Source organism: Oryzias latipes, chromosome 15 (assembly GCF_053564925.1).
Source record: "Oryzias latipes strain Hd-rR chromosome 15, Olatipes_Hd-rR_3.1".
NCBI lineage: Eukaryota > Metazoa > Chordata > Actinopteri > Beloniformes > Adrianichthyidae > Oryzias > Oryzias latipes.
The window spans coordinates 13,420,501-13,564,679 of NC_136251.1; the positions used below are offsets into that span (position 1 = coordinate 13,420,501).

The 144,179-nt window shown below is 43.9% G+C and overlaps 1 protein-coding gene and 3 long non-coding RNA genes across 5 annotated transcripts; 1 reads left to right on the forward strand and 3 right to left on the reverse strand.

Annotated features, from left to right (window-relative positions):
* Nucleotides 1-19,753: 19,753 nt before the first annotated feature.
* LOC144984217 (uncharacterized) lies at nucleotides 19,754-22,399 on the reverse strand. The gene is made up of 2 exons (XR_013647956.1): nucleotides 20,306-22,399; nucleotides 19,754-20,228 (listed from the first exon to the last, which is right to left on the reverse strand). It is a non-coding gene; the product is annotated as an uncharacterized LOC144984217 (long non-coding RNA).
* A 15,317-nt stretch (nucleotides 22,400-37,716) lies between these two features.
* On the reverse strand, nucleotides 37,717-39,723 carry LOC111948784 (uncharacterized). The gene is made up of 2 exons (XR_002874776.2): nucleotides 39,496-39,723; nucleotides 37,717-39,404 (listed from the first exon to the last, which is right to left on the reverse strand). It is a non-coding gene; the product is annotated as an uncharacterized LOC111948784 (long non-coding RNA).
* A 3,375-nt stretch (nucleotides 39,724-43,098) lies between these two features.
* On the reverse strand, nucleotides 43,099-114,764 carry meis1b (Meis homeobox 1 b). 2 transcript variants are annotated; one of them, XM_023963803.2, is made up of 13 exons: nucleotides 113,994-114,764; nucleotides 112,725-112,948; nucleotides 112,192-112,333; nucleotides 112,000-112,050; nucleotides 111,766-111,816; nucleotides 111,093-111,236; nucleotides 106,753-106,864; nucleotides 83,232-83,377; nucleotides 66,598-66,674; nucleotides 52,466-52,524; nucleotides 50,747-50,836; nucleotides 50,296-50,397; nucleotides 43,099-43,832 (listed from the first exon to the last, which is right to left on the reverse strand). In XM_023963803.2, the coding sequence occupies exons 1-12, from the start codon at nucleotides 114,003-114,005 to the stop codon at nucleotides 50,339-50,341; spliced, it is 1,167 nt and encodes a 388-aa protein (XP_023819571.1). In that variant the 5' UTR covers nucleotides 114,006-114,764; the 3' UTR covers nucleotides 43,099-43,832; nucleotides 50,296-50,338. The 2 variants fall into 2 exon arrangements, with proteins under 2 accessions (XP_023819571.1, XP_078787910.1); XM_078931784.1 differs by lacking the exons at nucleotides 43,099-43,832; nucleotides 50,296-50,397; nucleotides 50,747-50,836; nucleotides 52,466-52,524 and adding an exon at nucleotides 65,052-66,527 and having other exon boundaries at nucleotides 113,994-114,741.
* A 52-nt stretch (nucleotides 114,765-114,816) lies between these two features.
* LOC144984124 (uncharacterized) lies at nucleotides 114,817-115,553 on the forward strand. Its single transcript, XR_013647789.1, has 2 exons — nucleotides 114,817-114,864; nucleotides 115,133-115,553. It is a non-coding gene; the product is annotated as an uncharacterized LOC144984124 (long non-coding RNA).
* Nucleotides 115,554-144,179: the final 28,626 nt, after the last annotated feature.

The window sequence follows — 144,179 nt, forward strand, 5'->3', positions numbered from 1 at the left end:
CATCTCTAGTTTTAATCTCTTACCCGCTTACTTCTCCTTATCAGCTACAAGATAAAAACAAAAAATGAAATGAAAAAAGAGGAATTTTCTTTTATCAGTTACTGATTTTTGACGGGAGGTTTTGACTTTTTAATGACAGCTTTACAAGTACTTAAGGGAGAACTGAGTTGAATTATTTCTTTGGAATGTACAGACCTTAAAACGTATGCGTGTAATGTCAGAGTTGGCTAAAATAAAGAGTCTAAAAGTTCAAATTCTGCAGTCCAGCTGCTTTTAAGGACCAGAATTCATGACGAAATATTTTATCTGCGCCAAAAATGTGACCATGCTCACTTTGGGTCGTTCGGAAAACAATTTTCATCAAAGTTCATTGGTCTTGTTCAGGAGCTGATTGGTTTGGTGGGGGTTGGTGTGACAGAGGATAATGTTGGACGTGCATCGTGCAGGAGTTTTTGATGAAAGGGTTTGATTTTTTTTTACTTTCCTCGGATCCCTGGACCGGGCTGCCGGCAGACGTGGAGGTATCCGTTGTCAGGTGGCTGTAACTGAGCGTTCTTCTACTTAAGCCTGAGACGAGCACTAATTCCCCCGGCTGCTCCGAGGTCGTCATGTTTTATTTACTTGACGAGACTTTAATCAGCTCCCTGATTTCCTTTGCAGCTCCACACCTCGCCTGGAAACACCGAATCCTCTTGGTGTGACTGAGCCGGGCCCGGGCTGACAGGAGAGGCGGAGGTGGCAGACGGGGTTGGATGGTGGTGGTGGTGGTGGGGGGGGGGGGGTGTGTTGTGTTTGTAGACGCTTTAAACGCAGCACAATGCTCATTTCTTGCACATACGAGTGTTAATGTGGCTGACAGGTGCCAGCTCTGTGTCAGGAGTGCGGTCGCACCCCCCCCCCCAGTCATCTTATGGTGTCTGCAGGAGTTCAACCCAAACCCCCCCCCCTAGATGTCATCCGCCTCAGATCAGTTGCGCAGATGCTGCTGGGACAGCTGTGAAGGTTCAGACGTCAACGGGTCGTCTTCCATCTGAAAGCGTGTTTCCAGAACGGCGCCGTGAGAACGGCGAGGAGGTTCAGCCGGTTGAAGGTGAACGCCTCCGCGTCTTGACGGCTCTGAAAGGTGAAGTCACATGTTTGCAAAGGTTTGTGCAGAGAAAAGCAAAGCTCACAAAGTTACAGGATCAGCAGAGGCTCTGCTGTGCTTTTTCTTTCAAACTTTCAGCTTCCTTTTTTAAATTTCCGAGCAAACGGATGTCTTTGTTTTTTTTTTGGTCCTGAGCGTTTCAGGAGTTTCCTCTAAAACAGTAGACTCCCTGGATGGCATCACTTTACTGAGACAAACCTTGGAGATTTCCTATCATCATCCTTGCAGATCAATGGTCCACAACCTTATTTGGGCTGCGGATTAAAGCTAAAGTTGGCATTTAATATTGTTCAACTTCTGGTTTCTCTTTCATTTTTAGGGAAAATAAGCTTCATTAACGCCAAATACAGTTTTAGCACTACAATGACTCAGTTCAGGCTAAGATTAACCTTCAGGGCAAAAATGCTTTTATAATCATGGATACACACAATAACTTCTGTCTTATAATAGGTGGGGTTTTTTTTTGGCCTCTTTCCTGTATTTTCTGCCTGTAACGTCTCACAGTGGACAGATGCTCTAACTAATGGATGTCTAGACTTATTGGAGGCTCTTCCTGTTTTAGGTTTCCTTCATGGTCGCCTTAGTTCATGGTCAAAAGTGGGGAAAAACAACAAAATGTCATCCAATTGTCACTCCATCATAACACTACACCTGTGTTAAATGGTCCCGCTAAAGTTTACACACCCAAAGGATTTCATCATCAGATGTTTTCTCTGGAAGGTGAACCTCTTGTACTAAACCTTTTCTCTACTCATCTGAGGCTCCTGTCTTCACGCTCTCCAGACCTGCAGCATGATTTTGAATATTGTCTGGTTTCTGCATCAGGAGCGCGGTCACTGATCAACGGGTTTATTTATCCCGTCCTCTTTCTGACACATCCCTTCAGAGTTGAAGCCGGCCTCGGGCTGCAGACGAGGACGTGGACTGGGATCACAGAGCCAAGGCCGCTGTCAGCCATCAGCAGCAAGGATGACCCGGTCAGTTCTCCCAAAACCGGCCCGGGTCGGATCCGCACTCGTCAGAAGCTTGATGGTGGACAAACCACTGTTGAAGTTTAAGGATCAAAACACAGTTCAACGTAATTCCAGTAGAACATGATGATTGCGTGAACTTTCGAAGCGTTAGTCGTTCTAAGAACTTGCGGTATTTAGGTGTGAAGCTGCATTCACACCGGCTTCGTGCACGGTCTCATGAACGTGCACGAAGCCGGTGGAGTTCACGACGATTGAGTATGGAGCGGAGGGGAGAGGGGTTCTTCTTATTTTGTTTGTTTACTGTTTACTAGCGCTTGTCCGTCACCTATAGTGGGAAGAGGCTTGATGTAAAATATCAAAGCGGTGCAAATGTTGAAGCAAATCTCGCTCCAGGCTTTTTCTTTCACAGCTCTATTCTGATACGTGAAAGACTGTGTTGTGTAATTCCAGCTAGGCAGAAAAAGTTAACTATTAATTTCTCCTTTGCTTTCATATTAACAATAGTTGGCACTTCCTTGTTTTGAAAAGGACACTCTATACATGTCACTACCAAATCTGAGTTCCTGATTGGTCACGGTTCAGCGTTGTCGCACAAAGCAGGTTTACTCACATATTCATCAATACTACCACCATATTTACAGTACAGTGTAGAAGTTTTGTGAAATACTTCTGCAAACACATTAACAGTCTTTGTACATCTTACAAAAAGAAGCTATTCAGATAGTTCATGGTGTGGATTATGGGACACATACGAATGCACTGTTTGTAAAGTCAGGTTTAACAGGTGAAACTTCAAACAGCACTCACTATGTATGAAGACAGTAATAACTCACTTCCAGTAAACCTACAACAAGCTGGGACCAGTTAAGAAAACAGCTGAATACAAAAGAGAACATTTGTGATGTAATACAATGAAGGTTAAAACAAAACAATGGTTTACATTTCTTTAAATTAAACATATAAGAAACCCGCTGAAACTTTATATGGCTAGAAATGATCAATGAGAACAAATGAGGAAGTGTCTCTTTTGCATAGGTGTCATACAGAGAGTATAGGAATTTTTTTCTGAAAGAAAATCTTCACATGGATACATCCACAATATAAGGAGTTGTTAAAATGGGTCGGAACATACAAGAATTTTCTTTTATCCACTCATTTTCTAGCACATTATTATTTGTCTAGTTTTTAACTCTTGTGTTTTTCTTGTTTTTTTCATTTTGTGTTTGAAAAGAAATAATATTAAATCAAATTAAGGAAAACAATGCTTGTTGGACTGGACTTAAAAACTTGCATAGCAACGCGTGAACGCGAGCATTCTGAACATGGAAGCCCCACATTCTGGTCTACGTGTGACGACAGAGTCTTCAGACAGTAGACTGTGTTACCTCCGTCTACTGGTCCTGCACCCTTTTGCCATGCCTGGAGGCACTTTTCTTGTCTTGAAGGACTACCTGTTTTTCTCATTCCTTCTTGATCAGTTGGCAACATTTTGGCTGCTTTGCTAACCTTGTATAAACACGTTTAAGGGCCTCAGCAGCTTTCATGGCTGACAATTCAATTGGTCTGTCACTGGCGGGCTCTTCATTAATCTCAACTTGTCATTCTTGTTTATGCTGCTCATAATGGGAGTGTGTGTGTGTGTGGGGATCAGATTAGTGCAGCAACTTTAGTTGTGTGTTTATGTGTCTCCTGCGTGTTTGTTTGCACATTTGTCTTTGTGCACGTGTGCAGAAAACGGGTTTCTGAAGCGATTCTCGTGGACTTCTTCACTGAACGGGTAACGTTTTGGAGCATCAGAGGAGAACTTTCCCAAGAACTTGACAACAAATGTGCGCCCCCCCCCCCCCCCCCCCCCCCGGTTCTGACTGCTGCTTATCCAGCTGGTGGTCTGGACCTCGAACCGGATCACAAACCGGGTCACAAACCGATGCTAGCTCTAGAAGGGCAGACACAAAGGTGGAAAAAACACAGTTGCTGCTGATCTTTCTTTACTGTCCCTGTTCCTGACCCTGCTATTGTGTCCCCCACACACACACACACACTTTAGTATGCTCCCCACCACAAACACACACAGTTTTTGTGTTGACGCATCTGATTAAGGAAGAACAAAGAATTTGTAGCTCCTTAAAACTCATCTTCTGTTATCGTATTCCAAAAAGAATTGTTTCCAAAAAAAATGTTATTTTTTACATTTTAATCAATTTCATAAACAAAAGAAATTGTTTTAAAAATCTCTTTTAATTTATTTTGGGGAGAAAGACCAAACTCCAGATCTCTGCTGGTGATGATTGTTGAAATATTGTTGCTTATTTTTAAAGAAAAGTTCAATAAAAGTACCTAACTGATGAAAATTTTAGATGATTTGAACACGAAAAATAAATCTGTCAGACCTTTTTTATTTTTTATCAAAGTTTATCAAAGTTTATCAAAGATTTTTTTTAGCCTTTCAAAATAAAAGCACTTATTTCATGCAATTTATTTGCTTTGATAAAGTTATAATTTCTCAGCCGCTTCAGGTTTTTTCTCAAACTTTAATCACATTTTGTTTTTGTTTCTTAAGGTGATTGAATTGCATGAAGAAATAAAAAAAGAAAGAAAAGGCTAAAACGATGGAAGGAGGAAAGATCTGCGTCTGGAAGAAGTCATGCGTGATGAGAGTCATGATAATGAACTGAGAACATTTGCACATGGCAGCTTCTCTTCTTGAAGGTGTGTACCCCCCCCCCCCCCCCCCCCCCCCCCCAAACACTCACATGTATTAAGCCATAATTAGCAGGGTGCCCATGCTTCAGTGGGTGTGAGCTGATCAGTGGGGTGAACAGCGAAGGGGGAGGGGTCACACAGACAGACGAGACGCCTCCATGGATGATTGACAGGTCAACACAGAAAACAGAAGCACTTCTTCCACCAAAAATATTTTACGTGTTGGTGCTGAACAAGCTTTTCAAGTAGAAATACAAACTTCAGATGCAAAAATGTATGATGCACACAAATATGTTTAAGAGAATTTGTTTTTTTTATGTTTAATATTATTAATTTATATTTTTTTAATTGCATTGCAGGTCAAAAAATGTTGAGAAAAAAGTCAAAAGTCATGGCAAAATCTCAATAGTATCTAGATAAAGTTTAAAAAGTTGAGCATTAATTTAAATGTGTGAAAATGTTTCTTTTAATTAAGTTAAAATGTTCTTAATTAAAGCTAAAAAAGCTGACATGTTCAGATTTGACATTTACATATAATTAAATCAAAAAATCTCACATTTCGAAGGCAAACGGTATAAAAACAGTTTTTATTACAACTTTTAAATATTCAAAAGGATGTGATTCATTTATTGGATTGAAAAAATAATCTTATTTTACTTTTTTGCTAAAGCTGAAGATATAAGATCATATTTTCCCCGAAAAAACACACAAAGTTCAAACATGTGTTGAAGAAATAAAGAAATATTAAAGAAAAAAAGATTAAATAAGATTTTTAGGATGAAGTGGTGATTAACCAAAATAAATTTGCCTGTTTTGGATTAAAAGTTCAGATCAATAAAATAATTTCAATAAAAGCATTTTTTACTTCAGTTTCCATAAATAAGGAGTGTGCAAAGATGAAAAAGTGCAAATTTAGTTTAAAGATTAAGGTGGAAATTGTTTAAACTAAATGAAACATATTTACTTTTTCCAGAATAAAATCTAAAAAATCTTGCAGCTCAAAATTGATGATTAAAAATGAAGTAAAACAAATTTTGTCAAACTGTTTTGATGACGAAAGGAAAGCATAGATTTTTAAAGGACGGGGGTCAGAATCTACCGCTTTTTCCTTTTTTTACTTTTGTGCCTTCATGAAACTAGGAAGCTGAAAGTTTAGCTTTACAGTTTCAAATCTGCACAAGAACAGCCGATGACATCATTTCTCCCGGAAGGACATTGAATTTTACGTTGATTAAAAGTTTTTTTTCTGTTTTTTAGTAAGTTTCATGGCTAAATTGAAAGCTTGAAGCATGAAATGGGTGATGGATGTAGAAATGTTGAATGAAATTGATGTTCTGGAGCTAAACTCTGGTGTCTGTTATTCAGCAGGGTCATGTCTTAGGCCACGCCCACACACATATATCCCCAGACTTGTAAAGGTGTGCTGCAGCTCTGTTGACTCTTCCGCGTCCTCATGTGACCCCCCCCCTGCCTCATCTTCATGCTGATGTATGTATGATACATGAGGCTAAAACAATCTTAATTGTTTTTTTGTTTTTTTGTGTGTCAGCAGCTCCACTGGAATCTTTTTGAGGCTGCTCATTTTTTTAAGAAGGTTTCAAAAAAAAAGGATTTGAAGTGATTTAAAAACTGTTGCAAACAAACACACACTCACACTCTCGGAGGTGGTTTCATTCTTTAAAACGGTTAAAAGCTAAGCTTGTAAGAACTGGATTTCCTCGAGGGGTCCCGGACAAACTTCTCACACACTCCTTGTCTCAGTGTGGGCTTTGTGTTTGTGTGTGTGGTGGGGGGGAGTCTGCTGTTGGGCTGGGTTTACTGTGCTTCACTGGGCCATTACACATGACCCCTGACCCCGGCAGGCACCCGGAGGTGAAACGGCGTGGGTCTGGTCTTACTCAGCTGGAACAAAAGCACAGGGAGGCAGGACAGTGCACGTACATGCACGTTGGCGTGTGTGCAGATCCTGTGCCCCGCCCCTTTTGAACAAGCCCTCCCTGCCCCCCCTGCAGCCATGCAAATGAAACGACTGGTGTGTCTGTGAAAAGATGAAGTTTAAAAACTTTTAATAAACTGATATTTTTTCCACATTTTTACCAGACATGGATGATGAAGAAACTATTTAAATGTGATCCAAGCAGGAGCTCCATCTGGATGTTGCTTTAAAAAAAGGAATAACAATATACAAAAATATATCTAAATAGTGGAGAGAAATTGTCTTATTTTTGTGTTTGAATGGCTAGTTTTCTTGTTTTGCCACCTTTAATGTTTTATAACAAAAGACGCTTCTGATTTGTGAACCTTTTTACGAACTCATACCTTTCTTTAAATCATCATCCTTTTAACAAAGCTCTTATTTCTAGTCATTGTCATGTATTTACAACTTAAAAAGATTTGGAGAAATTACCTTTCTTCAAATCAGAGATGTTTTTTTCAATGCAGAACAGAAGAGTAAAGATGAAAAATATTGATGCACACTAAAATAATTCATTGTTGTTTAAAAATGTCATGCACAGAAAAAACATGTATTTCTTGAGAAATGTGTAATGTTTAGCCTCATTGTGTGTTTTCTCTCTTATTGTTGTGAGTCTGAATCATTTCAAAGAGCTCCAATTGTGGGCGGCCGTGGTGCAGCGGTAGGGCGGTCGACCCATGATCGTAATATTGCAGGTTCGATTCCCGCCTTGCACTGCCATGTGTCGAAGTGTCCTTGGGCAAGACACTGAACCCCACCTTGCTTCTGGTGGGAGGTTGGCGCCAGTGTTTGGCAGTGGAGCAGCTGCCAGTGTGTGAATGTGTGTGTGAATGTGTGTGTGAATGTGTGTGTGAATGTGTGTGTGAATGTGTGTGTGAACGTGTGTGTGAATATGTGTGTGCACAGGTGAATGGGACTGTGACTGTAAAGCGCTTTGGGCCTTCGTAAGAAGGTAGAAAGCGCTATATAAGTATACGCCATTTACCATTTACCAATGACATGGAGCAACAAGTGAGTGTGTGTTTATGTTGGCTAAGGTCAGTGTGAGCAAATGTTGAATGCAGCAATAGTGAGCTCTTCATGAGCTCACTATTTCGGCTCTTCATGAAAACGCCGAAATTCCATGCAGCCCCTGAATGCATCTTGTGCTGCGACGAATGTGACTTTTAAGACTGCGCATGAAGTCAGAATTGAAGGTTTGAACCAACTCTGGGATGGATGTTTGTGGTAGTCGATGGGGAGGAGGCAGACCCCTGAAAGTAATGGTTGTGAGTTTGAGCCTCCTGTCAGAAATGATGAACAGTGACTCACCATCAAAAGCTGCTAGTGACGATGTTTTTTTAACCCGCAAAATTGGCGGGTTGGTTTGATCCGACAATCCAACCAATCAAATTCCAATGTAGGAAATCTGTCCAGTTTGCCGGTGTTATTAGTTCTGGTAACAACAACGACAAAAAAAAAGTTATGAGGTTGTTAACAAAATACGGTGTGGAGTTTGCAGAATATGTGGACAAAAATATTACCGACAGAGATGCACAAGGGCGGCTGGACCTGGTTGGAGGCCTCCTGGAGCTCAGCTTTAGTTTTATTTATAGGTATTTCTTCAGAGCCCCCCAATCATTGGATCATTGTTTTCTCTATTTATATATTATTGTTGTTTTAAAGGGCCTATACCAGCGGTCGGCAACCCAAAATGTTGAAAGAGCCAAATTGGACGAAAAAAACAAATATGTCTGGAGCCGCAATATATTAAAAGCCCTATTTAAGCCTTATAATGAAGGCAACACATGCAATATGTATCTTTATTAGGCTACTATCAAAATGACTAAGTTGCTACAAATACATAATGAGCATTATTAACGATTAAATGTTTATTTGCCCTGCAGTGCATTCTCCCAGCCTATACCTTGCAAAATCGGCTTTTTGAGTTTGTAATTTTCAGTCAACATAAAAAAACAACCCCAAAGCCGTATTTTAATCCATTCACGCATTTCTCAGTATTCCTCTAAAAACCTGCGTTCTGAGAAGGAGCCCCTCCCAACCCATGAACACGAGCGGGTTCTCATTATGTGGCATGGATAAGTGAGAACAGCCCCTTCCAGGAAGAGTCTGCACTGTCAGCACCGCCCCCATCCTATCACACACACCCACTTTGTCCACGGAGCTAGTGTTGATCAGCTGAAACGCTTTCATTTTATCTGCACAACATGCATATCCATCTTTGCAAAAAGTTGGATGTTGTTTGTTTTCGTGGGCTAGATGAAGAAACGCTGCCGAGGCCGACTCAAAATGCACGTCATGAAATGGGCGGCACCTACAAGTTGGGAAGGGCGGAGCCTCAGAGGTCGAGTAAAAAGGGCTCAGCAAAATAACTAAAATTTAATTAGAAATGTCGATTAGATTATAACATATATATGGATAAAACTGATTTGACCATTGAAATGATTCTTTCTGTTGTTGTTTTGAAGGAGTTGAGTCTTGCTAATGCTAATGGGCAGCTAATGGGCGGAGCTCCTGCCTGAGTTTTTTTGGTTTGCTCATTTTGCTGAGCTTTGGGCTTTGTCTGTTTTTTGATAAGGAGCCCTCAAGTCTTTCCTTTTAATATTTGCTGCTTTCCTTCCTTTCTTCTTACATTTACTGCTTTAAGGTTTTATAGTGTGCCTGTGTGGGGGTGTGTGTATTTTAGTGCTTCACCTACCATCATGAGATGTGTACTCACACAGACTTTGCTGTGGTTCTCTTTCCTCTCCAAACGCGGTAAACTGGGTTTTTGTTATAGAGACTTGGAGACGCATGAGCTGAGAGGTAATTTACCCAATATGCTTGGAAAATGTTGTTAAATAAATCCTGTTATTAAAAGAACATTTGGTCTGTGTAAATAATATTACTCTGTTGTTGAAAGGACTTGACGCTTGACTCGGACTTGAGGACAAAGACTTGAGACTTCCTTGTTATTTGAAATACAATGATTTGGTTCCATCTATTGCAAAAATAATAGTTTTAAAATGAATCTTTTGAAAAATATATATGTTTCACATTCTATTCAATTATGTATTAAGTGCAAATATACTAACAAGGTTGTCTCTACGGTGGCCCTGAAGCGCAAACCACATCAACAAGTCACTCAACACAAAAACATACTAAAGATCACGACGACAAGTAAATTCAATTCAGTTTTTTTTGTATAGTCTAAAATCACAACAACAGTCGTCTCAATGGGCTTCATACCGGTAATTGTAAAGCAAACATAAAATCAATAGAATCGTGAATGAATAAATAAGCAAAAGAAAATGCAACATTACACTTTATATATCAAAGCAAAATGAATGAAACAAAAATGAAACAATTTGGAAAACAACAGCAGCCGTGTAGCTTTGAACCCTTTGTGTGCTGCAAATAAATAATAAATAAATAAATAAATCTGTGCAATTCTACTAGACCTAGAAGAACCAAATGTTGCAGTTCCTCAAATGGCCACTGGGGGCTGGCGTCAGGAGGGAGAAATATACCATTGACTCCTTTGGTGAAAAGTTTGACTACAAAAATCAATTTAATGTTTTCATTCATTATGTTAAGGAGTTTTCAGTGACTTGTCTTCTGGTTCAACATATGTTGAGTGCGGGCAGGTTGGGTGGGTGAGGTGGGGGGGTTAAGTTCAATCCCCACCCTCTGTTACAGATGTGAGACAAACCTATATTTTTAATAACCTGTAAGCATTCCTTAAGTCAGAAATAAACTTTTTCGGAACACTCGGGTCAAAATGGCCCACTTTTGGATTTATCACCTGTTGGCGAGGTCAGAGATCTCCCACATGTCTGTGATTTTCTATGCTCCTCGCGGCCTTTAAGAAAGTAGAAGGTGGTGCAGATGGAGCTGGAGGGTGTAGCTACATATGTGTGTGTGTGTGTGTGTGTGGAAGGGGGGGGGCTTAACAAAATAAAAGCATGCAAATATGTTATCCTCTGAGTTCCACACATGAACAGAAAACGTTACACCGTGTTTTGGGCGGGTCGACGGTCTGCGTCTTGTTGCCGTGTTTACATGTGTTCAGTGATTTACTGCTGCGAGTGCTTTTCAGGAATGTGTGTTGCTGTGCTGCGGTTGATGGGCGGCGGTTAAAGAGCAGGAAAGTGTCAGAGCTGAGATGAGGAGAGGAAGAAGAACGGCCTCTCTGGATCTGAATTATGGTTTGATACGTCTCTTCAGCTTCTTCTTTGTTTTCCCTCAAACTCGTAGCAGGATCAGTTCAGTCGTATGAAAGACGCTTCAACATGCTGACAAACTTTTTGAAAACAAAAAAAACGCTAAACTTTGCTTAGTTGCCAATAAAACAGCTTCGACAGGACGGGGTCAACTTCTATAATTTTGTTGGAATCAAAGACTCAGATGAATCTTTGCGTCAGAATTGTTGGTGATCCGATTCCTAGCCTTGGTTACGAATTAACTTTGCGCCGAGGCAGAACTAATGTTAACCGTGAGTTTCCACCGGGACGCTCATGGTGTCTGTGCTCGCGCGCGTTTAAGAAACAGGGGGGAGGCAAATGGTGGCAGCGGAAGAGTGTGTGTGTGAGCGCACGTTCAGGGTGTGCTGCTCAGTTCACCGGAACAGTAATAAGAACGGTTTCCTCTAAAAGAACGGACACTGGTCCTTCTATTAACCCGCTCTGGAGGCTCTGAACGGGGAAGTGAACCCCGAAGGAGGATCCGCCATCGGCCGTAGATAGGATCTCGACCTGCATTTTCCGACCACGGTCAGAAACCTCATTGCAGGAGGTTCAACATCTATTAGGTGACAGAAGTGACAGTGAGCATGTCGACAGTATCATGCGACCCCCCCCCCCCCCACACACACACACACACATACACCTCCATCTCCTTACGCTCTCCTGGTTACACTTTGGATTTGTTTGGATGAAAGGAAAAGACAATTGGATAAGTCGAATGCTGTGTTTCCACATTTTATTGTTACATGAAGACAGCGTATCCCACAGTAACACATCTAATCTGTTAACGCACTTAAAACGGCATCACTCAACTGTAAAAATCGGGTCTACAAGAATAAAACTTTGCAAGTTTAAATGGGTTTTTTTCAGGCCAGTGTTAAGTACCTAAAGTTTCTTTATATTATTTTATATGGCAGATACCTACATAGGTTAATTTTATTATTTTTATATAAATTACAATTAATGCATTTTGCATTAAAAAAAATTTCTGCCTTTTTTGTACCGAAAAAATACCAAATTGAGATTTTAGTGTACCATTAAATCCCCAGGTCAGCATGTGAAGGTTTTTGAAACTGCAACCTGGCTCAGAGAATGCAAAGTGACAAAAAAAGGACAAATGTATGACAGCAACAAGTTCTCACGTTGAAGAAAAGGCGCCTACAGGACATGCAAACGCTAACTGCATCCTTGTGCAGCCGTGAACCGGGTCTTCTTTTTTCTTTAATTGTAAACAGCAGATAAATGGTGTGTGTGTGTGTGTGGGGGGGGGGGGGGGTGTATGTGTGTGTCAGTGATGTCACGTTCCTGTGTTTTTGCAGGGGAACCCGATAGCACGGAACAATCCACGGCGAGCAGTTTTTTTGGCTCGGGAGCGTTCGACATAGCAGGGAGATAATTGCGGGCTTTGTGGCTGCGGACCCTCCAGAGATCTGGGGGATCAAACCCTCTTGGGTTTCAAACGCTTTGGTGACGCATTAATGCCTGCGAAAACATTTACCGTCCGGCAGATCACAGATGGAGTGATGTCAACGCAGCGCGGGTCCAGACCGGCCTCCGTGTCGCACCACAAAGCCTGTTTTTGACAAACTGTCCTGGTGTGAGATCTCTCATGTTATAGCATTTTGCAATTGAGATAATAAAAAAAATACATATATTTATATATATATATTTAGTTCTATAAAAGGGGTGTGTTTGAAAAAAAAGCTGGTGTTTGGGATATATTAGCTCCATTTTTTATAACTTTTTACTATAAAATTTTTTGGAATGTAGTTTTTCCCCCCAGAGTGATATTAAAAAGTTTTGAAAAGTCTGCTCATTACTGATTTCTTATAAGTATTTTTTTTTTTTTAATTTCAAGTTTATACAAAATCCTTTGGTCATGACCTTTGACCCTCTTAAAGAGAACCGTCTCAACCAAAAATGAGTCACCACACCAAAAAACTTAATAAAAAAAACTTTCTTCTGGGTATTTCTTACAAAGACGCAGGTCATCCGGAGTTTTGAGATCTTTGAACAAAACTGCACGCAGATCTTGAACAAGATAAAAAAACTTGCCCGTTTAACATAGAACAATAAAAATTTGGGAAACCGGAAAACAATATAAAAAACGTAAAAATAATTTAAAGAAAAACGTTTTTATTGCCTCAGAAACAACAAAAATATTAAGGTACCTTTAGCAAAAAGTCTTATTCTTGAAGTTTATTTTATTAAACCTACTTGAGGATAAGTATAGCACGTATGCTATAAATGTACGTGAAGTGTATTAAGTTTACGGTCGGAAAACTTCATTGGAACATTTGAATTTTACAAAGATAGTACATTAAAAGTAAACTTCAAGTGTACCGCCTCACTTTTAGTATAGAGTAACTGTAGTAAATAGCCTCAGTGTGCTAGGAGTAGCCATGGAGTCTCGTCGTAACTATGGATTAAACTCGTCGTTGTCTCTGACCCGATAGAACCAGAACTGTTGACCCCCTTTTCGCTTCAGTGGTCAAATTCAGACGAGCCCGGCTGAACATCTTCAGCTTTGCTTTCGTTTTTGGATTCACGTGTTTCTGTTGGCTCTCCTCGCCAACGAGCAAAAATCCCAACATCCTCAGTTCTGACCGCAGTTTCTGCAGGAACACGGATCAGAATCGGCAACATTTTCTCCCAAAGATTTGGCTTGCACACCACAGCTGTGGCGTTTAGAGGTGTAGCCTTCACTCCAAAGTGTCTCAGGTTGTCGTTCCACAGGGGAGTTCAGAGTGTTTACACGGATCTTTGACTCTTTGTCTAATTCTGTATATTTACAGTCTCCTGACCTGAAAACGACACTCGGAGCTCGGAGGAGGAGTAGAGGAGGCCAGGGTGGGGGGGTCAGATGCCAAAACTCCATGTATTTTGACTTTTTGCAAACTTTTCCGTACGGAAAGCTTTCAGCTTTCAGCTTATTCTAGCGCTGAGTTCCAAGCTGGAGTTTATTTGACTTTTTCCACTCACTTTACATAAATAAAGCAGAGGAAGGTTGCAGCTTGATGTTTACAGAAAGCTGCTCTCAGGGTTGACAGTCCGGAGTGACACCTCTGCTTCAAATGGACCCCGGCTCGTTTCCAAAGAAACAAATGGTGCTTGGCGATAATCCAGTGCACATGGTTTGGATTAAAGGCCCAGTGACGGTGTGTACCTTTTACACCGTAGTACTAGAGAGCTTGAAGGGACCGTGTGGGATTTTCCTGACACACTGAAACTCTGGCAGGATAAATTGACACGCTCTCCTATTTTTTAGCCTTCTTTTATTAATTTTCCTACAAAATAATATGCTTCCATCTTATTGTTAACCCTTGTGCTATCCTAGGCACTTTACCGTTGGGAGTTGGGTCATCTAGACCCACTAGACCAGGGGTGTCAAACTCATTTTAACCAAGGGCCACATCAGCATAGTGGTTGTCCTCAAAGGACGAGATATAACTTAAACATGTAACTAAATGTAATGAAAAATAAATGTAACTACTCCTTAATGTTAAATAACTCATTGTTTATTTATTATAACTTTTTAAAGTGACAATTACAGTTGCATAGAGACATATGTTTGCTTGTTATTCTAGCATAATTCCTTTTACATTTTATTCTGTCAGGTTAGGTTATATTGACAGTGTTAAAGTCCTAATGTACAGTTGCCCAATCCGATATTTCAAGTCTGATTCCCCCTAGATATGTGTGACAGTGCGCTTTCCTGTCTGGTTTTACAGAGAGACTGAGAACAGTAATAAACCCCCCCAACACAAAATCCTCCGGCGGGCAGCCGTGTGCGCACTTAAGAACGCACGCAGCTTGTAACGGAAATTCATACAGTGGAAATTAATAATTAGAACGCAGTAAATTTGTTGTATTTCCTCACGAGACGGAAACTTCTGTTGTGAGGATGTGTGCTTCTGAAAGCGCGCGCCCGTGTGTGTAAAGGGAGCCGCGTGCCACGTGCAGCAGAGGCAGTGAGAGCGCGCCGACGAAAGACAGTGACAGGCGCAGTGGGAGAGAAGGAGAGAACAGTCTGAAAGAAAGAAGGAAAGTCTGAACACAGGACTATCAGAAAAAGTAAATTATCAGCAAAGATGAACATGTTTAATGTGTTTATTACAGTCCCAATCACGCACCATATGCTGAACTTTAAACAAAAAAAACAAACAAAAAAAAAGTGCGGTGATGCCGTGATGAGGTCATCGTCACAGCCCTACTCGCGGGCCACAAAAAATGACATGGCAGGCCACATTTGGCGCGCGGGCCTTGAGTTTGACACATGTGCACAAGACAGTGCTCTGAACCCTTTTTCTTCAATGATTTGTGATCTTCACTGGTGTCCATGGATTACATGAAATCTTTCCACCTTTACCCACCTTTGTCATGGTAGGGAGAACACGTCAATGTAAGGGTGGGGTCATCTAAGATAGCACAAGGGGTTAAATATTATGAAGCCGAGGATAGAGCCCTGTGGTACACCAAGACTATTAATTGAGTAGAAGTAGCAACAAAAAGTATTTTTATTCCCAAAATCTAAGCTTGTTGAAAAAATATGGACTAAATATTTTAGATTTTATGAAAGGATTTCTTGATGATCTGTGGTAGGTGTGTCAAAAGGAAGTCCTGCAGGAACAAAATGTTCATATTGCATTATCTGATCGTAATTTGCAGAATTTTTTCCCTATTCAACAGTTCATTTGCTCTTACTGGCTCTTACTACCGCAGCATCAAAATGCCTAATGGGTTGATTGCAAACAGCTTTCCTCTTCAGATTTAGGTCTTCCTCCTGGCAAAAGTGTAAACATCATGCATAAAAACCATAAGTCAGACCAGCATTTGTGACTTTAGGTGACAAAAATGACATTTTACATTTAGTATATGAGAATTCCCGTGCTTTGGGAAATTATACCCTTGATGAGGACGATCATAATATTTTATTTCTAACATACTTTAAAAGGAAAGAAAGGACAAACTAGAAGTAAAATGGTAAATGGCGTATACTTATATAGCGCTTTCTACCTTCTTATGAAGGCCCAAAGCGCTTTACAGTCACAGTCCCATTCACCCATGCACACACACATTCACACACACATTCACACACTGATGGCGGCTCCGCTGCCAAACACTGGCGCCAACCTCCCACCAGAGGCAAGGTGGGGTTCAGTGTCTTGCCCAAGGACACTTCGGCACATGGGCGTGCAAGGCGGGAATCGAACCTGCAATCTTACGATCATGAGTCGACCGCCCTACCGCTGCACCACGGCCGCCCAAGTACAGTAAATATCTGTAAAGTCTCCCTCCATGGACTAGACCAGGAATGCCCAATGCATCAATTGCAATGAAGGAAGTGTGAGAAGATCACAGGCCATCAAAAAGAAAGAAAAAAAATTCAATTATATATTTTTTAAATTGCTGTGAGCCAATTATCATCTTTCCGTGAAGTATGTCAATTAATCGACACACAGAACATCCTCTGATACATGCGTCAGTGCACATGCGTGTTCAGCAACAGTCCGCTATCAAATGTGGAGTTTTTTTCCTCACAAAGGTGTTGAGCTTTCAGCATCAGACTCCCAACCGTGGATGTAGCTATTAATGTGGCACATTTTCTCTTGACTGGCTCCAGGTCAGTCACTTAAGAAGAATCTTAAACAGAATGGAAGGCTCACGGAACGTCTCTATTGTCCGAACATCACAACTAAGAACACACGGGTCCAGTTCCTCAAGCTTTTGAAGGAAAAATGACAGAGGAACCTTTTATCATGTTGTAATTTCACATATTCAGTCTAAATATATCAACTAAATTCATGATATTTTAAAATCTGCTTTTTTTTATACCATGTCTGCATTTTAAGTTCCATATCGTTTTCAGAGTATAAGTCGCTTTTGTTTTTGTTTTTTGCATAGTTCTATGGGGATTTTTTAAAAATAAATAGCAACAACAGTTTTTGCTACAGACAGAAACAAACAGAAGAAGAAGCGTCGCTCAGTCTTACACGAGGCTTGGCGGAATTGTTCCAAAGCAACACAGAGGATGAAAATTTCAACTATTTTAGTGATTGTAAGTAGTAATAATAGTTTAGTTGACTTGTTAGCATGTTCTTTATGCTATTGTTATTGAAATAATTGTATGTTGCACATAATACACTAGTAATATACTCAATTCCTTCTATGTTTCATGAAGCTAAATACAGTTACAGTAGTTAAGCGTGGAGATATTCTATTATTGTTATCTATTCAGTAATGTGATTTGCCTTTCAAAATAAAATGTCTGTTCTTGTTCCTGTATTTTGTCAAATACATTTATCCCAACGTAGCAAGTTATAGATGATTTTCTCTACTTCGTTGTGCTTTTTTGCCTGCTGTAATTGACACTATTCTGTTCCATTTAAAGCTTAATCCCAAATGAATCCCCACACAATAACAATTGTATTCATAAACAAATACAAATATATCAAATTTCATTGAAACATATTTATATCTATCAATAATCATATTTCTATTAACTTCTATTAACTAGAGTTTGTGTTGTTGACCTCTCTCCTGATGAGCGTAATCTAACCTAAAACTGTATTTATACTCACATTTTTACAGACACATTGATTTATCACCTTCATTTTGATTGTTTATTTTTCATAATCCTGCATCCTTAAACTCAGCATGTAATCTATCTGTTACACACCTCACATAACTTGGCCTCCCTGGAACAATCTGATTAGGCTTTTAGAAATATTTCTCTCATTTTCCATGTAGCACCTTCAGACGGGCTCGGTCTGTGACTTATTACTTTATAAATGAACTGAAACTGAACTGATTTGATGCATCTTGGGGGTTTTTTGGGGGGGTTTTTGGGGGCTGATCGGCCCGCCTGACAGAGAGAAACGCAAGAAAGCCGAGCTGGAAGAAGGGCCCGCCGGGTTTTATGAGCCATTAAAGTTTTATTCACCCCTGCACCAAAGCAGCCTTCGGCCAAAGGGTTACCGTGCTTTAAATAAACTCCCATCATTTCTGCCCAGCCCCCCAATATCTGTCTTCTGGCACCCAACCCCTCCACCCTCAGTCTAATGGACTGTTTATTGTTTGATGTTAAACTCAGACTTCATCGTTTTTTTCCCTCTCTGGTTCTTTAGAGGGTTTTTTGTTGTGTCTGTTTGTTGCTTCATTTTTGTCGTGAGTGCGAACTCATTCATTTTTGAGTCTAACATACGTGCAGAATGTCTATAAATTCCTGCTTGGTGGTGTTCTTCTCAGGAAAAAGACGCTTTCCAGCTGTCTTTCCCACATTTGACAGCAGGTGAAGATAATGTTTTGGGGGTGTTTTAGGGAGAAAAGAACACAGATTTTCATGGCAACACAAATTGCACATGACTTGGTCCCAAATATTTGGTGAATCAAACCAAATTCCACTAGAAGGGAGACCTGTGCTGTTTTCCGAGGCTTTCAGCCGGATCCGGAGCAGATTTTTAGGGGAAGGAAGGCAGGGAGGGAGTGGCGGAGGCTGTGCTCGCACTTGCGTTAGCGCAGCGTGAAAGTGTGTTACCGCTGTGCTGCAGCAGCTGGGGTGTCAGAGCGCAGGGATCCCACAGAGGAAACAAAAGAGATTAGTTTTGGCTTAACTTTTTCCACACTGCAGTGAAACTACCCCTGGCAAGGAGCCACAGCGGCCTGCCAGCTTCATGCTAACACGCACTCCTGTAGGGAATCTGCAGGAGCAGAGAGCAAACTTTAGTTCTAACTAGCAGGTAATTTAAAAGGGATTCCCCCCCAAAAATACATATTTGGCTTTTAAATGTGTGTTTTGCAATTCACACTACCTAAAAACAAAACCATGAGTCGCTAATTAAAATGAATAACCCAATCAAAACACCTAAGATAAATTGTTATAGTTTTAAAATGTGTGAAAAACAACTTTTAACAACTGTAAGGTTTTAGGTGAAAAAATTACCCAGTTTTAGCAAACACTTTTACACAAGAGTGAAGAAAAGCATACATTCTTTCAACTAACAGTAACTGAAATACCCCGACTACATTAAACTGTAGCCAAGGAAAAGGTGGCATTGTATGAAAAAAGGTTAATGATGCTTAAATGAAGGAGATAAATGACATGCTAACTGCTAAATTAGCTTACAGCAGTAACAGGAAACTACATTTTATATCTTGCAAATGCTACAGAAGAAATGCACGACGCAAGCACACTTTTCTGGAAAAAACAGAACAGTAAGCTGAAGACTAATCCTTACTTTGCTAAATAATGTTACGCTAGCTGGAAAAATTCAGGTCAAAGCAGCAGAATTATGCTAATCAATAAATACCAAAAAGAAACATGAAAATTCTATACAATGATGCTGAAATCATTTTTAACATTAAAAAGGTTAAGCTAAATTATCAAAATCATAATTTAGAAAAAAAAATAAAGCTTATAACTTTACAGGGTCAAATGCTAATTTAGCTAAAGAAGCTAATTCAGATTCAACATCATAGAAGCTAACTGCAATGCTATCATTATAATTAGCTAAATGAGCGTGTTAAATTGTAAAAGCCGGATATCTCCGTCAAACTTAACAAATAAATAAATACATTAAATAAATAATTAAAAAATATATATATATATAGATGGATAGATAGATAGATGGATAGTGTAGATATATATATATATATATATATATATATATATATATATATATATATATATATATATATATATATATATATATATATATATAAAAGAAACCTATGACTTTTGAAAAGGTTTAATTTTTCTGGGTCCGGACATGGAGGAGTACAACAGGCATTTTTACTGGTTTGGAAGATAAAAACATTGAAAAAGTTATAATGCAAAAATGATATCAGGGAGGTCCTTGATGGAGTGAACCTTGCTGCACTGGGAGAATCCTAAAGCCCTGCAATTGTGTGGGTGTTTGTGCGACACACAGTTGGGTCTGCAGCGGCTCCTTCTTGTGTTTATCTCACAGTTGCTGCTGTCATCACTTTCCACGCTGTTAAATCTGCTCTCATGGTTTCCCAAACCACCACCGTTTTGCACGTCTCTGCTGCCTGTTCGCCGGGGTGCCAGCCACCTCATTTCCTCTCCGCCCTGCAGACTGGGGATTCACTTTTGCGGGATGGAAGTGATGTTTGCAGAGCTCTCTTACCGTGTTGTGTTTGGGCTGACCCTTGGCTCAACTTTGACCCCTGACCCCTGCACAGATCTGTCATGAGAGGGAGCTGCTTAACAAAATGGAGCCCAGTTCAAGAGTCACAAAGACGGAGGCCGAGCGAGCTTTACCGCACACAGAGGACTCATTTATCCTCCCTGCACTGCAGTTTTTGTCCTCCTCTCCCATGCTTTCTCCTTTGGTTCCTCTACCTCTCCTTCTGGTTGTGTTCCCCTCTCCGCGATCTTCTCACCCCTGCCGGTTTGGTTTGGACAGCAGGGCAACGGATCTGTACCTGTGGCGGCGAGAAGCAGCAGGACTCCGGGTACGGAGGCATTAATGAGAGCGAGGCCTCGTCAGCCGGGAGAAATGTATGCTAATGATATGCACACGGCAGAAGCAGGCCAGGCAAATGCTGGCCCAGCTCCTGCTGAGCTCCGAGGAAGATGAGCGGCTCAGGTCAGAAGAATAGGAACAAAACAAAAAAAACACCACCTCCTCCTCTTCCTCCTCCTCCTCGTCTTTCTGCTTCTTCTTCGGCCTGCATCCCAGAGCGCGCAGGAGGAGGCAAGCCGGTAAAATCTGAGAAATGAGGCTTGTGTTGTGGTTTGTGTGGCCGTGTGTGTTTGCTCCGGCTCTGTGGGACGCTGCAGAGAAAACACCTTCACAGTAAAAAAAAAAATTCAAGTGATGCAAACCGTTTACTCTGAAAGCGAAGGACGTCCAGTTTCACAGAAACACGCGGTTCAACCATCAAGTCAGAAACTTTTTTGTAAATTTACTCTACATTTAGATGTGCGCAATTAACCAGATGTTAAAAATCAGCTGCACAAGTAAATAAAAGGCAATGAAATCCATGAAAAACAATTATAAATCCCTTTAATAAGATTTTAAGACAAAACATTTTTTTATTTGAAACAAATAATGTTTATTTTTCCTTAGATATTTCATTAATTGCTTAAAAAAGTGCCAAATAGCTGAAAAAGGACAAACACTAAATAAAAAGCAAAACTCCAAAGTAAAAGCTGAAATTATTCCAAGCATAACAAAAATATAAAAACATAATAGAATAGTTAGCGAAAATACATCACAGATTAAACCAAACTGAGCAGAAAAATAATTAAAACAAAAAGATGCAATTAGTGGTATTTTCTGGAAAATGTGTAAATGGGTTGAAACAGTTAAAAAAATGTAGATTAATGTTGTTTTAAATTTAGAGCTTGCATTGAATATTTTTATTTTGTTTTTTCTTTCATGCGCATTTACTTACATTTTTTTAGTATCTTGCAAACAGATAATAATGCAGTTAAGGAAAATGTTTACCAAAAGAATAAAGTTACTTAGAGAAAATAAAATAAATCTTTATTTTTTACATGAGGTAAAAATATTAGTGTTTACAAAAGCGTTTATATTTTATTTAGACATAGTTTTAATGATTATTTAAAAAAATAGTAAATATTTAGAGGCCGAAAATAGGTTTAAAAAATGATTTTTGACTTTTAATAATTTATGTTCGTCTTTAAATTAGTTTTTATGGCCTATTTTATTTAAAAAATATTAACAAATCTTTATTATTTCGCTTTTTGTAATAGTGATGGTCAGAAATAATCGTTCGGGCTTTTAAAGGGGTTCCGTTGGAAACGGCGGCAGCAGCGGCCGGTGTCCCGGTCCGCCGCGGCTCTCCGCCTCGCGCGCGCCTCCGCAGGAATTACGCACCGAAAGCTGTCCGCCGCCGCGGAAGGAGGAAACGGGAACCGACTCACACAACCCGGACCAAGACGAGGAGAAAGCGGAGGAGCAGCTCCTCCGAGGAGAAGCACCTGATGGAGGAGCTGCTGTGCCCTATGTCCCGCGCCACCTCGTGCGCTTTGGGCCACGGAGGAGCGGAACCCCGAGCTGCGCCTTCATCACGAGACAAACAACAACAACAACACCGGAAAAATCCACAAACAGCTGAAGACATTTAAAGTCATCGATCCCAATCATTGATTAGAAAGAATCTGATCAAACCTTTACGGGGAAACGATCAAATCAATCATCTTCCCTCCTCTTCCTCACCTGCTCCATGTCCATCCAGCCTGGTTTTAGGGTAATCACCCCCCCCCCCCCCCATCCTGCTAGTGGCTTTGGGGGGGGCGCTTGTTTATGACAGCAGTAATGCTGGTAATTGTTATTGTTGAGATTACCTGTCAAGAGGAGAAAGGAGAGGAGGTGAAGCGGGGTGAGAGAGGCTCGGTGACGCGGGTGGAGGGGGGTGGATGGGGGGGGGGGGGGGAGGCCGGGACACCCTGATGACTTCTCCGCTGATAATCAGCCCGCGCGGCCTGTGGGATAATTCAGCTGTCAATGCCACCTAACGGGGCCCGGCATCAGGCGCACGGCCCCAGCTGGCGCCCCTCATTTGGACCCAGGATGGAGGTGTGTGTTTCTGTGAGGGAGGGGGGCACAGCAGAGCTCATTTTAGAACTTCTGTAAATGAAAGCCATCATGGAACCTTCTGGCTTTTTCACATGATTGCCCCAATACTGTAACCCCCCCCCCCCCCCCCAACATAAACTGCTTACAGTGATCAGAGCATCATTTTCAGTAAATATCACCGTTTATACAGGAAACTTTACAGTGAAAGTTTATTTTCTGCCATAAAGATAATCTTTTTTTTTCAAAAAGGCTTTAAAAACATGGCAGGAAGCTCACTAACATAAACACAATATGAATTAACTTTAACAAAAAATTTGCACAATACATAAAATATACAATAAACTTTATTTTGAAACGAAATATTTGATTTATTTTAGTGTACAGTTTAGTTTAAGCAGCAAATTGAAACTTCTGTAATTCTGTAATTCTGTAAAGAACAATAAAGATTTAAAATTTAAATCTGACTTCATAACTGGCAGTTAATAGTGTTTTTTTGTAACGATGTTTGTTAAAAAAATGAAATTTGAAGAAGTTATATTTATAAACTTCACAATAAACTGCAAAGCATTATGGGAACAATGTGTTTAATGTTTCTTTTCTATATTGTCTGCTTTGTTCTAGATTAAAATATATTTTAATTAAATACTAATATGCCATAATTCATAGCCGTCCGCTGAAAATTTACTGAAAAAAGTATTTTTTTAAAACAAATGAATCTGTAAATGTAGATTTTAAACAGACATAGTTGGATTCTTACTCTTTAATTTCAACAAAACTGCAGTCAAATGTGTTTATAACTTTTACGTTGGAGTTTCTTTTTTTGAAATTTGTGGGTTTTTTGTCTTTTTAGTTTTAATCACTTGTAAAAGTAAAGATTTGAATTCTTTAGTCGTTTACAGAAGTTGGCGTCAAATTCCTGGATTGTCATCAAATGTGAACAGTTTTATTTTGAAGCTGTTGCATTCATGCTCAGTAAATGCGATCAGCTTTTCCTGCACGCGCAGCAGCAGCTGAAAGGGCGAATCACTCCTGGAATGGATTTGGAGCAGCTATCAGCGTCGCCCCTGAAAGGCTGTCTTCATCAATGATGCTGGCTGACGATGGTGGAGGGGCGGGTGTGTGTGTGTGGGGGGGGGGGGCTGTTTGGGCTGTGGAGAGTCTCAGATCTGTCATTTCACGCTTTCAGGGCCACCAGCAGCACAGAAACTGTCAGAGATTTGACCTGCCCCCTCAGCCCCCCCCCCCCCCCCCCCCCCCATCCAGCCGTGGATTTCTCTGTGACGCCACTTTTATTTTGGCGGGGCACACTAACTTTTGATCTGCCATTTTTGACACAACTTTAGAAAAAGAGAAATCAAGTCTCAGATTTTGAACTTTCTCTCCATTGCACTTTTTTTTCAACTCCTCCCCCCACTTTAAAACGACAATGTTAAAGACTAAATACCGGTAATCATCTTCTTGTTTTTTTGTCCTTCCTTTCTCAGAAATTCTCATTCCGCTAGCACGGGTGCTAAGGCGTTTAAGGCCCTAAACAATGCCATTCATTATCTCACCCAGATGCGGTGATTGTTGATTATAGGGCCTCCAATGTGCCCCCCCTCCTCCTCCACACACACACAGATGGGTGGACATTAGGTGAGAGAGGAGAAGCCGTGTGAATGGACTGGAGGGACGTTAGCGGCAACAGTGATTGATATTTGGCGTGTCGGCTTTTTAATGGTATTGTTATTCCTCTGAGTTATGTCCCGTCCTCCCCGCGTCTCGTCTCGCAGATGAATGGCGGTGTAATAATGAATAGAAATTATCCTGATTATTTTGTGGCAGAGGAGAAGTGTTTTTTTTTTCTTTTTTGGGAGGTGTGGGGGGGGGATTTTGTTTATTCTCTGTGTCTGTCGAGAGTTGAATATTTGAGGTGTAAAGATTTAAAACCTGCTTTGCGAAATAGAAAAATGTAGCAGTTTTTTTTTCTTTTTAAACATCTGAAACAGAGTCAGCACCCCCCCCCACCCCCCTGAAAACCTTTCTCTGATGAAAATGGTGTTTTTGGTGTTTTAACGTGTTCTTATGGCATTATTCTGATGATGGAGGAATTATATTAAGAAATTTAAGCTTAAAATGCATTTCTGAGTTTTTCTAAATTCAAATCGATGTGAATCAGAAGCAGATGAAAAAATGCAGTTTGAAAAAGATTGTAGTTGCTAGGTAGAAAATACGCTGGGAGGGGCTACAAGCTCCCTGCTCCGCCCCATTCTGATGCCTCCACTTGTAGACGACTATATCCATGTATGTCTTTGTTTACCTTGTCTGAGCTGCCATCTGGTTCAAAACTGTAAGCTAGCAGGAGAGCGTGTTCACCGGCATGTCCAAAGTCCGGCCTGGTGGCCAAATCGTGGACCGCGTTTAAATTTTCACCAGCCCACAGGCTCCTGTCATGACATCCATTAACAATTATTTCTGGTGATCAAATATGAAATTCATAGTAATTTGGGCTAGAATGTGTTTGGCTACATTTCTGTTTTATGTGAAAAAAGGAAAAGTAACCAATTAAAATTAAAATGTCAGTAAATATTCTATTTGCTTTTGATGTTATTATAAAAGTTCAAGGAATTGTCGGCCCTCACCAAGTACCCCCCCCCCCCCCCCCCAGTGTAAACGGAGAACCTTAAGTTATGGGTGACAGAAAGGGGGGGGCGTGGTTGCTCCATAGCCACGCCAACAGTCCCGCCCACAGCTTGGAAGCCGCCCTGCAGAAACTATGTCCTGGAAAACCACTTTTGATTTGGGCTAAAGACGACCTGATTACTGAGAAGGCTTTGAAAATCGACCAAAAGATGATCCAAGCTGAACTTTAATGGAAGTGTTTGGTTTTGGTTAAAAATGTTCTTTAATGCGCCCTGTACATTTCCCCACCCTCACAATGTGTTCTATTTAGTAACCAAAGGTGTGGGTGGGGGTTACCTGACTCCGCCCCTTGCAGCTACCTGCTACAAACACTGCTGTGGTTGGAAATGGTCCAGCTAGTCTTTAAAGTTCAAAGAGTCCGCTTTGTGTCCCCCCATACTAAAATCAACCACATTTATGTTTTGACAAAAACAGGCCCTCCTAGGAATGAAGCCATCCCAGAAGCCCCGCCCTCTCTGTGTCAAACGGCCGCAACAATTGCCTATGTTGTCTGCGTTGCCTGCTGAGTGTTGATGGTGCGAACAGCTGAAGTGGACATCGCCAAAACACATGATTTAATGTGAAAGGCCGGCTTGTCCAAGGCAGTTTATGACACACTCTTCTGGCTCCTGCTGCTGTGCGCTGGGCCTGCCAGGAGACACACACATCCACACACACTCAAAGGCACAAACACACTTCCAAACTCTCCCCTCCATTTACCCTCTTTGCACACAAATGACGGTCATTATCACTTGCTGCTGGTTCCTCGGTTCCTCTCAGACTCTGTACGGTGGATCTCGGACAAGCCCCCGCGGACTCACCGCTCGGACTCACGTCACACACCTGGAACGATTTCTTCAAAAAGCTTGTGCTGACATCACTCTTAGAATCCCGTTTCTGTCTTTTTGGCATCTGAACATACTTTGTGCTAACAAAACCAATGACATTCCTGCTTTATTTTCTGAACTTTCTTTCATTTTAAACCATAAGAATGGAAGTTTCAAATTTGGCTAACAGTGTCTCCTCCCACAAAATGACGTGAACTTTCACTAATTTTTAGATTCTCGAAATGTAACAGAAACTTTCTGATACTTTTTTTCTATTTTAGTTTTACTAATTTTTTTACAGGATTCAATCTGTAAACTTTAAGGTAAACATTGAATTTAGGCTCCGCCCAAAATTACTTCATTTTCCAGCTTATTAACTCTTCGTGCTCCGGGGCCTCTAGGAGCATTTTTTTTAAACTTTCTAATTCTAATAATTTATCTTTAAAACTGTTTTTTTGTGGCAATGGTTAAACTAGAAACTGTCCAAAAGAAAGTCACTTCCGAGTTGCAGATTTTTTCCTTTTTTTGTCGGGGGGGGGGGGGGGGGGGGTCGTTGTCATGTTCACGTCATCATCGGCAAACAAACCATTGAGTTCAGAAACATTGAAGGTGAAGCAAAAATGCTTATTTGTTCTAAATGTTTGGATATATTTAGCTCCTTTTTTTAGAAACATCAGACTTTATTCTTCATTGGTCCTTAGAGGATTTTAGATTTTATCACCTATGTGTTGTTTTTTTTCTCTATCAAATTTACCTTTACTTTTATTTACCTATACTTCAAAAATAATCTTGACCATCGTCCTTAGCTGTTTTAACCCTTATGCTATCCTAGGTACTTAACCATTGGGAGTTGGGTCATCTAGACCCACTAGACAGTGCTCTGAACCTTTTTTCTTCAATGATTTGTGATCTTCACTGGTGTCCATGGATTACATGAAATCTTTCCACCTTTATCCACCTTTGTCATGGTAGGGAGAACACGTCAATGGAAGGGTGGGGTTTCTCTAAGATAGCACAAGGGTTAACCTTTGTTCTCTTTTTCATTCAAAGCAGCATTTTTTATTTAAGTAATTGTAACTTCCTTTATAGCGATTTTACCCCTTTTATGCACTTTTGTACACATTTCCTCAGCTGTGAAGATTTTCTTTTTCACATTTTTCTTAAAAACAGCTTTCTGGAAAAGGTTTTTTAGAAAACAGTTTTTTTTAAATATGTAAACAATTTTTCATGAAAACAGTTCCTCTAGAAAACACATTCTATTTGTCAGGAAAGCGTTTTTGTTCTAGAATCATAGACTGGGTTGAATCATAATGTTTCAGCTTTATCCTTTTGTAGTTTTTTCTTTTTGTTAATATTCTTGTATACTGTTTTTTGTTTTAACTAAAGCCTTTTTCTAGGGGGGAAAAAGTTTTTAAAGAAAACTGTTCTTTTTTTAAAAAACATAGTTCTAGAAAATAGTTTTTTTCCATGAACACAGTTTTTTCATGAAAATGTAGTCCTTCTGGAAAAATTCAAGAAAAAACAGTTATTTTCATGAAAACTCTTTTTTTATGAAAACATAGTTTATCTAGAAAACAGTTTTTCAGCTTACTCTCACACACACACGCACACACGCACACACACACACACACACCATACAGAGCTCTAAAAGTGCTTTCTGTCTGTATCTTTTTTCTTCTTGAATCTCATCTCCCCGGCCTTTGGTGTTCCTCCTCACTCTCCTCCTCCTCCTCATACCAACATGTTGCGCATCATCCACTCCATCCATTCCTTCCTCCCACTTTCTTCCCTCTCCCGGGGTGTAATGTTGTGATGCCTTCCTCTGAAGCCCCCCCCTCCCCTCACCTCTCCTCCACCGCTCCCCCTGTAATCAGGGCCAGATGGAGGCAGAGATGGAGTGATGCAGGGAGGGAGGATTGAGTTCGGTCCTCTCGGTGTCTCAGAACGTGGGGAGCTGTCAGCCCTGTAGGGAGAGGAGAGTTCTCCAGCAATAAAACAGGGATTTATCACCACTCTAGCCCAGGGAGGGGGTAGTGGGGGGTGGGGGGCTGAAGAAATCAAGAAAGTCAGGTAGCAAAAGGGGGTGATGCGGGAGAGAAAAGAATAGAGTGGTTTAGAAACCCACAGAGGGATAAAAAGAGAGGCAACAAAAGTGATGGAGGACTCTTCATCATCGTAAAGCTGGAGACAGATGAAGGAGGCTGAAGGAGCAGAATGATGGACCGGCTTTACTGCTGGAAAAGCCCTGATGGAGAAAAACAAATTGCACCTCATCTGCTCGGCTTCCAGCAGCCTGACGAATGCTCCCCCGCCATCTGTGGCATCCGGAGAGACGCGCGTCCGTCCTGATGCCCCGCCGCATTCAGGGGGGACGCGGAGCGAGGAGAGCCCACCTCCCCGCTGAGCCAAATGAACCTGCTAAAATAACCACTCTCCACAATCGGCTGTGTAATTGAAACCAGAATGTGCAGGATTTGATAAATTGCTTGACCCCGCAGGAATGTTAAGGTCATAACTTTTTTTAGTGCGTTCCGGCGGCGCTGAGATGTGCAGAAGTGTACGTAAAGAGCAGAGCGTAATGGTCTTCCAGAGGCGCGGCGACTGTGACGGCCGAGCCCACCAGGAGCACAAGAACACACACTTCTCCTGCAAATGATCCGAAAAAACGTCCACGCAGACGGGATGTTTGAGCGCATCCCAGCTCAGACAAAAGACACCTGATGGCAGCGAAATATTCCATCTTAAAGGGAAATCTCTGTAATCTGGTTAAAATCTCCTCTTTCAAAAATGAAGCCACATGAAACGCCTTCAAATCGTTGGGGACATAAAAGCAGGGAGAACACTCTGTACTGCAGGACTTGATTCAATTACGCAAGCATCTTTATTTTTATTAAAACAATATATTTTCAGAATGCATTGTCTCTTAGCCCTAAATCAAATATTTCCATGCAGACTCTGACCTGCGGTGGCTTTTAAGGCTGCATGGACGTTGCTTTAAAAAAAAACAATACTGAACTTTAGAGTCAAACAGAGCTTCCCTCTCTTTTGCAGATGCATTGAATATTTTTCTTCCCAGGATCTGAGATGGATGGTGGAGCTGCTTCTGCTGCAAATCCAGGTGTCCTGAAGACCCACGTCCCTAAAAAAAAGTGTTTTTGATGTTTTTCACATGATCTTGTAGCATTTGTGTGATGATGTAGGACTCATATCAAGAAAATTAAACTAAAAATAGCATTTTTGAATTGTTCTTTATTCAAATCGTTGTAAAATTTTGCTCCAGGCTTTTGCTTTTACAGCTCTATTCCGATAAATGAAAGACTTGGTGTCAAAATTCCAGCCTAACACAAACCCCAATTATTCATTTCTCCCCCATGGTCAATTTTGAAATGGTTGGAACTTCTGTGAATTAAAGGGGAAGACGTAGATACGTCATTAACAAATCTGAGTCCCTGACTGGCCAAACTTCAACCTGGTTTAACTTTCAACTTGCATTTAACCCTTGTGCTATCCTAGGCACTTATAGTTGGGAGTTGGGTCATCTAGACCCACTGGACAGTGCGCTGAACCTTTTTTCTTCAATGATTTGTGATCTTGTCTGGTGTCCATGGATTACATTAAATCTTTCCACCTTTATCCACCTTGGTCATGGTAGGGAGAACACGTCAATGTAAGGGTGGGGTCATCTAAGATAGCACAAGGGTTAATGGCTGCACATTTTGTATGTAGAGCTTGGAAATGGCCTTAAAAACGTGTGTAGCAACACATGAACGTATGAGGTATGAATTTGGAAGACTAAAAACGCAGGTTTACACGCGTTTCCATGGACTTTTCATTGGAAGTGGCCGCTTGAACGTGTGTTGCTAAGTGTGGCATAAAAGGACACCATTTTTAGGATGAAACCAAATGGACTTCAGAAACTGTTTGTGATGTTTAAATCTGTGCAGTTGTCTAGATGACCCAACTCCCAATGCTAAAGTGCTTAGAATAGCACAAGGGTTAAACTCTCAAAGTTCCAACCTTCTGAGACGATTAAATCCAGTATTATAGACTGAAATCAAAGATCTGTTCAGGATAGAACATTTATGGAGATTTGGAGAACTGAACGCTTTCTGTACAGGAGACAGACCCATACTCCGACCCATACTCCCCGGTCAGTTTCAGGCGGATGATGTAAAACCCTCGACAAAGTCGGATGGCTTCCATGTTCCACAGTCTCTGCTCGTCCTGCAGCTTCCCTGCAGATCGTTGCTCCTGCACTCCTTGATCTGGAGCTGCAACGACGACTGCACTCCACTTACCTATTCTGCACTGAATGTGATGGGGCAGTAAACCTCCTCCGAGTTTCAATGAGTTTTCTTACTTGAATCAACCACTATGTTAGCATCAGAATGGCATACAAAATCTTGGATTATAGATGTTTGAAAACTATTTTGCCTGGTGGAAGCCTCAAAATTAGGATGTGGTTAACCCTTGTGCTATCTTAGGCACTTTAACGTTGGGAATTGGGTCATCTAGACCCACTAGACAGTGCGCTGAACCTTTTTTCTTCAATGATTTGTAATCTTCACTGGTGTACATGAAATCTTTCCACCTTTATCCACCTTTGTCATGGTAGGAATAACACCTCAATGCAAGATTACCAGTGAAGATCACAAATCATTGAAGAAAAAAGGTTCACCGCACTGTCTAGTGGGTCTAGATGACCCAACTCCCAACATTAAAGTGCCTAGGATAGCACAAGGGTTAAGTTGTGTTACGGTATGCAATGGTTCTCGAAAATGGAGATTACTTAAGTTCGTATAATATTATGCCGGATGGAAGCATCGAAATTATAGCGTTAAGCTCGTTCATAGTACTCAGATGGAAGCTTCTAAATTATGGATGTCACTTAAGCTTTTATCATATTATGCCAGTGGAAGCTTCGTATTTGGATGTTAAGGTGTGTCATCTTACAGGTTGGCGTTTGGCGCTGTACTCGAAAGGGAGCGGCCCAACGGACAAAGGTGCTGGGTCACACATAGCAGTCACACTTGTAAGTCTGAATATGGAATGCCTCCGAAACACACTTCATCTGATTACACACTGATATATATTTAAATTCTATCTTGATGAATTTGGTGTTGGGGTAGTTATTACTCAAAAGTTTATGGAAATTTGTCTCATGGAATTGCACGGAGTCTTATGCCAAAACTAAAAGAATGTGAAATGACAACTAAAGGAATGTGAAATGCAAAACAAAGAATGTGAAAATAAATATTATTGTTACTGCATGAGTTGTCTGACTGAAGTGAGCGACCTTGGAAGCATTTCGGGCAGGCAACTCAGGCAGGCATTTCACTTTGGTTACCCCCCTAGGGCGGTTCAGTTAATCAACTCACCTGTTCAGCGTCCTATTTAAGTCCAGGTGTGTAAGCTGTTCATCCTCCTTTACTGCAGCACTGCGTTTGTCGCCCCACCCTCCTCCCCAGCTTCCACCTGTGAGCTCCGTTAGGGGTAGTTATTACCCAAAAGTTTATGGAAATTTGTCTCATGGAATTGTACGGAGCCTTATGCCAAAACTAAGAAAATGTGAAATGCCAATGATAAAGGAATGTGAAATGCAAACTTAAAGGAATGTGAATGCAAAACAAAGAATGTGAAAGCAAAACAAAAGGTGTGAAAATAAATATCATTATTACTGCATGAGTTGTCTGACTGAAATGAATGCTGACTAGTTATTACCGCAAAGTTAGCTGACTGTTTTAGGAAAAAAACTGCACAGAGGCTTTTTTAAAGGTATTGTTTACGGTTCTATTCTATAAAACATTAAAGGAACAAAAGGGTCTCAGTATTTTCATGGTGGCTGGGTGAGCATGTTGTCAGACAGATCCTAAAACATCATAAATCTTTGCTAATATTGTTGCTAAAGTAATCTAGAGTCTGAATTCACAACACGGTTCTGCAACCTTGTCTCAGTTTGAGCTGCAAAGTTGGAAAAAACTTTTACAAAGTTCTGAAAAGACAGATGTTCGAGAGAGAAAAAAAACCGAATGGGTTAAATACTTCACGTATGTTTGAAGCGGCCTCCGTGTTCAAGTGTGGAGGACGTGGAAAGCCCCGCCAGAACCGGGGGGCATCCCGAGGTCAGCGCAACATAAACAGAGACGCGATTTACGATGTTTGCGGGCTGCCAAAGCGAGGGGTCTGCACTTTCTCACAATCATAATTGCTTTTTTCAGCTTTTCAATCAGTCTGTCTGTTAAAAAATATTTTTTGGATTTCATGTTTTCCATCCCTTCCTCTTGTCATTTGCCGTGTAGCTCTGCCTTCAAATGGACGTAAACCTTTAACGCTTTTTCTTAATCAGGAGCAGACTTTTTTTAATCCTGGTCCCGGCTCACTCCTGCTGACTGAAAGAGGGGGTAGACCTTGTCACACATGCGAACATCTGGTTGGACGTGGGGAGCATGCAGGCCAACAGCATTTCAGTTGACTGTTGACAGTCGTTACCTGTGACCCAGAGGACCCTTGCTGCTACCCGATAAAACAACCTTTGTACGGAGCCAGACGCATAAATATATCTCTTTAAATTTTCCAAAATAGCTTTTAATTTTACAAGTTTTATGGCCTTAATATTAAGTGCATATGTTTTACAAGACAGCGTGGCCTCTCGTTCACCCCCGAGGGTTCACCACGGGAACATTTTTCTTTGGTCTTATGAAGAAAACAAGAGACGGGGATAAAAGAAAAAAGAAAAGTTAAAGGCTTAAATTGATGGGGGTAATTTTTTTTCTCCTTGTCTTTGTGAGGATCCACAGAGTACAGGTCTGTTGGAAGAGTAGTTTTAAACATGTGGCCACCACAAAACCAGGTAAGGTACAGGTCAAGGAGAATGTCCTTTTGTGGTAAAAAATTGCAACAATTTGTTTTTCAGATGTATGTTTGGTAATTTTAGATCAATTCAATTCCATTTTATGTAACCCTTGTGCTATCGTAGATGACCCCACCCTTACATTGACGTGTTCTCCCTACCATGACAAAGGTGGATAAAGGTGGAAAGATTTCATGTAATCCATGGACACCAGTGAGGCTCACAAATCATTGAAGAAAAAAGGTTCAGAGCACTGTCTAGTGGGTCTAGATGACCCAACTCCCAATGTTAAAGTGCCTAAGATTGTACAAGGGTTACACGTTCTGTTTCTGTGGCTGAAGGATTTTCTTAAAGCTAACTGAGTGATTTAACCCTTGTGCCGAACTCGGCCTACGATCCAGTTTATTTTGGAGGCAGGATTTCACATTTCGATCTAAGGTGTGTGTTTTTTGCGGCTAACTTTAGCATTAGCAACACAATGAGTTCCATGTGGCTCTTTTTTTTACTCCCTCTGTTGTCAGATATAAAGTCACGAAACTGCTGCTCCTGTAGCTGCTTCATTTTTCAGTCTGTGGGCCGTGACCCCCCCCACACACACACACACCTACACACACACCTCTGCAGTTTAAGGGCCTGTTTGTCCATGATGTCATATGAGACAAACACATTGTGTTTGATTGGCAGACATAAACACTGATTGTGGTTCGAGCACCATTTAACGTTGGCCCACAACTCACGGCGGACGCTGACGCTATAACTGCGAAATGCCAAGGTCTTCCTCTGAGTCACCGAGGAAGATGAGAGGACTGGAGAATTCTGGGGGGAAAAATGGGAACGACCTAACAATACAGGGATTTTTATTTTTATTTTACAGAGTTGAGATGAATTCTGTCAAATGACATGGAAGGCTTTTTTTTTTTTTCATTCGCTGACATTTTTTTTAAACACAGAAACACAAGAATAAAAACCAATAAAAACAAGATGAGACAAACAAAAACACACAAATACATCATCAAACACATCCAGACAAATTCCATTCAAAGAAACTGATGATGAGAAAAAGAACACATGCTGCAAAGACTACAGCTTGCTCTGATTTATAGTGCAAATGGTTGTTGGACTCCAAAAATAATAATGCAAATGTGTAGGATTCTTCATCAAAAGACCTTGATGAGATACCCTGACCCTGAGACTGCTCCTTCTCTTCTACATCAATGTCCAAAAGAACACCTGACCACACTAAATAATCCATGTCAGAGAGCTACTCTGCATCAAATCTATTCCCTGAGAATCACACATGATCCCCAAACTGTTGTATTGTCACCTTGATCCCTGAAGAACATGCTCTGATCAGAAGTTCCATTTGTTCACCATGTGAGAGTTGTGACTCTTGTGCTATCCTAGGCACTTTAACGTTGGGAGTTGGGTCATCTAGACCCACTAGACAGTGCGCTGAACCTTTTTTCTTCAATGATTTGTGATCTTCACTGGTGTCCATGGATTACATGAAATCTTTCCACCTTTATCCACCTTTGTCACGGTAGGGAGAACACGTCAATGTAAGGGTGGGGTCATCTAAGATAGCACAAGGGTTACACATTACAGAAAACAATAAAACATAGAGAAAGTCACAACAAGTCACATACAAGTCCAAGTTGTAAGTCTTTAGCTTCTTGTCAAGTCTAAAGTCTTTGACAGTAGCTCCAAGTCAGGTATAAATATTTAACCCTTGTGCTATCTTAGATGACCCCCCCCTTACATTGACGTGTTCTCCCTACCATGACAAAGGGGGATAAAGGTGGAAAGATTTCATGTAATCCATGGACACCAGTGAAGATCACAAATCATTGAGGAAAAAAGGTTCAGAGCACTGTCTAGTGGGTCTATATGACCCAACTCCCAACGTTAAAGTGCCTAGGATAGCACAAGGGTTAAACCACAGCTTTGTCAGGTCTAAACTTTCTACCTTTAGCTTCTAGTCAAGTCGTAAGTCTGTAGCTTCAAGTCGGTCATGAGTCTCTAGCTGTAGTGTCGTGAAGAGTGCTTCCATGAGAGCCAATCCAAATCCTGCAGAACATCTGTGGGAGGAGCTAAAACATCTGGAGAAGATCGTTTCAGACCTGAGACCTTTGGAGATGTTTGTTCCTGAGGACTGGACCTGCAGACAGACGCAGAAATCCTCCGACTGCACCTCAAAAGGTCATGCAGGGAAATGCAGACACATGGAACCATCGTGTTTGTTTGTGTAGGAGAACTTCGATTTGGGAGCGGAGCATGTGTGACACTTTTATTACAGGCAACCATTCTGTTAGATTAACACGGCCATTTTTCATGGGATGTTTACACATTTGAACCTTAAGCAAAAGTGACGGCATTTCCTTCTTTGAGACTCTTCGCATGAAGTCTAAGTTTTAAAGGGAGGCAACTCATCAGTTTATCAAAAACTTTTCACTTTTCTTATCATCCAGACCCCCCCCCCCCCCCCCCCCCCCAGCAGTCAACTGAAGATAGATTTGCTTCAGGGAGGAAACTCAAAACCCCTTTTTGAAGACAAAACTGCTTAAGTTCTTGAATTTCTTGCTTTAAAGTGTTTAGAGACTTACTCCAGATTGCTCCTCCGACCTACATCAGTCATGCTCAGCGTGGAGAAATTCCTATTTTTGTAAAGATCAGGCTTAAAACCAACTGGTTTTACGTGTACATTTCAATCCTTTGGATGTGAGAGAGAAAAAACGATTTCCTCCAATTAGCTTGAAGAAATTTGCATTCATGGGAAGCAACCATTGTTGCGGCGCCCACTGTGATAACCGCGGCACTCGAGCGCTTCTTATTTACCTTGAAGCAGTTCTTGGCTCGTTGCTCCTCCATCTGGAGGCGACGACCCCGATTATCCGTTTTCCTAATAAATTCAGGCACGTCGTAGTCTACGAGCACCAGCGCCGCGTCATCCATCACGCAGCCTAACAATGGCGTCTCGCTCAGCTGCAGGCCTGCTGTTGATGCTTTTTGACGCCGTTTGCCGGCGCTCGCCGTGGGGATCAGATTTCCCCGTTCCGATGGAGAGTGTCATGATTGAGCCGTGATGGACGACATCTTGCCAGAGGACGGCCTGCGGCTTCTCGCGGGGCTTCACCCCCCCCTCCATTTGCATAACAAGCCCTCCTCACGACGCCTCGACAGATGTCAGGCCGGACAGAGAAGTTCGGCCTCTTCATCAGCTTTTGTGGCGGCTTCTCCGAGCCGTTCCTCCATTCTTCAAGCAGCCTTTGTTGTGTTTGAGCGGCTGAGGCGGCTTTTGTTTATCAGGTCACCAAAAAGAGGGAAAGCGGGAGTTTGGATGATAGTAACGTGACACATCTGCTCTGCGAGCTGCTCGTTCTCTGACTGTTCCAGGAAAAGAAAACAACTTTTTTTTCCAAAGAACAGTTCAAGAATTTACGTTCCTCCCGTGTGAAAGCTTAGTTTGAGGAAGCCTGAGAATGTTCGTGGAAAATATGAGCTTTGTGAGGCAGCTTTGTGTTGGAGGAGCGGAGTCAAACCACAAGCAGCTACACATTTACTTGGAGGAGTAAAGTGGCCGTCACTGCTCCCTGCTGTTGCGTGCCACCAGGAGAACATCTCCTGTTATTCCAAAACACGGCGCCCCGCGCGGTGAACCCTCCTCCCTTGTCTTCAGCTCGCCTGCATTGCTTCCTGCAAACCGTCCGTGCTCCATAAATCCTGCTCCTCCGTATCGCAACGCTACACGCCGCTCACATTCAGCCGCTTCGCTTGTTTCTTTGCTTTGTAAATCGTTCGACGAGCTCCTCAGGGTTTGGTGAGCAGTGAAACTTCTTCAGTGGCTGATTCTGCACTGTTTTTAGAAACCATAAAAGCCTTTTTAACAAACCTGATGAGAAAAAGTATCAACATTTTGTCAAAAATTGAAATCCAGAAAAGTTCCTTTTTTGAACTGTTCATAGCAGCTACTTTCGGGGGTGGAGTCCAACACTTGCCTTTACTCCGCCTCCTTTTTCAGTTGAGCATGTTTGTTTTAGCACTTGACTGTAAATGGGAACTGGACCAAGTGAGTGCGACATCATCCATAGAAAATGGCTTCGTCCCCATTTTTCATGATGTGGACGCCGCCATTTTGGAGCCAGACAATGTCAGTAAGCGGTGACTGGTATGGGTGGCTCTGAGTCGACGTTTCTATGGCAACAACTCTCCACCGATCAGGAATTATTTTTTTTGGAAGGCCACACCCTTACCACTTGAAATCGTTCCAAACCACGTACTTTTATTGAGGCATCTGATTGGTCAGTGAATAACTTACACTACAAAAAAATTCCTGAAAAACTATTTGGATTATCACAAACATGGAAAAAAGGGATCAGAGTAAGAATAGTTTGTAACAGCTGTTTATTTCCCTAAAGACATATATGGGATTTTGGCTTTGTGGAGCCAGAGGCTACTTCCTGAATTCTGGTTTAATTTTATCATGTGTTCTAATGACAATCAATGATTATTACATATTAGTACCGTTACTGTTTACTGAAATCATGAATGAATGTTTTCTGAAGATCATCAATCATTTCTAGGCACTGGATTTTGTTATTTCAAGAGTATCTATCTGATCAGAACCGGATTTAAAAACACTGTAAAACTATCAAATGAATGATATCAGTAGGGGTGGGATTATATAAGCTTGCTTCTTCCCACTCCTTTTCAAGCAATAAATCAAACTCTACTTATACTTTAGTTAATGATCACTGTATTTAAATAAGGAAATGTAATTTAAGTGAGGTTTTTGTTTTGTTTTATTTTCTGTCTTTTTAATCTATGCATTTCATCATTTCTGTAATGAGTTTGATAAATATGTGTAAATTCTTTATTGCTTTGACTACAATGCTTGAAATAAATCAATAAAATCAAAAAATCAAATCAACTCTAACATGCAGTTTACAGATAAAAAACAGCAGCATCAATAACAAAATAAAGAATTGCTGCTGGTTGTCATGGAAACCCATCCACAAGGAGGAGTTTAACTTTATGCACAATACAAAAAAAACAGTTTTGTGCCGATAAAACAAACACCTTTATGTGGCAAAAACTTTGCTTTTACTTTGAAATATAACTTTTTTCAAAAAGCGTAACATTTTTATTTGATGCTTATGTATTGACTGCCATGTTTGAAAAATGTTGGGATGGTTTTCCACCACGAACCTTTGTAACTCGCTGGTTCCAGAATGTGATGAAAACTGAGTTTGTCTGACAGGGACGACCTCCCGCTGATTCCTGATGAGCTGGGATTACTGAACTCATGAGATGTAGCTGAAGGTTTGACTCCACCCACAAATATAACCTCTGCTTCCTGAATCAAATATAGCAAGAAGTGCTGCAGGAGCGTCTGTTTAGGAGTTTACATAATTCCCAAACTGGAATTGTGAAAGTCAGACTTTTCCATGACCAGAAGGAGGACAGAACTGAAGGATAGAGGAGTGTGTTTAGCTCCAGGAGGAGAGAGTGTGTGTGTGTGTGTGTGTGTGTGTGGGGGGGGGGGGGGGGGGTCCTTCTGGGCCTGCTCTGGGCCAAGGTTATGGGAATATTTTATATTTGAGAAGTTTTTTTTGTACATTTTCATCTTAACAGCATTAGAACTCTTCAATCAGTTTTTACGAGAGCAAACTTTACCCCCTCCCCCCATTTCCCACGTAACGCACGCGCTCATATTGAGGCCCATTCTGGTTCTTCCCCAGGTGTGCATCGCATGGCCCCCTCCCCCATCTGTCCCGCATGCTACTTTTTGGCTCGTGCGCTGCGCGCTCGTGCCAAGGTGACCTCGATGGGAGGCAGGTGGGGGTCCGCAGGCGCTGACGGAGACTCTCCGATGGTTTGGCGAGGAGGAGTGAGGGGGGGGGGGGGGAGGGGAATGTGTCAAGGGACTCGATGTCTTTCACGCGCTTAGATGGCGATCTGGAATCTGTGAGCCAGGTGCGTCACGGTTTAGCTCGCGCTCGTACTCCCTCATCCCCTCCTACGCTTTTGTGCGCAATGACGCACTGAAAAATCACCAACTTTTTACAATTTTGCACCATAACAAATATTTAGAAGGGGGGTCATGGAGTTTCAGAGAAGGCCGGACCTCATGGAAGACTTCACCAGATTATGGAGGGAAGTCTTCATGTCAGATCTTCATCAGTCAAGAGGACCGTCGCTCCTCGTCCTCCTTTTCGTGCGCAATGACGCGGAGAAAAATCACAGTAGTTCATTCCAATGTTGAGCCATAAGAAACATTTGGAGGGTGCGAGGTTGTCACACTTCGAGGAGAACTTCACGAGACTCCGGAGTAAAGGTTTTATGTCAGATCTTCATCGGCCAGGACGATCTCCACTCATCTTCTTCATTTTTGAGCGCAGTGACGCACAGAAAAAACACAGAAATTCTTCCACGTCAAATCTTCATCAGTCAGGAGGGCCGCCGCTCCTCTTCCTCCTAGTTCATGTGTAATTACGCGTAGACAAATCATATAAACTCTGTGGCATAGCAAAGATTTTCAAATGGGGGGGTTGAGAGGAGACCAGACCTCAGAACTTCTCGTGACTCTATCCCGCTCTTCTTCTTTCTCTTCTTCCTCCTCAGCTCCAGAGTCTTGGGGTTAAACAAATGAAACTCTGGCCTCCTCTTCCTCCTTTGCGTCCTCCCAGAAAGCCCTCAGAGGAGTCGGGCTACAGATAATGAGCGGCTCCTTGCATTAAACGGACAAACAGCAAGCCGGCATCTCCTGACCCCTCCGTGCTCCTCCCAGCTCCATTGATCACCCCCCCCCCCCTCCCCTCCTCCACCACCCCCAGCCCTTATGAGATAATGCAATTACAAACATCAATAAGGAGCTGCGAGGGGAATCATTATGTGCTGACAGTGATAAATGATGCTGCAGAAAGCAGCGGCTCCTCTCAAACAATCCGCGCCCAAGGGGCTTTTGAGGGCCGGAGCCTCGTCGCCAAGGAGACAGATGACATCCAAAATGGCCCCCGCTCGGTCCCTCTACTCCTTACACCCCCCCACATTGACTAACTGACTTTTATTTGGCCTTTTCTTCTGTTGCGCAAAGCAGCTGCGTGACTTTTTAGAGCAGAGTCGTTTTTCCAGAGAAAATATACTGAGTTTGATCAAAATCGGACTTAATGTTTGGATTTCTCCGTCAGAAATGTGTTTTTAGTGGTTTTGACTCAGTAGGTCGGGTTTCCCATCAGATCAGATCCAAACTAGTTAAAAAAAACTTCAATTTCTGATGAGAACACATTTAAATTAAAAATGATCATTAATTCTCAGAAAATATAAATAGGAAAAATATTTGTCTGCTAAAGTTGTGTTGTATTTTCAGGTTTTTGACAGTTAAATCTAAGTCGTCGCAGTAAATGTTTTGGGAATTCGTTTCAAAATAAATCATCTTTGGTTTCAAACTAATTATTTCTTTAAAGTAAATACGTTCATTTACACTAAAGCTTCATCACAGGATAAACGGATCATTTTTGGGATTTAAAAATGATTTTAGAAAATGCTTAAAAAACTGTTTTAAGACAGGAGGATGGCCGCGCCGGAACATCACCTTCCGGCTTCTGCGCATCATGAACTTTAGTCTTTTAAAATCTGTTTTAATGGAAAAGTGAATTTAGAGAAAAAAAGGCTAAAATCATATAAAATGTAGGAAAAACGCACACATGAACTAACACAGAAAACTAGTTAAAAAAAATAATCAGATTAATTCAAATTTATTTAGAATGTTTTATTGTATTTTTGTTGTTTCTTTGATATTTTTCTTCGTTTTAATTCAAATAAAATTATCATACTTTTTAAAATTAGCTTAAAATATTTTACATCTAAATAATTAAACTTTAAATGTGTTGTTGTCTGTTTTTATGTTTATTTTATGTTATGTTATTGTACGAACCCGCTTTTCTTCTTATTTGCTTTTTCTTTTTCTAACGGTTTTGATTTTGCACTCTCGTGTGTCAAAGCACGCGCGCGCTGTCTTCAAGAGTCCCGCGCGGACAGTTTCCTGGCCTCCCTAAAGAGGGCAGTCAAGCACGCGCTTTCCCCTGCAGCCTCGCGGCTCTCTGGAATCCTCAGCCGCGTGGAGGCGAAGTTACAGCGCGAGCCCGTTTTTGCTGCAGCCGATTCGACTGCGACCTGCCGCGCGGGCACCACGCGCGAGCGAACAAGGTTCAGTCTCTAATAAATAAAATATAAATGGAAGCTTGCACCTCGTCCGTGAAATAGAAATAGACTCCAGAACACACGCGCGTGTTTGAAACAAACACCAATGCCCTTCAAAATAAAAGCATGTTCTGAGAGGAGGCGTGAAATGAAGGGAGCCTATTGGCCACGTGAGCGCGCATCTGTGAGACACCAAACTACTTTCTCATCTTTGATCTCACTCATAACTTGTATTCTTTGGACACAAAAAAAACAAAATATTGTGAAAAATGTTTTGGATTCTAAAAAGGATTTTCATTTAAATTGTTGACCCTGAAAAACGTTTTTTAAATTTCTGAAAAAGCAGCGTGTCAGTAATGCTCACTTAACAGTTCGGTGTGTTTGGCTGCTTCTTAGGGTTGTTTATGAAATTATTATGCAATTCCTATTTCTGTACAGTTTAACTCAGAAACATAAAGAAAAAAAGCATTTTTTTAAAAAATAAGACACATCTTTAAAAGCCATTTTTAACACAAGTCTGGAGGAAATCAAAGCAGCTTTTGAGTCATGTGACAACAAAAAGAGACCTCCACATATGAAAGATTAAATTCTGACTTTTTTTCTTTAAAATCTTTTAAACTATGTCCTGTTTTAGGTTTGTACAATCAGAATATCCACCAGAACAAGCCAACTTCAATTCCTCTAAAATTCTGACTTCATATATGATGTTGGGCAGATGCCGTCAACATGGTTGGGATCTAAACTCCAATTAAAAACAAATAAAAACACTAATTAAGACCAACTTTGAAGTGAAATAAAACCGGGTCAGTTCATCCGTTAACCACTAGGTGGACTGTCACATAAGCAGGTCAGCCTCCAATTACTCTGATTTCAATGAGGTCCATCTTTTAAAAGAAATAAACAAACTGAGAGTCATGTTGTCAAAAATTCCACTAATAGGGGATGGAATGTGTTAAAGATTCTTTTTTTTGAGACGTTTCTCTTTGTATTTGTGAACTACTGTCGCTGGAGTCTTAAATATCTCATTCGTTTCACAATTTCTTCTCAATTTAGTTGGACAAAAAAAACTTTTTTTTTTACAGCAATTTGCAAATTTTCTTGTAACTTTGTGTGTCTAACAAGCTCGGACTGTAGTACATGTGGCAGAAAATATTCAAGTAGTCAGACAAAGTGAAAAGAAAAGAAAGAAAGAAAATGGCGTCAATTCAAACGCTAAACTGATTTTGCTAAATGTTTTAGGACAAATACACTTCTGGGATTTGCATAAATATCCCATCATTCTGCACTCTGGTTGCATGCTTCTATTGTTTTGTCTCAAATCAGACACAAAGTTGTCTCCTATTTTGTCTCATTTTCCAGTTTTTCTTAAAGGAAAAAACATGGAAAGAGTCTGAGATGTTGCCAGATTTGTTGAACATAATGTTAAAAAGACAGGAAAGTTAAAGCAGTGCAAATGTTTGAAAACTTTACGGAAACTCACAAAAGGTTTTTATCATTCATCAACAAGTCCCAAATTTTTTTTTAAAAAAAACACGCCTTCACTTCACTTTCCTGTTAAATTCATGTTTAAAAAATCCGCCATAACAGCATTTCACTACTTTCACACCGTCTTTGGCAACGTGCATTCAAGCAATCACTTCCAATAAAAAGTCAAAGTAAATGTTCAAAAACGCACGTAAAGGTGCAGAAACGCGGCGTTCAAACCTGTTGTCGCTACGCAAGTTTCATATATCTCAACAGAGCTGGGAAAGAAAAATAACCTAGAGCAAGATCCACCAGATTTACACCACGTTGACAATTCACACCAAACCTCTTCCCACTGTCGGCAGACATGCGGCAGTAAACAGTCGAAAAAGATAAAGAAGCCCCTCCCTGCTTGTCCAGTGGAACATTATTGCCCAACCATTAGTGCGTTCATTTCTTTTCTTAGTCATTTCTGCCGCCAACAACCAAAGAAAGCCACTACAAATGACAAGAGTGCATTTTTTCATTTATTCATTTCTGTCTTTAAAAAATTGCATTATGTCTCAGTGGGGGAGGGGGGCGGGTTTGATGATGGACAGGCGGCCCACGATGTGTGGAAAGAAACCAGAACCAAAAAAAAAAAAAAAAAGAGGAAAATGAAAAGTTCACATCTTTTGTTTTTAAAAAATCTATTAGAAACAACATAATATGCAGAACAATACAACAGCATTTACAGGAGTCCAGCGTCATTTTACAACAGTTTACAGTAAATCCTCGGCGTCCCCTCGCTTCCCCCCCGTCCGATAAATTCTCTCTCTGCTTCTGCGTCCGTAAAGAGATCCCCCTCCCTTTGGGCGTGGGTGCTACAGCGCCAACACCCCCCCTGATCCGCCAATCAGAGGAAGTCTCTGTCTTTTTCAAAGAAGAAGTCATCAGGTGTCCACATTCACGGCAGGCGACCAGTCTGTCGGCTCTGCTTCAATCACAATCAATGGGGGTTTGGGGGGGTCCATGTGGGTCTTTTGTGGGCTTTAGGGGGCTTGGAGGGGGAGTAAGTCTTGTGCCCACCAGAGAAGAAGTGGAGTCTTTTCAGAAGAAAGGGCTTGGGGTGAGTTGAAGACGAACCAAATCTAACGTTGAGTCCTGAAGGGTGTGGGGGGGGGGGTTCGGATCAGGAAGTTTAGCTCCTCGGTCTCTGGCGCACGTGTCCCCCTCCCCCCAGAGTTTGTCCCCACAGCTCTGAGGAGAAGAAGATCAAACTGGTTAACAATCAGCCTGCAAAATATCCTTTCTCGCCTGCGTTCACCTGAACATGCCCCGCCCACCCCTTACAGGTGTACTCAGGGCGGGTGGGGGTTTCATCTCCAACAGCTCTAACTCCAAAATGAAAGCCCCCTCAGGATGAAGTAGACACCGTCAGTCACTGATTAGCTGCCGCCCGGGTTCTAGCAGATTCTGCAAACTTAATCTGGGTCAGAACAAATCAAAGCCAGCAGGTGGTGGTGGTGGGGGGGGGGGTCCCGAAGCCAAAGGATTTAAAGAACAAACACACGCGATTGACTTGACGTGATACAGAGACTGAGTGTGTGAGAGTCTCCAGGATAATGCGGTTAACCCTTGTGCTATCTTAGCCGACCCCACCCTTACATTGACATGTTCTCCCTACCATGACAAAGGTGGATAAAGGTGGAAAGATTTCATGTAATCCATGGAGACCAGTGAGGTTCACAAATCATTGAAGAAAAAAAGGTTCAGCACACTGTCTAGTGGGTCTAGATGACCCAACTCCCAACGTTAAAGTGCCTAGGATAGCACAAGGGTTATCTGAAGCATCAGAAACTTCCATTCAGGTTTCCTGAACACCTTTGTTTGAAAAGACCACGTCGGTCTGGAAGGGAGGAGCAAACAGGTCCAACTTTCTCCCGCACCTCCATTATTTCTCATGTTAGCCACAAAAGCGGGAGAAACTTCCTGATGTCTGTGAAAGTACCACCTTTTCCACACTGTAAGGCGCACACAAAAGCCTTCGTCTTTTACAAAAAACAACAGTGCACCTTACAACCAGAAGGATTCCTTCTGGTTGGGTTGACTGACGTTAAAGCCATTTTGAGAGCTCTGTCTAAATATTCAGTTAGGCGTTATTGTGAATTTGCCAACCTGTAGCGGTGTCAGACTGTGTTTTTTTACGTTTATGACAAGGTTGGGAGTTAACTTAGTCACAATTACCTTTGTTTTAGCGTTGTCACACTTTTTTTTACAAGTTGGGAACAAGGTTGGGCCTTACAGGTATTGGGAATACGCGAATGCAGCTAACAGTTTTAGCGCGGCTAATGTGTAGCAAGTTACAAACACATTCTAGAATGACTGTGAACGCAGATTAAAACGTTTCAGTGACGTAAGGCTTTATCTCTGACTATTTAGTCTCGCTTAATGTGCCTTCTGGTTTTCTGCACTTTATCTATGACGCAAGTTCAAAAATAGACCATTTATTTTCCAAACCTGCCCGGTCCTTTCTGAAAAGGAATTGGCCTCTTGAGTTTATGGCAAAGCATTCCCACACCGTTATGCTTCCACTGCCACGGTTGACTGTGTTGGTTGATGTTTGTGGACGCTTCCATCTCACCCAAATACGTGTTAAAAAGGTTTTGGGGATAATCCAGATGGTTGTCTGTGTTTTTTTTTTTGCTCTGCAACGTCTTTTCTCCTTCAACTCTCCCATAGGGGCGTGTTCGTCCAAAAGTCTTTTTCTGACTGTTTAATCCTGAACTCTGACGTCACCTTGGTCTGGACTTCTGTCCGCGTGGACTCATGGATGCGTTCTTGGACTCATTTGGGTGGATTGCTCCCGGGAAAGTTTTCCAGCGATCCATGTTTCCTCCATGTGCGGATAATAACCGTCACAGTGGTTCTTTGGAGTCTCAGAGCTGCTACTTTAACTACTTTTTCCCTGTAGTCCACACGTTTGGACAAATGGATTCTCTGTGTTTAATGCTTTCTTTTCATTACATGAACCTGACTTTGAACTCGCCGTTCTCGTGTTTCACTATCAAATGACACGTTTGTGCTTTAAGCCTTGAAGACGAACGTTAGTTATGAGAGGATTCAGGGATAGTGAGACAGAAAACACAGACTCTATCTGGAAGCCAGAGTGGTCGCGGCGTCCATGTTTTCTCTGGCTTCATCATGTCTTCCTCCACAGTAACGAGGTCGTCCTGATGGTCGAAGTAAAGCCGGGTCGAGGAAGAGCGCACATCGCTAATAAGGTTTTTCGCTTAATAAGCCAACCCATCGCTGAGCCGCAAGCCTCATTTCTTAGACTCGAAGGGGGGATTCCGCCGGGGCCAAATCAACAGGGAGACACGGACAATGCGAGGTTCCTCCCAACGCTCGTTAATAGGAAAAGTTCATCCAACAGGAAATAAGTTAAGAAAGGGTTTGGAGGGGGGGGCTGACGGTGGAAGCTGGTGGTTGGGGTTAAGGGAAAGCATCTTGACCCCCTCGGTAGAAGGGTAACAAATTTGCGCCTAATGACTGCTGCAAGGAATTCTGGGAAAGAGTGTATTAGCCGGGACTGGACATCCAAAAGAGTCAAGCGCCTCCTCGTTTTGGGACAAGCTCCTCGTTGGTTGAACCATAAAACCCCAATGCGACGGGAATCCGTCCTAAGTATTGTCCAAAAAACTGGAAATAAAGCCACAGGCTAATTTAGCAGAATGGGGGAGGGGGTCATTCTAGAGTCACCATGGCTGTCATCAAAGGCTCCGCCGGCTTCCGCTTCAGTTGCTCTGCTTCATCTCTGTTGACAGGTGTATTGTTTCGCAGGGAGATCTGAGCTCCCAAATCCTCACTGAGTGGAAAGAATAACGCTAAGCAGGACTAATTATGACCCCGGCCTTCAGACCGAGCGCCAAAGGTCACATAAGAACTGTACGAACAACTTTTCATGACCAGAGTTCTCAGAATGAGGGTCAAAGGTCACATTACAACTGTAAGAACTACCATTAGTACCCATATAAGCAAAGTCTGTAGAATGAGCATTAAGAGTCCAGTTAAAATGTTTATGGGTTGTAGTGTTGTGACCCCAGCCTTAAGGGTCAGGGCCAACAGCTCAGACATCCAGGTATCCATGGAGGAGAGGAAGAGTTGTGATCACATTTTTCAATTTGCGTGATTCGTCCACAGCAGAACAGACTTTAGTGCAAAGGGCTTCCAATGTTCTGTTGGTCACACAATCGTGATGGCGTGTCCGGTCTGATCACGCTCATTGACAAGAGGGAGATCTACTTACAGCAGCAAACTCTACCACGTTTAATGCACCCGGGCCTGGACACCCCCCATTATCACCTCAAGAAACAAGACCAAACATCCCTTTACAGCTGAACCGCGTTCTGATGTTACTTAGACCGGGAGCTAACAGGAATTCATGCCGTATTGCTTCATTTCTTATATTCCTATTTACTCAAAAGTATTGTTTGTTCAAAAATAAGACCCCCCCCCCCACTCCACTCTTACAGACTTTTACCAACAAAAAAAGCAAAAACACATCAGGGATTTTTTACAGTCCGTGAACTGACGAAACGTTTTCTTTTTCAGTAATAGCGACTCACTTGTTAGCATCTGTTTTTAGAACCGCGAGATGCTCTCTGTCTGTGACAGCGGTCGATTACACCCCCTCCACTGTAAGAGCAGAGGAAAACTGTTCCAGAAACAGAATGACGTCATGACTTCAACACGGAAGAGCTCTTTTTCTGAAAGTCACTAGCTGCTGCTACTGCTAGCTTGACCGTGGTCGAGTATCCTGCTGTAGGTCAGGAAGGCCGTAACTGTTGTTCCAGTTTCAGATCCACTAAAACCCTTCAAATCTCCGGTTTTCATCCCGACTTATTCCAAACCTTTCACATTAAGAGCGCAGAAATTCCTCTTACGTTAAAAAAACCTGAACTCATCACAGGAAAACAGCTTTAAAATGATAATAAACATGTGCTCCTCTACTAATTGACCCCCCCTCTTTATTGTGCTATAGTCTGACCGTTCGATTGGTCATGAAATTCGACGTTCAACTGACCTAAAAACAGAGGCAGTAATGTTGGCTCGCAGATGAAGCTCTACAGAAAAGGCTTGTGTTGACTCTTGCCACCCCCCACCCCCCACCTCCTTTTTTTTAACTCCCCGTCTTCCCCGTCTCACAGAGGATTCCTCTGGTGGCCCAATTACGAGATTCAGCAGGCAAATTGAGGCTGTTTAAAGCGGGTCTGCTGGGAAGGCTGGCAGCTGCTCGGACACGGAGAAGCAGCGCATCCACACAGACGTCCAAGAACGCCTCCCCCTGCCTCCTTCCCGCGCCGCCAACCTGGCCCGCACTCCACCGCCACGAGATTTTTCTGTCTAGTCGGAAACAAGAGTGGCATATTTCCACCGCCGCGCACACGCACGATTGTGCGCCGGGTTAATGGTCTCTATTTTTGTAAACTGAATAAGTCAAATCCATTGGTCACAGCTCTGCTGATGGCATATTTAATTTAGATCTAGTCAATTAGGCCCTGCCGGCTACCTCCTCCATTTTGCACAACTTTCTGCCCCGCCCCCCCATCCCCCCATCTCACTGGCACGAGTAATCCTATTACCATGCACAGACACATGCACATGTACAGTTGTGCAGACCTGCACGGCTGCATGCAAACATCCGCCGCGGCGGCGATTTCACGTGGAAATGTGCGAAAACAATCGGCCGCTGTTGACCACTTTTACACACTGCAGCGCGACGACAGCACGCCATCCAGATATATGTGGGAGTCTGTTTGGCCCTGGGGCAAGAGGGAGGGAGGATGGTGCGGGGGGGGGGGGGGGAGTTGAGAGATGGAAAAAAACAGAAGAAGGTGTTGTGTGAAAGAGATGGAGAAGAAGGAAGAGGGAGTCAGACAGACAAGGTGATGGAGGTGTGTATGTCTGAGGGGGGGGGGGGGGGTAGTGTGTGGGGGCTGGGGGGGGGGGTATTAATGTGTCTTATGCACCAACCTGGCAGATTTATGACACTTAAGGGGACACTCACTTCTCCTTGCATCAGCAACAACCTGCTTGCATTTTTGCCAATCAGGTCTGTTGCTATAGCAACGTCATACTGCCCCCATCCATCCCCTCTCCCAAATGTTCCCCGTCCTCGTTTCTCATCTACCTTTGTCCATCCCACTTTAATGAAAACATGCCCAATGTTTCACCAAGAAAAATCTCCTCTTGACCCGTAAAGAATTCATTTCTGATGAGCGTTGATTTGTGAAAGTGTGAAGAGAATTATTGACGTGAGTCCGAAGGACGTAAACTATAAAGTCACATTCATCCTGTTCAATAATGACTGCTTAAGCTTTCCGAATGTGGTTCAAAGACCATTTTTACAAGGAATACTGTTATGAGCTGAGCCTAAAGTATGTGTAAAATAATGACTATCACGACCCTACTTTAAGAATGAGGGTCAAAGCCTCATGACCTGAATCCATCCATCACATGTGAGCCAAAACAATCATGTTAGAACAGTCAATGTATTAATATTACCACTGGTATGCTTCTATTATTATTATGACGTGAGATAAAAAGTTCCAAGTGGTAAATATTTACTTTTTTATGTAAGGATTTCTATTATGGTGACCCCAGCCTTCATAATGATCCATTTTGGATAGACCACACCAGCCCTTATAGGTGGATACCAACTGTCTGCAGACAAAAAATGGCCAAACTTGTATAGAAGCGCTGCTGGCCCGTGAAGAATTTTAAGATCTAGACAACCTGTTAAAAACAGAGAGCTAAAATATTTATGCTAATTTTTCCTATGGCCAATCTGTGGGCATCGGGTCGTAGTGAACGGTAGTGACTTTTTCAATCACCCCAAACCCTGCCCACTGTGCTACGGGTTCATTAGTGCTGTTCACGTGATAACATGTGTGCAGCCTGACTGTTAAAAACAAGGACATTAGACGATCAGTGTTGTTTATGTGGTCATCCTACAGGCGATTACGTAACACTTGTGTGCAGTATTTGTGCGCGATCAGTAAGGAGCCAGTATTCGCACCTTACAAACAATTAGAGTGTGGCAGAAGGGCGCCTTACAACAGCGCCACCTGTGTGTCGTAAGTGCTTGTGACCAACATTATCTTTACCAACACTTCACGATACACCAAACACACACATTACAATTGTACATTCCATTTTTCATGATGCCCCTTCAGGTGGCCCCATGAGCCTCAAGGAAACTGCAAGACCTGCAATGCCTCTGGATTACCCCAAAAAACTCGACGTACGGGAACCCCCCCCCCACACACACACACACGTGCGTGTTTGTGTGTGTACACACACGTACGTGGCACTAAGGCTTAAAGCGACATCATTTCTGCTCCTATTCCCGCCTGAGGAAAACATTTGTTGGTGTGAGAAAGTGATACAGTGGCACACTAACAGACAGGAGGGGAAAAGCTGATCAAAGGCTCTTTTTGGTGGACTGGGGGGGGAGGAGACAGGAAAGCCACTGAGGACCGGGAGCTGGTTTGTATCTGAAACCCATTTAGACTCCAACAGAAATAAACGATTTCCAGACGCTTTGACGAGGAACGACTTTTGTTCTCCAAAATTCTCCTTTTTCTGAAGTTTTGGAAACACTTTTGAAAACAATCAGACTGGAAACGAGCCGTGTGAGTCACTTCAAAGTCTTACTTACATTCCCATTTGGGTCGTGATTGGTCGGACTGGAGAGGGCGAGGCTACATGTAGTGCCACTGACCTTCCATGCCCATGTTCATGCCCATTCCACCCATCGGCCCTGGGAAACAAAAGTAACGCAATTTTATTAGGAGAGCTTGACGGTGGTTCCTCTGTGAAGATCATTTGAGACGAGGAGGTCTGTGGGTTCATGGGGGTGGGGGGGTCACATCCAAACCTGCTGACTTTAAGAAGAGAATCCCAGAAAACAGGATATCAGAGGAGCTTAAGGACAAACTCTGGGATTAGAGTTGATGGCGTGAGAGAGAGGCCGAGTGTGTGAGTCGGTAGGCATGGGGGGGGGCTGCACAGACATCCCATGAACGCTTGTGAGAAGAAAGTATGGCGCAACAAGACACATCCACACCTTGGGAAGGAGCGCAAGAGGACAGACGCAGAGGAAGCCTTACCAGGTGGTCTGATTCCCATGTGCTGCTGGCCGTCCATGACAAAGCCCCCCATCGGCTGACCATCTGGATTGTAGGGAGCTCCTTGACTTACTGGAGAAAACAGGGAGGGGTAGGGATGGAGGGATTGGAGGAAGGGGAGCGGGATGGTCAATTAGTGCTTTTAATTAAGGCTCGGCGGCCGGAGCGAGATCATCTGCTGGATGCTGCACGCGACGCCGCTTGGCGCTCTGCTGGGAGGGATCAGACTGATGCTGGAAAACGCTCCAGGATATTTCTGATGGACTACGGTTTACTAAGACACTAAGCTTCATCATTTTAACCACAGAAGCTTGTTGAAACCAAGATTTCTGTCTGTAAAATGAAGAAATTAACAAAACAAGTCTTAAACTGGGTTTACATCTACACCTGCAGGAATTACTTTACGACGTCCAAAATAAAAGCTGAAAATATTACGGTTTACGTCCAGATTAGATCTGGAGTTCCACAGAGCGCTACATTAGATCCTCTGATTTTTGTCTAACTCTTTTCCAAAGAATAATAGCGATGATCGTGGAGGATCTTAATGGGAATAGCATTAATTTTATTGACGTTTTTTTTATCGTTCAAAACACAATCTTTTTCAAAAAATGAGTAAGAACTGAAAGTGTAAAAGACAAAAACCAGAAAAAGACAGAAACCACAGAAAAACTGATTCTGTCTGTCAGCTCCATCAACCCAAATCCATGGTACATTTAATTACTACCAGAAACCTGGGGCATTTGGGTTTTAAAGTTTGAAAACATTTCTTTTCCCACCATTCATACACAATAATCAGATTATTTTCTCAACAAAAAGGGAAAAAACAAACATTTAAATGGAGGTTAAAGATGGAGATTATTATCATTTTTTAAATTTGTAAATCTGAGCTGTTGTTGAGAAATTAGGAAAAGCAAAACATCCCAGGATTTTCTGTGGAACATTGAATGCTGCATAGTTTTTTACAGGCAATTAAAGGCACCATGGATTTGTTAGTAAAAACATTAAGGCACAAATGCCCGGTTTGGTCAAGTTTATAAAGCTGAGACCAAATGCAGCCACCGTCTGCGGACACGCTTAGCGCACAGGAGTGACGTCACAGGTTCGATTCCCTGAACAAAGCGGTCCGCCGCGGCTCTGACCGCCAGCTCGTTCTTGCAGAAAAGCTGCAGAAAAAGAGCTTTATCTCACAAATGCAGGCCCAAAATTGAGCAGTGAGCAGAAGTGAAACCTGACCGTGACCCCCCCCCCATTGTTCTGCTCTCATACAAAACCACTTACCTCCCGTTTAGGCGGCTCGGGGGCCGGTCAAGCAAAAGCAGGACCTCAGCCCGGCTGAATGCCTTTGAACTTTACTGCGCCCCCTAATGCCACCCTGACCTCTGACCCTTATTACAGGTAATAAAGTTTACGACAGTCCAAACCAAGCCATGCACCAGGAGGAGGGACAGTGGTGTGTGTGTGTGTGTGGGGGGGGGGGGGGGTCCACTAGTTCTGTTTAGAAAAAATCCACTCATGATTTAGTCAAATTCAGCCAATTTTTCCACGTCAAAAACTGTATTAATGTTTGCTGTTAATGTGGCTAAGTTTTGAGTCGGGGGGGTCTGACATTCCTCTATTTACCAGTGGGGGGGGCTCCGTGTGCATGGAGTGAGGACGGCTTTCGCCTGCGCGACGTGAAAACAGTAACACTAGGAGACTTGCCTGCACGGTTTGACTGGTCGATCATGGGCTGAACTATTCTCCTCCTGGCGTTAATGAACCTGGGGGGTGGGGGGTGGGGGGCAGGAGAGAGAAGAAAGAAGAAACAATCAGAGCAAAGAAAAAAATATGTGGCCTCCTGCACAGAAACCACCCTGCACACCCCCCCCCCCCCCTTAAGCCAAACCCAGGGCATCGATCGTATCAGAGACCTGGACTGAGCGAGTGTGACGTCATCCATACAAAATGCTTTACTTCGGGTTTCGACGAAATAACATCAGAATTCAGTGAGCAGTGATTGGATTGAGTTGGTCTGAGTCATCGTTTCTATGGCAACCACTCTTGCCACTCAGGAATGAGCTTGTTGGAAGGCCACACCCCCACCAATTGAATGTGGCTACATGAAATCTGTCAATCAAACTCTTCAAACTTTCAATGTGAGGCCAACAACTTTTATTCAGGCATATGATTGGTCAGTTTATAACTTAAATAACTTGAACCACAGAAAGAATATCGTGAAATAAAATATTAGGATTATAAAGAACGTGTCATAAAAATGTATCAGAGCAAGAATGGTTATTATAGAATCACTGAGTAACAGCTGTTTATTTCTCTATAGAAGTCTATGGGATTTTGGAGTCTTGTAACCAGCGGATACTTCCTGTTTGGAAGACCAGGGGAGGGGGCACTCAGTCCAGTTCTTATATACAGTCGATGATCCAAACACGTCGTTTGGCCAACCATAGCAATGATATGGAGCCTGTCCCGTCCCGCTAAAGCCCCAGAGAAAGTCTCATGTAAACAGGCCTAACAACGGCTCTGAGCGCATCTCTTTGACTTATGTGAACCTGCTTTAAGTCAACTCAAACACTGAGGTCTTTGTGGGGGGGGTTAACTGGGAGATTCCAGCTCAGACGGGGAAAACAAAGACGTTCGTGGACCGTGTGCTCTGTGCAGGGATGTATCAGAGTAGAGCAGAGCGGGGAGCCTGTGGCTCGCCCAGCGTAGTTGCTACATCACAAATAGGATCTTTTCAAACTACATTTTTTTTGTCTGTTTCTGATTCACAATGATTTGAATCAAGAAATACTCAGAAATGTTGTTTTTTCAGCGTAATTTTCTTCATACATGTCCTCCATCATGAGAAAAATGCCACAAGAACACGTTAAAAACACCCAAAACACATTTTTCGTTGAAGTGGGTTTAAATATCTAAGCTTAGAGCGTGCAGGCTTCTCACACGCTCGTGCACGCTCTGCCAGGCGGCGCTCTGGCCTTGCTCAGCTCTAACCCCTTTTGAAATGACCCCTTGGCCTGCTGTGACCCCACGGAGAGGGAGAGAGGGCTCCTGGGGCTCCTGACTTGATTTATGTGTTCCTGCTGTTGCCCCACCGGACACTTCTGTTTCTGCTGTGAAAGCCGAGCGCTCCCTCGACTTAAAGGGAACAATGGTCCTGCTGGAGTTTGAAAGCAGGAGCATTTAAAGAGTTCAGTGGTGGGGGAGGAGGGGAGAGGGGGGGGGGGGGGGTAAGAAAAGGAGGCAAACACGCTGCATCTGTTTTGGAGCCTAATGGAGCACCGAAAGCTTTAAACCCCTTTGGATTTTCCTCTTTCAAAGGTTTGATTCTGTTACAAAAAACTGAAACTTTCTGATGGGGGGGGGGAGTGCAGGAATGCACTGACATGGCGTAGCACCATCAAATGAGAGAACGTCTGCATTTTTATCACTCTCCCTCCCTTCCTCCCCCTCCCATGTTACCCTGTTCTTCTGCTGGGCGGGGGGGGGAGGGGGGGATATGCAAGGGGGAGTAAAAAAAAAAAAAAAGGAGTGAGGGCCAAGAGGGCTGAGGAGGCCCGAGCATTCCTTTGGCTCCTCTCTCCTCCTGAACCCTTTGCTGAAGGTCAACTGGAGGCCAGCGCCGGCCAACTGTTGACCTCTCCTCCTCCTCCTCATCTCCTTCCTCTTCGTCGTGTCTTTCTGTCCCTGGTCTCTGCACGTCCTATTAATATCTGCCCCGCAAAGCGGTGAAGGACGCCGGCGCCGAGGCAGGGGTATTTAACTGGAACAAGGGCTGAAAAACGATGAACGGGGTGAGAATGACAATGTGAATGTCAAAAAGCAAAGTTAACGAAAGAAAAAGTTTGACAACAGTAGAGAATACTGAGAGTCCATCTTTAAGCAGGAAAAGTCCACTACAACACAGAAATGGGAAATGGGAAATTCCATTTTTTTTCAACTAAACCACGACAGAATATTAGGGACAGCATAAAAAAGCAGATTAATGTATGAAAATAAACTGAAATATAAAAAAAAAAATCAAACATTTACAAAAATAAAGTTGTGAGAAACAAGTTGATTTCCTAAACAAAAATATTGTAAAATTATGAAAAAAAGACAACAATTTACAGACAGTCCTAAAATTACTAGAAAAAAGTTGTAATTTTTTAAGAAAAAAGTTAAAAAATTGTGAGAAAAAAGTAGTTATATTATTAAAATAACCTCGTAAAATGGTAAGAAAAAAGTCGTGATTAAATTCATTTCATTCTTTGCAGTTACAATAAGTCAGTGTTGACTAATTTGCTCCTTTCCTTATTTCCTTATTTGTAAAACCAATGAACTCTACATCTCTCACACTGAAACACCGTGTTTGTTCTTTTTTGTTGTTTTTGTTCTTGTTCTTAGCAAACACACGTTTGCTTATTTATAACTTTATCATAAATTCTCAATTTATAACCTATACAAAACTAACTTTATTAATTTATTTTTACTTTATTCCCATATATTTATTAATTTTTTTTTATTGTGTCGTATTTAACCCTTTGATGAAATCCACACACAAAAATTTGCAATCTCATTTATTTTTAAAGAGATACTGATAGTATCTATGATGATATGTTGGTTGATTTGGTAAATCTTTGTTAAAAATTTTACTTCAAGATGTGAAAATGTCTCAAATTTGATCCACACATTTTTAAATGATTATAAAGAATTTATAATCAACAATGTTGCTTTCTCCTCAACACAGCAAGTAGTCGTTTAAAAAATGAACAACTGTAGATGAGTTATTCCACCACAAAGTTTAGAAATCAGGAAAACTTTTCCCGCCAAAAGCATTTTAGAGATTTCACTTAGGCAGCCATTTTAAAAAGACCAGGGAAAGCCCTTCTACTGCCCCTAGTGGAACGATGGTGAACTACAGAGCAGAAAATGTGGACCACATTTTAGACAATGGGTTTTTAAGGAGAATTTGGATCATGGAAATGAGATAGGGGTCTCAAAAATGTGTGATATGAATGTTTATATAGAACTATGCTAAAAAAAAGCTGTTTTTTCTGCCTCCAGAGACAAAAAAAGTCATAACATTTAGCTAAATAGCTACATGAAGCTGCAGACAGCAGATGAGAATATCCCAAAACACAAACAAATGTTGGACAAACATTTGGAGAAAAAACTGGCGAGATCTCTTTTCTTCCTTAAACAAACGGCAACGATATGTCTGAACAAAGTTCTGCATCCCAAAGAGCAGAGAGGAGGGCGGTGCTGAAAAGTTTGGGACGTTTCGACACCAGAACAGCTAAAAAAAAAAAAAAAAGCAGAAAGGCCGCCTCCTCTTATCGGTTTCCTTCTCCTGCTTTCTCTGCCTTATCATTCCTTCCCCGCGTGGTGGAAACTGGCAGCCCACCTCCCAAATCTACAGTCTGACCCCCCCCCCCACAACACACCACAACACACACACACTTCTCCCTTCAAATCTCATGCTGGTTTCCTGTCCCTGTCGTCCCCATATCTGAGGCCAGATGCACCATGGGGCCTGGAACAAAGGATAAAATGCCTCTCATAATAGCAGCCAAGGGAACGGAGGGATGGAGAGAAGAAGGAGTTGGAGGGGGGGGGGGGGGGGGGGCACTGGTCTGCAAACCAGACACTCTTGCTGTGACCGTTAATAAGCTAACAGACTGTGAGGGAAGGAGAGGCTGTGGTCAGAACCAGGAAAAGAGAGCAGAGTGAGGCTTCACCTTTTCACGACCCCCGGGTGCTATAGGAGCTGTGTTTACAGCCTCATGCCCCCCCCCCCACTGCCTCCCATCACGCCACAATGAGCTGCACTATCCAGCTCCTCCGCCAGCAACAAAGGATGCTGGGTAACACGCTGATGTCCAGAGAGAAACGCCAGAAAACATTTGAAAAAGCAGAGGAGAACGGCGCCCGCCCAGACCTCGCCGATGTCCCGCTCCCGCGCGTGCACAGGTGTGCACTGGGCTCGCGTGAAATGCCCTATTAAAGGCAAGAAATTGTCTTTTCCATAAGCCGCCTTGGCTGCGCGACCAATTGGGAGATCATTTAATAACCAGCAAGTGGAAAGATGCGGATTGGAAACACAAAGGTTCCTCGCATTGATCCACATTCACGGTGAGTATCTGCTGCACGTGTGCACGCACGCACGCACGCCTCCCAAGTCTGCAGCCATATCAGATGATTAAAGCCAGACTGACGGAAGATGAATCTGACACAGCATGCGCTGGTGCGCAGGCGCATGTTTCATCCAGAGGTGCAGATTCAAAATCTAAAGCCTTAGTCTTAACTGCCCCTACAGGGGTATCCAGGCCGTCTGCGGTCTATATGCGACACGCAGGTCGACTTGTGGAGCGGCCGACAGGTCATAGCGAACAATTAAACAACACACAATCCAGGGGTAAAGATCTTTTGGTTTTTTTCAACCCCACCAAACCCTTCGTACTGTGGAAGCAGCCCATTGGTGCTCTTTAAGTGTGACGATTAGAAATGAGGAAATCGGACATTCCAAGAGTCATTTGTGTTGGCATCCTAACATGTCACCTGCACGCCCCACGCATGCAGCTTTCCTTACCGAACCAGCGCCTCACTAACGACTGGAGTGCTGCGTAAAAAGGCGCGGTGTGACAGCATCACGACGGTACGGTCCATTTTCATGACGTCCACGTCCTAGACAACCCTAAAACCGCCGTACGGGTGCATGTGGCTAACACATACGTCTATAACCCTTTACCACTGGCGATGTCGTCCGCTGCTTCTGAGTAACACGCGCTCTGTGACATGACGTAACTTTTTCAACCGTGATCAACGTGAATCAGCAGATTCGGACGCAGAGAAAAGCAGCTTTTCATGACGGCTGTGCGGCGATACACAACACATTCTCAATGTCAAATGTTGCATAAAGCCACTTTTCTCTGTGATAGAATCCACTGGAATTACTTTAACTGCATAAACAGCTGACAAGTTACGGTAGAAAAAAGAATATAAACACTGAGCTAAAGGGAGCTCTTGTTTGATCCAAACCTAAGTTCCGGTGAGCTTTCACAGCTGCCCAACCAAAAGGATCACCACAGGAAACCAGCTCTGGACCAAACGGCTCAGTGTGAAAGCGCTCTCTGGAATTAGTCAGCCTATATAACCCTTGTGCTATCCTAGGCACTTTAACGTTGGGAGATGGGTCATCTAGACCCACTAGACAGTACGCTGAACCTTTTTTTCTTCAATGATTTGTGATCTTCACTGGTGTCCATGGATTACATGAAATCCTCTTCACCTTTATCCACCTTTGTCATGGTAGGGAGAACACGTCAGTGTAAGGGTGGGGTCGGCTAAAATGGCACAAGGGTTAAATCCACGTTTCCTGCCGTTTCACACACAATCAAGCTGTTAAGCATGTAGTTCCATTTCTCATTGTTGTTCATTATGCTCATTTAGCCATCTCCAGATTCTTTTCAGCTGATGAAACATTTTAGCTCCATTTTAATCTTGTTTTTTTCCTAATAAGCATCCAAACTGCATTTTGGCCTCATTTTGCTTTTCTAAATATGTTTTTCTGTCTTTACAGAGTATAGACCTTGAACCTGATTTGCAGAGGAAAGAAACCATTTTGTTTTAAAGCCAGATTATGTCATTTAACTCATTTAACATTTTCACTAGGATGAAGCAGTAAACGCTGTGTAAACATGTTCCTGAAAGCGAGAAGAAGCTGTCAGGCTCCGCCTCCTCTGCTGTATCAACAGCAGCTCTTTCTATTACAGAAGACTCAACGGTATTGGATTGAAGAGTGAACTCGGTTCGTCTTTTCTGACGGAGTCCACATGTGACGTCACGCCAGGCGGTCGTGCAGCATCTGAGCACGCTCCGGCGCGGGCCCTGCATGCATGCGTACGGTTAGAACACGGCGTGCTGCATGCTCTCACATGCCGGCGAGCCGAACTGTTCACTGTTTTTCCAAAAACCGCTTCAACAGTCGACGTTGTGTGAATTGCAACACAACAACCACCCCGGGAAAAAGAAAGGCGCTTTGGACTTGCACAGGTGTGTGGAGACGTGCTCTGGGCCGGCGTGCGATGGAGCGACACGGGACGGGCGTCCGACCGGCCGGCAAGTCACGCCACAAGAGTCTGGTGTTTTCAGTAAACAGCAGAGGGTTTTTTGGCAGGCTGGGAGGCCCTGAACCATCTCCAAATGCATGCATGCCTGTGCACGGACACACCCACACACACACACAGAGGCAGCTCTCTAATAACATGAGGTGGATTAGCAGGATCCAGCGCCACATATGGAGGCAAACTTAAGAAAACAGTGTGAAATTTGAAAGAGGCTTTAGACTGAGAGCAGACACGAGGGTCGCTTAATCCCCATTTACTGCACACACAGAAAGCGCCAGCCGCCGGGTCAACTGCCTAAGAGCCCGCCGCCGCCGTCCGCTTAGAACGCCGTAGATCTGCCGCAGCCGAGTTTCCAGAGAGGAGCAGAACAAACGCGCACAACTGGCAAGGAGCTGACTGAGGCTGTGCAGCGCCGAGCGGGACTTTCCAAACCAGACAACAATAAAGTGATGTTCACGCCGCCCTCCACAACGCAGGTTCAAGCCCCCATTTGAGCTTTCGCGTTCCAAACAAGTTTCAGACTCTTTCTAGAATTGAACGCGTGTTGAAAGTCAAGCCGGGTCAAACTTTGACCAAGGAAAGACTCAGATTTGGTAATGACGCTTGGCTGGCGTCCCTTTTAATTCACTTAAGTGCCAACTTGTTAAAAATGGATCTTGAAGGAGGAATTCCTAATTGTGTATTTCTTATGTCAGAATAGAGGAATGAAAGAAAAAGCCTGGAGTGAGATTTGCACCGCTTTGACATTTCACACCAAACCTCTTCCAAGTGAAGGTGGCGGACAAACGAAGAAGCACATTCTCTGACGTGCGTCACATCTTTAGCGTAAACGTAGCTTAAGAGCAAGAATAAACGTCCCGCTCAGCTCATTGCAACATGAAAAATCTCGCCAGGAATCTCATCTTCATTTTGCAGAAAAGGTTGGAGTCAGGATGTGAGGGAGAACCGGCGCTCTGTCTAACCTGTGACGTCACTGCGTCTTATTTGGAGTGGGAGCAGGAATTGAACCCACGGTTTTAGTCGAATTCTGAGCTACTGAGGTCCCTCCGGCTCTCGTCAGACTGGCGGCCGTGCTTCCACACAGATCCACTTTCTCCCGCCTTTTATGTTCTTGAGCACCACCAGCACCCACCGCCTCTATGCTGCTGTGTCCTGCCCCGACCCCCTCCCCGCTACAAAAGGATGTTGAGGAGAGGGGGGGAATGAAAAAGGGAAAGAAAGAAGGAGGAGAAATGCAGGTTTGTCCTGAGGCGGCGTGCTGTGATGTAAGAGAAATCGCAGAGAAAGAGGGAGCAGGGAGGTGGGTGGGGGGGTGCACAGGGACCCTGAAGCGCACAGATTTGTGTTGACACAATCCAGTCAGCAGTGGGTTGTGTCTGCACAGGTTGAGGACTCCTCCAATGGATTCCGGTCATAGCGACCGAGCCCGAGCAGCAAACACGGCTTCTGACACGGAGGGGTGAGGTCATACGTGAAGCGCACGTGAAGCGTGCGCGGATCTGCGGGAAGGTCAGGCGGTTTCCGACTGCTGAGGATGAAACAGGCTTCGGGGCAGAGCCGGAGCTCAGAGGACTTTCCATGAACAAGTTCCAGCATCGCTCGCTCTCTGCCCTCCCACCAGCGCCGCCGCCGCCGCCCCACACTCAAACATGCACCTCACTCTACCTGTTTGTGTCTGTTTGTTAACCCTGCAGCTGCTCTCAGGCTCCACACTAACACTCGCAGGAAAACTCCACAGGGAATTTCCTATATTTCCTCCTTACAAACCCAGAAAGTCAGGAAAGAAAAAAAAAGAAAAACAAATCAATAAAATGTTCACATTTTTAATCCACTAAAGACAAACAAGTTCAAACTTTCAGTAATAAATGTTATTATGACTCAGGAAGAGCAAGATCTAATAATTGAATCACAATTATTATTGTATTATTGCTGAAAAGATTACAATGACTGTGGAAAGGCACATTGTAACTAGGATAACTAAAGGTCGCCTCACAGCCTCTACCTACATTTGTGAGAAAAACTAAGAGAAGTTGTGGTCGTAACGTGAAATTCTTCACAGATGTATCAGGAATGAACCACGTCAAAACCGCTAAAGAAGTATGAATAAACACGCAAAGAACAGGTAAACCAATGTAACATGAACCGTGCGGGATTATTGCGCTCTTCATCTGTGATTAGTGCATCAATTCCATCATTTAAACGTGACGTGTGCCGTTTATAAAAGCTACACATCAGTGGTACATGCGTGCAGGAACAGTCGTGGAACGCTTTGCGTGTGCGTCTAGCAAAAATCATTCAACAGACCAAAACCCAATTCACATAAAGAACCCCATGTGGAAAATGGACTTAGTGGCTGTGTGTCATGGCCTTAACATTACGGCAAAGCCTTTAGGGGTTTATTAATCCTGCAAATATTAAGACCCAAACCATCCAAAAAATATGCAAAATGCTGCACTGTGAAATGTACACAATATTCATATCTGGCCCTGGACCCTCAGAGGGGGAAAAATTGCATTTCTAATGGTTTTACCAAGGCATACGTCATCATAAAAAGCCCAAAAAGGCATGGAAATACTATTTCATTATTGTAATGTAATAGTAACTTTTATAACCCAACTTGTATTGCACAGAGAATGAATTATCACTTTTTTATGGGGACAATTATGACTTTGATGGCCTAAACCTTCAGAGTATAGATGGAAGGACATTTTTTCATGACAACAATAAATATAATTATGACTCTAGCCTCTCATACATGAGATTAATAATAATATGGCCTGAACTTTTAGGGTGAGGAATAATAAGAGAGGTCAGGAGTATTATGCATTGTAAAATGCCCCTCAATATTTGACTAATTATTGACAAAGATCAAGAAATTGTCAACAAAAGCTTCTTTAAGAGCAAAAAAATATAATGTTGATGTTAAAAATAACATTAGTAATAGCAATTCAGCTAAAAAAAACTGCCGTTTTAATATTATTAACAGCAATAAAAGTGTTTAAAACCGTATTTTTGCACCTTTCATTTGTAACGGCATTCATGTTTGCATTTGCCACCCTTCTAAAGTCTTCTGCCCCCCTCCTGACCCCCGCCTCTGGATTTTATTAGGTAATAAACTAAAGGAAAACGTATATTTTATTATTTTGTCATTAATGACAGAAATATTGACTCAGAAATCAGGGGAGGGGGGGGGCAAGGTGCCCCCATTTGCCACCTCATAACTCCGGCCCTGGAAAAGGCTCAAAGGTTCAAAGTAGTTTAAGAGTCTTGTTCAGTCCAGAGTGAAAGAACTGATCGTTTTCTGACACTGCACTATTGCTAGCATGTTCTCCATGTCTCCCCGGTCTGCTCCATCACCTCCTGCTCTCCGTCCTCTCCTCCTGTGCTTTCAGAAACCCGATAAGCTGCAGACACAAATGCAGCCGCCGCTCCTTCCACGGCCAGTCTGCCCTTTTAAATACTCCTAGCCTTCTTCTCCCTCTAACTCTGTGTCCAGGCTTTTAAGACGTTCGTAAAAGGAGGTCTTATTGACAAAACAATTGCTCAGCGGGGCTTAAACACTGCCTTTAAAGGGGTATTATTAAATTGCAGGCAGGAAGGGGAGGGGCCGCCAACAAGGGAAACCTGATGACCTCTCCATCGATTTTTACATCACCGGAGCGTTAGGAGAACTTAGCACGGAGAGACGGACTGCATCCAGACGGACATTTTATATGTTTCTCGCTGAGCTTTTAGCTGCTGCGTGTGTCGGGAGTGGTGTAATTTTGTGAGCAGGTAAAAGGTTGTGTTGTTCAAAAAACGCTTGGATGCTGCGGCTGCAGAAAGGCGCACGCCTCCATCTACCAGCTAATCTAATTACTGCTCTCTTTCGCTGCTCATCCACGCGTCCGTATGATCCATCTCGGAGCAATTCCCAGCTCATTTTAATTGTTATTACTTGTTAAGAGCAGGTTAAATATGCAGTTTGCACACGGAGTATGATGAGGCCTGACTCTGCAGATGGATGGCTCTACAGATCATAGCTGCAGGACTTTTGGAAGATTTGCTGGAGCTTAAAAGCAGAAAGTCTCTTCAGAAGGTTCACCTTAGATCTTACATGACTACAGAGACTGAAGAATTTTCATGTACATCTAATCAAGAATATAGAATTTGATCCATCTGTTAAAGAAACCCTTTTTATCAGGTTTGCAAATTCATATATTTTTTTATTATCAATAAATTAAATCAAACTTAACTTCAGGCATTCTCATTTTTATTTTCACAGATCTGACTGGAACATGGAGGTCTTTCTGGTGGCATTGTGGTCAGAGATTTTTAAGTAATGAATAACGACGGTAAAATGTTTTTAATTTCAAAGGATGCCAGTTTTTTCCATGAATGTCACTGAGACTTACTGCAGAAAAAGAAGAAAATGCTTCAAGGAGTACATTTGGTCACTTTGAGGCCAAAAAATAAATGATATTTTGGTTCTTTCATTATTTCCCAACTCTTCTTTTCCAAAGCTCTGTTTTTGTATTGGTTTAGCCGTTAGCAATAGGCTGCGCTAGCATATACTTTTTTTGCATATTTGGAAACGGTTATTTTTCGTGTCTATTTATCCCCTAAATTTAATAGAAACAAATCAGATTTTTATTGCTGTTTAATTTTTAGCTATGAAAACGCTTTGATTTGTATTTTTAGAGATTAACTGGATCAATTTAAAGACACGCTCCAATGAAAATTGACTTTTTGGGTGTTTTTAAAATGTTCTTGTAGCATTTTTCTCATGATGAAGAACATATATAACATTAGAATTTGAATGTTCTGTGTATTTCTTTATTCAAATGTTGATGGATGAGGAGCAGACAAAGCCCCGCACTCTGAAAAAGCTTGGGTTTGTGACGCAGCAACATGGGCGATCCACATTCTCAGTGCCCTGCTCCAATTCTAAATTCTCTACCTAACAAATAGATTCATGTCCGTCTTTATTTTCCTCCTCCGAGCTGGACTCAAAAGTGTACGGCTGGATAGCTCTGATATGGCTCGCCATTTTTATTAATTTATTTTTATTTTTCCACGGTAATGTTATCTTGGAGTTGTGAGGGGCTGTAAGCTAACAGGAGAAAATGTAAAAAAAATGGCATGCTGGGATATCAAAGTAAGCTAACTTCCACACCATCCCAGAGGTGAATTTTGTAAGCAAAGCAAGAACATTTGTTACTCCTAGCTATAAGATTCACTTTCCTTTTATATTTCTTCAGAATAATTCAGTATTTGCTAGTTCATCTAAGTACTTTGAGCACTTTAAAAACGGTCTTTTTAGCTTTTGCTGTTAGTTTTTAGCTAGTTTAGCTATTGGCTTGTATTTTGAATGAAGCTAGCTTAGCAAAGATAGTTTTCTTTTCTAACAACAAAGGTAGCCTTAAGTTAATCACTTTTTATCATGTTCAGTGTACATTTGAGTTAAAACCAAAAACAAAAGAAATCATTTAAAACTTTAATTTCTAAGCTTTTACTTTTAGCCTAAGAGCATTTGATAGCTGTGGAATAACTTTTTTTAAATGGAAATTTACATTTGCTTTTTAAATGAACACATTAATTCTAACTTAGTGGTCAATATGTATAGTAAAAAAGTGAAAGTTTGAAGGAAACGTGGCTGTCAGAGGGTTTCACACTGACAGTGCTGGTTTGCTGTGTGTACAGGCATTGTTCACTTGGGTCCAGGTATGTGGTACACGGTGTACCTGTGCTGCAAAAGGCGTGGGCGTGGCTCCTCTCTGCCTTCAGGTATGTGTTTACATTCTCCGTATATGAACCGGCTGTGTGTGCTTTCTCTGTTCAGATTGAGACTCCCTGCTGGAGCGTCTCTCTGCCAATAATTCATGAGTGATCTGCGCCCCTCGCCGGCCTTTAGCATTTTTATTTAATCAGCTGAGCACCCCCCCATCCACCACCCCACCCCCCCATAGCGCGCTGGCTCATCAATAATGGACGCAGACATGTGTGTTAACACGTCTTCTGTGCGTGAGAGAAGCTGCTCGGCTGACAGAGCGGGAGTTTCTGAGGAGCATGCTACACGGCTCCAGTGTGTGTTTTATTGGCCGGTCACACACGCCTTTCGTCTGTGAGTTCACATGGGGGGGGGGGGGGGGGGGGGGGGGCTTGGCATGAAAATGACACCAAACACACTTTCCAAAGATCCTTGATTTTTCTTTTTTTTTTCCAAAGAGGCGATGCCTGAGCGACAAACAGAATCACATCGGGGGGAAATTGACTTCAGTGGGTCAGGAGGTACCATCAGCGGGGTTGCTATGGAGACACCCAATGACGGGGCTTCCCATCCAGCACAACAACACGCCTGTGAAATGGCAGTTCCCCTAACATCACCCCTCCGTCTCTCCTCTGCTTTTTACTCTCCATCATCCGTCTCGTACCTGCTCAGCCCTCATCGCTGCGGCTAAAGAATGCAGGGAAAATGTGGACAGGCGTGCGCACGTGCACACGCACGCATGTGTGTGCGCAAAGGGATATGTGAGGGGGCAGCAGGAATCCCAGCATGCCAGCTTTAACGTCTAATACCGCTCAGATTAACCACCCCCGGTTGTCTTTCACAAACCCAGATTAGCCACCTACGATTCACACATGTGGTGTAGTGGTTGTGCACAGATGTGCACGTGTCCCCCCCCCCCTCCCTCTGGGGTTTGTTGCTGCATCAGTGAGAGCTAGCAGTGCGAACTCTGCTGCTCATATGACCATCCGACTCCCCACAGGTCACAATTGATCCCATGTGGATATCAGATGGGGGTGGGGGGTCACGTGATTTGATAACCCCTAAAGGGTTCTCCTCAGGTCATGGGGGGGGGGGGGGGGGGGGGGGCTGTCAGAGTGTCTCTGAGGTGCCTCATTCAACATTATTAACATGATCAGACTGCTTGTAAAAGGGTGTGGTGGGGGGTCTCATGTTCTCCCCCTCTTTCATCTATTTTTCACTCCCCAACACTTACCAGGATTATTCTGAGGGCATTGCAGATCAAACGCCGCCAACCCCCCCCCCCCCCAAGCCGTTCCTCAGCCTCTTTAATTAGACACGGTTAATAACGCTGAGCACGCGCTGATAGCCATCGCTCTGATAAGAGCGGCCGCACAAGGACACCCCCCTCCCCCCCTCGCTTTTTTAACTTTACCTTTTTCAGTGTTATCTTAGGTTAAGACGGGTAGTTAGCGGTCCTGTTTTACAGGCCGGCCCACCACACTCCAGCCCAATTAACCGCCTGCTTAGCTCTAACAGCTGTAATTTGCAGGTCAGGCTTTTCTAAGTGGAGCTCCTTGTTAAAGTTTGGGGGGTGGTGGTGGGGGGGTTAGTAAACACTCTACAGAAGGAAAATGCATTCATACAGTACGACATTTATTTTGAAATAGAGGAGCACATTGTTGATACCAAAACTTTGAAAGAAAAAGCCAATCATCGGTGCGTTCCTCGTAGATGCAGCAGGATTTTTTATTGGATTTTCTCAGCATTTCGTTAAAGATGGCAGTTAATTAACATGGCTGCTCATGTTTGGGCAGAGCCGGAAAAATCACTCCAGGCCAAATCTCCTCATTGATCTAGGTGAGCGGGATTGGAGATGAATATGCGGGTTGAGCGCAGGCATTAATTCCAATCATTAGAGACTGAGATGGCCCTGCAGGGAAAAAAATGAAGGGGGGTGGACAAGGAAGGAAAGGGTCCATGCAAACTCGGAGGAGACTCACCAGTTGTTCACTTGTAGGATGGTGAGGCCCGTGTCCTGGGCCAGCTGCTTCTTCTGCTCCTCTGACGGGTACGGATGCTGCAGAAGACAGGAGGAGGTGGTGGAAGTGAGACGTTTTGTTTCTCAGGAAACCTTTCGATGTGTCTTTTATCAAAGGAGTCAATGTGGCCCCCCCCCCTTCCCCCGCCTCCCCCCTCCGCTCTGATTCATTAATTAAATATGAAATCTTGTAACTAACAGCAGCCCCAAAAAGGCGAGCCAATTAGAAAGTTAAGTGAAGTGGAGAAGCAGCTCTGGTAATTAGGTAGCGGCTTACACAAATATATATCACACTGCTGCATATGGAACTGAGGGGGAGGGGGGTACGTATTCAGAGCAGAAAAAAAAAATCCAGCATTTCTCACTGAATTCCGTTTTTTGGTTTCAGTTCTTTAACTATCAAAGAATCTGTAAGCCTTTGGGTCAAACAGCTTCGCGACTCTATGGCGCCATCATGGTTCCACGACGGAGCAATAATGCAGAACGGACCGAGACCTAAAAATGAAATGATGAAGCGGACGGGTGACAAATGTAAACGTTGTCACAGCAACTGAGAACTGTGTCAATGGGGCGTCCAATATAAAACACAGTGAAATAAATAGGGTCAAATGTTTTTACATACATTGTAGAAGCAACATGAGATCAATCTTGATAACCTTTATGATGCTGAAATTATGTAACTTGTTGACCTTGAAAACATTGCAATCAAGTAGAACATTGTTGCCATCCCACGTACTTTTCAGCGGTTATAAAAAACACTAGCAAAAAACGCTAATATGTCATTTTATGTGGCTATATGAGCGATACTGACATGTGAACAGTGGTTGCTAAGGAAAAATGAAAAATTACTTCAAGCTGGAGAGAAAAAAAGTTGCTCTGCGTATTCATCAGACCGAGAGAGGAAAAAACATCTATGGTTGCTATGGACCCTGAACCTCGTGGAAGCTTTAAATTAAACGTGACTGCCCAGCGATTTCTGCATTTGAGAAAAACAATAAGAAACCTCCAGTTTTTCTACAAACTGTTAAGCACATATTTTAAAAACATTACATTGTTATTTTTCAAGATATCTTTAGTGTCTACTAGATTAAAAAAAGACAAATGTTCAGACTTTTTGCTCATCGTTCTGCTACTCGTCCATCATGTTCCTCAGTGATGACTCACAGCAGCCTTCACACGTGGCCGCTGTTTTCCAGCACATCTAACGAGACGATGCACCCTTGAAAGTCAATCAGACAAGAGGAATCAGCGCGGCGCCAGCTTTTATTTTTATGTTTTCATCATCAGATTTCAGCACATAATGAGCCGGATTGTGCTTGAAAGCATGAGTGGAGAGGGATTTTTCTTCCCAGCCTTCCCTCGTCCATGTGATTGGTTGCAGGGCGAAAAAGAACACAACGAGGTTAATTTCATGCGCCGGGTTATAACTAAATTGTCGCCTCCGGCCAATTTGGTGTCCATTTCTTTTCAGCAAGTATTTCTCTCGCTGGGTGACCGTCTGCCTGCTCGTGTTGACATAACAGATAAGTGCAGGAAATCCCAGGCAAAGAGGAAGAAACTGTATTGTTTAGGGCTGAAACAAAGATGGTGGAGAAAAAACAGACGACGGACCCCGGCCTCCCCTCCCATCTCAGGGTGGGTTTTCGGGACAGTTGGTATAAACTCTGCGGATGCATTCATCTCTGCTAATCATGTGGAAGCAACTTGTCGTTAAAGTCCTCCTCCTTGACAAAGACCTCTGATTGAACACCAAAAACATCAATGAGACCATTCTATGCATCACAGATCTGTGGAAGCAGGAGTGTCTGCCTCGTGATACTGGGGGGGCTTTGGCCACGCCGGGGGCCATGACGAAGCACAAAATTCATCCTGTTTGGAAGCTCCCCTCCCTTCAGCTTCCAGGCAAACAGAAACAAGTCACACACAGAACGACTCTGAGGCCGGAGCGGCAGGATCCGGGCGCTTTTCACTCATGGGATTCATCTTCATCAGTCCCTCCGTCACTCTTCTCATTCCGGCTATAAAATGCCCACATTTTATACAGGACAGCAAAAAAAAAGCCCTTAAAATGAAACCACAACTCCACAGTTTGCTTAAAACGACACACTAAATCATCATGATTCACTACGAAGTAGAGCTGATAAAGGTTGACAGACAACAGGCGCTCAGGACTGTAAAAGTCAGTCCATCAGTTTTAAAGTCGCACTCCGATCAACTTTTGATATGTTTTAAAAGCGTTCTTCTTTTATTCATAATTAAATCCAAAACCTGTGATTTTTTAGGACCTGGTTTCTGCAGAGCAGAACTCATCAGGGGACAGTTGTCCTCCGTTTGTCCACCTTCTCCGTCCAAACAGCTTCTCGCTCGGCAACAAGTTGCTTTGAATTGCGTCTGTGAGTTATTCTGGGGCCTCCGTGGCCTTTGGCTGCCATGTTTGAGCCATTGCAGTAAGGGGGATGGGGGCGGGGGTGCTTTAGTGAGAAAAGCAATAACATGTTCTTTAAAAGAGCAGATGGAAAGTTTCTGCTCATCCCTCCCTCCCTTCTTCCTCCAGCCTATCTTAATGATACGTCTTTCTCCAAATATACAACTCCTTTCATGAGAGTTTCCACCCCGCGCCGCTCTGCGAAGGACGTGTGTGTGTGTGTTGGGAGGGTTGTGTTGTTTCGGCTTCTTTCTCATCAGTGCGTCTTATCAGTACGAGTGTGCGCACATTACATTCAAAGATGCGCTGCCCTTTTGCATTGGTTCTCATTGGAGACACTAAGCTCAAGTCCAGTTGTGTGTGTGTGCACGCCTGTGTGTGTGTTCGACATCCTGAGACAAGAATGGGAGGATAAGGAGGGAAGGGAGGAGACACGAAAATGGAAATGTGGAGCTCCAGGCTTCCATGAGCAGATAAGAGCATAAATATTCCCTTTACCCCCCCCACACACAGAACCCCCACCCATCCACCCACCCAATCCATGACTAACACGTTTGATAGTAAAAACAAGTTTGCCTCAATGGTTAACAACTGAGAGAAGACAAACCAAAAGCAATTGGATTCACTTCTCATAATTCAGATTTCTGACAGAAGGCAGTTGAGCAGCTGAAGGTCCTTCACACCTTTGAGGATTCTTTTGGGAAATCTGACGAGCCAAAGTGAAGTCAGACCCCTCCAACCTCTGATCTTTTAGAATAATCTCCATCGTCTCCAACAAATGAGGCGTTCCAGAGTTCGGGCTGAATCAGAGCAGAGGCATCGCCTAACACCTTCTCCACCTCAGCACAACCAACACAGACCAAGACCTTCTCAGATTTACATTCATGTATTTAATCCAACAAATCCTTAGAAGTTCTGAAAGGTTTGAGATGGACTTCCAGCAGGTTATGAATTGAATCGATGTCTCAACCTGTGGGGGCGGTGAAGGTGGTGGAAGTAAACTCACTTTACTAGCAGCTGATCGAAGACTGGATCCAAAATCCATCCATCTAGCCATCCATCCTTCCGTCCGTCCATCCCGTCATTCATCTGTGCACTTATGCATTCATCCATCAATTCATGCAAACATCCATCCTTCATCCATCCATGCATTCATCCATCCATCAATTCATGCAATCATCCATCCTTCATCCATCCATTCACCCATCTGTCCATCCTTCATCCATCCCTTCATTCATCCATCAATTCATCCATCTGTCCGTCCAGTCATTCATCTGTGCATCCATGCATTCATCCATCCATCAATTCATGCAAACATCCATCCTTCATCCATCCATCCATTCATCCATCTGTCCATTCATTCATCCATCCCTTTATTCATCCATCCATCTTCAGAACCTGTTAGTTAGGGTTGCTGGAGCCTATCCTACCCTTGGGTTAAGGTGGGGTACATCATGGACAGGTCAGCCGTCTGTAGCAGGGTCACACACTAAAACACATCCAGTCACTTCAGACCTAAGGACAATTTAGAATCACTGATTAACCTGTGAAGCATGGTTTTGGACTGTGGGAGGAAACCGGAGTTCCCAGAGAAAACCCAGGCATACATGAGGAGAACATGCAAACTCCACACAGAAAGAACCCAGCCGGGACTCAAACCAGGACCTTCTAGCTGTGAGGCAAGAGTGCTGACCGCTGCGCCACCGTGCAGCGCTTGACCCAAACTAAGGGGGGAAAAAACAGATACTGGGCCTTTTGACTTTTCACCAGAATCTCTGCCCTCCCACAACAGAAGGGAGATTAGCCTGAATATTTCCAAAGGTGCTGTTCCAACAAACCTGGAGCCCACTATAAGCCTGAACTGTCTGACACAGAAAGCCTCCAATTTCCTAATTCTCCTGCTCCTTGGGTGGAGGGTTGGATGCTGGTGTGCGCTCAGACAGCATCTCAAATTCCTCTCTGTGTAGGTGGCATCGACTGACATCCCTTTGACTTCATTAGGGAGCAGGGACCCCGCAACAAAGCCGGCGCTGGGAGAAAAGGGGGGATTAAAGAAGGAAGAAAAAAAAAGGAAAGAGAGAGTGAACAAAACAACAACATAAAAAAAAAAAAAGCCCCCCCTTAACCTAATTTCCTCTGATTCATTCTGCTCCGACGCAAAAGAACAAAACAGCGCAACAACAGTTCTTTTGAGACAGATCTTCACACTGCCTTCTGCAAAATAAACGTCCCCTTCTCCGAGCGACGAAAGAAAAAAGGCAGGAGCCGGCTCTTTTATGGTGTTGGTCTTTGGTAAAGCGGCTCAAGGCGGGCATGAATTATTCACCAGGCTTCTTCTGAGAGGGGAAACCTCGATATATGTGCAGCAGAACGAACAAACTGGCGTTTTTTTCTTTAATTGAGGAGCAGAAAACAGATTTGTTGGGGGTTTTTTTGTTTGTTTTTTTGGGGGGGGGGGGGGTTCCTCGCAGAGATCCGCCTGTGGGAAACAGTTAAATCTGGTTAGCCGTCGGGGCGGAGGGTGTGAAGTGTGTCATTAAAGCTGGAGTACAAAGTGGATTAGATGATGGAGTTTGTTAGCGGCGACGATGACGCACGATCGCTCTCCCAATTGAGGGCTCTGCTGTGATGCGATGAGGTGGTGGTATTATGATCCGGGAGGGGGCGGGGGTCTGACTGCGCCGTACGCACAAGTGTTCTCAAAGTGCCATTAGGCTTTGTTTTAAAGAGGGGGGGTGGGACCATTCAGAGAGCACCTCCTCTCCGGAACAGTAAGAGTGAAGGCACGCTTCATTAGTCCACCCTACCCCGGCTCAGGGGAGGCGACATTTATTGAGGGGGCCGGATGTTGCACAACACCTGCCGCTGAGCTTCCCCCTGTGCAATAAAGGGAGGGGGGGCCGCGGCGGCTAGCTAGCACTAGCGGTAAGTGCTGCTCTCTGGGCTGAGGCTGATGAGCTGGGACTAATTCAAAGGGTGATTATGTAGTTTGCTGGACCACTAAACCTCTTTAAGCCCGTAATTACCACCTATTTGAGCGAGGGGAGGCACTCCAAAGAAGAGAAGAGCAAGCCGCAGCTGGAGGTGGGCCGCCTCAGGGCTGCCGGGGACTAAAGTGTGTGTGGGTGGGGGGGAGCGTAAACGAGAGGAAGAAGAATCCACAAAGCCCCGGTGAAGTCAGAAACCCGCTCCAAGCTACCAAATCGGGAGTGATCTCCCAGCTTTGAAGACTTCAGAACAGCAGCAGTGAGACAATCCGACAGAGCTACGCCTGATTGTGATGGAGGCCGGGCCACGCTGGACAAAAGTCTTTTTTAGGCTCCTGTCCGTGGAGTGCGACAGGGAATCAAATGCTCAGATTGCATGTGGACCATGAGGGACTCCGTCTCATTTCATCCTGACTCTCAACGAAATATGACTTCTCGTAACGCACAGAAATCTGAGCTCTCAAGAGGAAGCAATTTGGGGACCATTCTAATAACCCTGGCGATATTATTATGCTATTATCGTAATTACCCTTTTGCCCCCAACGTTTTAATTAGAAACTCACCGTTGGCCCCTGGGGGGGGGGCGGGGGAGTAGGTAAGAAGAACTAAGAGTTGGCAGAAAGCTGAAAGTTGGTCTTTCACAAACTGTTCCCTTATGCCCGGTTTGTACTTCATAGTAGGGGTGTAACGATGAATCGATTCCTACAATCCAACCAGATCAATCTGAGTTGATCAATTCAACCTACACCATTAGAAAATCCTTTCAAAATAAAATACATTGGTAGGTCTCTTTTACTGTAACATAAAACCGACTATCACAGCAGAAAATGATCAGTCCATCGTTCCAGTCCAATGTGTGGAAACATTTATAGTTTAGCAAAGACAAGTGACCATCCAGTGTGCTAGAATGTTCTAACAATGTTCCCTCTGGATTATTTGGTTGTGGAAAAACAGCATCGAGCTTAACTTTAGGAAATTAAAATGTGAATGGATTTGACATTAAATTTTGTCTGTTTGTACACATATTTAATTTACACTTGATAATCTTGCAAGGAAACTTCACCTGCACTGTTCAGTAGCAGGTATTTCTCTCTGAGTCACACCTGTTGAAGTTTCGGATATAGACGTCCCAGATCGATTTTTCGGTCAGTGAATCGAATCGTTCAAAATGAATTAGTATTGTTGTTTCACCCCTACTTCACAGCAGTGGGTCATCTATTATGTCACATCCCTACCACAGTCGTGCGGTCTAGTTCATGCTAAGGTTGGCCGGTATTGCTTAGGTTTATACACAATAATCGCAACGAACATCTGAGTGGCGTTTATACTGTTCTAGCCTAATGATGTGATGGTCTACCTGGGATTTTTTATAGAGATTTTTGAGATTTCTGTAGTTTATACCGTACATATAAAGTTGGTCTTTTTTCAGATGCAAAGTCTTTCTAAAGATGCTTACATTTCTATAGATATGTTTGTGGTAAATTAATGGTGCAGACAAGACAATGTAAGCAAGCCCCAACATAACAAATAAGCATACTTTGAAATAATAACCTGCTTCATATCTTAATCGACCATCGCTGAGGTCCTAATTGTATTAGAAATTAAATATGCAGTGAAAAGGTTGTGGCGTTTTTTAAATCTTTTTGGAACCGAGTCAGGATATAATAATAATAATGTCTAACCTCTTGTATGTGGAGTAATATTGTCTTCAAAATCCTGGAACGTGAACATTTTCTAGATCAAGTTTGCTTTAATTTGATCCCTCCAAGTAAGTGTAGGTTAAGCGATATGCAGATGATGTCATCATTACGCAGAGATTGAGGTGATTCCCTTCTGATAGTCTTGCGACCGATGTGACCGAGCTCTAACAAATATGCTCTTTGCTGCTGTGCATCAAGGACGATGGCATGGACGCTCTTCATCCGTCTTCACCTCTGATCTCGTCTCACCCCAAACGTTCCGCCCGCACTGCTTTGTTCCGGTGCAGCAGCAGTGGCAGCAGCAGCAGCAGCAGGCCTTCTCCATCAGTGCACCGCTTTTGCAAATCAATGGCTTAATCTGTCGTAACAAATAAGTGAGCAGCACCCTCAGCCTCTGCTGGAGGCGCCTCTGACAAGAGAAGAGGAGGAAGGAGAAGGACGCCGCCATCACAGAGTGGAACTCACCATAAATCTGTTTAATGACAACTGAGGAAAAATACTGGAACGTCTTTAAAGCGGTTGTTGCTTTTTTTAAATCGTCATCAAGCCCTTGGGTTTCTCCAACTCCTCTAGCATGAGTGATGCCCGTCTGCATCCACTCCACTGGACATACAACGGGAAATACACAAACATCCAAGCACAATGCGTGTGTGAGGCTGTCTGCCATGGCAGGGGCACCTCAGGTCAACTGGTCAAGTGGAAACCACCATCATCCAGAGTCCTGTTCCGCTTTATGCAGAAAAACCACCATCCGAGGATCAGAGATTACGCCATAAATCACAGCTTCCTTTGAAACAGCACCAATATGGCTATGACATCATAGTCTGCTATCGTAAAAACGTAAGGCAACGCAGCTGTACATCATAGAAACGTTAAAGAGAGGGGGAAGAAAGAGCAGCAGAACCATAAAAGACAGAAAGCCCATATGAGCTCTCAGAGAAAAGAAAAGAAAAAGGGCGATGGAGGGCAGGAACACGAGTGCAAGGAATTGATGTATTAGCTCAGCCAATGTGCAAATGGATAATAACAGCGCACGCATGCAAAAATCGCACAAATAGGCGTGCGCGGGCGCCCACACGAGCGCACATGGAGTGTATCTAGGCCAAGCTGCTGCAGTCGCTGTAAGTAAAAGGTATCGAGCTGCTGGCTGCAGCCAGAAAATATCCACCAATCCTCCGGATCGCCACGCACAGCCTAATGGAAGACAGCTAACAGCTAGCGCTAATGTGATTTCACACTTAGGAGAGTTAATATATCCATGGTTGGTTGACATCACGGCAATAACTTGGGTGTAGGGGTGTGTGTGGGGTTGTTAAACTCTTTGTTTAAAAGACTTTAAACGTCCAAAACTGTTGGAATCAGAAGTTAACATCACTGATATCCTGCTAAAGCTGCAGATAGGCCATGCTTCCACCTAATTCCACAGCGGGGGGGCGTGACGTCACAGTGAACCTTTGTGGATTGCACGTTTGAGTCCCCCCCCCCCCCCCCCCCACACACACACACACACATACACACACACCCCCTGGATCTACAGATCACTGTGAACCGATTAGTGAAACCAGGAAAGGTTTCACATATCTGAGTTAGTGGGCCTGCAGCCACTCATCAAAGGCAAACACACGCACACACACACACACACAGAGCTCACACAGAGCTGATAATGAAAAATAGTGTGAAACAGTTTTAGCCATCGATCATTCTGACGTACAACCAAACCACAAACTCAACTGATTCACTGTTTCCCAACCATGACATTATGTTTTAGTTTGGGGGGGGGGGCAGAGGGAACATAACGGTGCCTTATACTTGTACATGAATTAAACAGGAAAAGTCATTTCAAAATGCAGCCGGATGGGAACTGACCTCCTGGTCTGACTTCTGCCAGAGCACAGATCTGGATGCTGGTTTTTTCACCGTGGTCTGTCTCTACGGCACAGCCTTTGTAGTTCTGGCTTATGTTTGGCTCTAAGGTTTTAAGCTTTTTAGGTGACGAATCAACCCCCACTGCAGTCAGCTGTCCTGAAGTATGGTACAGATTTACATTGATTACGTAAACACTTTGCTACTGTAAAGAGCTGCTCACTGGACGTTACTTCTAAAGTTCTGGGGTTACAGAAACACTTGAATGTATATACAGTGTTTGTTTTCCAGCATGATTGATGTGAAGAACAGCCTAACCAGTGTCTTTGATTTAGTCAGCCTGAGCAAAGCAGGACCAACACAGACTGAAACATTTTTCAGCTTTAAACCTCGGATCGTCTTGAGGGCTGTTAGATCTCTTGATCTCCTGCAGAACTGCTAACCGACCTTGAGGGTCTGTAAAGTTTTCACGTTCTCAGGGAAACGCACTCCTCGCCCACCCCCTGACTAGAGCCAGATCAACACACACACACACACACGCACAAACACACACACACACAGGCTCGGTCTTGGTCTGTGGCAGACGTTTTGGAAAAGTTCAGAGGTGACATGAATTAAAAGTTAACGGCCCATGAGGGCTGTTAAGTTGAGGAGTAAAACGACCCAACGAGCGGAGGGGCCAAAGTCAGAAATGTAAAGACACTTTATAAAAGAGGTGGCCTTGCACTTTGTTGGGATAGCAGGAATATCCGATGGGAATACGTTCAAAAACAAAGAAGTGAATAGTTTGTTATACCTACAAAATCCGACATTTTTGTGATGTTTTTCTGGTTGTTTGGAGCTATGATGACCCCCTAAAGGGAGGTGCTACGTGAAACCACCACATGTGAACTGCTAATGTGAAAACTGGCGTGATTTCGGGGAGGGCACACATTTTCTTTGTGAGTCGCCCCATCACTCACTGTATCTCCATCCATCTGCTCATCTACTCAGCCATCCATCACGCCGTCCATCAATCACCACACAGATGGCCTTTCAGGAGTTTTCTGTCAGGACCGATGCCCTTTCTCTGCCCCGGCCATACCATCAACCCCCCGCCCCCCTTAGAAAACTCCCACCATGCACACATTTGCACCTCCATGCACCTTCAGCAGATGGATGGTCAAGCTCTCAGTTGGCAAACAGTTGGAGGGGAAAGTCATGTGGGCTTCAGGAGGCGTTTTGTGAGAAGCTGCAGTGTTTGTCTGCGAGTGTCGGTCCACAAAGGGGGGAGCCCCCAAACGGAGCTGTCTGCCTGTGGTCTCTGGGGCCTGTCAGGAAGGATAATTGATGATGTTTTCATTACAAGTTGTGGGGTAATGTGGGGGTTGGGGGCACCGTGTGTGAGTGTGGGGATGGGCAGGTTGACTCAGCTGCCGCCTCTTTGACACCGTCCCTCCTCAAGATTGGTACGGAGGAGTCATGGCTTCCAAATGCCCCCGCGCAAACACTCGCACGGTAAATCAATCACGCCAACACCGACCCCCCAACGCACACAGATGCACGCAAACACGCCCAGAGCCAGTCCGCTTCCACAGATAGGCAAATCAAGTTTTTTTTCCCGCCGTCCCGTCACGGTGTCGTGCCAGGTCTTTGGCACTCCGTCCGTCCGTCCGGCTCCCTTTACAATCCTCGCACTGTGGCGCCGAGCAACCCGACCGCCGCTTAGATTGAATTAGACCTAATCCGAGACACCAGTACACATATTACTTTACAGTATGGAGACAGACGTCGGGCCTTTATCACAGCTTATGAAGAAATGAATGAAAACACATAAAGTCAGGTGATGTTCTCCTTTTAAGTTTCCCTTCAAACATATTAAGCAGGCGTCCCGCTGGCCCGGAATTGAATCATTTTTCATGAGAAACCTAATTTGTGCAGCGGATAGATAAGACAAACAACTGCAACAACAATCACATGACAGCCGAACCATAAAAATCCCCAAAAATGACTTGAGTGTTCTCCCGAGCTTCTCTTCCCCCCATTTTTCTCCGAGCTGTCTCCCTCCTTTTCCCGGTTTCCTGGTTCCACTACAGCTGTGCGAGAACGATGAAAGCCAAGTTCCAACACAGAACGCGAGCCTCTTTCCTGGAATGGGTTGCCACGGTGGGCCAGGGTTTCCGTGGGTAAGCGGGGCGCTGACATCTGCAGGCTCCAGCAATAAACAGCTGAAGAATAATGGCGTCTGAGGCAATCGCGAACTCCGACCTCAAACGTTTTTTTGGTTTTTTCTCCCCCGCCTTTCTGCTGTTTGAAGAAAGCTCTGAGGATCTGGTTTGTGTTCCTGGAGCTGATAAGTCAATGATGTAAGGGTCAGCTAAACTTTTTATTCTGATTAGAAAAGTTCGGGCTCCAGGTTGAGTAACTGAGTAAATGTTTATTTTTTTTCTCCATTAATAATTTTATTGCTTTCATCCCCAACAATAACGTTATGGGAAACATTTTCATGCAGATTCTTTCTATTAGACAAGAATTTGAAATATTGTTTGTGTCTTCCTCACAAAACAGTCTCAAAGTTTCTGTAGATGCACTGTTAGATGAAGTCTTCAATGCATCAGAGCCCACTGAATCTCTTTTGGGGTCACGCGGTTGCTGGAGCCTATCCCAAATACCGTTGAGTGAAGGCAGGGTAAACTGTGGACAGGTCACCAGTCTGTCGCAAACACACAATTTAGAGTCACCAATGAACCATCAGAGCTTATGTGACAAACGGCTATAAAAAAAAATGTGTTTTTGTTCTACAAATGTAATATTTTATCAAACTTTGGGAAAAACTTGTTATATTTTTCCATAAAATAAATCAAAACAACTGGAATTAGATTCTGGGAATAATCCCATATTCTGCATCCCTAGAAATTGAGAATAGTGGTCCATCGCTATAAAGTGGTTCAGTTTTTGCTTTGCTGATTCGCAGACTTTCTTTCTTGGTCTACTAGCACGTTTTTTATTGTGTCCTCATTGGCTGTAGAGCATTGTCAATCAATCTTTGGAGTGCATCGTCCCCAGTACAGAAAGAGTTCAACTTAACAAATCAACATAAATCATTTGCGATCAGATTTATTTCGATGTTTACTTCATGAATTTTGCACATTGTGGGTTATGTTTAGAACATAACTAACACAACAAACAAGGGAAGAGGCTATGGCGTAGGCAACACAGCAAATAAAGGTTGCTGGAGCAACTGTTGAGATGTCTGTCCTCACAGAAACTCCTGAAACGGTTGAGCCACAATGAGAATTCACAAAAATAGTGAGCTTTTTTGCAAACTTGTTTGATTTGATGTCAAAGATTGCTCTTGATCTACCGTAAATGTCATCAATGTGGTTGAGGAAAAACAGTAAAAAACAAGAAAAAAGGGAAAAACAATGGTTGCTATGGAAAAATGTAAAACTTAGTTTGTGCTAAAGCCATGAAAAGAGGCACATATGTTCTCCAGCAAGAAACATTCACAAAATACTATGGTTGCTATGGCCTCAAAACTTTATAAAAACTGATAGTTGGAATCAAATCTATTTTGCTCTGATCCCTTCCATTTTTGTGATGCTAACTCTTTAAAGCTGAGGGGGGCTTTTGTAATTTTTACTCCACTGAAATACAACATATTCAGCTTTGTATTGATCCATCCATCCTCCCATCCATCCAACCATACACACACATACACACACCTATATTCTAGAGACTGTGCCCCCCCCACCCCCCCCACCCCAGGGCCTCCTGCTTGTGCAGAAATGAATTATGTCATTTCTCACACCTGTTTCTGCTCAACCCCCTCCTGCACCGTGCAATGTTGTGAACAAAATAAGAAAAACATTTTCAAGAGAGAGAGAGGGGTGGGGGGTGGGGGGTATAATACTCCCAAAGCTTGGCTACATCTGCGTACGCGAGCGGGTAAATTATACGCTAATTGTATTAAGGCGTGGATTATGCCTTCCAGTTGGATATGTTTTTTATATTCTCTCTCGCTGCATTTTACACAGTTTAAGGGAAGAAAAGGGGCTTGGGTTGGGAAGAGGAGGTGGCTGGGTGGGTGGGGGGGAGCAGTCATTGAGGGTTTGCGGGTTGGCGTCCTTTATGAGCTGCGATCTCGGCTGCCCCTCGTTACATCGCATCTGTGTACAAATAGGAGGGAGGGGAAGGGAGCCAGAATGAGAGCGCCTTGGTGATAATGTGTATGAGGCTGAAACCCACCGCCCTGCCCCTTCACACACACACACACACACACACACACACACACACACACACACACACACACACACACACACACACACACACACACACACACACACACCTACATCAGTGCACCAAGGCAACAGTGTAAATGAGGATAGGAGGGGAGAACGAGGCAGAAAGGCAGGGGTGAATTCCATCTAATTACTCCATCATATAATTTCACAAATTGCCTTTTCATAGGGGAGTGGAGAGCAGAGCACAGGGCGCGTTGGGAATTTGAGGCCTGAGCTTTCATTTACTACTCATTTCTTGTTAAATTAAACAAGAAAATACCATTTGTGTGCATGGAGGGTTGGGGGGTGGGGGGTAAGTGGGAGGACTGCAGGATGAAGAGGAGAGGGTTTCATCTAAAGAGAGGACCACTCGTCTCATCAAACGCGCCTTTTAAAGAGCAAACAGGAAAATAATTGAAGGGGTCAAACGACAACAAAAATCCAAATGGAAAGAGTGGAATAGCCCCCCACCCCCACCCCCCACCCCAATACACACACACACACACACACACCCACACACACACACACAGTCCATCTGCTTTATTTTGGTGTCCTACTGACTTCACAAATGCATGTCAAGCTGGCAGCTAGCTTGCACGCTTCTGCCATTGGCTGCTAAACATTAGCAGCTAAATTCCTGCGATGGACAACAGCAACTGTGCGAGTGTTGTCATAACAGCGAATTCATCGTGGACCCTCAATCTGTTTATCAGATGTTTATCAATCCGTTTCCATTCCGGCACCTTTGAGGAGTTAAACATGGTGGGCAACAGCATCAAGCTGGACCTTCATGAGGAACATTTCTTCTGCTTTTGGATTTTAGATTAAATTAATGTGGAATAACTCCTCCCCCTACATGGCAACCACAAAAGTTTGGGTTTTGAATGGAGTAACCAAATCTAAAAAAAATAGTTAAAAACCTAACAAAGTTACGGTTCTCCCTCATTTAGGTCGTTCTAAAAAGATATGCTTCCAATCTAAAATCTGCAACTCTCGGAACCTGAACGCATTCTGTACAGGAGACGTGGTCCGGAGGACAATGATCCATAATCTTCTCCATCCAATTAGAACACGGTCACACGCTGCACTGTTAAAAAAAAGGATGCAAAATTTGGATTCACGTATTCTTCCTTAAAAGAAATAAGTTATGGTTGTCATGTGGCGTCTTCCTCATGGGGTTCACTGTTTCAAGTCACACTCTGACTTCCACCCTGGATCATCAAAGCCTCTATTGTGAAGCTGATTCTTCCAGATCTCCCCCTGAAGGCAACAAACATCAAATCTGAATGACATTTTGGGAGGTTTGTTGGAAAAGATTACACAATTTTTCGGAGTATTGGTCGCATTTTTGCACATCGTTTGGGCAACTTGTACTCCGGATCAACGTAAATTTGATTTTCTTACTTTCTTCGTTACTTCGACTTATAGTCAGAAAAACTTTGTATGGACAGAAATGTTTGGGATAAACCAAAAGGACCTCTCTCCTCCTCCTCCCTCTTTGCCCCGGCTCCCTCTGCACACACTAATATCCTTCAGTCATTTCGGATTCTTGGAGCTAAAACCTCCCATAAGTGTAACACGACACAGAGTGTGAGAGCGCAGCGTTTCCATGGAGGATGCACCTTCTCTGTGATGCAGCAGGGAGGCTTAGGACGGGCTGGACTTTGCAGGGGGCGTGGATGTGATAACATCCTCGCTTGTGGTTAACAAAAATGATGAGAAAGCAAAGAAAAATGAAACATTTTGTCCTGATGTTGCAGGACAGCGTCCCTGTTCTTTGTCAATGGCCCTACCTCACATCTGCATAAAAAGACATCAAAGAACGCCTGTGTGAAGAGAATCCATCCAACTAATAAACCACTTTCCTCTGCATCCTCCCTGTTGGCTCATGGGACACACAGCAACACCCTCTGAGCCGTTCTGGTCCAACTCCTGACACGGCCAGCATGCGAGTGACGCGCTCTCAATGCTTCGATTCTTGTCTGAGGTCCAACAAGGAACGTTAATAGTCCCATGTAGAGCTGGAGAAGTGAAGAACTTGATCTAGCAGGAGGAACTTCACACGCTGGTGGACCTGAACCACCTTAGGCTAAAGTCCCTTAGATCTGCTTCCAAAGAGTCCCCACCTCACTGTTTTGGACGGACCTTCTCCGTCGTTTCTGAGGTGCGTTCAGAGTCGCCTCAGTGAATCTGTGTGAGTGCCGACGCGCGACTCACAGGCTCCCAAATGCAACACCCAAATTAGAGCGAAGAGATTGCTTTGATTTGAAAAGCAGCCATGTAAACTAGCGTGTAATGTTATTTCGCGTAGCAATGTTGGCCTGCTCCTCCCCGACTCCACCAGCCTGGAGGTCCGGCAGAGGTGTATGACTCCAACCAATACGACCACGGGAAGACGAGCCCTCCTTGATCTCTCATCCCAACAAACACACATTCACACACCCATAAGATTAGGTGCCAATAATTACACAGGCTCCTCCCCTCATGTAGAGTTACCATGGCAACATCACTGTGTCCCTGTCAGGCAAAGTGTCGATTTGCTTTTGCTGCCATCGAACTTTGACAAACTCCTCCTGAAAGACACTCAGTGGCCTTGTGGTAGAGTGTCCACCCTGAGATTGGAAGGTTGTAAGATCAAATCCATGCTCTAGTCATGCCAAAGACTCTAAAAATGAGACCCAGTGTCTCCCTGCTTGACACTCAGCACCGACAGGTTAAATTAGGGGTTAAACCACCAAATGGTTGCGTCTGAAACTCACCCCCCCCCCCCCCCCCCAGGGGAGGGGTCAAAGTTAGAAAAAAACTTTCACACACTCAGCTGTGAAGATGGATGGATTGAGTTTGGGCCAATTTTTGAATCATCGACTGGTAAAGTGAGTTACCTTTAAAGCACCTCCATCACCACAACATCAACTGGGATAGGCTCCAGCAACTTTATGGCCCTGAACGGGATTCAGCGGCTTCTGAAGATGGATGGTTAGATGGATGGATGGATGAACGAATAAATGAATGAGTAGATGGATAGAGTTTGGGTCGAGTTTTTAACCATCTACTGGTTAAATAAGTTAACCCAAAGCACCACCATGTCCGCTGGGATAGGCTCCAGTAACCTCGTGACCCAGAAAGGGATTTAACGGGTTCTGAAGATGCATGGATGGAGGATGGATGGATTATGAGTTTTGGGATCAAATGATCTTCAATGTTCAGAAATCTGCTGGTGTAAATGTGTTTTTGTGCCGTTCTCTTGGGGGTTGTAGGGGTGATATCGTGCCTTTCTGGTGCTCTGCACATTTGGTTGTGGCCCTAAAATACCAACCGGTCCCCAGTTCACTCAGAGTGGAAGAGCAGGGAAAGCTCACCGTAAGGTGCTGGAAGAGCCACGCTCTCATGATGTTGGTGGCCACCTTCGGGAAAATCCCCCTCTTCTTGTTGTGCTTCTTCTCTTTGTCGGGGTCGTCATCGTCCCCTGTGCTCGGAGAAGCCACGCTGTTGTCCAGGCCGTCACCTGTCACGTGACACCAAACAGGAAGAGATCAGACTCTGTTCACTTCCCGCATTCGACGCAGCGCTGCGCTCAAAGGGAATAAATCTGATTTCCAGGGAATTTGGAGGGAGGGTGGGGGGGTTTATAAGGCTATGAAGACACAACAATGGCTGGAAAAACAGCCCCTTCATAAGTGCATTCAATTTTAATACATTTATAAATAACCCTGCCTTTCATTTCTCTCCTCCCGGTAAGCGCCTGCATCCTTTTCCATGGGGGGGGGGGGAAGAGGAGCACAAAAGACTTGTAAGGTCGCATTTCCCCACTCTCCCATCCAAACCCGCGCAGAATTGAAAATGACAGAGAGATTTAGTCTTTATTATCCTGAGGGGAAAACAGTTATTGAAGCGTCGACCCGGTTCCTTCTATCATTTCCACCTGAGGAGGGGAGAGGAACACGCCACTACAAAGGAGCAGGCTGCGAGGCAATGGGGGGTGGGTGGGGGTGTGGGTGAAAGGAATAAAAAAAGAAAAGGAAGTGGAAAGGCACAAACAGCGCTAACAAAGCTAGCTGCTTTTCATGACAATGACTCCACGGCTGCTCACAGCAACCTGTAGGCTTTTGATAAGGCTCTATTAAGGGCAGTTAACCTCACCTGCGGGGAACGGCGCTCCCGGGGTTTGAGGGAATTTGTTTGGGTTTGGGGTGTGGGGGGGGGGCGGCGCTCTGTAAGCCTGCTCAGATGCATTCAGGCTCAACAAACACTTCCTACAGCAAAGATGCGCTCATGAAAAGCCTGATTGTTGTTATTGAAAAAAAAACAGGAGGCATCCTCAATGACACAGGTGGATCTCACAGGGTAGGAAAACCTGCCGTGGTCCCGTTCATTGACTGTATGTGAGAACTGGACGGAGTGACCCCTCCCCCCTCGTGTCCCAAACAGGAAGTACCTGTTGCTCCAAGAAGCCAAAATTCCATAGAGGTCGATGGAGAAATAAGCAGCTAATTCTCAACCATTACATTAGTCAGAATAAATGTTATTGCTCTGATCTTCTTGCTAATTCTCATTTTTTAAGCCGTTTTTTTCTGTAGTGAAAAGTATTCACATTATAAACTGACCAATCAGATGGCTCAATTAAAGTAGGTGGTCTTATAGACATAGATGGTCTTATGTTGAATTTTCTGAACGTTTGATTGACAGATTGGTTGTCAAACAATGACTCGCCCACTCAGACCAATCACTACTTACTGACGTCGTCTGGCTCCAACCATGGACTGTATAGGTCCATAAGGGTTCTGGACCGAGTGAGGTTCCAACAGAATAAAGTCAATCACCTTTTTTTCCGCGACGTAGCCATGTTGGAACCAAAAGTCAGTCTGAGTTGACATTCTATGGTTCCCGCTCTAGCCTTGCTGTAGGCCACACCCCTACCACTTGAAAGTGGGCTACATGAAATCTGTCTAACGTTTTTAAATGTTCGACGTTAGACCACATACGATTATTGAGGCATCGGATTGGTCAGTTTATAACTTGAATAACTTGGAATAAAAAGACATTTAAAGATCCGCATTTAGGCTTACATGCTAAGACTAGTTATTCTGACAAATATAATGACTGAGTAATAGTTGTTTATTTCTCTACAGAAGTTCTTAAATTCCTGTTTGAAACACCAGGGGGGAGGGGTTACTCCGTCCAGTTCTCATATACAGTCAATGGTTCCAACATTGCGGTGTCAATATCCCCCCAAAAATGGTGACAGAATTGACTTAATTTGGTTGGAGCAGGAAGTAAGACATTTTTTATAGGGTGACATCACACGTATTCGGTCCAGTTCTCATACGGTCAGTGGTTCCACTTCAGGAGTAAGAACCGCAGAAGTGGATGTTTAGAGATGCAGCGGCTTCCTGGCTCTGTAGCAGCAGCAGCAGATAACCGAGGCTGAATCCACTCACTCGTCCGGAGCGACACCTGGCTAAAGCTAAGCCCAGACTCATCGATAATTAATGGCGATGTTGGCCCTAATCCGGCTGGAGATGACTTTTTCCAGCTTGCCACATCAATGGAATAATCAAGGGCCTAAAACCCGGGCCTTTGCTCCCCATTACCTCAGGCAAAAGAATTCCTGAAAGCATGCCCGGAGGGCACCTGAATTATACACGCCATTAGGAGGCAGAGCCTCTCAGCCGTGCACACAGCGCTCTGCGCTGCTCTGCCAGAAGGAGAGACACGTGCACACTTGTGAGGGCTTTTTAATGAAGGCAGTGGAGGGGGAACAACAAGCTCCGCGTTGATGTGGCAGCGTCAATGCAAACGCCACCCACCGCAGCGCTGATGCTGTGATCATGTGGAGATAACAGGGTGGTGGTGGTGGTGGTAGGGGGGGGGGGGGGGGGGTATTGTAACATCACCCACAGGCAGGGCAACAAATCAGCTTATTACTTTTTTATTTATCCTCAAGAGATCCAACAAACATGGCGCACGCCTCCTAACCGGTGACTTCTCTTTAAAAAGGTGCCACTGACTCCGCCCACTCTGAGATCTTACCGAAGTTTGGTTTGAAAAAACTTTCAAAGAGTCAAACTATGCATTTATCTGCTACATAAAAACACAGGTAAATACCAGAGAAAGGAAGTTTTTAGACTTTCATAGTTTGTTTGTCTAGCAAAGATGGCCGACCTGGCTTTGGAAAAAGCCTTAGAGTCTATTTTGACTGAATAATTAATAATAAAATCAACGTAAATCAGCTTTTCTTAGCGTCTGATTCTGTTGGAATTACGATAATCAGGTTTGTGCTCAAAGGTTTACGGGACGCCAAAAGAGCGTGTGTTCTGTGGCGTCTCCGTGTGTTCAAAGGTTAAACGGTTTCTCTGTAAATAGACTCCTCCCCTGCAGATGCTTCTCGGCTCTCCCTGGTAAAATCCCCCAAAATTCAATTTCTAATGAAGAACAAGAGGCAGCAAGTCCTAACATCTGTCAATAAGAAGCAGTCGATGCTAGCGTCTATTTAACAAACAATTACCGACGGATCTGTCGATTGATTAACTGCTAGCAAACACACAGGTTAGCAGCTTTTTTCCCCCCCAGCCTCGTTCCGGCCTGGAAGTAGACCCCCCACCCCCCCGGTGCAGGCTTCAGTTACATCATTAGCCTGGGACAAACATAGCCCGGGCTGAACAAGTCGAGTTTTTTCTTCCTACTGTTTCAGTCTAAAAACACAGCGGCCCCCGCTGGCTGTGCTGGCTGCAGAGGGCCCTGTAATCCAAGACCAGACTTTCATTGGAAGCAAATGCTCTCAATCCGTCGTAAAGACCGGCTTGTGTTCAGCAAAGCCTGCAATAACAAACCCGGGGGCTCGTCCCCCCCACCCCACCAGTTGGGAATACGGGAGCAAGCGGCCGGCGCACCAGCTCAAGGAAAAGCACGGCGGGAAAGGGGGTGGGGGGAGGAAAGGGTTTGCCAGATGAGGAAACAACAGCACATCTGGATATTCCTCCGTCCTTTCAGACATTCTTACTTCACCTAAAGGGGGAAAACGCTGAAAAAGGCTGTCAATTTTATTGGCATTTCCATTTTCGCCGCCATTTGATACCAATCACCTCTCTAGTAGGTCTGGGGCTAATTTCTGCTTTTCTTTGAGTCCTGTAAGTGTGTTTGTGTGAGCGTTTGGGGAGGGGGGTTGGCTGTGAGGAAGGCAGGCAAAAGGTGCTGAAGCTGTGTTCAGCAGCCGTGCTGGCGAAATGTCAGCGGTGTTACCGCAGCCTGTCAGAGAACGAAGGGAGAAAAAGAAAAAAAACCCGGAGGAGGGAAGGAGGAAAACTCCAAAACAACAGACGGAGCTCAGACTCAACGAAGGGGAGAAAATAATGGATAGGCAGAGATGAGGCAGCAGCACCCTGGAGTTAATCAGAAAAAGGAAAAGAAAAAAAGTCAGATGCTCCAACACTAATAACTCTATTTTTTTCTTTCCTTAAGTGACATTATTCCCAACAAAAATACCCCTAAATCTTCAAGAAACGTGGAGATTCATGTGATTCTGGACATCCCATTTACAAACGGGGCTCTAAACCGAGGCTCTGCGTTGAAAACGGATTAGCATGCACCTTAGAGCAGCCGTGCATGCAGCGTTGCATAATTTTTCCACCAGCAGCTCCTGCAGAGCGCAGCGTTCAGACTGTAGGTGGAGAAAAATCTGTAGGGAAGCTTCCTGGGAGATGTGACGGAAGGAGTCCAAACTGCTTCAAATGCATTTGGTCTCGTCCCATTTAGAGATTAGAACATTTAAAAAACACCTATTTAGAAAGTCTTTGTTTTTGTTTGCAGCAGCCAGAACACGCCAAAAAAAAGAAAAACCTTTTTCATTCAGAAATTCAGTAGATTTCTAAAGCATTTTGAGCCTTAGAAATAGTTCAAGTTTTCTTGATTTTTCCTTTTTATTGCTCATCTAAGTTATGCAATCACAGTGAAGAGTTAAGAGGGCCTAACATGCTAACGCTAGCTTTTTTCACTAGCTAGGTTGCTGATTGTGTCCATTTTCTTGAGCTAAACTTAATGTTTTAAGAGTTTTTTTTATTTATTTTTTTACTGTTTTTATGTCTTTCTGATTATTTCAACTGCACAAAGTCGTAAATGAGAAATTGTTCTCATTCGACCTACCTGGATAAATAAAGGTTTAACTTACTAACAGACCTTTGATTTTTCATTTTACTATAATCCAGAGAACTACTACTGTTTTCACATTTTTTATCGTTCGAATATTTCCACACTTTAAACCAATTCTTACTAGGGTTGTGCCGATGGACGATATCATCGTCCATCGTGATGGGTGACTGACATCCCGATGGACGATATCATCGTCCATCGTGATGGGTGACTGACATCCCGATGGAGAGACCACCATCGTGATGCCACGCCCCCGCCACGTTGCGAGTCAACACCATAAACCGCGGTTACATGTACAAAATATCTTGATGGGATCAATGGTCGGATTAGAATCCAACCGTGTACATGGGCCCAGAAAATTTTTTCCAGAACATAAAAACTTTCACTAAGGTCACACTTTCCGTCGGAATAAATCATTCGCACATGCGCAGTAGGGTTTGAAAACCGGAAGTATATAAATTCCGCCGAGCGGCTTTTTTTTTTCAAACTTTATTGAATGTAACAATTCAATACAAAACAATGTTAAAGAGCGCCGAGCGGCTATATACATTGACATGTCAGCTCGGTAAAATACGAGATGATCTTCTAAACGTCCTTTTAATAATGTTACGGTTATTATGAAACACCTGTTCGCTCATCATTTGAATTTTAATCCGTGTGGTCAGTGCTTTTTCTGAACGTAGCCAGGATTAGCAGTATGCTAACACGGGCTAACAACATAAGCTTTGGGTGGCGCTGCATGCTGTGAATAACATCAGCCTTTATTTAGTCGGGACACGTGATTGTTTGAATGTTTTCTAAGGACTGAGCGACATTTCTGCTTTGAAGCTCAAACCGCTGTGTGTCTGCTGACGATCCGAGCTGTGCTCAGACACACACTTAGACCCGGTTCTGATTTTGGTTGCTTGTACCCCTAGAGCTGCGGGACGGATCGCAGTCTTAAATCTCCCACATATACCGCTCATGTACCCCCCCCCCCCCTCCCATCAAACACAAAGCTGTAAATCCGCGCTCCGCCGGTCCACTTCGCTAGTTAAGTGCGGGAGCAGACTACACTTCTTTTCTATTTTGTTTGTTGTTTTTTTGTTAAAGTCACTTCCCTCAGTTTATACTGGATCATCGCGGATTAGTCATTAGCTGGGAAATAAAATGAAAAAAGCAAAATAACGAATAGCAGTTATATAAGAACGAAAAATGTAAAAATACCCCCCCCCCCCAGGCGATGTCATCGTCCATCCCGATGGTTGAGAGCAAACATCGTCAACGGCCAATTTACGGGACATCGCCCAACCCTAATTCTTACTATCTAAATTTATAAAATCATCCATAAATACAGGGAGAAAAAATTAGAGTCAGAAAAACTGTTTTTGGCACATGTCTGAAAAAATGTATCTAATAAGGTTAGCTTGTTTTTTCTTTGATGTCCTTATGATTTTAAAATTAATTTAGATGGTTCTACATTTATATAAAATAGTGAACCCATTTATGGTTGAAATATTTTACATTTCAAAGGATTAACTTTAAGAAGATGTATAAAAATAGCCAAGAAAATCTCCAGATAGATGTGGCATGGATGCTAATGTTAGCTTGTCACTAATAGGTCTACCGCTTCTTTACTCGCTTTTTAGTTGAACTTTCTTACTGGGACTGTTTGAAGATTGATACAACTAGTCCCTCAGTGATCAAACTTTTACATTTTACATAATCTTCCCTGAAAATATCTCACTGTTTTCCTCTCTTTGCTCCGCAGAAAGTTTGTTTGCGTTCACACTGAAGCGAACCGCACCAGAGTTCATCTGCATGTAAACAGGGACCCTTGTTATGAAGAGGACCAGAGTTCTTTTGTTTGGTCCAAACCGGAGCTCAGGTGGGCTTTAAAACCTGCCATAACCAATGAGACCGTCAGAGGCAACCAGATCTGGCTCAGACTAAAGTAAATTTCAATAAATTTTCTATTTAATTCTTCAATTTCATCAAGAATTTGAGCAATGCTTTCACAGGTCAGTCCTAATGGCTGATTCCTTCCCACAAACTGATCCCAAACCTGAAGTGAGCAGTCACTGTGCGGTGAGCTGCTTCAGCCTTGTGTGGCATGCTTTGGAGCCAAAATGCTAATGCCGGCTGTTTAGATGTGTTCTTGTGGGCTTGTGTCAGTCTGTCTTAAAGCAAGCTTGTTAAGTCATTCACAGAGTCACTGGCCAGTCAGCCAGTAAACCAGTCAGTCACTGCGCTCCCAGGCTGCCAGCCTTATTAAGAGCCTCAGCAGGCTGTAACCCTGGGCTGCATGCATACAGCGCGAGCAAGCTAAGCTAGCAAGCTCCAGTTCCTCCATGAGGAAAAGCCACGGGCAGAACTCTGGGCCCGGCCCGCTGATCAGCCATGACAACGTCTTTGAGACGAGTTAGAGGAAGAGGGGGGGGGGGAGAATCAATGAAGGGTGGTTGGGGTGCGTGTTTGTGCGAGATGAATGTATGCATGCGTAGATGTGCATCGGTCTGTATGTGCGTGCATCTTTCCTCATGCATGCGAGCGTGTGGCAATTAGGAGCAGGCCACTGACTGGAAGGAGCCGGGGGCAGTTGAGATGCCCCCGGGCCAACCAAGGGAAAGAATATTTTATCAGTCCCCTCTCACCCTGTCTGGAAAAACACAAAAACTCACACACAGCCAGCAAAGGGATGAAGATGCAGAGACGTGGCGAGCTCGCCGTACGCTTCCTCCTTCATTCAGCTTTTATTTTTGCACCGCTTTATTCGCGTTGCTCCTTTATCACCTCATCTCTCTGTCTCAAGGCACACTGACATTATCAAGCGCTATCTGGGCTAATCTGTTATGATCTGATTATCAAGCATTTCTCGCATTAGGAGCGACACTGGTGCTACTTGACCCCCCACCCCCCACCCCCTCCCCTTCCCACCGCCAACCGCCACATGGGCACGTGCCACTCTGAGGTGTCAGCTACTTTCCTCATTCACAGAGACCTTCAGGATTCTGACATTTAGCCGTCTAATCATTTGTTTGTCTCTGAAGCACAAGCAGCGAAACCCAGCTTTGTGCCAGTGTGGCGGTGGGGGTGGCGGTGGGGGTGGGGGCTGTGACAGCACATTAAGTCTTGAGGTTTATTTTGATGCAAGATGAATCTTGTGAGTGCAAGTGACCTGCAGCTGATCTTTTACAGGCCACTCCTTAAGTTTCACACCCCAGAAAAGCTCACATGACCCTGGACTGGCTGCTCAGGCGAGGCCCAGGCCTGGGGGGCCTGCTATCCTTTTCCACATGGGACACAAGCACACCTCACATTTGTAGGCGAGAAATTCAAACAGACACACACACTCGCTAAAGTGCTCTGCATTTTTTTTTTTTTTGCCTCTCACAGACACACACACATTACATTCCCAGAAATCCTCAGGGGGGGGGCTTGTAGGAGGGAGGGGGGGGAGCAGTCGAAAAGTGGCGTTTATTGTATTCAGGCCATTCATAAGCTGCAGACTCTCGAAGGGGGAGTGTGAGGGACGAGCTGTGGACTTTGCGTGTCTGTGTGTAGGGGGGGTTTCCTTCGCATGGATCTGGTAGCCCCTCCCACCTCAAAATATTTTCAACATTCAGGAATTCCGTGCAACGCAATTCCCAAGAAGAGGGGCTTCAAAAAGCCCTCTTTAGAGGTGCGCAGCCGTTCACCTCCATGAGGCGGCGTTCCAAAAGCCCGGCACACACTTCCACACAAAACACTCTCTGTGACCAACATACCCCCCCCCCCCCATATATTCCCAAGGAGGAGGAGAGATGGAAAGAAATCCCCACTCTTCTTCAGCAAAACAGTATAGCCAGTCCCCCTCTCTGCCTGCTTTAGCCTGGTTTTCTTTTTCCCAGCAGAGCAGATTTGTCTTTGGAAACTAAAACAACCCAGCAAAAGACTCAAGATTCCACGAGAAAGTCCGAAAACGACGACGAAATGTGGAGTGATTGTAGAGAACAAAGGAAGTTCCTTCAGATGGTGACTGTAGATCAGTACCGGCAGATTCAGCCGTCACCATCCGAGCACACGGGAGTTTTGGGGAGAATCATTTGAAAGCAGCTATTTTATTGGTGCTGAGCAGATCGGGGGGGCCGGGCATTAGGTTGTCCAATTTCAACAAGCTACATTAAAGGGGAAAAAAAAGGTGTTTCTAAAATAGTCAAAGCCTTTAGAGGACAGACCAAAAAAATTCCAATAAATTCCCACTCCTATAATCTTTTAATCTCTTTTAAAACCAATCCCATTGATTTTTAATTTATGATTTTGCTGTTTTTAGCCAAAAAATGTGTCGTTTTCTAGGACATAGTCTCTGTAGATCGGTAGGAGTTCATTAGAAATTCACTTCAAAGTTGTGGGTGGGACTGTTGCCGTGAAGCACCCCCAACCCTCATCCCCTTCCTATAGCTGAGAGCTCTCTGTTTACACACTTTCCCACTAGTTCACAGACCCTCACACCCCCAACCTAACATTACGTATTGGATGTAGTTGTCTACAAGTGGATGCATCCGGAGCGGAGCAGGGAGCCCAGCATTTTTTCTACGTCACAAATGCAAATCATCAGCACCTGATCTACAGCGATTTGAATAAAGGATCTCTCAGTAACACAATCTCTTGATATGCGTCCTCCATCATCAGAAAAATGCTACAAAAACATTCTAAAAACTCCAAAAACGTCCTTTTCATTGGAGTGGGTCTTTTAAAATATTCAACTAAAGCCATCAGATTCAAACTCCAGGAAAAGTGTAGAAAGTAGGATTTAGAAATTCAAGCTTCTCTTTGGGACTGGGGGGGGGGTAAAATGCTTTGCAGACAGAGAAACAGCTGATTCCAACCAGAGACATCCTGCCTAATCTTAGCCGATCAATCAATTTAGTTGTCCGTCACCTAATTTATTTATTTGTTTTCCCACTTTGGTCAGCTGGTGCACTGCATTGTGGGATTTGTTGTGTTCACCTCATTGTGGAGAGAGAGTTGTGGATCCAGACAGACGCCTTCAAACAACAATGAATATTTACGGAGACTGTCCTCGTCTGGCTGCTTTATTGTACGCTCTTAATTTTTCTTTCTGTACAGTTGTAAATGTTGGGCGGGGCCTATGTAGGGTAACTTCATGCATAATGGAAAGATGGAACTATGTCATGGGGTAAATAAATAAATAAATATGAAAGATTTTCAGCATTACTCGCTAAAACTCCATGAAATATTCAGCTCAGAATGAATTAAAAGACCTTTTTTCCCAGTGCGCTTTAGTCCGTCCACTGTTGGCTCACAGGAGCACGGGGGGTGGGGGGGGGGGGGGGGGGGCGGTTGACATAGCCATAGGTGATGGCAAAAATGTCAGTGTAAATGTGACTGCTCTCTCGGTGCCATTTCCCCCCCGAAAAGGGTCATCACCACGGGCAGCCTGACACGCCGGGAAGCGCCTGGAGCTCGGGGCAGCGAGTCGACATTAAACCGCACAAGCAATGGCGTTCCAGCGTCCAGAACGGAAGACCAAGGAAGAACCAGACGAGTCGAGGGGGTGTGTGTGTGTGGGGGGGGGGACCAGACACAGAACAACCGAAATGAAAGTGCAGCCGAGGAATTCACCCTTTCATGTTGAGCACTTTTCCTGTGCAACTATTGATTTTTCCCCTCTTGCTTTTGTGTTTTTTTTTCCTTCCGAAAAGACAGAAGGCCAGACTTGGTTCAAATGAGTGCACTTGTGGGGGGGGGGCACCCGAGCTTTTCCCCTCTGATGAAAACACACAAACACACGCAGGAAAAACGCCGCCTCTGCCGCTGCTTTCCCACTCTTTACTCTCAATTGTTTCACCGCCTCTCCGATGGCTTTTGACACCTTCAGCTCACCGAGCTTCAGCCCAACTCAGCCAACAGATAAGAAAAGGGAGGGGGAGTCAAATGGACTGTGGGGAAGGGGGGGGGGCACTAGAAAGGACAAGGGCCATAACAAAAGCTAAGAGCACTTAACAGCACAATGGCACCGCAGTGCTCTCCAGAAGTCAGCTGATGTGCTGAAGGGCGTTCCAGAGCCCTTCAGTGGGGATGAGGGACAAAAGGAGGGAATCTCGTGGTAATCCTGAGGAAAAACATCCCGTTTGCTTCAGCCGGGATCTCCTCTTTGATGTGAACTCGCGGTCAGAGTTATGCTGTTTGGTCCAATCCAGATATCACGCAAGCTTTTACACCTGCCAAACCAGGAGGACCATCGGAGGAAAGAAGATATAGATTAGACCAGGACTGGATCTGGATCAGACCCGGGACTAAACCCGGTCTTCGGATCCGACCGGGACTAAACCCGGTCTTCGGATCCGACCGGGACTAAACCCTGTCTTCAGATCAGACCAGGACTAAACCTGGTCTTCAGTGCCAGTTTCAGGTTTCAAACTTGCAATGTTTTAAAAGAGATCTGCCTTAAAATCTGTAAAATCTGTATCTGTTTCACTGCAATACTTAGTTACGACAGTAGGTGGAGCTACCTACAAGCAACACCACAGATTCTACAATGAGATAAACAATAGAGAAAGAAAATGTGATTATTAACAACAGTTTCGAAAGAGGACGTCCATAAATAACATTCGAAATATTAAAAGAAAGAAAAAATTTACCAGCAAAGCAAGTTTTTGATTTTCTTTGGGGTTTTTGTATTTGTTTGGTTTTGCAAAAAAAAACTTGCAAAACTTTACGTTCATATTGCATTTTGGAGCAAAGCCGTTTTTCTTAGCCTCAGGCATTTCATGAGTTTGGTAAACTGAGTTGTGATAGTGGAATGAATGGTAACACTGGAGCTAAAGTTTGTATTTTTTAAATCAGTTTTAACCCCTTCACGTTCTCTGTCACTAAATTCCCAACGTACCATTTTAATCCAGGACTTCACTCAATTTAGCACCATGTTGAACGGCAAGAAATGTCGATACTGGAAATGAATTCAAGCGTGAGGGGGTTTAACATCAGCAAATTCTTTTTAATTTTGAAAACTCTAAATCAGGCGACTCGAGGCTGTGACGATCATGAAACGATAATGTAACTGGAACCAGGGCTCCTTCATAAATGTTAACAGGGAAAATGTTTTGCTGATTTGTAATAAAAATGTTGACAGATGAAGTATGACGACAGTGAAAGCAAATATCAGACCTGCTCTGCTGACACACAGAGGAAAGACAAACAAATGAGAGCCCTGGTAACAGATTTGAGGTCTAGATTTGAGCCAAAAGATCCTCCCAAAACCATCCTAGAAAGAAAGCAGCATGTTGAATAGGAGCCTCGGAGGATCTGCAGGCAGCTTTAGACACGGAGGAAAGCGCCCAATGAAGATGTTCAACTGCAATAACTCTTATTTGTTTAATATTTTGCGGACTAAAAGACAAATCAAGATCCAGGAAATCACCATGAAGTTCCATTAGCCTGCCCACATGGATGCTAGTTAGCCGGCTAGTACTGAAATAATCCTCATTTGGGTCTTTGTTTATTTGTTTTTCTTCATGTTTCTACAGTTTGTAACTTTAACTAAAGTAGTAATGAAAGCCAAACTCAAATTTGATTCATAAAACTTTTAAACAGCTATCAGAGGCTAAACTAACCATTAGCATTCAAAGCTGGCAGATCTGCTTTTATTTTGAAAAATATTTTCTTATTTTGGTACCGTTCTGGGCTCTTCTTGCCTTCTTTATTGTAAAATTAAATCTCAATGTGATTTTTCGAATAATATTTTTGCATGTCTGACCTCAGAATCAGATCCAGTCATCAAAATAAAAGATTAAATATGAAAGGTAGGTTTTTTAACAGAGTTATAATAATTACCTTTAGTTTGATAGTCTATTAAACTAGAACTGATGAGACAATAGCTAGAAATCCACCAGGGAAAAATCCATGAAGTCAATGAAGTAGAAAATGCAAACTCTGATTTAAAAAAACCAAAACACTTTTACAGTAAAAATAATAATGTTGATATAGACTGACAGTTAATTTAATCATAAAGTGGAACATTTTGTAACATTTGAACACTAAAGCTGCATTCGAAGAGAATATCTATATCGACTGAATACAACTGTACATTTTTCAGAAAAGAGCTGTGCATTGTGGGAAAATTGACAGTATAGCCAATGAGGCTTACTTTTAAAGAGCCACTCCAATCTTTTTTTGTGATCTTTTCATTTTTCTGATGCCGTTTTTAGCCAATATAGTTTCTGCAGAGCGGCAGGAGTTCATCGAAAATTCACCTCTGAGTTGTGGGCAGGGATGTTGGTGTGCGGAATAACCCCACCCCCCTTCCCATCACCAACAACTGAGAGCTCTCTGTTTATGTGCTCTCCCTTAACTTACTGCTTAATTTTCTTTATATATGTCCTCCATCGTCAGAAAAATGTCACAAGAACCATTTCTATCGGAGTGGGTCTCACTGTGTGAAAGAGTTGAAACGTTCCTGTCAGCGATTCCGGTTTCAGTGAGGGTAGAAGCTTTGTCACAAACTTCTTGCCCCCACAGGTGTTATAATGAACCCAAATTTAAGCCTGAAAGCATCTCCTCAGCTTCTGTGATCCTGGGAGTGCATGCAGCCGTCAGAGACATGGTCTTGAATTCACGGCAGGATGATGGACGCAAGCTCCGATAAACTATTTTAATGCACATGGATTTTCCCACTCGCGTTAGCCTATCAGCGCCGGACAAGCTCCGCCGTGGTGGCAGATAACGCAGGCATGCTAACCACGCTCCGGCTAATAATAGCTGCCCCAGCTTGCAGAGAGGTTGTTTTTCTCTAAAGATTTGAGGACGTGGTCCTGCCCCCCTTCAGCTCAGGTTAGTGAGGGGGCGTCAAAAAAACAAGATAAATCGAATCTGTTTGGGTATTTTGGAGATGTTTCCAGCTCATTTTTTTCTTTTAGTGGATTACAGAATTCACTCCCCCGTCCTTGTCAAGGCCTTCACCGGCACAGGATGTGGCGTTACGTGGATGTGAGGGGGGGGTAGTCCTATCAGCTGGTCCATACCCGGCCCTGATAAGGGTTTTGGGACAGAAGCAGAGGAAGGGGAAGCGAGCGGGTCCGCATGGACCCGTATGGACAAGAGTGATATGCCCCCCGTGGATGCCAGCGCTCTCGCCGCTCAGTCCCACCAGGTCACTTCCTGAAAGAGTCAGCTATCTCGGGATGGGGTGAGCTGGTGGTGGGGGCGGGGGAACTTCCTGTAAGACTATGACCTCTCTGCTGCTCACGAGAACCTGAATGGAACAAAGACCGGAGCGCCCATGGGAACCAACATATATGTGTAGCTGTGTGAGTTTAACACTCCAAAGGTTATCGCCAGTGAGAATCTCTTCACCCCCCCCCCCCCCCCCACACACACACACACACACAGTCCCTGCTCATCTCTTTGAGTTTCTTCAGCTCGGAGCGAGGGGGGACGATCAGGTTACATCCGAATGTGTTCACCCTTCGCAAGTGTGTGCATCACGAGTGGCAGCTTTGTGTTGCTCTGCAAGCACACAAAGTAAACGGCCATGCCCCCCCCCCCCTTGTGTTTATCTACAGGTATTTGTTATCTAGCACTCCCTTTCCTCTTTTTCCCTCCCTACACTCTTAGAAAAGCTTTATCTCTGGGCTGAATCCCTCTACAGCAGGTATCCATGTCAAAGGAACCCACAGTGGGGTTGGGGGGAGGGGGGGTTGGGGGCCCTCTGGGGACAGCATGTTTGGCCTGGGTCAGCTGTGGGTCAAGCTTAGGCCCAGCAAACTCCAGTTATAAAAGTTTAAATGTATTGCAGGTCACCTGAGAGGCACAATCATGTGTCAGAGGTGGTTCTGTGGGTTTATTTTCATGTCCAACATCCCATAATCAACAAAAGCTTCAGGTGATGCTACAGACAGAGATGCACTAATACAGCTTTGGTTCAGCCCAACAGAGGGAGATCCACAGGAACCAACATCTGTAACAACTTTTGGGTCCCCACCTGAACGTTTCCATGGTAACAGCCTTGATGTTCAGAGCTGGAGCTGATCTGGTTTGTTGTTAAATGATAAAAGATCACAACAACACTGTTGTATCTGTTTCCACAGATACAGTCAGATACAGTTTAGATTAACCTAAAGGAACTAAGAGAACATCTGGTCTGACCCAGATCTGGTCCTTGTCCAATCCAGGTTTTGGGATGGTCTGATCCAGATGTATTCCAAGTTTGGCCCTGGTTAATCCAGATTCAGTCCTGGTTTGATACAGATTTGGTCCTAGTCTGTTCCAGGTTTAGTCCCAGTCTGATCTGTTTTCCTCCGATGGTCCTCTAGCAAACCGATTGTGGTGCGGTTCACTTCAGTGTGAACGCAAACAGACTTTTCATACACAAAAACAATTAAGAGAACCAGAGAGACCAAATATCATAAACTCTAGGTGTTTGGAGGAGAAAAAAACTCCACAGAAGCAGCAACCATGAAAAGTCTAAAAATGTGGTTCACTGAGGAACTGCATATGCGTTAAAAGTTCTTTAAATTATTATTATTACTATTATTTGTGGGTAAAACCTTTAGTCAGCGTATGAAAAGCGTCTTCCAGAATGGGCAGACCTGGAGGTGTTTGAAGGCCGATCCTCCGGCTAAGTTCCCGTCAAGCTTTTGTTTGTTTGCTCCTCGCCTGCATGTTGACGACAGCGGACCATATGTGTTTCTACCAGCAAAATCTGAAGTGGCAACGACTCATATCAACACATAAAGAAAATCCGCAGGGATTCAGGCTGCGAGCAAAGACCAAAAAAAAAAAAAAGGCGCTTCTGCTGGTGCTTTGCTGGCATGAAATTGGCTTTGTGTGGGTGTCAGTTTGGAGAGCTGGCTGGTAAATTCTCCTTTTCTTTTGTTCAGAAAGAAGGGAGTCGGGGTGGTGGTGCAGCGGCGGTGGCGGCGGCAGTGGAGATGGAGGGGGGGGGGGGTTGCTTCATGCATAATGGTCTTAGCCAGGGAGGTCTGGAACTGTGTCCATAAATTGAATTATTTCAATTTGACGGAGAGGGAGTGAGGGAATAATGGAGGGGAGCTGCGCGAGTGTGTGTGTTGCATTTACATGCGAACACATGCACGGCCCACGGAGGCGCAGTTTGGATTCTCGGACTTGCTTCGTATTTACACGTGAGAAAATAAGTAGCAGAAGATTACAGGAGAGGCCAAATGCTACTTCATAGCAGCTGGATACAAATTTTAAAAAAAATTCTGCTCTGCTGAGAATCTAACTTCACAAATGTGAAAAAAAACAACAAAAAAACATTTTTCTAATTCCATTTTCTGTTGCTGTCGTCAAGGCCACATACATTTGCGTGCAGCAGGGTGGAGGTGGGGTGAAAATATTCCTGACACAATATAATCGGCAGGAGACCATATGGCAAACTGGCAGCAAGCTATTTATCCTTATCCTCTTTGGAGGCTAAAATTAGCACGTCTGTTTGTGGCTTTAAGCTGGACTCCAACCACTTCCATACAGCTAATGATAAAAAAAAAAAAAGAGCTGTCACTCCCCCACCTTCAATCATTTCTACACCACCCGTCTTTGTGTGCTCATTTACACACTCAGCAAAGTGTTTTCATTGCATCCAAGTGTCGCTCAGCTTCTCCAACAAGCCCCTGCAGCAGGAAAGCCAGGATTTCCTGAACATGGACCCCCTTGGTTAACTTAAGAGCACAGGATGATGAGGCTAATCTCTTTATCAAAAGCCTAAATAAACGTTGGTGCTGGGGGAGCATGTGGGTCCTCCGCGGGGACCAAACAACACCTCCTCATCCAGTCGGTGGAGGCTGTCTCCGGCCTCCGCTGGCGGACTCCTCCGCTCTGCCATCAGGGCTTTCCCAGAGAAGTTAGCGTTTGTGTGATCCGAGGCCTCCTGGGCCCTGAGCTCAGCTCCTTTTGAGAGTGAGGAGGAGGAGGAGGGACACGGGAGGAGTGCAGAGCGAGAGAGGGTCGCTTTGGGGGCCAGGCGGAACGTGTTGTGACACATCGAGCATGAGTCGCTGTGATTTTTACAGTCCGAGTCCCGGCAAAGCCTGGATGAGGAACCGCCTGTGCGGTCTCCGTGGCAACCGAGCGTTTTTTTCCCCGCTCGCAGCCGAGAACTGGAACAACAAGAAACCCTGACTCAGGAGGCATTAATGTAACGTTGCACTTCCAAAACCCCGCGATCTGTTTAAAATTGAAGTTACTTCAGCTGTCACACACCTGAGTGTTGGACATTCAGATCTGACCTCTAGATTTGAACCCCCACCCTAACAGAAAAGCATGAAGCCCCTGTCAAAAATATTTTTTATTGTTGCCGTTACCACTCTGTCAAATATGACATCATCAAACCCCAAGCTTTCCAAAAACGACTTTGTTGTTCATCACTCCCAGAATGCAGCTCTTGAACCGATGGTTCATTAATATTGGTTAATAGGCCACGCCCCCATTTCAGCACCATTAAAAATTCTATCAAAAAAAAGATGAAAATAAAAAGAAAACCACTCCAGCACGGCTGCATGATATCACATCTAAACACGTGAAACAGTTTGATTATTTCTGTTGGACATTGGAGGGAAAAGAGATTCGACTGACAGACAAGCGTCCTAGTGGTCACCTGAGGAACTGCTCTGGCTCCGGTTACTTTAGGCTTTTTAACAATCAGACGCGTTTGCATAACTCCCAGCTTCAGTTCAGGTTTGTCAATGCAAGTTAAACAGGCTCTCAGAGAAGACTGCAAACATCCCAGCTTGACAGGAGGAGGAGAAGCCTGAAAGCGTTGGCGCTTGAGACGATCTGGTTTAAGACGGTCGGGAAAAGACGCTGCACTGAGACTTCCTGACACTCCAGAGAGATCTCTGAGGCTCGCAGGGCGTGGAAGTGGCATCTTTTAGCAAAAAAAACAGTAATTAGATATAGGGTTTTTGGCATTCACGCTGGTCGCAAATTAAAGAAGAGCGCTTCCTGTGAGCAGACAGCGAGAATGCGTCTGGATCATTAGCGCGCCACAATGATAATTTGGGAGCTAAAGATACATCTCCGTCCCGGAGCGGAGGAGCTGAAGCTCCTCTTGTTTTTAGTTTGTGTGGGGAGCTGCGAAACGCTACGATCTGGAGGAAAAGGAAAAGGAAAAAACAAGTTTGAGAGAAGCATAGAAGGAGGGAGGCTGATGAGGAGGAAGCTGCCTCACGGATGGATGGATGAATATGGATTTCATGTAAATTGTGCACAGCCGCCATACGCTAATGGCCAGACTTTGCATTTTTTCAGTCGCGCAAAAACACGCAACCAACAGAGGATGGAAGGAAAGAAGGAAAGATTTGATTTAACCTCATTTTTTGATCTATTATTAAAGCGTTAAAGTGGTCTTTTAATCATGTCTATGCTGTTTTTAGCAAAAATTTACAAAGTGTCGTTTTCTAGAACATAGTTTCTGTAGAGCGGCAGGAGTTCATTAGTAATTCACCTCTGAGTTGTGGAGCGGAGGTCGGTGCGCCCTATAGTGCGGATAATCTGTTATGCGTCCTCCATGAGAAAAAAACACCCAAAACGCCATTTTCATCCGAGCGGGTCTTTAAAAACACAGAAAAGACTCCCACAGACTCTGACAGCTTTTTATGGAACTATTTTTATGAGGATTATCTTCACGCAGGAGATAATAAAACCAAGTTGGAGGATGTGATTGACAAAGCAGAAGCCCCGGACAGACAAACCCACTCCTGCTTGTGGGAACCTGATATCATTTCCTCTTTCTACAGAGGGGCAAACTCGGGCCACTCCGCTTTGCTTTCTGCAGATGAGGCAATAAAAAATCATCAAGCGCTGTCATTTTCTGCCAAGTGGGTGACAGGGACGCGCCGGCCGCCGTGACGGGTCATAAACCTGGACTGTGGAGAAGCCAAACACACTTTCCCACAAAAAAGCAGGTGATTCACTCTGGCTGAAGCCCTCACACAGACAACCAAAGGCCATTTTTCTAAAAACTCCCACAGGTTGGCTGGATTTTCATCGCTACGCCTATACAGTAGACCTTTTTTAAAGTCTAAGGTTGCTACTTTGACCTGCAGGCGTGGACAGGAAGCCTCAAGTTCAGATGGAGACATTTCCCAGCTCCTTGAAGGCATCATCTTCAGCTAAAACGTCCCATCAAAAAATCCAACTTTTGACTTTTAGCCTTTTTGTTAACTCTGCTTCAACATGGCGTTACCGTGACAGCAGTAGCAGAGTGAGGCGCCCAAGGAAAGTGTGAAGGAGAGACGGCCCCACCTTCATTAAATTTCGTCTTTTCAGAAGCTGTTAATCTAAATGTGAAGAACACTAAACTCCACCTGTGACAGTGCCTACAGGTTAGTGGAGGGGTGGTGGGGTGGGGGGCTTTAATGATATTTGAGATGCAGTAAATCCATCTGAGGCTGATAAAGTGGGTCTTTGCGGAAGAGGGGTGATTAGGCTTTATGGCTGCCATGTTTTGGTGTGAAAGTGAGCCTCAACACTGGTGTGACTCTGCGTTTCCAGACTGCTTGAGGTTTTGTGCATGCCCTGTGCAGGTTTGCCCCCGTTTCTTTACCCGTATCCACCCGTAAGGGCAGCTGTGACTATAAGCCATGAAGCTGTTCAAAGGTCTCTCTCTTCCAGTCTGCTGGACAATCGGACCAATTAATGGGTGACCGTGGGAGAGCCACGTGATGCTGACTGATCGGGCGAGCGACTGCCCCCGTCCCTGCCCCCTCACTGCCACAACAGCCCCGCCCCATCTGCCCGGCCTGACTCCTGCCGCCTGACCTTGTTGGAGGGTACAGATGGATATTAGGGCGGATGTGAAGATCAGGAATATTCCTGATCGATGGGGATTCACAGCCTGTGATGTGCAGAGAACGACAGTAATGGAGGGCGGGGTGCAGAAATCTTTGTGGGACGCGATTTTGAAACCGACCACAGATCAGAACAATTCAGCTCACATCTAAACCTAAAATCTCAGTCTGCGATGTTAGACAATGAGGGAAGTTTTTCTTAGATACGTACGTGATATCTACTGTCGGCCATTAGCCACTGCTGCTATAACGTCCACGTGGCTGTTCCGACTGATCCGCCAGGGGGGCGGGGGTCCCTTACAAATTCACAAATGCAAACAGGAGCACTTTATACGGCGAGCTGGTGCACATCGGGGACCTCTGTACCCTTCAAGCATTTCTTTTCTCACAGATCGGCGGCTGCAGAGCAGCATCTCCACAGGGCTTACACACAGGGCCGTTCCACAAACTAGCTTAGCTGGCTTAATAGAGAGGGACTAATTAACTGCAGGGTCGCTCTGACTTTTCTTAGTTGATGTTTGCTGCTTGTTTACCAGAGATCTCCCAGAGAAAAAGGGAGGAGAAGAAAAAAAAAAGCAAGAGGTTTTCTGTCTTATTCTTCGGGGCAAAAGGAGAACACCCAGCACTGATTTTAATGACATGTGTGAAGCAAATGTGATCCTCCCTCCATCTTTTTGTTGCTGCCAATGGAATTCAGAGCAAAAAAAAAAAAAAAAAAAGAGACAGCATAAAAATACCATTGGCATTGTGGTCAAAGCATAAACGCCATAAGTGAAGATGCCGCATGTGAGAATTGTCACCACATGCAAAAATAAAAGACAGACTGCTTTCACATCGCTGACAAAGCACTGAGAAACGTCTGATTGTTTCAGGGGGTTTTCATGAATTTCATTGTTGAAGTCTGTTGAGCGGCGATGAGGATCTGTACATCTTCGACTTCGGACGTCAGATTTCTTCCTATAAACGTCAAAGATTCTCTGTGAAACTAAATCTGGGTCATTGTGAGTCTGCAAAGACAAAACCCTCGAAGGAAGGTCTACTTCTGTCCAATAAAGCTCTTTTTTGTGTCCAAACATGCCTAATTCTTTAGGTGGACCCCCTCGCAGCCATTGCTGTGTCCCAGAGTCATCCCACAATGGTGAAACCCAGAGGTGCCCCCATCTTTTTCTGCTCACACCACCAAATTAAAAGCAAACTCAGGCAAAGATGGCAGCCATTAGCGTCTGAAGCTAACAGCTAACGCTAACCACAGGAAGAGGGAAAAGAAAGGAAGAAGGAGGAGTTTAGGAGAAGAACTAAGAGAGAAAAGTTAGGAAAAGAAGACAGAGGAGTGTCTCGCTAACACACACGACAGCGGAGAGGAAAAGAAAACAAACCCTAACCGCTAAGCTTTAGAGCTAGCAACTAGCTTAATGACCAGTTAGCTATGTGCCACCCAAACATCTCCACAGAAAACAGACAGGAAACTTTTTCTGCTGCTTTTTTAAACGACGACCCAGTAAAACCACAGAATTTAAGCAACAACAGAGAAAATTTTAATTCAAAAATTAAAAGGTTGAAATGGTTTATTTCACCAAAATCATGAGCAAAACTAATAAAATACCCAAAGAAAAAAATCTGCACTGAACTTGCTGTTATCTCCTTGATCATTTTTACTTTAGCTTTTGGTGATTCAGCCACAGTTTGAACCTAAGATTTTCCTGCTTTCTTTAACAATTCAGGTGACACTCCCACCTGAAAGCTGTAAAAGTGGTCGCTGTTTTATACTTTTTTTTTTTTTTTTTTGAAGTAAAAACAAACAGAGCAATCTCTAAGAATTGAAGTATTTGTTTTAGTAATAACATTTCCCACTAAAAATATCTGAATTCTTATGGGCTCATAACAAAGAAAGGCTTTGGCTCCACCCCTTGTTGCCATAACAGCTAGCTGAATGAAGTCGGGACCAAAAAGACGCCATATTTAAGACCAAAACAAAAAAATTTGCACTTGGACTCATAAAACCTTAACAGATTCCTCACAAGAAATGCAAAAAGTATTTATCAAGATAGGATTGTGCACCAGCATAGAGCGCCATCTAGAGTCAATCTCTGACATGACAACAACAAGATGCAAACTGTTCTGACTTTACATTTTCTAAGGGTTCCAAAAGCAAAACTTCATTTTTGTGTGACAGCCACAGCGATTGCGCATTTGTCTCTTATGAAAAAAGCTAATCACGGAAAAGACCTTTGACCTTTGCAAAGACGCCCCCTTGAGTCCAAAAGTGACATTTTGTTAAAAAAAACAACAACTTGCCTGCCCCATTATTAAACATCTTTCAGCGCCTGCCTTGACCAATAGGCGGTCCTGAAACTAAACTTTTTATAAATTTGGGGTGCACTCGTGCTTTTTCTTTGTCGAACATGAAAACGATAAACAGGGAGGAGGATAATGTCTGGCTCTGCAGGAATGAAGGTTGAGGAGGAGAAGGGGGTCAGAGAGGATGCAGACGGCTGGTCCTGAACACTATAGACAACTATGGGAAGTTAATAATAACTGCTTCCTCCCTCGAGATACATGTCTTCCGGCAACTTTGAAAAGAAAGGTGGAACATTTTCAGTGAACTCATCAATACGACCTCGTAACCAAAACCATAACCCAACGTTTTATCACCAAAAGCAAAGCTGAGAAAGGTGAAAAGACCAGGACAATCAGGGGAGAGGCTGAGGGAAATAAGGGGAGATATGAGAGAAAGAAGTGGAAAAAAAGCTGTGAAAAATGGTATGATGATGAACAAAGAGGTGAGAAAAAGAGAAAGAAGAAGGAGAAACGAAGGGGGAGCACGTGGGAGGCAAGAAAACAGGGGGAGGAGAAAGGAAAATCGCAGGGAGAGAGCAAGTGAGGGCAAAATGAAAGAGAAGAGTAGGTGGGAGACAAGGAAAATTTGCAAAAAAATGGAGGGAGGATGGGGAGATGAAAGGCTGAGGCGGAGAGGAAGACAACAAGCCGTGAGTGAGAGTGCAGCAAAGTGCCAAAACAGATAAATAACCAGCTTACTGGGATTACCGGGAGAATGACAGAGAATGCAGCCGAGCCAAAATGACGCGGCAGCCGCCGCTCTTAACCCCAATAAACCTGAAACCGCGCCAAGATGTCCTGCGGGATTAGCTGCCGTCACTCCCAGCGTTTGTGTTTACAATTCCAGCGCTCGCACTTGACTTAAAGCCTCCCCGCTGAACGCCACCTCCGTCACGTCTGACTCCAAACTTCGGCTTCAGCAGGTTCTGATTCTCGGAGTCTCGGAGTCTCGCTCCACAGAGAAAAAGTGACATTTTTGTGAAACTTCTTTTTTGGGAATTTTGCCTTAAAGAGAAATCCAGTCAACCAATAAACGACGGCAAAGAGGAAATCCAAACAAAATATTCAACCAAATTTTCATCCATTTGCACAAACGTTTCCCAAGAAGCCTTAAAAGCTTTGGAATCGAACAGACAGCCACACTTCCATGACGCGGGGGGGCAGTTGGAGGGGGCAAACGGGGCCCGACCATCAGAGATGTGAAAAACGAAGTTTGGCCAAATGGGGAGGGGGGGGCAAAGGTCAGCCAGGGCGGGAGCCCGGATTCTGCTCGTTAGGGCGGCCAATCAGGGGCAGCGCCGCACCGTGACTCATCAAAGGCAGAGCAGGGCACGCACACGCACAAAGACACATTGTGCGAGGCTCCGGCCCTCCGTGGCGCTCCTCCGCGTCACGTGGCCCTCTTTGTCCCGGATCCAAACGGGGTGGAGGAAAAGAAAACAGCGGAGAGCCTTTTAACCGGCTGCTCGCCGGGACCTGCGGTTCAGGGTTCCGGCCGCAAATACAGGCGTGCGCTCCGGCCTCCACTCCCTGAGCCCCCCCCCTCCCCTCTGACCTCCTTAAAACAGGTAATAGAAACCTCGGGGACTCAAAGGACGTTCGGGCTCACCCTGCTCGCTGCTGTTGTCTCCGCTGTGTGACGTGTGTCCGCCGCTGGACGGTCCCGGCGTGCCGCCGGAGCGCGTGGACGCCGTGTCGTCGTGATCCCTGTTCCAGGACGTCTGTATGGAGGGTGGAGGAACAAACAGCGGTCAGTGAGAGGCCACAGCGTTTGAAGTCAGACTGAGATCATCACTGCTCCCGCATTTCTGTGTGATGACCTCGGCGGGGACTCAACCCCTTCAGAAACGAGAAAACTGCTGCTGAAGCGCATGTGTGACTGCTGGCAGCTGACAGCAGGCGGAAAAACGCTGCAAAAGCAGACCCAGGCATTCTAAAAATCTAAAAAAAACATAGGGCTGGAAATCTGCAAACAAAAACCAAGAAGACAAGTTGATCCAAATATGCATCAAACTTCAGCTCCAAATCACAAACACAAGTGATTTTTTTCTTATAGCTTTAAATCATTTGAAGGCATCAAGCAGTAAAACGATTTGTTTGCAGTTGAAAAACTTTCTGGATAAGAGTCTTTTTCTTGCAATAAGACAATAAAACACTTTCTTCAGGTCGACTTGACTGCTCCGTTCTAAACCAGCAAATTTAGCCTGAAAAGTTCAAGAAATTTGATTGAGGTTATAAACAAAATGAGGTTTTGAACGGATGAAGGGAGTGAAAGAAGGAGCTTTATGGGGTCTGATGAAGAGGAGGGACCTCATCAGACATGACAAACTCAATATTTCAACCAAACAAAAAATGAAAAGATCCAGAAAAGTTCCGACTTAGAAGTAGATTGTTTTTTTGTTTTTGAGGCCTTGAAGAGCCGGAGAGGTTTCATCACACATGGAGAGTCGCTGCTGGCAAACACGCTCGTGTACAAGGAGGAAGAAGGAAAAAAAGCACCACCACCTCATAGAAAGCTGCTGCATATTATTGAAACCAAACCAGATGTTGCTTCCTATCTCTTAGCTCTCCTGACGGAGTCCGGCTCAACGACAGTGAAGAACGCCGGAGGAGAACCGCTGCATACCATTGGGAGCAAATGATCGAGAAAAGTCCAATTCACGGGTTTGTTTAGAAAAAAAATGTTTAAAAAAACAAAGAAAGGAGGAAAGTCGTGCGGGAAAACACACAAGTCAGCAGATCCAACACATTTGGGGCGCATTAGAGCTCGTTTGATCTTCCTGGGCTATGAAATTATAATCCAGTGATTACATGGACGATATAATCATTGTTCTCTAGATTAGGCTTTGAGGCTCGACAGTAAAGAGCGTCTGCGAGGACGTAATGGAGACGAGGATAGAGGGGTTTTTTTTTCAGTGAAACAATGAGCTAAACCTGAAAAACAAAAGAAAACCTCCATTTAAAAGTTTCTAAAAAGTTTTGAGATTTAGCAGAAACATCAGAGCCTGCACAAGAAAATGCTTTAGTGACCAAAAACACCAGAGTGATTTCAAAAAGTCACCATCACAGACAGCCTAAACGCGTTGAACCCATCAAGTTGCCCTCCTGAGGATAATGGTCTCCATGACGACAAGCTTTTAGTTTCTCATCTTTTTCTGTTTAATCTAAGCAGCAATTGCCAGAATTCTATGTATTTGGGTGACCCAAACTTTCCGTGGTTGCCATGGCAACGTCTATCAAGGACTAGCGGTGAGACTGTGTGTTTTAATTAGAGAAAAAATATGAGCATAAGTGAACATTAAAAACAGGAGAAAGTTGTTGGTTTTTTATGAAGAATTTGGACGACTTGTGTCGTCAACTGCTATCCTCAAGAAAAGACCAAAGCAGCCCTAATTGAAGAAAAGAAGAAAAGAGCTGCAGCCGCTTTGGGAGGTGACCGCTGCGGCCCCATGGGAAACGGGGCGGGGCCGAGATGGGGCCCGGTGGCATCTCCGCGGGGACGGGGAGTATATTTAGAAAGCGCGGACCGCCCCTTTGATGGAGCTGCTCTCTCTCTCTCTCTCTCACAGGATCACATCTACCTGCCATCTGCACACTGATCTCCATCACTCCTCCTCATCGTCTCTCCTGGTCTGGGGGGGGGGGGGGGGGTGGAAGGAGGCACCGGGGGTGTTTATGTTTGCTATATAATGGGCATATTTAACATGAGCAACCCAAGGGGGGTGGGGTCCACGGGAATTTAAAAAGTACCTCAATGGGGCTCCTCAGTTTCCTTTAAACCTCAGAAGAGGGTCTGGACCCCCACCACCACCCAAATACAGCGGGGGGGGGGGGGGGGGGGCTGAAAGGCAGAAACTCAAGAGCCTGAGCGGATCCCGGTCCATCTCGGTTCCGTTCAGTCTGTAAATCCAGGTTTGGCCTCCCCAGCAGAGGCTGCTTGTGACGCTGTTTTTATCAGAGGGAGGGGGGACTTTCCATTAGCTGAGTACACACGAGTTAAGCTGGGTTATTGTTTACTTTACTGAAAGCAGGAACCACAGTGGCATTTTTTTCTTTAGGGGGGTGCCACCAATTTTCACACATTCATATTTTTTGGGGCCATTTTTCTTCTGAAAAGTTGCAAACAAACTTTTCCATCCCCCCCCCAGCCCTTGGGCCTCCTTGGTATTCCTGGTTCATAATGGGGGGGTCTCTCAGAAACAAGCTGGTCACGTGGTCGCCTCTTTGTGTCACTTGTTGAATCCTCAACGGCCGGCTGGCATTCACTCTCAAATGGACAAAAAAGAAGAAAGAGGGGTAAAGGGGGGGGGGGGGGGTGTTGCAGAGCAAGGGGAGGCTGGGTTGAAGAAAAAAAAGGAGGGGGGGGCTGAAAAAAAGCTGCCGCCGCTCCGACCCCGCAGTTTAGTGCTCGGAGCAGCCACGGCGCTCCTGGGGCGCACTGAAACCCGACCCCCGGCTCAAGCTGCCGCGCAGAGCTGCGACGGCAATGTACTGATGAGAAAATAGTGGCTGACCCCACAGTCATGTTGGGAGGGGGGGTGTATGTGTGTTTTTGTGTGTGTAGTAGTTGGGGGGGGGGGGGGGGGGGCCTCACTCTTTGACCGCCAGGGTCTCTCTGACCTGGAAACCCCATATTATCCTGCAGGAAAGAACCTATGAGGACAAAAAGTGCAGCTCAGCCCCCCCACATGTGCGCGGGATGGGGACACCTCTCCAGTGAATTAACTCAACTTTACACCCCCCCCTCCTAAAAAAAGGCTTTTGATTATTTTCCCGTTTTTGGAGGAAGTTTCAATCAATTCCAGCCTCACTTGAGCCCGCAGAGGAGCCCTTCAGACTTGGAGTGAGTCCTCTGTGGCCATTACACCCCCCCCCCCCCCCCCAGAGTTCATTAGTAAATTGTCCCTCCCCCCCACTCTAAACTCATATACTCTCTGTACAATTAAAACCAACTGTGTGGATGACGCACAGCAACAAGGGAAAAGCTTCTTTAGACTTGGAGCAGCTGAAAGTTGGAGCTTTGAAGGGAAGAGAAGTGTTGTGCTGCACATGGGGGGGGGGGGGGTGTCACACACACACATATACATGCACACATGCCCCTGACTTCTTCACCCCTCAGCTCTGCAGTGGCAGACATGTTGGACTGAATAAATTCATCCTTTTTTCCCGCCTCGCTGAATAAATTGGTTTATGAATAAATGAGGCGGCTTCCTTCTTCTTGTTAACACGCCGCTTTTGTGTGGATTCCCTCCTCTTTCCCTTTTTCCAGTCCGCTTCAGCGTTCTGCCCCGGGGCATTTATTAAAAATACAGATTATGCAGAAATGCACATAGGTCGGACGCACAGCAAAAGAAGACAAATGTATAGACGCACATGCGCACTGTTGCTCTTCATTTGCCCGAAAAAAAACCTTGCTTTACGCACATCCATTAAAAATTTAAAAAGTTTTGTTCCCGTCGCCAGTGAGCATGCGCGCCTCTCAGCTGATGCGCCACTCCACCACATGGAAGACGTGAATTATTTAGACTAATCACTATCCCGCACGTGGGGTACTTCATTTACCCCCCACCCCCATCAATGGAGTAAAAAATCGAATTTACTGAAGAGACCTCTGTTTTTTACCACCTGCGGACGTCTCTGGCTGCGCCTGCGCGCGAAAGCGTCCCATGCGCCAATCTGCGCAGAAACGACCCCCCTTCCCTCCCCCTCATTTCCAGATCGTGAATTTGCACTTTTTTAAATTTCTTTTCTTTTTTTACGGCTCCAAATGAAAATGGACGCGCGGCGGGTCAGCTCCGTGGCGGCGGTAATCTACGCAGGTCGGTTGCGGGTTCAAGTCTTAATGGAGCAATAACAGCGCTATTATTCAGATGTCTGTCCTCTGTTCTGCAGGGAGGGGGGTGTTGGTGGGGAGGGGGGTTTAATCACATGCAAAATAGCAGCACGTACCTGATCCAGGGCCACGGATCTCGTGATCTCCTCGCTGTCGGACTTGGAGCCCCCCTCCCGGTCGTCTATGACCAAGTCGATGGGCATCTTTCCCTTCAAGCAGCTTATGTACCGGTGACAGAAGTTATCACACAACTCGTGCACCTGCGGTGGAGGGAGTGGGAGGCGTCAGGCGCGTGCACACAAACAAACACAAAACCCACTAACAAAACCAAAAAAAAATCCTTTTGGAAGCGATTTGAATTGTGTCTTTTGCGCTTTCCAGTCCATTTATTTTCGTACTAACGAACACAGATTGGATTTTTCTGCCCTGAAAATAAAGATATCGGCAGATATCAACTGTGACACGAGGACTGAAGGGCTGGAGCGCGCACAACAGCCGTGCCAAATCCATCACGGCGGCGAAATTTACGCAAACTTGTTACGGCTTTGCGTACAAAAAAGTGCAGATGTTTATTTCAATTTACGATAAATGAAATTAAAACTTTCCTTTGAAGCTTTAAAATCTTCCTTCAACGTCATGACACCTGTTTTTACGCGCGACATAAGCAAAGGCGCAATGGCGCAGTGATTGATTTTGACGCTAATTACAGACGACTGGAGAAAAAAAATACATTCATGCAAATGTCAGCCTCACAGGCCTGAAGAAGACAAGAGCAGAAGGGAATATTACCTTCTCCAGCTCCAGTAGATGAAATCGTAAAACTTGAATGGCTTGGATCATCTGAAAATTAAAATTTCAAAAGATGAGGTTCTTTTTTTCATTTAAAGATGAAGAAAATGTTCATAAGTGTGGATTTTATGTAGGACGGATATTAAACTTTATTGCAGGGCTGCAATAAACTGCGAGTCAGAGATGGATTACTCTGACAAGAGTGAGGCTGCACTCAAATAATCTGAGACTCACCAGATTATCCAGCTCTGGGTTTGAAGAAAACAAAGGTTTTTCTGCCCGAATCTGAAAAGTCAAAAAATATGACACAAATTTAATTAAAAATGATGGATGGATGAAACTTTTTTGTCTTTTTTTTCTACGTGTTTGCAAACTTTATTTGTCCTGCGGCGCACGCAGCTCTGCACGAGCCCAAACTTTCCTGACCTGCTTTGCAAACACAGCTATGTCTTCATTGAAGGACTCCGAGGAACACACGTCTCCCCCCGCCACTCCGGGCTCTCTGGGGGTGCAGGTCGCTAATTCACATTTCTCAAAAATCAGTGCAAGCAAAGGGAACAGGGGGTGTCTGAAAACACACACAAACATACACACAAAAACACACATAGACGTTTTAATAACTGCAAATTTTCTAATATTTCTTTTTTCCCAAAAAAGTGTTTAAGTTTGCAATTTGGGTGCAAATAAATAAAATTACTTCAATTAATATAATTATTCTATATTAAATTCACATAAATAGTGACATTGGGGGCAACTTTACGCATGCGCTGATATTCTAAAACCACATTTTTATACTAGAGTTCAATTATTTTTGTAAATCACATTTTTTATGGTTCATTGGGACATTTTGCAAAAATTAATTTATACATTTCAGGAGCAGCTACAAGTAAAAACACATTCGGTCACTTTTGCAGCAGAAATTAAGCTTTTGGCAAATAGGAGAAAAACTGCGCACCTACCCGTAAATAGCGTCTTTATCTCTCTTGAGAGCGTCGTTGACCGAGGAGCCCATGCTGGGGGGCATGGTGTTGGTGTGCGCGGTGTGCGGGTACTGGTGGGAGTGCAGCTGGGGGGGCCCGTGGTTGAGGTGCACAGCCTGCATGGAGCGCGCGCCGTGCGGGTCTCCGTACATGGTGCTCGGGATGCCCACACCGTCCATCCCGTAGTGGGGCAAGTCTTCGTACTGCACACGACACAACACGCAGCGGCCACAGTTAACACACATGCGCAGAGGGGGGTTAAATGACTAAACTTTTTTACAAGTTTGGAAATTACTTTAAATTATTTTACATTTTTAACAAGAAGAAGATTCACTTTTATTTATTAATTTAACTTTGATTTAAATTATTTATGCGCAAAAAGATGAAACAAACTGTTTGGTCTTCAAAAGTTTCATTTTTTTGTGAAGATAAAAAAAATTCAAACTTTAAAAAATATTTGATTTAAAAATGAAATTAATAATTTCAGAAGCTGCTGCTCTGTGCTCTTTGCATACGCACGCACGCGTCCCCAGCTAACTAATTACAGTTTTCTGATTTTAGAGGCCTATACGCGCGCAGCCGCAGTTTGGATCTAAAGAAAAAAAAACTTTTGCTTTAACAGTCAGGGAAAAAACTCCTAAAGTTGTTTGGAGAGGAAGAAAATTTTTCACCCTGAAAATTTGCCTGAATTATTGATGCCTGCAAAACTGGTGTTGGGGAGGGAAAGAGGAAAATGCATTATCACTTAAAGCTGAGCGTTTGCACCCAAAAGGCACAGAGGTGCAAAGCACCCCCCCCCCCCCCCCCACTACCCCCATGCGTCAAACCCGCTGCGGCTCAGAGTCTCCAGAGTCCGATTTTACACGGTTAACTATCCGTGTGAAGATCTGTGCAGCTCTGAGGCAGACCCGGGGAGTGCGCACGCATCAGCCCTCACCTTTGGCCCCACAAAACAAAAAATTCAAAAAAGAAAGAAAGGAGCTAAACTGCGCAATTGTGTGCGTATTTTGGAAATGTGACGTTTTGTTTTGCCTCGAGTTCAGTTGTGCCTGTCAGAGCCCAGACATGATCACGCGTCCGGGGACTCCCGCAACCCGGGTCTTTCCTGGAGCGCGCAGCCACGCACCAGAACTCACCCCGGAGGTCACGGAACAAACTTTGGTGTCCGTGCGTGGAGACGTGCGAGTCACAAAGCGCAGAGGAACTTTTTTGTTTTGTTTTGTTTTTTTGGAGCGCTGCGCTACGTACCCGCTGCGCCATAACCCTCCGGACTCCCTGCTCTCAGTTCGGGTAAATCCGCTCCAGGATTGACGCGCAAGAAAATCCAAACAAGGCGAGAAGGTGTTGGTGCAAAAGAAAATCCCCAGTTTCTCCTCCTTTCTCTTCCTCGTCTCCTCGGCCGTTCTGCTTTCCCGAAGCCCCGCAGATCCCGCAGCTTTCGCGCAAGTTTCGCCCCGGCGCGGCGGCGAACGCGTCCTCGGCTGTCCCTCCCTGCGCGGCGGCACCGGGGTCCTTTCTTAGGCGAAACAGCCCCTCAATGAAAAGTGGCGACTCTCATGGTTGTTTCTGTCGCTCCGCCTGTCAGTCAGAAAGAAAGAGGGGGAAAAAGAAAAAGGGAAAAAAAAACCCGCGAGGGCTTGTCAAAAGTGGCCGGATGAATGATGGTCCGGCGCGCGCCTCCGCGGGTCCGTGCGCCTCCGGAGCGTCAGAGTTAAAAATGAATCCGCTCTCCTCCGGTTCTTTGATCACTCTCGGCTCCCGGCTTGATTTTCTTATGCAAACGCGTCCACAGTGGATCAGAGGAGGAGGAGGAGGTGGATGGGAAGGGAGGCGGGGGGAGACTTGCTCAGGCTCTCTTAAAGGAGCCACGATCGATGCCGAGTCCTTCTGGAGCGCGTGTGCGTGCGCGCCTCGTTTGTGTCCAATGCACGCGTGTGTCGATCCGGACCAGACTGCTGAAACCCGGAAGCAGTGGCGGCCATAACAGGTCGCGTCTTCCCAAAACGCACCGGGCTGCAGCAAGTGGCGCGGAGAGGAGGGGGTGGGAGGACCCTGATGAGGGAGGGGGGGGGGGTCTGCCCTGCCTGCCTGCTTGCCTTGGCTCGGCCTCTGAAGTCAGGTGCGTCAAGGATATACTAAAATAAAGCGGCGATCGCAATCAGTTTTGCGCGCATGCATGACGCGCGGATCCGCATCATCTGCATCGTTTGCAGCTCTCACTTTTCCCCGCAATATTTCTTTTCAAACTTGCGCAGAAGAGCCAATCAGACGGTTTTCTGCGCAGAAGTTTAGCCAGCGCTGAAAATTTCCCATAAGGTTCAAACTCATGAATGTTGTTTTTTTCTTTTCTTTACTATCTCTCCACGCGCGTGCATTCACCCCCGCAGCAGCGCGGAATGGATCGCTCCAGCCCGACCGGGCGTCCAATGGCAGCAAGGCAGAGGGATGTGAGCCCCCTATTGGCTCCCAGCGTGATCGATCCGAGGGTGATTGATCAGCTTTTCTAGGCCACATTCTGGAGCAGGCGCGGAGCCGCAGACCGTTTTGCGCAGAGAGCTCTCGGATTGCGCTCGTGCATAATATTACCCCCAAATGCGGAAAAGTTGAGTAATAAATCTTTATTTTTTTAGAGCTACAAGAGTACGGAACAACTTCAAGGTTTTTCTGCTACATTTTAAGAAAATATATCAAAAGTGTTAATAATGTGTGGCTGAAATTCCTAAAATAAATATACACTTGCTTTACTATTTATAAATGTATTTATGTTTTAATTAAGGACCAAACAAGCATATTAAAATGTTAATGACACTTTTGTGGTTTTGTGAAGTTTTTATTGTTTAGGTTCATCCGAAATTCATGCAGATTTTAAATGTATTTATGTTTTATTCTCCTTATCTCGTCCATGCATCGATTGCGCGTCGTTTACGCACCGTTTACGCACAGGTAAACGGTGCGTAAACGTTTACCTGTGTTGGAGTGGGATTCTTTCTTTTTCCCTTCTCAATCATCTGACATAACGACAGCGTGGCTTCACGTGGAAAACATCCTGCGTGGTGGTGGGGTTGATGGCAGTTTTTAAAGCAAATGCACCCAGACTTTTAACGCAAAAAGGAGCGACTGTTTGGTGTATTTTTGGTAAGTAATTCCGAATATTTTTACACAGTAAAAGTGAATATTCCTCACGTATATCTGAACAAAAACTGCGCGTTAAAAACATTTCAAAAAGTTTAATCAAAATCAGAACCGAGAGTTTTCTGTGACACTTTTCAGACTTAACGTTATTAAAATCTGATTCAAATTCTTCGTTTTTCATCAGATAAATAACTGAAATAATTTTAAAAATTATCATTCTAAGCCAATCTTTTTAAAATTCCCTTGTTAAAATGTCTGTAAAGTGAGAATTTAGTTTTTTCCCTGCAGTTTAGGTCAAAGAGCTCCAGACTGGATCTGAACAGAAAGGCTCCAGATACCCCCCCCCCCTCCTCCCCAGACCCTGTTGAGCAGCGTTTCTCGCTTAAGAACAGTTTATCAAATGATTGAATAAGGCAGAACATCAATTAAAGATCAGTTTTAATCCAGTTTCTTGAGAAAAGTGTGACTTTAATTTTCAAATCAACATTGTTTTTCTCTTCTTTTTAAATTTTGTCAGGATTTTCGTCTTAATCCATCAATGAATTTAAAGCATTTTCAGGAATCACTCAAAACTAAAAGATCGGTCATTTTTCTCCGTGCAGTTTGGACTCCAAGTTCATACGAGCCGCTCACATCTTTTACGCTTGTCCGCTTGCGCCTCCTGCCGGTAGAACAGGAAACTGCAGTTTTCAAGACTCCGCAGTCAAAAACCTCAGATCAGAGAAAGGATTAATGAATAAAAGTCATCTTTTGGAGTTAAAATGGTCCTAAAAAAAAAAAAGGTGGCGTAAGACTCGTTACCTCTTCATCCCATCCTGCCTCACCCCACGTGACTGAAAAGTGGAGCACAATAGAAAAACTAGAACACAAACAGACAAAAAAAAGGGTTAAAATCTTAGAAAACAGGCTTGAAGGCAAACATTATTTTTGTGTTTAGGCCTTTCTGTTCAGACCCCTATACTTTAGTGACAATATGACACAAAAATGTGCACTTTTCAGCAACGTTTCACATCTTTGAGGTAAACTTGATCAATGTTATGATCAATACAAACTGAGCTGGATTGTTGAGGTCCGTTTTTTTTCCTTCAGTTCTTCCTTTAACTGATTAAAGGGGAAATCAGTGAAACAAAGTTGAAGTTTTCTTGTTCTGAATCTGGAAAAGGTGACACTGTCATTTGTCCAGATGCTGCAGCAGCTGCATTAACTGCTGCAGGACAGAGAATGTGACAAACAGCTGCTTTAACGCAGACATGAACACAAACACACACACACACGTGAACACACACACAGGTGTAATCCCTGCCAGTCAATTTTCACATGTGCCACCGGTCAGCGGGTCAGCAGCTCCACTTTCACTCTGAAACGCCGCTCGCTGTGTGAATTAACCCCGCAGACAGAGAGAGAGCTCATCCCTCCGTCACACACACCTCTTTTACCCCCCCCCCCTCCCCAGCAGCATTTGTCACCAGCGCTGTTATTTCAGGTGCGCTAATGGAGAGACGGATGGAGCTGAAACCAGAAGGAAGAGCAGGAAGCGATGAGTGGCTGGATGGACATGGGGGGGGGGCTAACACCTCCAGGGAGACTGTGAATTGATCAGCACCTTAGAGGATGGAGGGGGGGGGTCTGAAAAAGGAGAGGAGAAAGCAGAAGGATGAGTGGGAAAGGCTAAGTTATAAAAGCAGAACGTGGTGGTGGTGGGGGGGGGGGTGCAGGGGGAGGTGTGAAGACTCATCTTCTCCTGGACGAGTGTGAGTTCAGGCTGCAGAGCGCCAGGGAGCACAGCACAGCCTGGTGGTAATAAAGTACCCCCCTCCAGAGGATCCAGCGCGCCGAGCATCAGTCTGCAGGCTTTAACGTCAAGCCGCATTTCTGCAGGTTTAGAACACGAGCGCCATTCAGCATCAGGCAAAAAACTGCAATGCAGCATGGGAACTTTTTTAACCCTTGTGCTATCCTAGGCACTTTAACATTGGGAGTTGGGTCATCTAGACCCACTAGACAGTGCTCTGAACCTGTTTTCTTCAATGATTTGTGATCTTCACTGGTGTCCATGGATTACATGAAATCTTTCCACCTTTATCCACCTTTGTCATGGTAGGAATAACACGTCAATGTAAAGGTTGGGTCATCGGATAGCACAAGGATTAACAGCATCATTAGAAAATGACATCCTTTAATGGAGAAAAAGCCCGTCGCCTAACCCGGACTAAAATCAATTCTGTAAAAGGTGGTATGTCAACTGGGTGTTGCTTCAGTGTCTATCCACAGCTTCTTTTGCTGGTTTTAGATATGGTGGTTGTTTTAGAGCTTCACAGTTCATTGTGGTTTGAGGAACAAACGGTAAAGTGTCGCACATTCGAACCGCTTGGGTCACAAGAATTTATTTTTTTAACTTTTTCTTTTTAGTCACTTGTCCTGTCCGGCAGCTGAAAAACAGATCAGAGCTGAAGGCCTCTTGTGTTGGACAGATTTTACTGTTCCAATAGGGGTTTATGGATCTTCAGACACTAGGAATATATTTGGATTTGAGGCTAAACTTGGTTTATATTAATTATGTTTGCATACATTTTTTTGTCGGACCGGACGGAAAGAAGGTAGAGAGAAGGAGAGAGGGATGTCAGAGGTGGGGGGTGAGGGTACAAAAGTAGGGGGAGAAAAAATGGAGGTTAAGACAGTAGGAGAGGTCAAAACAAAGCAACAAGTTGCTGGAAGTTTATCACCATTACCGTCAGGTGAAGATGTAAGGCATTTGCCTTAAATGGGCGGGGCCTGTCCACACACACAAATGTTCCAATCATACCTGTTTGCTCAAAAAACCTTCACACACAAACATGTTCACACATACACAATGCAGCACACACACATGACGTTTCATAATAAAAACCCTCAGTTCAAAAAAGTCTGTTGTTCTCAATCGGACGACAATAACATTTATTTATGATGCTTTCAGTTTGGGCATAAATCGCTTATATCAATAAATTACAATTTGTTGTTTAAGAAGAATCATTTTGTCCAAAATCTTGTTTTTATTTTCCCAGCATTCTGCGCTGCTGGACTCCCGTTGTTCAGAGAAAGGTCAGCCCACCTGCTTCTCACCACACGTTGAAATGGCGGCTCGCAAAGAGGAGCTTGTTCCCAAAACAGCAACAGTTTCTTAGGTTACGTGGTTCCGTTTTGTGACTTGGAGACTTGGAGCATCAAACCACACACTGCAAAACCTGTTTCCCGGTTGTTTCTACCAAAAGTGGGAGTACAACAAATGTGTTTATAACCCTTGAAACACTGGATGGGTCATTTGGCTGCATGCAGGACTAGCACATGTGAAACCAGGGTTTGATTCCCTGCTTTGTGGTCCAGCCAATTTGTTCTTATAATAATATATTTATAATAACAATAGGATTAATAATAATAATAATAATATGTTATAACAATATTGTTTTTGTTAAATATATTCTGTCATTTGTTTAAAAAAATATTGGGGGGGGGGGGGGGTATTAAAATCGGAAATCAAATTTGGTGTGAACATTTTTTTATTTCTGGCGTTATCGCCCAGCCCTCGTTTGGGCAAACAGGATGATACGAAGTGTCCCCTACATCAGCGCTTCTTGTTCCAGGCTTGTAAACACCGAGAAGCTGAGTGTTGTTCTGACAGATTCAAACAGGAAGCGCTTCAGGTAAGCAGGGTTCATCCTGGAGGAGCCCGGACGTCCTCACAGCAGTGAATCAGGTTACCAAACACGCTGGTTGGGAGTGGCGGCCGCCAGCAGACCCGACGCCATCCTCTCGAACAGACTCTTCTGCTGAAAGGTCAGGCAGAGGTCCCATCGTCTTCCAGCTTCTGAGCGGCCCTGAGGCAAAATGGCTGGAGTTCATTAGAAATTCTCCTCTGAGTTGTGGGCGGGACTGTTGGTGCAGAGCAACCCCTCCCCCTTCCTATCCCCGTTGCTGAGAGCTCTCTGTTCACATGCTTTCACGCTAGCTTCATTTTCTTTCTATATGTCCTCCATCATCAGAAAAATGTTAAAAACTCTAAAAACACATTTTTCATCAGAGTGAGTCTTTCAAGCTTCATTTCTTCTCAAAATAAAGAGAAATGTGGAGAAGTGAAGAAATAGTTGAAACAAATAAGTTTTTTTTTTAGGAACAATGACAAACAAACTGTGAAAAGTTCCTCCAAACTGTCAACCAGTGGTTTGATGTGTTCAGCTGGGCTTTTGTTCCTTGCTGCAGGTGTCACAACCATCCAGGAACAACAACAGGCGGCGTCACGTTTGACACCTCCGTCTCTGCAGCCTTTGTTCTGCGCCGCTGCCTCTCCATCAGAGGAGGCCCGACAGCACACCTGCCGCGAGCACACATTCCTCACACTCGCTTCTTTTGCACTTTGGCAAGAGTCAGAGCGCTTCTACGCCGCGTGGATCCGGCCCATCCGTCTTCACAATGGTTTTCTTGGTGTTCAGGTGCTTTTCAGACACATCAGACTTCACCTGATCATTGATCCGACTGAAACGACGCAGTTTCTGCTATCCTAAGAACTTTTTCCTCTATAAAACGTTAAGGCCGAATTCCCACCCTAACCCCTAACTACTGGAAATTTGAACACCACGCTCACTACTTTTTTTTTTTAAACGGCGAATATGACATCATCCATCACACAAAGTGAAAATGTAATTAATGTGAGCGTTTTGCGACGACCATTTGAAAATCCTTTGAGTTCTGAAGATAAAAACGTTGATATTTTATTAAAAAATGCATTTAAATACATTTTCTTTGCAAAAATTGCTCAGATGCAATGCATTGTGGTCTAATTTCTCCAGTCTAGTGAGCATCGATGCACACTGGTTTTTTGCAGAGATTTCTGGGAAATTTCTAGGGCAGATTTTGGAATTGTAGATTGAGACAGCAATACAAAATGGTGAACGCACCATATAGTGCACTACGTGGTGAGTAGGGAAGGTATTCGGAGACAACCCATAACACGATGTAAACAATGAGTTTAAAATGATAAAACGTTCCTTTAAGCTTTCTACATGTTTGATCTTTTTAATTTTGTAACATATAAAAACTTTTTTTTCTTATTTTAATATAAAAGTTCAAATAAAAACAAGAATCTTTAACAAATCGAACCCATAAACCACTAAACAATCAAGAGGATGTTACAACAAGCAAACTTGCATTTCTACAATTATTTATATGTTAAGATGATAGACATAAATAGGAGGCATAAACAGAAAAAAAAGAATAAAAAATGAAAACAGAAAACAGAGCAAATTGATTCAGATTAGTCCAACGTTTAATTGTCAGCTCATTCATTTGTTATCATATTTAGCTAAATGTCCACAGTCACATGCAAATTTTTGTATTTACTTTGGTTCTTTATAAACCTCAAAAACGTAATTTTTTAATCTCGCTCCATTGTTCAGACCTATTTCATGTAAAATATTATATATAAGTAAAGTTCATAGTGCAGAAGAAATAATGTAAAAAGTTCATCTATGTTATTTGAATGTTTGCATGATAGATCCTAATTTTCTGAAGACATTAATTAAAATTTTCATAAATGCTTTGCTTTCTTCTTTTTTGAAAAAGCATTTATGAAAATTGTAGCAACACTAAAGTAACACATTAGTAACACTCCCCTTAAAAATTAGTAATAAGACATTAATAGGCATTAGTAATGTGTTTATTAGCTTTTATAATACATTCATGAGTTCCTTGTTAATCTTTTCTAACATCATGTAACGGATGATGACAGTGATTGTAACTGTAATCAAAATGCTAACATTTTCTTTTAAATTTACTCTAAAATCAGGGTGATTTCCGGTTCTGGGTTACACGGCAGGACGCGTGGCGTGCCTCTCTGCGAATACAACTATCTTCAAATTACTTAAAAGGTTGATTTTCAAAAAAGAGAGCTGACCATGCCCCCGAAGAAACCCCAGGAATATGATGACCTCAAGAAGACTCTTGACATTATTCAAGAAACGCTGAAAAGTTTATATATTCCAGATGACTGATCTGCATTTGCCATGTTGATTTCTAAAATAGTTATTTTCTGACGTAATACTTAAGTAATTCATCTTTGTCATGTGCTTTATCGATATCTTATGATTTTTAATTCTGTCTGATAAAAACTGGGAACCGGATATTGATAAATCATGTAATAAAATGGTTACAGTATAATCGGGGTGGGATTATATAAGTTCGCTTCCTCCCACTCCCTTTCAAGCAATATTTATTAATATGTCTAATTATCCTAAGTTTGATTAGTTACTGTATGAATGTATAACTGATGTTTATATTGCTGTTGTGTATTATTTCTACTTAATTGCTTGAAATAAACCATTTCAAATCAAAAATAAAAAAAAATCAAAATCAATCAGGAAACGGTGCAGCATGTCTCATCGGTAAAATCGGTAGGAAATGCTCATACAACACTTTAACTTAGGAATCTTCAGCAGAATTCTTCTTGTTTACAAGCGATCTCACTTAGGTTATACTCTACAGATCTGTTGCTGCTTCAGATCTGTGTTTTTTTTTTTTTTTTTCAGATTTGTCCAGACTGACCTATCACGCGCGGAGCCCCTAAAATGAGGACCCGGTGGGGTCATTAGGGCGAAACCACGGTGGATGGCAGGTTGAACCCCCTGAGACGTTCAGACAGGTGAGTCGGAGGATGTGCACGTCGCCGTGCGCTCACTGACAGCAGCAACAGAAATCAAGAAACCTGTTTGATGTTTCAGGATTTAACGTCAAACATGAATTCCAACGAGTTTCACGGACCTCAAGCGCCAAAAGCTTTGAGGCGTCCAGAAGACCCCCATGAAACACATCTGGAAACATGGTTACCCATTACTTCCCTCTTCAAATAGAAATGATTTGTATGCAAAAGCTCAAAAGGCGCATGTACATGCGTTTTTTTATTTAAAGGGGTCGCTCAAACGCGCCTTTCCGAGCTCGGTGTGAACGCAGCATTAGGGTCACCAGTTAAGAAAACGTTTTTTTCCAACAATATGGGGGACTTCTGGTTCCAGTCAAGGAGGTCCGGTGTAGGTACCAAAAATATTCAGCCTGCAATAACTGTTCGCCTGCAACTAATGATGACGACACATTATGTGATCGGCTGTACGTTGGTCTGATGACGTTTAAGATAGTGATTGCTCTGCATTATGGTGTGTGTGCTGTTTTTTTTCTTTTTTTGTAATTAGTATATTAGTGCTTTCAACGTGTTTTAAAAAGGAAATAAATACTTTGCAATCATAATTGTTAAAAAATGGCGTTTGGGCCAATTAAACCCGACTGCACACAATAAATATATATTGTTTCTCAAAAAGTCGTTCATTTACTCACGTTGGAAAATGAGTTTATGTTTCCAACGTGTCTCCCTATTATACGTTCTGTGTAACAAACATATATGTCAGACACTGCTTCTAATTTAAAATGGTTTATTAGTTCTGAGGCAAAAGAATTTCAGGTTACAAAATGAAACATGAAATGAAAATATGAGCCCTAGCAGATCTGGACGCTACGTAGTTTGTTAAAGCGGTGTTACCATAGTGTGACGTCATCATTAGTCGCAGGACCACGAACAGTTCTTGCAGGCCGGATACCTTTGGTACCAACACCGGTTCTGGGACAGGTCTTTTGGAAACAGATTACATTGGGTCATGTTCACGACAACGTCCGGCTCCTGGTTCGTCAAATCAGCCCCGCCCTGATCCACCCTCATCATCCTCCATCACTGCCACAACACACTTTGCTCCGCTCCAAATTAAAACAGCAAGGCTTCCGTGAGCAGCGCTCCTCTAATGGTTTCATCCACCGTTGGCTTGATCTCTCCCTCCTCTCTTCTTATGTAAGCTGGCAGAAAATCTCCTAAATCCCTCTCTTTTGCTGTTGTTGTTTTTGCCGCTCCGTTTCCACAGAGAGCATCTGAGGCCGAGGCAATTAGAACCCGCGCAGTTCTGGACGCATCCGAGCATTTAGCTAAGAGGCTAACGAGAGCTGCAGGCTAACCGACACAAGTTGATGTTTGATTTTTAACCAAAATTTCAAACGCTTTTGTTTTAACGGTTTGTTTGCTGTGGGTAGCGGATCCCCGCCGTGGGGCTGTTTTTGTAGACACCGGCTGCTGCATTAGTGCATGCATTTGCCAATAGGAAGCATTAGAGTTTTACAAGAGGCAGATGCCTGCGAGAAACAATAAGGAGAAAGGTCATAAAGACAGGAGAGGAGAAGAAAAGAAGAAGCGAGTGAAGCAGGAGAAAGGCAAGAAAGACCAATGGAAGGTTGCTGCTAATTCTTCCATATCTAAGCCTCTTTGCAGAAACTGCCTTTGTCTTCCAAGTCCCAGTCATTAGAGCATAATCCTATCAACCAAGGGCTAATCTGAGGGCAGAGGGTTCACCCCCCCTCCCCCCTTTGCACCACAGGTCAACACACACATGAATGTTTAAAGAAATGTGCAACCTCATCCTCAAGAGAGGCTCCTGTTTACAGGAATATTTCACAGAAAGCAGTGGTTGTGGGAAACGCAGATGACGGTGGACGTCAAAAGTTTGTCTGCAGAGCAGATTCTTGTCCGTGTCCATCTCTCCTGCTGCCATCATCATCATCATCATCATCATCATCATTCTCCTCTTTATTTCCGCGCTGACCATGCCTGAGATTAGTTATTGATCAGCGGGGCCATAAATTATTCTAAAGTGAAAGCCCAACAACACGGTCATTACAGATTGACTGTTGAATAGTCGCCATCCATCATTCAAGTTTCTGCACAGGTACAAACGCTCAAAGCGTGAGGTGGTGGAGGGGGGGTTATGTCTGGAGCACACTCAGAATGACCTTTGGAGACGACGTGTGAAGGACCTCAGAGTCAGGTTCTCCCCTGGAAGGTGGTTGTCTTTGGATGTTACCATTGACTGTAAATGAGAACTGGACTGACTCCTCCCCCCTCATGTTCCAAACAGGAAGTACCCGCTGGTTCCAAGAAGTAAAAACCTCATAGCCTTCTACAGAGAAATAAACAGCTGTTACTCATTTTATTGGTCAGAATAACCCTTCCTGCTCTGATACCTTTTTTTTTTTACATGTTCTTGACAATCCTCATTTATTTTAGGAAATTTTTTCTGCAGTGAAAAGTATTCAAGTTATAAACTGACCAATCAGACGCCTCAATAAATCATTGAGTTGTTGAAGACATTTGATTGACAGATTCTCCCAAGCCTGCTTTTAAGGGGTAGGGGTGTGAACCTCCAACACTCCTAATTGGTGAGAGTGGTTGCCATAGAAATATTGATTCAGACCCATCACTGCTTACTGACGCTGTCTCGCTCCAACACAGCAGCAAATCACCAAAAAATGGCAACTGAAATGACTTCACGTGGTTGGAGCCGGAAGGGAACCATTCTCTATGGGTGATGTCACACTCAGTCACTCCAGTCCTCATTTACAGTCAACAGATGCGACAGACTGACGGACTGTTTTTCTCCTCTCACTTGCTAATGACTCAGTCTGACCTTACAAAATAAAAGCAGTCCAACTTCACCCACTCTACGAGTTACAACTTTTTTCTTAAATTCTGTAACTTCATAGTGTGGTGGAGCAATTCAACAGAGCCAGCAGGCACGACAAACTGCTGATTTAGCAAAAAAGAATTTCTGATTCCTGATTCCAATTTCAATTCCAGAGCATTTGCTCTCACATAATCTGCCTTCACACACGAGAATGAAGGCAGTTCTTGCAGGCGGAGCAGTTTTCCTTGAAATGTGAATTAAAAAGTGTCACTTTTTTCTAAAGGAAGTTGAAAAAGGACAAGAGAAAAAAAATGGTATTTATGATGCAGAAATAAGGTTTGGTCACAAGCTCCCTGCTCTGCTCCATTCTGATGCCTCCACTTGTAGACAACTAGATCCATGTATGACTTGTTTCCTCTTCTGAGCTGGAATGTTGATCAAAACTGGATAGCTCCAATATTGATTACCATTTCTGGTGGACCGCTAATGTTAGCTAGTAGGAGGTTGTGTAAACAGAGAGCTCTCAGCAAAGGGGAGGGAAAGGGTTGCTCCATGCCAACGGTCCCGCCTACAACTCAGCTTCAGAGTCCACTGGAATTGCGTTAACTGCGTAAAGCGGTTGAGGAGTTACAGTACTTGTCAGAATGTCAACACTGGAGCTAAAACTCTAGTGTTAAAGGGTTAAGTAGTAGCATCGATTCTTGTGTAAATGCTGGCCACCAGGTAATTTGGCTGGGAAAAGGAACTATGCCCTGGCGCAGTTCGACTAGCAGGGCCCAGTGTGAATACAACCAGACTGCTTTGGTTTGTGGAAACCGAACTTTAGCAGCGTTTTGGAATGCGGGTCTTCATGGGAAAAAACATTTATGCCGCTCGCTGCAGAGGCCCGAGGACTTCAAGGAGTTGTGGAAAAAAACTCGTCAGTTTCTTTCTCCTGTTCAGGACAACGAAAACCTAATCCCACCCTCACCCCCCATCCCGACTCCCCCACGTGTTAGATCCAGATCCGTAGCGAAACATTTCTTGCCCCCTCGCCTTGACACGTTTGGATTTGTTTGCTCGAGGTGGCGAGGAGGCAGAGGCGAGGCTGGCACGAAGCGGGTTGGGCGGATTTCATCCAAGTTTATCAAAGTGTAAAGTACTTAAAGCATCAGCGCAACACAATCCCCTGCTGGTCACTGTATAAATCACCATATATTCTTATTGGCCTAAGCCCTTGTTATGAGTAAATACTGCGGGTAGGAGAGGATGGCAGGGTTCAGGGCAGATTCCAGCAGCAGGAGAGTGGTTGTGCGACTTTGTGTGTGTTTGTGTGGGCTCACGGCGCTTAGCAAGGCTAAGCAGAGGATAAGGAGATCAGCAGACGGAGAGAATCACGCCTCTTAAGCACCCGCGCAGCTTCGAACTTTTCCTTTTCCATCCGAGCACGACGCTCCTGCCGTTTTCTTCAAAACGACCAAACTTTATTTACAGACTTGTTTCCAATCAGCAGCAATGCTTGCTTACAACATCTCCCAGGCTTAGCTGAAACCACACAAGCCCTGATCCCTGCTCCCATTTTCTTCTCATTCGGGTTCTTGTCTATTTAATGGATAATTTGGGTTATGCGGGGGGGGGGGGGGGGGGGGCAGACAGTTTTACGTTTCTGTAAGCCTCCAACTTTTTGGCAAACAGAAGAAAAGAACTTGGCCATAACTCCATCTCACGCTGGCGTTTTGTGCATTGGAAGTTCTCGGGGGGGGGGGGCTTGCTCTGGCGGAGGGCCTGAGCCCGTAAATTGGATATTAGGAGGGGGGGGGGGGGGGTGGATATAAATGGAGCCTGTGTGCGCTCCCGTCCCAGGAATTACTGCCTCCAATATCCCTGCGTCTCGGGCTTCCGAAGCCCGGCCAGATAGATCCCCATCTCGTTCAGGGGGCCGAGACTCTATCCATCGCTCCTTAACTTTTATGAAGCTCCCAAGCTCTACAATGGGATTTGCCAGGGTGTCTTTTCCCCTTATCCAAGCACAAATAGAGAGAGGGGAGGGGGGTGACAATGCAGATATAGCTGCATTCTTAAGACTGTGACCTTCTTCTAGGAAAACAAGCATCCCAAACTGTAAAGAGGTCTTTTTTCCTCCCCGCATTCCCTTCACAAATGCATTTTTCTAACTTTTCCATCTTTTCTCCACTATGTAGTTTTCTTTTATTCAGTCCTGTTCTCCCTTACGAATGGCTTCAGTTCCCCCCACCCACCCACCATGACTTTCTTCTTCTCCTGCCATGTCCCCCCACCTCCACCATCTTCCTCCCTTTGGTAATCCTAAGAAGAGGGTGTGAAATTAAATACATCACGGCGCAGCAGATTAAAGCGTTTCATAGGCAGTTGCTCATCCACATCAAACTTTCGCTTTTCAAGCCCAAACATTTGATCTAGGTTAGCAGCCAAGGCCATGGAGAGAGAGAGAGGGGGGGGGGGGGGGGGGGGGGGTAGGAGCCACATTTGAGTCATTAGAAAAAAATAAAATAAAAGTTTGAGCGGGAGGAGAAGCTGGACTGAAATTTACTGGAAATGGCAGCAGAAGCTGAGGCTTTTTTTTTCTTTCATAGCCGGGCTCCAAAGCCTCCCCAGTTTTCAGGTTTCCAGTTTAGGCAGTAGTAAACGTTAATGTGCCATTTCCCAGCTAATGAAAATGACTCACACCATCCATCACTTCATCACAGTCTGGGCCACACGTGCATTCCAACCCCGCAGCTCCTCACCCATTATTATGTTTTTACACTACAAACGCAGGATTTTTGGATGTGATGCTTCTTGGTTCCTTCACACTCTGCAACACTCCCCCCGCAAACCCAAACTGACACCTTTGTCATCGTTGTGCCGGAAAGCGTCCAAGTCAGCCACAGTTTTGTCACACTACTGAGAAAACTGACGGCTGCAGGCCTCACTTTTTCACTCAAGCTTTTGTTAAATTTGCAAAAAAGTTGGTGCCAAAAACAAGCAGATCAGCTTTAGAACTTCTGGATTTTCCTTTGTCTTTTCTGTTTTTTTTTATTATTATTATTATTTTTTTTACAAATGCTTAATTGTGGACAGTTGTGCAATTTTTTCTGACATTTCTTAAATTTTTGCAGTGAGGCTGCACGTTTCTAAACATGCACATCATCTCTTCTTCTAAAAAAGCATATTTACACTTCATGAAAGCTCAATAAAAAAGATTACTAAAACGACTTAATTTTGCATACTTTAGGAAAAACAATGCACCTTTTTGCACGAGCTAAGCTCAGCAATGAAAGACAAAACAGAAATCACATCTCCATGGCAACGAAACAGTTTTTCTTCTTTCAATGTTGAAAGTGAAAAATCCTCTATCATCCTATGGTAAAATTAAGTGAAAAGGAACTTTTCACTGTTTGTCCAAACTTCTCAAACCCCTGAACCTGTTTACCATCATGATGGTGGCTTCACAGCTAATAAAAGCTTATACCGTATTTTCCGGACTATAAGTCGCTCCGGAGTATAAGTCGCACCAGCCCAAAAATGCATTATAAAGTAGAAAAAACACAGATAAGACACCGGACTATAAGTCGCATTTTGACGGGAAATTTATTTGACAAAATCTGAGACCAAGAACTAATAAGTTCCACAACCTAATATGACACAATCATAGCAGACTGTTTCTCTCATAGTTTCACAGTAATTCTTTCTCATATTTATTTATTCCTTTCATGAAGCATCATTGGCCAACTAATACTCTGTTTTCATCCTGTATTTGTAGAAACAGTTGTCATTTTTATTGCATTTCTGAATCTATGAAATCATTGGAAAGTAGAATATTATGTTGTTAGCCTTCAAGATCTTACTGTAAAAAGAAGTTTGCTGATTCTCTGAGTCACTTAACATACTGTTAACACTTAACATACCTCATACATCAAAATGACCCAGGAACATCATCTCTGTTCCTCACAAATGAACATAACAGGAGGGTCAACAATGTATTTATTTGAATTTATTTCTAATATAAGTCGCTGCAGAGTATAAGTCGCACCCCTTGCCAAACTATGAAAAAAAGGACGACTTATAGTCCGGAAAATACGGTAAGTAGGTACATTTCTCATCCATCTGAGCTTTTTCTGTCTGTGTGTTCTGAAACCAGTGACGAAAAATCACTTTTTCTGCTGTTTTGTCTTTTCATGATCTAATTTTGAAAGGTTTGGGAGACGGGAGTTGTTGTCTTTTCTCTTATAAGTGACAATCTTCTCCTCTTTTTCCAAACAGACTCCTGAACAGAAAAAAAACATGTTTGTTTGAATGAGACAGGTGGAGATTAAGGGGACCCTTGGATAGTTTGGAGCGTCATCCACTCATCCATCCATCACTTAAATCCACTGAATCCCTTTCAGAGTCACAGGGTTGCTGGAGCCTATCCCAGCTACTGTAGAGAACATATAAAACTGTGCCACAAATGTAACAGAAAGAGAACGTTACAAGAACAAATTCTTCATCTTTGTGAAACTGTTAAAGAACAAACGCGGTTTTTGTTTCACACCTCTTACTTTTTTCAGGATAGTTTTATTCCCTCTGGCATTTAGGTGGACGAAGCATGGCTTCTCCTCCTGCCTGTTTCGGCTCCTTCAGCAGACGGATGTCCATGAAACCATTTTTTTTTTCCTGAAGATGAGGTCAGACATGGAGGGAAAGCGAGTCCAGCTGGTTTTGGTCCGTCTCTTTCTTTCCGCTAATTCCTGCCTCATCCTAATGAGTCTCCAGGGATGGAGGCTCGCACTTAATCCACTCATCTATTTTGACTTCCTCTGAAACCTCAGAAGTCCGCTGAAGGTCATGTTCTCTTTGCTCAATGACACCCATTGATTCAAGTGTGAGGAAAGCTGGAGTTTGGGTTACAGAGCACCGGGAGAATGAAAGAGAACCTCCTCGTTTCGGGAATTATCGCCACCAAAACACACACGACATAAAAAGGTGAAGCGGGTGTGTGGGTAATGAATTTTTATGTTTTGGTGTCTGCTGGTCAGTCAGGCTGAGCGGCACAGAAACTCACAGCAGCTGCTGCAAAGACTAAACACAACAGCAACTCAAAGCTGCAAAGAGACGCAGCAGAAACATCTGTGAGGCTGTAGTCACAACAGAACAAGACTAAAACACAACCTGAACTTGGGCCCATTTAACAACTTCTGGATTTGAAACATTCTGTGACATTTCAGTTCTCTTTTTTACAGTTTGTGATGTTTAATGGCTGTTAAAGGTTTAAAGTAGTTTAATAGCTCAGTCAAGAATCATGAAGGAGGTTTCTAGAATTTAGAAAAAAACGGAGCAGCAGCTAAACTAACTGGGATATTAAAACAACACACATATCGCCCTTGGCAACGGTCAGGTGACAAGTTCCAATAAAAAGTCCACGTTAACATACGTTTCTGGCATCTGCGACGGTCGTCTTCACAGGTTTAAATGCCGCTTTCGAGCTCTAAATACAAAACGTCAAAATTATTGTACGTTTCAGAAGTTAAACGAGGTCAAACTTTGGCCATACAGGGAATTGGATTCTGTAGTGACACATGGACCTTTTTCTTGACGGAAGTACCAACCCTTTGAAAATTAATCATGAAGGAGAAATTAATAACTGTGGTTTGTGTCCGGATGGAATTCTATGACACCAAGTCTTTTTTATATCACAATAGAGATGTGAAAGAAAAGCCTGGAGCAGGATTCACCAGATTTGCACAACTTTGACATTTTGCACCAAACCTTTTCCAACTGTAGGGTGAAGGACATGAACTAGTAAACAGTGTAAAAAGACAAAGAAGCCCATTCCTGATTGTCCATTGTGAACATCACGAGCTACAAGCATCAAGCTTAGCTCGTTCTTGAACGCACCTCAAATGCTTGGTGTGAGTGAAGCTTCACGAAATATATTTTTGAGATGATCACAAATTTTTTCTTTGAAGATGTTTTCTCATTTGTATTTATCACTTTTTCCATTTTCTTCACAGATGATCTTCTTTTGCTGTTCTTCAATCTTGACTGACATGTAATCAAGTCCAAATCCCGCAGCCATGCAGTCGTTTAGAGATCGCTGCATCCTGTCGTAGCAAAGAAAAAAAACAGATTTATCCCAACGACTAAAGCATCTCCAGATTTTCTTATATTTATAATAATGGGGGGGATAAAAACAACGTTTGAATTGGCTAATCAAAGTAATCCAACAAGATCTTCTCCCTCCGCGCAGCACAAACGAGTAGATTGACATGCGCTAACTTGTCAGAGCTAACCCGACAGCTGCATTCACATCAGCGCACCCTGCCTTTGTGCTGCAGCCGACTCAAACACCTGCAATCGTGCTCCTGTCAGCCAAAATCCACTGTACCAGACAGCAACCGACGAGCCGCCGGAGCTCAGCGGGGAAAGGAGCGGCGCTGAAAGAGCTGCCACACGCTAACCAGCCACTCAGCGACAATGACTGCCGAGGAGAAACAGATTAATAAAGAAAAGAGAGGGTAAAAGAGAAGATAAACACACAGAGTGGAGCTGTCGGAGGTGAGTGCAGGCTTGGGTGGAGGAGGGGGTAGAGGGGGTTAAGCACGCAGCCTGGCTCTGTCTTTTTTTGGGTGAAATCTCAATGAGAGTGTATAATATGGGCCCTTCAGAGGATTGATCCAGAACATTCTCCCCCTTCACTGGCCTTTCTTCCAGCTCAAATTGAGGGATTACCCCAGGAGGAAGTGCTTTGATTAGGCACAATAGGCATCTATCCTCTGTTGATATGTGGGATTGAGGAGGAAAATCCCTGACAAAGAGCTGAGACGGAGAGCGAGGGCCGCTGGATGAGAGGAGCCAGAAATGGACTCTTCCAAAAAGGGCTTTGGTGAAAAGAGGAAGCACAGACGGACCGGAAGAAGAATTACCAGGAAGAAAAAAACCCTGAAATTTGGAGTCAGCTAAAAAAGAACCAACAGACTTTGGTGCAAACTAGAGTTTGTTTTGGAGGCGTCTGATCAGGAATCATGTGGAAAAAGCCTTTGGAACAACTGCTCTTGTGGGTGGATACAGGCTGTCTGCCGGCGGAAAAATGTGTAAACCATATGGGACATGCAGGTGACCCCAGAAATGTCAAAGTCGAAGAGCGCTAGTTGAACGTGTAGAGCGAAAATGTTCATGGACTTTTTTATTCGGGCAACAGGTCATACCAAATGTACAAAAATGAAAGAGTAGGTAAATAAGAGCAAGGGAGACGCAGGCGTGTCGTACACATTTTTCCTTTTTTAAACCCCCCTAAATCCTGTGGACTGCACAAGAAGCCCATTTAGTGCTGTTAGAGGGATAAATGAGGGATCCTTGAACGCAGCTTGAGTATAGACACTAGGAATTATCAAAACTTAGTTTGTGTGGTCATCCTACTTCAGTATCATCAATGTGACATGATAATGGTCAGTGAAGGGCTGTACGCGCACCTTACAGACCTACGGGTGAAAGCATCACCCACATGTCATAAGTGTGTGTAACCTTACGAATACTTCACAATACACGCAGACACATCAGAATTGCATGTCACATTTTATTACATTTCATGGCGCGGCCACATGAACTTCAAGGGAATAGTTGAAGAAAGGCAGACCTACGCTCTCCAAAACCCTTTAACACCGGGGATGTTATCGTCAACACACGTTCTTTGACACACTGTAACTATTTGACCATTTAGACGATCAACAGGAATCAGCTGATCATGACGAGGAGAAAAGCGTCTTTTCACATCCGCCAAGCTGCTTTTCTCTACTTCCAAATCCATTGGAATTATATAATTGCGTAAACGGTTGATGAGTTATGGTTGTCAACAGAATGTGGACAGTGGAGCTAAAGCTCTGCAGTTAACCCTTGTGCTATCTTAGATGACCCCACCCTTACATTGACGTGTTCTCCCTAACATGTCAAAGGTGGATAAAGGTGGAAAGATTTAATGTAATCCATGGACATCAGTGAAGATCACAAATCATTGAAGAAAAAAGGTTCAGCGCACACCAGACCCCCAGGAAACCTACAACCCACAGCATCCGTACAGGTCATGTGGTTCAGGTTAAACCTACAAATGACAGACATGTCATCTTCCTCTACACAACCGATTTGGACAGAGCTCTCTGGTCTTCAGCTCTTGTGAGATCCCAACAGTTTGTTGTTTTTGGCTTTTATAGTTGAAGAAAGATTTCAAAGTATATCAACGTCGCGGTCTTCAGAACGGACAGAATGGCATCTGGGAAAATGTGTGTCCTGTCTCATCAGTCGGAGCAAGAGGTTCAGCAGCTTCTGGACGTCCATTAAGGACGGTTGACGTACCCAAGGTCATTCCTGTCCTGTTTTTGTGGAAACATCAGCATTCTTCTCAATGCTGCAGTGTCTGTGACTCAGCCATGAGATCAGATGTCTAGTGTTTGCATTTGTGCTTCACCAACAAACCAAAAATTACCAACCTGAACTGCAGTTTGCCCTGAAAAAGCGGCTCTCACCGGAGAGGATTTGGTTCTTCTAATAGTTTCAGTCTAGAAATATGTCACATATAAACAAGACTTTGAGATCTTGAATGTGACTTTGCTGTTAGTTCACCTGTAAACCAGATTTTGGAAAAGGTTTTACCGCTTAAGCCACACCCACCAACTGGGGTGCAAGTGAATGTGTGTGAATGTATATGTGTAAATGTGTGTGTCTATAAGTGCATGCAAGTGTGTAAAATTAGTTTGAATGGATGTGTTTGTGTGAGAGGATGTGTGTTTTTGAATCTCTTTCTACTTGAATGCACGTGAGTTTTTGTGTCCATGTTTGTGTGCATCATTTTGTGTGCTTTTCTGAATGTTAATGCATGTGTTTAAGTTTCTATGTGGATGTGTTATATGGCATGTGTGTGTGTGCATCACTATGTGTTTTTCTGGACGTGTGTGTGTTCTTGTACGTGTGTGTAAGGGTGCGCATCTGTGAGTCTTTCTGGGCATACATGTGTGTGGATTAGCGTGTGTGTTTTTTTCTAATTGAGTGAATCCATGTGCATGTGTGTGTAAAAGTGTGCATCATTGTGTGTTTTTCTGGAAGTGTGTGTGGGGGTGTGCTGGGATGTGTGTGTAAAGGTGCACGTCTGTGAGTCTGTTTGGGCATATATGTGTGTGCATCAGTGTGTGTTTTTCTGGGCATCTGTGTGTAAAAGTGTGCATCATTGTGCGTTTTCTGGACGTGTGTATACATGTAAGTTTGTTTACATGTATACACACATCCTGAAAAACACACAATAATGCACATGTGTATACATGTTGGTGTGTTTAAGGATGTGCATCTGTGTGTGTGTGTGTGTGTGTGTGCATGTGTGTGTGACTTTTCTGGGCAGAAGTGTGTGTGCATCAGTGTGTGTGGGTGTTAGTGGATGTTTCAGTGTGTGCATGTGCAGTTCTAGGGTTCTGTTTGTAGTGTCATCTGTCATGTTGTGTAGTTTTGTGTTGCCGTTTTTGTTCAGACAGATTAGCATAACTGAAATCTTTGTAAATGATCCTAAAATCCACGCCTGGCAAAAAACAACCTCAGCCGTTTTGTGTTGGACACTGTTGAGGTGCATAAGAAGATCAGCTCTTTAGCAAAGCACTTACACGTTGAAAACTCTAATCTGCCCCCCCTCCCCGCCTTTTCTCTCTGGTTACTGTTGTATGGAATCGTGCACGTGCCCCAGGCCTGTCAGGGAAACCCTGTTATCCCAAATGAATCCAAGCGCCGCTGTTATCCGGTTTCAGCGGGAACCTGGAGCTACAAGATGCAGACAAACGCTGGCCGGGCGGGGTTGTTGGGCGGGGGAGGGTTTATGTCAGATTTACACATATTCAATTTCAGGGTTTTCAAAACTCCCCAAGGTCAAAGAACAGGCAGAAGGGGCAGCAAGTGTCACTGCGAGCACCCGGAGGGCCGTTACAGACCGCACAGATCCTGAGGTGGGGGAGCGCAACGTACAGAAAAAGTAGGCGTGGCACACCTGTTAAAGACTACCAGTGCAGCTTTGGCTACGGTGAGCTGAAAGGCGCACAACTTCAAAGGCGGGCTGGGGAGAGGGCCCTCATTTACATTCTTCAGTCCAGTCTCTGGGTTTTGGTTTAACGAGCTGAGAAGCAGCAGCAGACAGCTGACTCCTGCTGGCGTGCACTTGAGTTCATGTGTGTCTGCGTGCTCGCTTGGTTAGCAGAGTTTTCCCACCAATGAGCCCCTGAGAGCATGTTTGGTTTGCCAGATCAGTGTGGCACGGTGCGCCTCTCAAACACGCACTTCTTCCTCTGAAGCCTCTCCAGCAGTGCAGTCTGCGCACACTCCCAGGCTCAGACTGGACCGTAAAAGTCCAGAGGTTTGCCAAACTGAAGCAGGCTGGCTTTCTACTTGGGAGCTACATATGTGCCCCCCCCCAACCCACCCCCACCCCGTTCCTGCTGCCACGGAAGCTGGTGTTAGAGTGGCTGCAGAGCCGCTGGCAGCGACCGCTGGCAGCCTTTATCTTTCTGCTTCACTGCTACTGGGAGGTTCCTTTGTAATTCTCTAAAAGAGACCAGTTTTTTCCCACATTTGCAAACAACAAATGCAAACATTAATTCAGAATAAGTACAAAGATCCTGCTTATGAATCTTTTTTTTCTTCATGGGAAAATAATGTCCAAAGTTATTGGGTTCTAAGAGCGTTCATGAAAACTGGAGCAGCGTCTCAGGATGTTATTTTTGTTGATGCAGATGATGTGACCCTGCTTAATTCAGTGACAAGCTCCATGTTTTTTGGGATGAACCTCCAAGTCTGAGGAATTGCTCACCTTCTCAAGTGGAGTAGTATCTAGCAGCTCATAAGGAGAAGGATAGAGTGGGAGGTCATTAAACAAAAGAGTCTCTGCTTGTCCTTCAATGTGATGAAAGATAAGAACCTTGAATTAGAAACTTCACTGACTGGTTCAAATGATTGGAAAACAGGAAGTATTTTGTGTCAATTGGTAACTTCACATCTAAACCAACAAAAATTACATTTGGAGTTGCCCAAGGCTCCATCCTTGGGCCACTTCTATTTAGCATCTACATGCTCCCACTGGACTAGATTATAAAGAGCAACAGATTAGTTACCATAGCTATGCAGATGACACACAGACATATATTACTGTGACACAAGGAGACAGAGGCCCAGTGCAGACTCTTGATAAAAAGCATTGAGGACATTAATGACTGGATGTGTCACAACTTACTTCAGTTAAACAAAAACAAAATGGAAGTTATTCTCTTTGGGGTTAAAGAGAAAGGGTTGGAGGTCACTATAGAGGTTCAATTTATTCTTTTAAAAACCACCAACCAGGCCAGAATCTTGGGTGTAGGGAAGGACATAGACCTAAATTTTGATAAAAACACCAAGGCAGTCACAAAATCTGCCAACTATCATCTTCAAAATATTTTAAGCATTAAAGATCCAATGACATGGAAAAACTAGATCATGCGTTCATCTTTAGGCGACTTGACTGCTGTTACTGTTTTTACAGAATTACCAAAAAAATCAATCAGGGAACTAAATCTTATCCAGAACTCTGTTGCCCAGGTTCTCACAAGGACCAAAAAAGTAGACCACAACAGTCCAGTTCTGAGGTCTTTACACTGGCTGCCAGTCTGCCTGAGGATAGACTTTAAAGTTCTAAAGCTGGTTAATGGGCTGCATGGTGGCGCAATGGTTAGCGCTCTTGCCTCACAGCAAGAAGGCCCCCGTTTCAAGTCCCGGCTGGGGGACATGAAAAACACAACATCAATGGGGGACCTTTCTGTGTGGAGTTTGTATGTTCTCCCCGTGTATGCGTGGGTTTTCTCCAGGATCTCCGGCTTCCTCCCACCGTCCAAAAACATGCTTCATAGGTTGATTGGCAACTCGAAATTGTCCATAGGTGTGAGTGTGAGAGCGAATGGATGTGTGATTGAAGATATTCTACCCTGCGACCAGTCCAGGGCATCCCTTGCCTTCGCCCAAGTGGCCGGGATAGGCTCCGGCAACCCCGTGACCCCGAAAGGGAATAAACGGTAAAGAAGATGAATGAATGAATGAAGCTGGTTAATGCTGGTTGACTGGTTTACCATAAAAAAAACATAATTGACCTCCTGACCTCGTACGAACCAACAGACCTCTGAGGTCACTGGATCTGGCCTTTTGTCAGTTCCTAGAGTACAAACCAAATATGAAGACACTGCATTTATTTACTCCACATGTTTAGATCAGACTTCCAGAAAGCCTTAGATCAGCTGAAACATTCAGTTTATTTAAATGCAGGTTAAAGGCTCACCCGTTCTACCTGTTCTCAGCTACTTTGGATTAGTTTTTATTCAATAGTTTACATACTGTTACTTTAAAATTATTGTAATTATTTTTAACTTTCTATAATTTTTCATTTTAACAATCACCCCTTTGATTTTCCTTTAAACATATTTTTTATCCTTCATGTAAAGCACTTTTAATGGTCTACCTGTGCAAATCAGTGACAGCAGATTCGCTGTGGCGACCCCTAACAGGATAAGCCGAAAGGTGAACAACAACAACTTTCAATTGTTTTTGTGCAAAAAACATGCTAAACATTAAACATGACCAAAGTGAGTCTCTCAATCTCCACGTTCATCTGCTTCACACCTTCATCACCAGAGAAGGAGATCATGGATGATATGTTAGATGACGCTTCTTCATAGGGGCAGGATGTAGATCTGCTTCTCCTCTACCTCAAGCAGACTGGTTGAGGCGGTGAAACTGCGTCCTGGATGGATGCCTTACAGGTGTGGTGCAATGACCAGGTGAGCAAACCTGTAAACCCAGGACTTTGTGGATGTAAAAACTCCAATAGGTCTGGGGGTGCCCTGATTCACTTAAAGGGTCGAATACAATTTCGGTTCATTCTACAATCATTACAGAAAATTGCCTATATTTCTAAGCAGGAGGGAGACATGATAGTGTTGAGTTTGAGCCTTTGAACTGTTCCCGCCTGCAAGGGAATGGGACAAAAGAAAGAGACAGAGACAAATATGACACTAGTGTTAATCTCCATCCCTGTGCATGTGTGTGTTGGGGAGGGGGGGGTTAAGGAATACAAGGAGATCCTATTTCATCTTTCATTTAGTCCCAGTGGGCCCCTTCATGAACAGAGGGATTTCTGGGAGCCCTTGCAGTCCACCCCTCCCCAAAAAGAAAGAGCCTCAAATTTGTCTCTGATTTCATCCAACAGCTTCAAGAAAGAGAGGCCTCGTCGTGACGGAAACAGCTGGACGTCAGATTTGGTGCTGCAGATGTGTAAATGGTAAATGGCGTATACTTATATAGCACCTTTCTTCCTACAAGGACAAAGCGCTTTACAGTCACAGACCCATTCACACACACATTCACACACTGCTGGCTCCGCTGCCAAACACAGGCGCCCGCCTACCACCAGAGGCAAGGTGGGGTTCAGTGTCTTGCCCAAGGACACTTCGACTCATGGATGTGCAAGGCGGGAATCGAACCTGCAATCTTACGATCATGGGTCGACCGCCCTACCGCTGCACCACGGGCGCCCGCAAAAATGGCAAATAAACAGAGCGCATGTCATTATTATCATTTTTTTAGGAGAGAGACATTTATTTTATGTCAAACACACAAACTTAAAACATCAACATAAACAGGTGAAGCCAAGGCTTATTTTTCCGGGATGGCTCGGGGGGCCCCCCGACAGCCCCATTCATTAACAAGTGTCAATTGAGTCCAATTAAACTTATTACGTGGCGGGTGTGATGGTGGTATGAGGCAGTGGAGGGGTAAAGGAAAAGGTGCGAGGTGAAAGAAGGAGTAAAAGGAGTTTGCTGTTAGCAGTGACAGCTGCCTCCATCCTCCGCGTTCAGGTTTCAGCTTGAATTCGAGACTTGTGATGTCCGACAGTCTCAGGAAAGCACAGCGCTTTGCTACGCCATCCAAGAAAACGGGGGCTCCAATCATCAGCACTTGTCTTTTTCACCCTGGATTTCTCAGTGATTACCTAGAAACATTTATCTCCACACAGACATCAAGTCGGATCCTCCAAGGAGCTTTTATGCTCGTCGTCAACCTGCTTCTTCCTCTTCCTCTACTACCAATTTATTTCGTAGGTTTTCCTGACAGAAGTTTTCTTGGGCGTAATAGGAGTCCACCTGTGGTCCGTCATTAAATAAACCAGATTTTCATGCCTTTTGTGCTGCTTCAGCAGAATTTTCTCAGTGGATTTAAGACGTCTGAGTGTTCTTTCTGGAAAAAACCCTCAGAGCAGACAAGGATAAGCTTGCTCTAGATCAGTGTTTTTCAACCAGTGTGCCGCGGCACACTAGTGTGCCGTGGGAGATGGTCAAGTGTGCCGTGGAAAATTGCCCTCATTAACTGATCTAAAAACATTTCCCATCTCCAGGAAATCAGCTCTTTGTTCATCCAAACAGGTCCTGATAAAACACTGAGAAGTTAGGAATATGAAAGATCATAAAATACTTATTTCTTTGTGTTTAACTGATTCTATTAAAGACATTTTGATAAGAATGACGGCACCGCGATTTACCTGCAGCTATAACTGTTTTCTGAAAAGTCCCGCAGCTTTTACTGTCTCCACGACTCCACCAATCATTCTTGAAGGCTTAATCACATGTCATCAGTCTGACCAATCAGAAGTGTTTAAAGTCTAAACTTCCTTGTTCCAATTTAGCTCATAACTCACTCAGTTCCAACAAAAACACCAGCTAAAGCTCGTCTTTAGCGGTGTAGCTTTCCACAGAATCCGGTATCAGACCGTGGAACAAGTGAACAAAACCATGAAGCTCAGAGACGCGAGTCTTTCTCCCGTTTTCTCGCCGTATTCACACTACATCTCCCATGATGCATTTGCTTAAAGGGACAGCGCCTTAGCGTACAATGAGTCGTCCTTGTTACACGGATTGAAACCACAACGAACATACAGCTTGTATGTAACTTAACTTTTATTACATCTTTTAGAAAAAACACATCTACAACTTCCTGCTTTTTCTGCCACAATTATCACAAAAATGCACGTCAGATTGCCGGGGGGGGGGGGGGGGGCTGTAGATCAAAACAGACTATGAGTTTCTGCTTTGTTTTGGGGGGGGGGGGGGTGCTGGTGTGCCGCGGGATTTTTGTCAAGGTTAAAGTGTGCCGTGGCTCAAAAAAGGTTGAAAAACACTGCTCTAGATCACCACAAACCCTTACCAACCTTACATTCCCCAAAACAACAGAGGCTTTGCGCACTCCATACAGCAGGTGGTGACCTGTAAAGATTTCTTTGGTTGCTCAAGGGATGGAAAGCATTGAGGAGGTAAATTTATGACATATAAAAAGCTTCACCAGACATCAGCATGAAGCTGGGATGGAGCACCATCACAGCGGTCAAATGAGCCAGACTTTGGGGCGCAAATGCGTTCCGGTACGGTTTGATTAACCCTTTAACACCAGAGCTTTAGTTGGATTGGGGGGATAAACAATCAAATGGTTCCCGAGTGCAGGGTCTGCAGCTCACTGCTCCCCCAGGGGACAGGTCAAATGCAGGAAACACATTTCACATAAATAGGCACACGACAGCTAATGGGGCTTTAACTTAAAATCAATAAAAGACGAATTCAAAGAGTTCAACTTCTGAGAGCACAAATTCCTAGACGATCAATTCATAGGACAAATTTGAAGGATGAATTCGTACAGGAAAGATTCGTAGAGGATGTATTTGTAGGACAAATTTGCCTGCTTACTCCTTTCAGGCGAAACTCATTTCTGCGTTTTTTGCACACTCCAAGTTTTGAATTCGGTCAGAAAGTTGTTGCTGCTCCTCGTCTGCACACTCCTGGCAGCGGCACTGTCTGAGGGAGCCGCACGGGGAGGTTCTGTGGCGCCGGCGCCAAGAGATCACAGGGACAAGCATATGCTCACTGGCAGACCGCAACGTGGAGGACATAGACCGGCAGCCCTCTAGCCTCCACCCGCACACCATAAACACAAATGCGCACAGATGCAAAAGGACAGGGTGATCAATATGCATGCAAAAAACACAGACAGCTCCCTTATTTATTGGTCAATACAAGTGTGGGCAAACATGAGACAAACACCTGTGTTTTACAGTCACACATCAAGAGAGAGGGACAGTTCCCAATCCTGCCAGCAATGTTCTGAATTATTCATGAGCGAGAAATATTCAAATAATCATGAGCTGCTGCTGCTGAGCCAAACCCGGCTTCTGCGGTTCATTTCCCAACATGGGAGCAGAAATTCCTCAACACACCTCACTGCTTGTTTCTCCAGATCAACTTTCAGACACAAGGAGTCTGTCGGAACCTGGCTGTTAAATTTAAGCTTCTGCAAAAGGCGGTGCGAAGAAAATCTCTTGAAACGACTACAAGTGTTTTTCAAACCCCAAAGGAAGGTCACGTTAAAAACCAGTGATCCTCAAGACTCTCTGCATCTAGCTTGGACTGACAGGAGGTAGGAAGACACAAAACAGCCACTACTGCCGGTCGAGAAGCTTCTCTGAAGAGGTTCCGACTGCTGAATGAATGAATCCTGTTCACTTCCTTGTTTTAGGTTAGGACCAAACTTTGGGAGAGCATTATGACCGTTGTGCGCTACATCAGAGGAGGGATCACACAGACGGCACAGATCCATTTCTCCATCACACAATGTCAATCGTGTCTCCGAAGCCTCAAAGTCCCACTCCCACATACAGTTAGGCTCAATGCCAAAAACTGAAAACAAATAGAAGCATAAAAGTTAAAAATACAGTTACAGCTCCATTTTTAAAGGCTTTAAACGGACTGAAGCTGCGTTCACACAGAGAATACGTGTTCATGTACAGGTTAAACACGTAATCTTGAAGTGCATTTAGTCTATGGCGTTCACACTAAACAAGCAAGGATGGGCTTTTTCCGCTAGCACATATCTGCCACGTAGAGCTGGAAGCGGAGTGGTGCAAAATGTCAAAATGGTGCAAATCTGGTGAATTTTGCTCCAGGCTTTTTCTTTCAGAGCTCCATTCCAATATGTGAAAGATTTGGTGTTTTATAATTCTAGTCGTACACAAACCGCAATTATTAACTCCTCCTACATCATCACTTTTCAAATGGTTGGTATTTCTATGAAGAAAAAGGGACACCATCTATATGTCACTCCTAAATCCATGTCCCTGATTGGTCAAAGTTCCACCTGGTTTAATTGTCAATGTGCTTTCAATGGACGCATATTTTGGGGGCAAAGCAGGAAAATGGTCGTAAAAACCTGCACAGCTATGCATAACGTAAGTTTCAAACTCAGAAGCCTGAAACTTGTGCTTACGTAGAATTTTCATGGTAAGTGGCCGCTTGAACACAAGTTGCTGAGGGTGGTGTGAACGTAGTCTTAGGTTGTGTCCCGATTCCTTCACCAGTCAATAAATAGTGCACTATATTGTGCATTCACCATATTTTAGTGCTGTCTGAATCGACAATTCCAAAAGTGAGTGCTCAAGAAATTTCCAGAGCTCTCTGGACTAAACCAGTGTGCATTGATGCTCACTAGATTAAGGAAAAAAAGACCTCAATGCATCATGTTTGAACAATTTTTGTGGGGGGAAAAAAGTACTTAAATGTATTTTTTTTATAAACAATTAAGTTGTCATCATCAGAAGATAGTGGATTTATAAATGGTTGTCGTTACATGCTCGTATTAAGTAGGTTTTTAGATTTTCACTTTGTGAAAAAAACAATATTGAGCACGGTGTCCAAACTACTTTTGAAATCCTGGGCACTAGATCGCCCCACTTTATATCGTTTTTAGTAGTTGGGATTGCACATAGTCTTACACTTATTCTATCAGAATTAGCATTAATATCAGTAAAGAATTTGAAAGAGTTAATTTAGCATTTTTTGCCAACTTACTTTTTAATCTGCTGTGTCCCTCACACAATGTCACAAAACCAGTCAGTATATTTTCAATTTTTCTTTTATTAAAAAACAAACGCACTTAAATCTTCTCTGACTGAAAAGGAAAAACAATTGAGCTCTTAATTCCAAACACAACCCTTTTTCTTTTGAAAAAGACAGCATTTTTTAGCAAATAGTTTTGGTGACATCCACCGAAACACCCAATCTGAGGCGTAAATGATAATGGACTCAATTTGCGTTGAATTCAACCAGCAACGATAGAAGATTATTCCAGGTGATATTTTTCCATCCAAGGTGTCAGCATGAACTCAGAGACAGGACTTCCACCACATCATTTTACCAACATTTAATGTGCAGGACATCCCCTCAGTAAAGTAGTGTCTCCAGGCATCGAGGTGTCACTCAACCTCTTTCACCACCAAACCGACTCAACAAACCGGCTGAGCGGGCCCGTCTTTGTTCTCCTCATGTTAGCTGTCCATCACTTTGATTGGCAGACAAGTGTCAGAGTGAGGGAATGTCACGAGATGCCAGGAACGAAGCAAAAGCCACGGCAGCAATCTCAATATTTTATCTCCGGTGTGCAGAAGGTCCCGTCGCTCTCATAGTTTAAACTCTAATCATGTTAGGCCACAGGGGCATGTCATTTAGAAATCCAGCGTCCGACTCACCGTCGCTGTACTTTCCTCCCTGGCCCAAACAAATTATTGGAAGATTCCATTATTTCTCCATTATGCATATGTGTCTGCATGGGGCTGGCTGGTCTGAAAGTGAATGGGTAAATAGGCTGGGATCAGTTCATCATGCTCCAATACGTCTGGTCCTGGACACAGCTGGGGTCCACAGAGGTCTTCAAATTGGTCATCATT

Bases quoted from the DNA above. Each gene is read 5' to 3' on its own strand.
- meis1b (XM_023963803.2), bottom strand. The intron at 111,237-111,765 runs GTAATATTCCCT...CCTCCACCGCAG, and splicing joins ATCTACTGGAGCTGGAGAAG to GTGCACGAGTTGTGTGATAA. The intron at 50,398-50,746 runs GTAAGGCTTCCT...TTTGTTTCCCAG, and splicing joins CATGGGAATCAGACCACCTG to GGCCGATGGGTGGAATGGGC.